Source organism: Sorghum bicolor, chromosome 3 (assembly GCF_000003195.3).
Source record: "Sorghum bicolor cultivar BTx623 chromosome 3, Sorghum_bicolor_NCBIv3, whole genome shotgun sequence".
In the NCBI taxonomy this organism is placed as follows: Eukaryota; Viridiplantae; Streptophyta; class Magnoliopsida; order Poales; family Poaceae; genus Sorghum; species Sorghum bicolor.
The window spans coordinates 60,088,394-60,220,578 of NC_012872.2; the positions used below are offsets into that span (position 1 = coordinate 60,088,394).

At 44.0% G+C, this 132,185-nt stretch overlaps 19 protein-coding genes across 38 annotated transcripts; 10 read left to right on the forward strand and 9 right to left on the reverse strand.

Annotated features, from left to right (window-relative positions):
* LOC8063088 (LEAF RUST 10 DISEASE-RESISTANCE LOCUS RECEPTOR-LIKE PROTEIN KINASE-like 2.7) lies at positions 8,127-11,334 on the forward strand. The gene is made up of 2 exons (XM_021456292.1): positions 8,127-8,988; positions 11,321-11,334. Exons 1-2 carry the CDS (start codon positions 8,127-8,129, stop codon positions 11,332-11,334), a joined length of 876 nt encoding a protein of 291 aa, XP_021311967.1.
* Positions 11,163-18,473, forward strand: LOC8063089 (LEAF RUST 10 DISEASE-RESISTANCE LOCUS RECEPTOR-LIKE PROTEIN KINASE-like 2.4). The gene is made up of 6 exons (XM_002456133.2): positions 11,163-11,420; positions 11,747-12,783; positions 13,121-13,152; positions 15,082-15,995; positions 17,086-17,118; positions 17,270-18,473. Exons 1-6 carry the CDS (start codon positions 11,405-11,407, stop codon positions 18,346-18,348), a joined length of 3,111 nt encoding a protein of 1,036 aa, XP_002456178.2. The 5' UTR covers positions 11,163-11,404; the 3' UTR covers positions 18,349-18,473.
* LOC8063090 (acidic endochitinase) lies at positions 20,474-22,291 on the forward strand. The gene is made up of 2 exons (XM_002456134.2): positions 20,474-21,780; positions 21,869-22,291. The coding sequence occupies exons 1-2, from the start codon at positions 20,814-20,816 to the stop codon at positions 22,015-22,017; spliced, it is 1,116 nt and encodes a 371-aa protein (XP_002456179.1). The 5' UTR covers positions 20,474-20,813; the 3' UTR covers positions 22,018-22,291.
* Positions 23,148-24,144, reverse strand: LOC8068043 (non-specific lipid-transfer protein 2). Its single transcript, XM_021457937.1, has one exon. The coding sequence runs from the start codon at positions 24,065-24,067 to the stop codon at positions 23,750-23,752; it is 318 nt and encodes a 105-aa protein (XP_021313612.1). The 5' UTR covers positions 24,068-24,144; the 3' UTR covers positions 23,148-23,749.
* Positions 24,346-24,910, reverse strand: LOC8068044 (non-specific lipid-transfer protein 2). The gene has a single exon (XM_002458299.2). It carries the CDS (start codon positions 24,908-24,910, stop codon positions 24,617-24,619), a length of 294 nt encoding a protein of 97 aa, XP_002458344.1. The 3' UTR covers positions 24,346-24,616.
* Positions 25,523-27,180, forward strand: LOC8068045 (reticulon-like protein B9). The gene is made up of 5 exons (XM_021458015.1): positions 25,523-25,683; positions 25,769-25,949; positions 26,053-26,194; positions 26,446-26,515; positions 26,624-27,180. Exons 1-5 carry the CDS (start codon positions 25,593-25,595, stop codon positions 26,788-26,790), a joined length of 651 nt encoding a protein of 216 aa, XP_021313690.1. The 5' UTR covers positions 25,523-25,592; the 3' UTR covers positions 26,791-27,180.
* Positions 26,312-30,572, reverse strand: LOC8063092. Of its 3 annotated transcripts, none has more exons than XM_002458300.2 (13): positions 30,373-30,572; positions 30,163-30,261; positions 29,950-30,034; positions 29,741-29,810; positions 29,484-29,544; positions 29,273-29,326; positions 28,958-29,111; positions 28,716-28,812; positions 28,285-28,394; positions 27,843-27,949; positions 27,560-27,670; positions 27,291-27,467; positions 26,312-26,745 (listed from the first exon to the last, which is right to left on the reverse strand). In XM_002458300.2, exons 1-12 carry the CDS (start codon positions 30,457-30,459, stop codon positions 27,351-27,353), a joined length of 1,152 nt encoding a protein of 383 aa, XP_002458345.1. In that variant the 5' UTR covers positions 30,460-30,572; the 3' UTR covers positions 26,312-26,745; positions 27,291-27,350. The 3 variants fall into 3 exon arrangements, with proteins under 3 accessions (XP_002458345.1, XP_021313688.1, XP_021313689.1); XM_021458013.1 differs by having other exon boundaries at positions 26,312-26,767; XM_021458014.1 differs by lacking the exon at positions 30,373-30,572 and having other exon boundaries at positions 29,741-29,832; positions 30,163-30,358.
* LOC8063093 (DNA repair helicase XPB1) lies at positions 32,721-39,651 on the forward strand. 2 transcript variants are annotated; one of them, XM_002456137.2, is made up of 19 exons: positions 32,722-32,900; positions 32,982-33,098; positions 33,217-33,385; positions 34,353-34,575; positions 34,659-34,715; positions 35,090-35,233; positions 35,310-35,390; positions 35,467-35,554; positions 35,949-36,286; positions 36,389-36,464; positions 36,547-36,740; positions 36,986-37,149; positions 37,222-37,294; positions 37,384-37,497; positions 38,405-38,485; positions 38,620-38,679; positions 38,755-38,838; positions 38,923-39,065; positions 39,168-39,651. In XM_002456137.2, exons 1-19 carry the CDS (start codon positions 32,885-32,887, stop codon positions 39,247-39,249), a joined length of 2,304 nt encoding a protein of 767 aa, XP_002456182.1. In that variant the 5' UTR covers positions 32,722-32,884; the 3' UTR covers positions 39,250-39,651. The 2 variants fall into 2 exon arrangements, with proteins under 2 accessions (XP_021312622.1, XP_002456182.1); XM_021456947.1 differs by having other exon boundaries at positions 32,721-32,900; positions 38,620-38,838.
* LOC8063094 (phytochrome-associated serine/threonine-protein phosphatase) lies at positions 41,590-46,958 on the forward strand. The gene is made up of 10 exons (XM_002456138.2): positions 41,590-41,955; positions 42,118-42,264; positions 42,374-42,441; positions 43,175-43,232; positions 43,895-44,005; positions 44,089-44,139; positions 44,723-44,866; positions 45,246-45,341; positions 45,473-45,544; positions 46,574-46,958. Exons 1-10 carry the CDS (start codon positions 41,875-41,877, stop codon positions 46,655-46,657), a joined length of 912 nt encoding a protein of 303 aa, XP_002456183.1. The 5' UTR covers positions 41,590-41,874; the 3' UTR covers positions 46,658-46,958.
* LOC8063095 lies at positions 50,571-51,590 on the reverse strand. Its single transcript, XM_021457594.1, has one exon. The coding sequence runs from the start codon at positions 51,514-51,516 to the stop codon at positions 50,848-50,850; it is 669 nt and encodes a 222-aa protein (XP_021313269.1). The 5' UTR covers positions 51,517-51,590; the 3' UTR covers positions 50,571-50,847.
* LOC8068048 (probable glutathione S-transferase GSTU6) lies at positions 57,710-58,808 on the reverse strand. The gene is made up of 2 exons (XM_002458303.2): positions 58,390-58,808; positions 57,710-58,256 (listed from the first exon to the last, which is right to left on the reverse strand). Exons 1-2 carry the CDS (start codon positions 58,729-58,731, stop codon positions 57,849-57,851), a joined length of 750 nt encoding a protein of 249 aa, XP_002458348.1. The 5' UTR covers positions 58,732-58,808; the 3' UTR covers positions 57,710-57,848.
* On the reverse strand, positions 61,792-65,300 carry LOC8068050. Its single transcript, XM_002458305.2, has 4 exons — positions 64,908-65,300; positions 64,451-64,825; positions 62,292-62,732; positions 61,792-62,169 (listed from the first exon to the last, which is right to left on the reverse strand). Exons 1-4 carry the CDS (start codon positions 65,247-65,249, stop codon positions 61,792-61,794), a joined length of 1,536 nt encoding a protein of 511 aa, XP_002458350.2. The 5' UTR covers positions 65,250-65,300.
* Positions 66,828-69,299, forward strand: LOC8068051 (protein PLASTID MOVEMENT IMPAIRED 2). Of its 2 annotated transcripts, none has more exons than XM_021457576.1 (2): positions 66,828-67,272; positions 67,393-69,299. In XM_021457576.1, exons 1-2 carry the CDS (start codon positions 67,156-67,158, stop codon positions 69,148-69,150), a joined length of 1,875 nt encoding a protein of 624 aa, XP_021313251.1. In that variant the 5' UTR covers positions 66,828-67,155; the 3' UTR covers positions 69,151-69,299. The 2 variants fall into 2 exon arrangements, with proteins under 2 accessions (XP_021313251.1, XP_002456184.1); XM_002456139.2 differs by having other exon boundaries at positions 66,829-67,272; positions 67,396-69,299.
* Positions 72,226-78,564, forward strand: LOC8063096. 2 transcript variants are annotated; one of them, XM_002456140.2, is made up of 10 exons: positions 72,226-72,576; positions 72,676-72,753; positions 74,005-74,673; positions 74,759-74,861; positions 76,173-76,273; positions 76,371-76,545; positions 77,135-77,305; positions 77,796-77,896; positions 77,988-78,132; positions 78,235-78,564. In XM_002456140.2, exons 1-9 carry the CDS (start codon positions 72,226-72,228, stop codon positions 78,051-78,053), a joined length of 1,815 nt encoding a protein of 604 aa, XP_002456185.1. In that variant the 3' UTR covers positions 78,054-78,132; positions 78,235-78,564. The 2 variants fall into 2 exon arrangements, with proteins under 2 accessions (XP_002456185.1, XP_021312398.1); XM_021456723.1 differs by having other exon boundaries at positions 78,245-78,564.
* Positions 79,082-83,744, reverse strand: LOC8063097. The gene is made up of 5 exons (XM_002458306.2): positions 82,913-83,744; positions 82,306-82,479; positions 80,068-80,163; positions 79,584-79,733; positions 79,082-79,479 (listed from the first exon to the last, which is right to left on the reverse strand). Exons 1-5 carry the CDS (start codon positions 83,408-83,410, stop codon positions 79,348-79,350), a joined length of 1,050 nt encoding a protein of 349 aa, XP_002458351.2. The 5' UTR covers positions 83,411-83,744; the 3' UTR covers positions 79,082-79,347.
* LOC110433500 lies at positions 88,029-93,523 on the reverse strand. 13 transcript variants are annotated; one of them, XR_002450934.1, is made up of 11 exons: positions 93,314-93,523; positions 92,901-92,972; positions 92,695-92,803; positions 92,363-92,432; positions 91,538-91,575; positions 91,265-91,336; positions 90,820-90,887; positions 90,199-90,339; positions 88,607-88,679; positions 88,497-88,526; positions 88,029-88,373 (listed from the first exon to the last, which is right to left on the reverse strand). XR_002450934.1 is itself a non-coding variant. In XM_021455768.1 (5 exons), the coding sequence occupies exons 2-5, from the start codon at positions 90,306-90,308 to the stop codon at positions 88,227-88,229; spliced, it is 360 nt and encodes a 119-aa protein (XP_021311443.1). In that variant the 5' UTR covers positions 90,309-90,339; positions 90,820-91,234; the 3' UTR covers positions 88,029-88,226. The 13 variants fall into 13 exon arrangements, 2 of the variants coding, with proteins under 2 accessions (XP_021311443.1, XP_021311444.1); XR_002450936.1 differs by lacking the exon at positions 92,901-92,972 and having other exon boundaries at positions 92,695-92,794; XR_002450935.1 differs by lacking the exon at positions 92,901-92,972.
* LOC8068052 lies at positions 99,618-100,654 on the forward strand. Its single transcript, XM_002456141.2, has one exon. The coding sequence runs from the start codon at positions 99,664-99,666 to the stop codon at positions 100,408-100,410; it is 747 nt and encodes a 248-aa protein (XP_002456186.2). The 5' UTR covers positions 99,618-99,663; the 3' UTR covers positions 100,411-100,654.
* Positions 102,823-108,457, forward strand: LOC8063098 (lipid phosphate phosphatase 2). Of its 3 annotated transcripts, XM_021455032.1 has the most exons (9): positions 102,907-103,168; positions 103,254-103,344; positions 104,017-104,263; positions 104,348-104,435; positions 104,516-104,625; positions 104,737-104,830; positions 105,795-105,983; positions 106,122-106,181; positions 107,996-108,457. In XM_021455032.1, the coding sequence occupies exons 3-9, from the start codon at positions 104,030-104,032 to the stop codon at positions 108,178-108,180; spliced, it is 960 nt and encodes a 319-aa protein (XP_021310707.1). In that variant the 5' UTR covers positions 102,907-103,168; positions 103,254-103,344; positions 104,017-104,029; the 3' UTR covers positions 108,181-108,457. The 3 variants fall into 3 exon arrangements, with proteins under 3 accessions (XP_021310706.1, XP_021310707.1, XP_021310705.1); XM_021455031.1 differs by lacking the exons at positions 102,907-103,168; positions 103,254-103,344 and adding an exon at positions 102,823-102,900 and having other exon boundaries at positions 107,996-108,269; XM_021455030.1 differs by lacking the exon at positions 103,254-103,344.
* Positions 118,007-119,874, reverse strand: LOC8063099 (AP2/ERF and B3 domain-containing protein Os01g0693400). The gene has a single exon (XM_002458307.2). The coding sequence runs from the start codon at positions 119,563-119,565 to the stop codon at positions 118,324-118,326; it is 1,242 nt and encodes a 413-aa protein (XP_002458352.1). The 5' UTR covers positions 119,566-119,874; the 3' UTR covers positions 118,007-118,323.

A 132,185-nucleotide genomic window follows, 5' to 3' on the forward strand; every position in this document is an offset into this window, starting at 1 on the left:
AAAAAGTTTTTGGTTTTCGGAATGAACTAAACAAGGCTATGTAGGAATTTCTGGACAGCGATGCTCATAGCCTCATACATTAAGATGGTATTACTTTGTTCAGACTAGCTGGAAGCACTGACTCTCCTGTGTGCTTGTACACTATGATCAGTGGACAGATGCATTAAGAATTCAGTAGGTGGGCCGGGTTTTAAATTAAGATCCTGATGGAATACATTACAGAATTAAAATGGAGACTTAACTTTTCTTCCAATTCAGATCAGAATTGCGACACCCAATTCCTGAAAATACTTGAACTGTGAACTAGTAGATAGTAGTAGGTATTAAGAGCCAGAGCTTGCCGAAGTCATAGCTGAGATATCGTCTGTCGGCACTCATCATTCATCAGTGACTGTCTGCCTCCGTTTGAGTCAGTGGCTCAATGCCCGGGTAGCTTCCTAACAGAGATGGCCGCGTTCGCTGTTCCCACTCTCCAAAGCCACTAATTTCCACACGGACGGCGGTGTCAACAGGACACAGTCGCTACAGAGCCTCTGTATGACAAAAGTCCCTCGAATGGACGTGGAAAATTCACTATCTCGGCTGACTCTTCGCTAGTCTCTAGCGGTGACTAGTCACCGTGTTAGAACATTTTGCAGCACGGCGCGAGAAAAGGCATGCCGCAGGTGCAGTTTTTTTTTTCTAAGGCCCTATTTAGATTGGAGATGAAAATTTTTTAGGTGTCACATCGAATGTGTCGGAAGATGTCGAGAGAGGTTTTTAGAAACTAATAAAAAAACAAATTACATAACTCATCAGGAAACTACAAGACAAATCTATTAAGCATAATTAATCTATCATTAGCACATGTGAGTTACTGTAGCACTTAAGACTAATCATGGAGTAACTAGGTTTAAAAGATTCGTCTCACGTTTTTCAATCAAACTGTGTAATTAGTTTATTTTTTTATGTACATTTAATGTTTCATGTATGTGTCCAAAGATTCGATGGGATGGACGAAAAATTTTTGGATGGGGAACTAAACAGGGCCTAATTCTGGTTTGGCGTATCTTGACTTCCTACTAGAGTTTAATCCGTTCTCGATAGAACTTAAGTCACCACGAAAGTTAGCCCAGCAGACCAAACTTCTTCTAACCCCACTTGGCATCCATGGTGTGGGCAGCACACAGACAGAATCCCCAGCCATATAGTTTTGTAAGGAGGGGCCAGCGTCAAGCAACAAACACAAACCGCTTGCGAGTTGAGGGCTTGAGGCACCAGCTTTTTACCCGTAGGCTATGGTGGGTCTCGTGCTATGGCACCGTCGTCTGCCGCTCCTTGCCGTCTTGGTTGCCGCTTCCCATGGTGATCCTTCCGGCGACAACTACGACCCCTCCATATGCAAGCTGCAACCATACACATGCAGCAAAGTGAATATCAGTTACCCATTCTATCTTTCCGATGAGACGGCAGATGTGCTGGCCACACCTACCGAGGAACGCGGGAGCTCCGCCACCAAGAGGTCAAAATGATTCACCGCAAATATCTTGCGCAAGGTGTCGTCACCACGGCTGCCTGCCTGCCTCAGCCTAATGTGGAGGCACAATCAAAGTTGTCGACTCGCAGCAGGAGGATTGCTGCTCAGGTGTTTTCACGCGTCCCGACTTTGAAACGGAGAGATGTGCTGGTAATAAAGTGGATGGGTACCTCCACAGGCAGACAAGGCCTCCCACCTTGTCCATGGATGTCTACAGTAATATCTTTGTCGACCAGCTCAACCCCTCGCATGCTGAAGCAATGTGATAGCTCTTCTGAGACCCAACAAGGAGAGTGACTAAGGCGCTGCGCACACCAGCGCATCTGATCGCTAATAATGGTTGTGTAGTATGATTAGCGAGTAATAGTCCATGATTTTCTTATGCTAGGGAGGACAAAGCCGACTATATAACACTAACACTCCTACCCTAGTGTGCCACGATTGTAGCGCATCGTTGTAACTTTCATTGTTTCTAAATCTTAATATAAAGATGCATAAACCTTTTTACGTATTTAAGAAAAATTAGAATTATCAAGCGGAAAGCCAAGACCAAACCTTCCTTTGCTTCCATGGCGTCAACCAATGGGAAGTTCACGTGATGTCATTGTTGCTGAAAGCTGAAAGTTTTTTTTAGGGAAGCAACATGCAAGCTCTGTATTGGAGCAATAGCAAACCTGTAGTGAGAGACTGAGAGTAGAGACCGTGGTATGGAGTACTCCAATTGCTCATTTTTCATGGGAAAGTTAATTTTGCCCTTAAGGGCATGTGCTCCCACTCTATCTACCACTGGATTCGCATTGAAAAGTGTGCAAACACACATCTCAATGCGAATCTGCTTTGAGATGTGTGTTTGCACACTTCTCAATGCGAATTTAGTGGTAGAGAAAGTGTGAGCATATGTCCTTGAAGGCAAAAAAAAAAAAAAAAAACTGCGTTCCATTTTTCATCCAAAGACGTGGTTCTTGGTCTTGGTGGTGATTCGTGACATCATACATACTTTGTGTTTAGATCCATTTCATGGTTCCTAACCTTAGCTGCCGTGTCCCTAAATCGACATTATCGAGACGAGGGATGTGGAATAAGGAAAGTGGTACTACATGTTTAGAAATTTTGCACATAATAGGAACATATAAATAGTTTTTCCCCGACTACCAAGTTCCCATCACAGAGAGGAGGATCAGAGGACTGGGTCCTGACTCCTGAGTACTCCTGCAGTTATACTTGATGCTGATCATGTACGAGTGTTCAACGCTAAACGCGGATCTTTCTTCTAGATAGAACACGAGCCGCGACCGAACAACGACGGGGAGGCAGGAGTCATCGGCCGAACCCAACCTTGCGTGGCAGCGATTGCCAAGATAGTCATGGTCAAGCACGGCTCTTCCGATCTGGTGCCGCCCTCGTCTGCCACCCAACCATCCGAGAAGACTCCCAGCCCGTTGTTGCCTTATAAACAGAGCCGAGGCCGGCGGCCACCGGACTACGGGAAGGAGGGGAAAAAAGAAACACTCTTCTGACTTATTCAGCCATGGCCCTCTGCTCGCTACGCCACCACCGGCTGCCGCTGCCGCTCCTTGAAGGAGCGAAAACGGCGACGAAAACGGCGACCAGAGGGGGTGAATGGGAGCCTCAAATTTCTTTCGAAATATTTGGCCACTGTCCCAAGATCACCGCCAAGCACAAACACATTCTGAAACTAAAATATTCAACCCAACTAGTAAAGAGAGAGACTAGAAAAATTTCTTAGAACAAAAGAAAACCAACGCAACAGACGAAAATAGGTTCCGAGCTCAAACGACCAAACTGCGAGTGAAACAGAAAATTATGACTGGGAAAAATACACAAAAAAAAACAGCAAGAAATTTGATCAATCAACTCACTAGCACTGGATCAAACCGGATGGGCCACTTGCACCTAGGAGCACTGCATAGATCAGAACTAGAGTTGAAACACGCAAGCACAGGAACTAAAACAATGAAATTGCTGGTCCTGGAAACATGTTCCTGTATCAGCACTAAGAACACACAGAAGCTGCACTGATCGAAGCTGTGCTCAGGGAAATCAAAACAAGGTAAGAGCTGGACACTACCATGAGATCCAAGAAACAACCTTGGCCAATTAAAAAAGATACTCAGCAACAGAAGGAAAAGAACGCAATGATCCTGGCTTCTGGCCGAAGGTGCACAGGTGCTAGTTTACTTGCAAACAAAAAGAAACTGCAGGGAAGGAAATTGGACAGAGCTTTTCCTGAAGAACAATCCATACACCAAACCAACACAGAGAACAAGGAAAGCTTGGCTACTGATAACCACACACAGCAAAAAGGACTAGCGGCCAAGTCTGCTCAGTCTGGACTCAAGCTCAACGAGCAGCCTACCAAAAGGCATGCACACAGCTGTGCTGATTTGCTCGGGCCGAGGACACTGATGACCGACAGAGCCGATTTGGAGAGAGGAAAATGCACGACACGGGACTGCACACGATGAGCACGAAGAACAGAGCGCAAGAACAGGAAACTGAGCGAACAACAAAAATCGAAGCAAACTGAACCAAGACTCAAGAATTCGTTCCCAAATTTCGCACAGAGAATCACAACGAAGTCAGTGAGCTATCCTGAAAGAATCATCGCTCAATTTCTATCCAATCACCGAGAAACAAAAATTTAGACAAGAACTCAAGAAAAAACCCCAAAAATGAAATCTGCTTGGATCTTGATGCATGAGTGGAATTAGCTCAAATCACTTGGTGATCTTGTTCATCACTTGGTAAAGCATCAATCTGACCAAACAAACTTCACAGAAAAACTCAAAACAAGCACGAATCAAGAAGGGGAAAAACTGATGAACAGTAACTCGCGAAAATAAACAACACAGGCTCAGCTCAGATTCCGTCCAGAGGACAACTGGAGGTTAAGGCCTCCATTCCCAAACAAAATCACACCCAATATACCACAAATTTCAGTCCATGGGATCTCTCTCAGGAAGGAACTAAAAGAGAAAAACTAGTGAAGAAAAACAAAAAGAAGACCTACGGGGGAACTTCAGGAAGAGAGGTGGGAGACCGGTGGAAAAGAGATGGGTGAAGAGAGATAGGGAGATGGGAAACTCTCCCGGTTTATTTATCAGGCATATTACATATTTCCCAAATGTCCCTAGATATTTTTGAGCGAACTAGCTAGCCCCAGGGGCATTCTAGTCCAACTCGACATGACCTAAATCCGACGGCCACCGCGCCTCCTCACCGGTAGCCTCGCTCCGAAGCGATCTCACCGATGCCGCCACGTGCCATCCGTCCGCATCGGGACCTCCGCTCGGGTTTTGAGGCCCAAACCCGCGAAACCCGCCGCGAGTAGCGTACTCCATACGCTTCCCCGCCACTCGACACGTGTCACCGCCGTCCTCGACTGGCCGGCCCGCTAAGTCCTCCTGAGCCTCGCTCGACTCGCGTCCGCCGTCTTGACTTGGTCAACACGGTCACTCCCATGTACACTTGCACTTGTCGATGTCCCAGATGTCAGCCACTACGGCTGGTCACCCGGCCTCCTGGTCCGTCAGTCCAAGCCTCACGTCCGTCCTTCACCGCTCCAGGTCCATCAGCACGGCACGTCTCTACTTGACTTTCACCTCGCCGTCGACCACCGCCTCCGAGCTCCACAGCTGAACACCACAAGCCAAGAGACATGTCGCACACATAGCTTTCGCCATGGTAATGTTAGTCACCAACTCAACCTATTTGTGGATCACGTTGACAATCACTCATCACAAAACGAAACACAAGGGTACTTCTCGACCTTGTGTTCGCAATCTCCCCCTTGATGAGTGCATTGTCAACACACTCACACGAATAGCTTGAGCACAAGAAAAGAAAAAGAAGAGAAGAACAAAGAGTTCATTGAAACGACCAAAAGCCAAAGAGAAGCCAAAAACGGGTCATTTCAAATGAACAAAGCTTGATCCCCAAAGACATGGGCAAGGGCTCGACACGATCAAGAACCACAAAGCTAGCTCTCAAGAAGAGACAACGGGCTCAACACCACTAGCAAAGCTCAAAAAGCTAGAAAAAAAACTAGACCCTCCAGAAGAGGCAAAGGCTCAACACATCTAGCACAAGCAACTTAAATGCAACTCCCCCTAAGCAAATGCAATCTCTCTCCAATGAATGCATGTCTCTCTTTTTGTGTGTAACTTTCTCCCCCTTGTTGACACATGCACTTATCAAGATTTGCCCAAAGGAGTGCAACTCCCCCTCAAATCATGCTATGAATGCAAGAAATGCACAAATGCAGAAGCTTCAGGAGTTTAGCAATCATATTGAAAAGATGCTCTAGGTGGTGCTGTCATGTGTGTATAGCAATAAGTACAAGTGCTAGCAAATGCTCAAACTGATCAAGTGAAGCGAAATATGAAATTTAAGCATTTTTTATCAATTTTAAGCAATTGTAAGATGGAGTTCACCACTGAAAGTAGCACATAGCAGGTATAAGCAGGAAATCAACCTAGTGCTAACAAGTGTATACAAGGTGAACTACCCCAAGCAGCGTTCATACATCATGTCAAAGACTAACTGTAGACTTGTGTTTTCATCAAATTTTCATTTTATCGGAGTTTGCAGCATATCACAAAGTTTAGTCAAAAACATGTGTGAGTGCGAGAGGTTATCTGTACCATCAAACCAACTTATCGACCATGCCAAGCCTATGCCAGAGACAATCGCAAGCTTAAGAGAATGATCTCGGCATCCACTACAAGGCTCAAATTCATCCATAAGTGCAATTGGAAGCAGTCTCGATACCTTGACGTAGGACAGTACAGACCCATCTCGATCTTTTCTTTTCACTTAGCTTGATTTTCAATTTTTAGCACAAGAATTTACAAATTGTCCAAGAAAGTGTATAACTCAAAGCATGAGACATAGCAACCTAGCATATAAATGATAGCTCAAGTGATCTCAACACATCCTACACATGCTAGTTGCCAATCACAATGGTGAACAATTTTCAGATTTCAACAAGTTTATGTCAAGTTCACAAGTTATAAAACATGCTTAGCTCATAACATGCATCAAGTGATCAAAAAGAGCCTAAGCGACAAGCACCGTCATGTACATACAAGACATATCACAAAGAGCATAATCTCAATCTAAAAACATGAAGCTCAAAATGCTCTAATATACATGATGAGTCAGCCGGCAACCATAAAGCACCAGCATCTGCATTTGGGTGTCCGCCAGCCACGACAACCGCTCCTTAGGAGGAGGAAGCATCGTTGATGGACACTAGTTCTCCTGCAAAGTGTTGGATGACAGGCTTGCCTCCGCTATCACCGGTGCTTGAGCAGCTACCAATCACGCCGCAGTGGGGCGGGGCACACTGTGGAGGCTGAGGCGTGCTCCAGTGATATACCCCTAGGCGAGGATGTGGCCACCCCCACCCAACCACCGCGACGGGACAACCCATTATCGTGAATGACGGGGCGTGCCCACAAAGCCCTAGTGTCAACCCCTAGCTAGGAACACGACCACACCTACCAAGGAACGCGAGAGCTCCGCCACCAAGAGGTCAAACTGATTCACCGCAAATATCATACACAATGTGTCATCACCGCTGCTGCCTCGGCCTGATATGGAGGTACAACCAAAGTTGTTGACTTGTAGCAGGAGGATTGTTGCTCAGGCGTTTTCACGCGTCCTCACTTTGAAACGGGGAGATGTATTGGTAATGAAACGGATAGGCTACCTCGACGAGCAAATGAGGCCTCCAACCTTGTCTGGATGCCTATAGCAGCATCTTCGTCGACCGACTCAATCCTCGTATGCTGACACAATGCGATAACTCTTCTGAGACCCACAAGGAGAGCGACCAAGGCGCCACGCACACTAGCGCGTCTGATCGCCGATGATGGCTATGTAGTATGATTAGCGAGTAAATAGTTCATGATCTTCTTATGCTAGGGAGGGCAAAGCCGGTTGTATAACACTAACACTCCTACCCTCTAATGTGTTATGATCGTGGTGCGTCGTTGTAACTTTTAGTCTTTCTCGATCTGTAATTAAATAGAAATATAAAACAATAATTAATTACACAGTTCAGCTGTAATTTATGAGACAAATTTTTTAAACCTAGTTAGTCTATAGTTGGACAACAATTATTAAATACAAACGAAAACACTAAGATGCTCAAAACCAATTTTTTTTTTTGGAATTAGTGGCTATCGAATCAACTTTCCCCGACTACCAAAGTTCCCATCACAGACAGGAGGATCAGAGGACTGGGTCCTGACTCCTGAGTACTCCTGCGGTTATACTTGATGCTGATCATGTACGAGTGTTCAACGCTAAACGCGGATCTTTCTTCTAGATAGAACACGAGCCGCGACGGAACAACGACGGGGAGGCAGGAGTCATCGGCCGTACCCAACCTTTGCGTGGGAGCGATTGCCAAGATAGTCATGGTCAAGCACGGCTCTTCCGATCTGGTGCCGCCCTCGTCTGCCACCCAACCATCCGAGAAGACTCCCAGCCCGTTGTTGCCTTATAAACAGAGCCGAGTCCGGCGGCCACCGGACTACGGGAAGGAGGGGAAAAAAGAAACACTCGTCTGACTTATTCAGCCATGGCCCTCTGCTCGCTACGCCGCCACCGGCTGCCGCTGCCGCTCCTCCTTGCTGTCTTGTTTGCCGCTTCCCGCGGCGATCCTTCCGACGACGATTACAAGTACAACCCCTCCATATGCAAGCTCCAACCATACGCATGCGGCAAAGTGAATATCAGCTACCCGTTCTATCTTTCCAATGAAACGGCAGATGTCCTTGGCAACAGCAACTCCTCCTGCGGCTACCCTGGGCTGGCAATCGACTGTGTGGACGACAAGTATCCCACCATGCAACTTGGCAGCAGCAGCAGCGACACAGGCTACTACTCGTACAACGTGACGGGCATCAATTACAATTACAACAGCTTCACCATCTCCCTCGTCGACCCGGATGTGCTCGATGATCAGAGCAGCTGCCCATGGGTCGACCACAACGTCACCGTTTCGCCAACCTTGTGGCTGAGCTCAGAGTACACCGTTGGTTACCTCCTCTTCTTCGCCAACTGCTCCGTCGCCACCGTCCCTGGACAGCCTACCATCCAGCCGATTGCATGTGCAAGCGACGGTGGTGTAGATGATTATTCTTTTGTGATTCCTTCAGAGGTGCCCTACCAAAATTTATCGCAGGATTGCAAGCAAGTTACCCAAGTGCCGGTGCTTCAGAACGCCTCCCTGCAGATGAATTCGCAGTGGAGCACCAACGGGTATAGGAACGTTCTCAAACAGGGTTTCCAGTTGGAACTCAACTTGAGCCGGAGACCCGAAGAGTGCACCAAGTGCGAGACATCTAGTGGACGGTGTGCCTACAGCAGCGGTGGGGAATTTGAGGCTTGTCTGTGCACCGACGGGCGAGCGCACGGCCAGGAATGCACCAACCGTGACGGTAAAAGCCCTTTGTCTTGTATTACCTTCTCTATTTCCTTGATTCCAAATTGCTAAGGGCATCCATTGCTAAAAGAAAGAGAAACAAAAGGTACACAAACCTGTGGTGAAGGCGAGCAACCTTAGCACCCGTAAGAGAGACCTACTGCTACTAGGTTTCAAGAAAGGCGATTACAAAGGAACAAATTTTGCGACCACAGTGCTTGTAAGCGCCGCAACGCCCGCGGCCGCCCACTCCTCTCCTTCTGTGGTGATCGCGGCGACAACGCCATGCGTAGAAGACAACGTGCACCCAAATACCCTTGTGTTGCGCTCCTTCCACAACAACCAAGAAATCAGTAGTAGCAAGCTGTTGAAGAGCGGCCATGATGCCTGTTGATCCGCTTCCGTTGATCAATCCACCAAACACCTAGATCAGGGTCGCCATACAGCATTAGACCAACCAGTTGAAGGCGGGCTAACACGCCGAGCCAAACCTGACGAGCAAAGACACAAGCCAGAAACAAATAGCTCACCATCTCCACATGCTGATCACATAGCGCACACACATCATTGTCTTGCAGTCCATGGCGTTTGCAACGCTCAGTGATCCAAAGCCTCCGATGGAGGGCCAACGAAAAGAACATTTTATCCTTTGGCGGCGCCTTTGTCCGCCATAGTTCCCTAGCGCCGAGCAGCTTAGTGGATCCGGTGAAGAAGACACGGTAGTACGTTATTTCTATTTAGGTCTTGTTTAGTCGGAGGCGATAAATTTTACCGCCTATCATATCAAATGTTGGACACATGCATAAATATAGACTATTTACGAAATTAATAATACAGCTAGAGAATAATTTGCGAGACGATTTTTTAAGCTTAATTAGTTCATAATTGAACACTAATTGTCAAATAAAACAAAAATGCTACAATACCTGTTAAACTTTAATACTCCTAACCAAATACCCCCTTAATCATCTATTTATCTCGTTTAAAAGGTGTTTTGCCCGTCTGTGCCCATTTACCTTGAATATTGGCTAAACGACAAGTGTACGAGCATCCACAACCGTTTTGCATAATTGGTTTGGCAAATGAGGGAGTTTGCCAAGTCTCAAAAAAATATGGCAAAAGTGAAAAGAGGCAATCTCCAACGGTTTGGCATTAATCACTTGGCAAAAAAAGAAAATTATGGACCCACACAATTTTTTTGCCGAGCTTTTCTCCTCCCCGCGTGTCGGGTGAATGTTCGTGGCAAATTTATTCCCGCCGAGGCGCTGAGGTCACGACGTTTGTGCATGGCCGCTCGGAGTTTGGCGGCTGGAGTCTTTGCCGGCAAAAACGGTCCGAAGGGCATCGATGGAGTACCTCGCGTTGATAGAAGACTGATAGGCAAAAACACAAACAAATGGGAGGGCATCGATGGAGTATCTGGCGTTGATGGAAGACCGATGGGCAGTTCGTAGGAAAGTAGCGGCGGGATGTCGCCAAACTCACGCGACCTCAACCCGCAGCCGCGCGCGGACTTCGCGCCAGTTTCCCAATGCCAAGTGTGAAAAGGCTTGGCATATATGCCAATTCTTTCCCTCTTTTTGCCATGTTAACAAAATTGCAAAGTCCAAATGCCAAGCCGTTGGATAGGTGTTTTTAAGACTTTTTTGTAAATAAATGAATGCAAAGCCTATTTGCAAAACGGTTGGGGATGGTCTTACCATTTAGTATTTGACCGATTCTTCACCCAATCTGGACGCAATGTGTTGTGGAAGCTCTGTTCACCAAGACGTCCACAACTTGAAAGGCTACTTTTTACCAAAAAAAAAATTGTGAGTTGTTTTAAGAAGATCTTGGAGTACCTTTTAATGTGTTCCAATAAAAAAAATCCTTCTTCCGGATTGCAACGCCATTGATGCAGCGAGAAAGATGATGGCTCGTTAATCTTTTTCAAAAGCAAGTACTAGTTGTGCAATTGTTACTTCTCAAACTTCAAACCATTATATAGTTGTCTACCATTTGATTTGAAGGCAACTACGTACTTAAGCCTTATATACACGCCCCCTAGTTCAAACTCTTAGGTCTTAGGCCTTGTTTAGATCCAAAAAGCTTTCGGATTTTGACACTGTAGCACTTTTGTTTTTATTTGATAAACATGGTCCAATCATGGAGTAACTAGGCTTAAAAGATTCGTCTCGCGATTTACAAACAAGCTGTGCAATTAGTTTTTGTTTTCATCTATATTTAATGTTCTATGCATATGCCGCAAGATTCGATGTGACGAGAAATCTTGAAAATTTTTTGGTTTTTGAGGTGAATTAAACAAGGCCTTAATCGTTCTGCCTCTGATTAGGCATAATATATTGTAGGTCCAGTACTGTAAGCCCTCTAATATGTTTGTACATATGGTATTTCTGCCTACTTATTAGCCTATTTGCTTTGCAGGGCATCCAATGGGATATAAAATGTGTAAGGACCGGCTTCGCTTTCATCGTTCTCTCTTTAGTTGTTTATATTTATATGCTCATCTTTTACCAAACCTCCTTTTTAGTCTAATATGCCTAGTCAGTATCTATTCTCATCTAATCGGATAGATATATATATATAAGATAAAAGGCATGAAAATTAAGGGCAGCTCATGTTCTGAGATAAACAATTAGCAAACAAATATTTTATAGTCCATGGACCAATAAACACAATAGGAAATATATTTGTCAGTCCCTAGAAGAAAAAAAAAGTAAAACTATAAATAACTTTGCAAATTGGACAACGGATGATATGTCTTTTTGATGCAGATATTATTGCAAGCACATTGTCCCTTCTACTTCTGTGTCTACTTATCCCCGCACTATTCCTGGCTCGCAAATATGGTTTGCTCTGCATTAAACGGAAGGAAGAACCAATGATCAAGTCCTTTCTGCAAAAGAATGGAAACCTACATACAAAAAGATACACTTATGCAGAAGTAAAAAGAATGACAATGTCTTTTTCTGAAAAGCTAGGACAAGGTGGTTTTGGTGATGTATACAGAGGCAGCCTCTCGGACGGCGGTCAGGTAGCAGTCAAGATGCTAAAGGACCCCAAGGGTGATGGGGAGGAATTCATGAATGAGGTGTCCAGCATTAGCAGAACTTCACATGTCAATGTTGTTATGCTCATAGGATTTTGCTTGGAAGGATCCAAAAGGGCACTCATCTATGAGTACATGCCTAATGGTTCACTTGAAAGGTATGCCTTCAATAGCAACATGAACAACCAAAATTCTCTAGGTTGGGAGAAATTATTTGACATAGCAATTGGCATCGCTAGAGGACTTGAATATCTCCACCGCGGATGCAATACTCGCATAGTGCATTTTGATATCAAACCCCACAACATTTTATTAGATCATGATTTCTGTCCCAAGATTTCTGATTTTGGATTAGCCAAACTATGCCCAAATAAAGAGAGTGCCATTTCCATTGCCGGTGCAAGAGGAACAATAGGCTACATTGCACCTGAGGTTTTCTCCAAGCAATTCGGAACAGTCAGTAGCAAGTCAGATGTCTATAGTTATGGAATGATGGTCCTTGAGATGGTTGGGGCAAGGGACAAAAATATGAATGCAGATAGTGAATCTAGCAGCCAATATTTCCCTCAGTGGATTTATGAACATTTGGATGACTACTGTATCAGTGCTTCTGAGGTTAACAGTGAGACCACAGAGCTCGTGAGAAAGATGATAGTGGTAGGTTTGTGGTGTATACAAGCTATACCAACCGATCGTCCAACAATGACTAAAGTCGTTGAGATGCTAGAAGGAAGCACAAGTAATCTTGAGCTGCCACCAAAAGTGATCCAGATTTGATGATCAACAGTATCTTACTATTAATAATGCTATCCCCCCTCTCCCCTCCCAAAAATAATTGGAGGAAATGATATTCTTTATTCGCAGTGTTGCCTGAGGGAAAAGGCCTTGTTTGCTTAAGCTTATCAGCCGAATCTGTCAGCCATTCAGCGGTGTTTTTCTCTCACAACAAATCCGCATGCAGCCAAACAAACAAGACTCGCAGCCAGCATAATTTAATGCATTCATCGAAGTGTGTTTTTGGATTGTAAAAACTAACCAGCAATGGGAATCTTTTAACCGCAGTGTGCTCGTACAACCTTGTGTGATGGTATTAATGTAGGTTGCTACTTGCTACAAGTACAGCTCTCTTCTGTGCCAATATGCACAACTCATTGGACAAGTGCATTAAGATGCCTTCACATCCTTCGAAATACAATGCAAACAGCAAACTACATATGACAAGTAAAATCCCCGTTGACCACTCAGATCAGAACTACGTCGCATAGTTCATATATATAGAATACTTGAAATGATAATCGGACATCAGGGATCTATAGGCGCAGGGGTTACCTGTTGCCGAAGTCGGATTGGCCAAAAAGGAGCAATGCAGTCCAGAGATGCCAAAAGTCGGCGTCGGCCGAACTGGTGCTGCCGCCCCGCCTGGCCCAGATAGATTGCCTTCGCCTGAGTCCAGGCAGATATCGCCAGGCTCACCGGACTCCAGTGCCGCGCGGCTGCAGATGCGAAGCGGGGACTGGGAGCGAGAGGGATGCGGCGAGACGAGAGCAGACGAGAGCAGCAGCCAGTAGGTCGCCCGACGACATTTCTATCCTCGTTTTCTTCTTCACTACGGGCCGTGGGCTACTAGAAGAGGCTTTTCTTCTTCGTGGGCTACTAGTTGCTGGCCCATTTTACTTAGGCTTTTTTTAGTTTAAAAAAAAATGCAAAAAATTTCATATTCTCCGTCACATCGAATCTTGCGGCGCATGCATAAAGCATTAAATATAAATAATAAATAATAAATAATTATATAGTTTGTCTGTAATTTGCGAAAAGAATTTTTTGAACTTAGTTAGCCCATCATTAGACAATATTTATCAATACAAACGAAAGTGATACAGTATTTATTTTGCAAAATTTTTTGGAACTAAACAAAACCTTACTCTTGGTGGGTAAGGTATGGAAAATACGGAATGTCTTCCTGCTGACCTATCTATTTTGCAGTTTTTTTAAAAAAAAGAGCCTGTTTTGTTTTTCTTCTAGATGTAGACCTATCTGTTTTAGATTGAACAATGGAGAGCTGACCTAGAGGCGAAGCGACAGAGCCATCCCCATCCAATTTTCTCACGCAGAGAATAAACATGCGCACACGTCAGCTCTGTTTTACTACTCTTGGTGAACCAAGGCCTTGTTTAGTTCCGAAAAATGAAAAGTTTTCGGTACTGTAACACTTTCGTTTGTTTATGATAAATATTATCTAATCATGAACTAACTAGAATCAAAAGATTCATCTCGTAATTTACAGCTAAACTGTGTAATTAGTTTTTGTTTTCGTCTATATTTAATGTTTCATGCATGTACCACAAGATTCGATATGACGGAAAATTTTAAAAACTTTTTAAAGTCGCAAACAAAAGGTCGTCATATCAAGCCGACCGGAGGTGTTGGTCAGTGCTGAACTGCTGGTACAGTGGTACTTGGGCAAAAAAAAATGCCAGGTCAGCATGGCATGACCGCAGGAGAAGGCCTGCAACTCACAGAGCGGTATTACTAAGGCGTTGTTTAGTTCACTCCGAAATTAAAAAAAATTTCAAGATTTTCCATCACATCAAATCTTGTGGCACATGTATGAAGCACTAAATATAGAAAAAAAACAAAAACTAATTGCACAGTTTATCTGTAATTTACGAGACGAATCTTTTAAGCCTAGTTAGTTTATGATTGGACAATATTTACCATAAACAAACGAAAATGCTACATTACCAAAAATCTGAAATTTTTCCGGAACTAAACAAGGCCTAAATCGTACTGTATCACAAAGCGATCACATTTAACAAACTCTGGTCAAAAATTTTGACAAAGCTTTGGCATTTGACACCGTCCATAAGTCAATATTAACCTTCGTTCATCCTTCACGTGATCGCGGACGCTTACTGTTCTCCGTTCTGTACTGCTGTCATCGTCCACACAGCTGTGGCCGCTGAGTCTGCTAGCCGGACCTCTCGTGTTCACACGACGTGGCGACGGGCCGGCCTGGATTGTATAGGAACTGGTTATATAAAGCTCGCGCGCATTTTTCAGCTGTGTTCTACGGACTACGGAGTACGGAGTACTACTACTCTGCTATTTCGTGATGACGCGTCGTCGCTTCTTCTTTCTTGTAGTTGTAGGAGCCTGCCTGATCCATGGCTTCGGCACGCCGCGTGGGTGCTCTGCTGCGCCGTCCTCCGGTTCCTCCTCGTGCTCGGCTGCCGTCATCACGTGCGGCAAGGTCAACATCACCTACCCGTTCCATCTCCTCTCCGACGGCGGCGGCGCCTTCTGTGGCTACCCCGGCCTGGGCCTCGACTGCGTGGACGGCAACACGACGGTGCTCCGGCTGAGCACCAACAACAACACCGTGCTCACCATCAACTACCCCGCGCGCACCATGTTCGTGGTCGACTCCGGCATCGCCCGCGCGGGGTACGACTGCCCGAGCGTCGTCCACAACGTGACGGTCGCGCCGGGGTCTGGGGTGCAGTTCACCAAGTCGGACGCCAGCCTCACCTTCCTCGTCGGCTGCGCGGGCGGCGGCGGTGCCGCCCCGCCGTCGACGTGCCTCGACGGCTCCGCACCGATAGGCTGCGGCCTCAGCGGCGTGGCCGGGGACGGGGAGAGATCGTACGTCTTCCGCGGCGCCACCGCCACCGCTGCCGCGCTGCCGCCGGGAGGAAGCGAGTGCGCCAGGTCCTGCCGTGGCACGGTGACCGTGCCGGTGTACGCGGCGCTGTTCGACGTGCCGAGCTTGTCCAACCTGTCCACCAGCTACGCCAGGGTGCTCAAGAACGGGTTCGAGTTGAGCTGGGACAGGAGCTTCGACGCGCAGTGTGACCCGTGCGAAAGCTCCGGTGGGTGGTGCAGCTACAACAGGATGAGCACGGCTTCCGGAGGCGGCGGCCCGTTGGCGTTCAGTTGCATCTGCCCCGACGGACGGTCGACGCCAACTGACTGCGGTATGTTAGGTTTATTAGTACAGCCTCATACTAGTATTGTTTTTTTTACAAGTTTTACGAGACCCAGTTACACATACAGACGCTTACGAGTGCACACTTACCCCCTATAAACGCACGTACGCACACTCAGCCCTTACGAACATCTCCGAAGAACCGAGTTAAACCGACAAAGTCACCGTAGATGTCTTGCTTGTTGACCCAGATGATATGTGTGGTTGTACGGTCCCTACTATATCACATCTTGAAAGTTAGTTGGGTAAAGGTCATCTCTTATGGTTTTTCACACTACAAATTAAATCTATAACAACCCTAAATTATTCATTTTATACGAAGTCACGAGTCCAGAAGAAGTGCTTGTGCCATCCCATTGGTACAGTGGGCCATAAGCAAAATTTAGATGCTATATACCACGTGTTGAGCCTACTTGACACTGAGAGTAGAGGGTGTACATAGAGAGGCATTATCTTAGACCTAGGTGGAAACAAAAATTGGCAGCTATTTTTCAATCTAACATCAATGCATCACCCAGCAAGACTTTTTCTATCTTAGCTCAAAAATAAATGTGCTGAAACACAAAAAAAAAGTCCTCTCTCGAAAAGTAAAATTTCCTTCTTTTTCGGTTAAAACAGATATTTTTAAAATATTTTTTTTCAAAATACAGTAGATGCATGCACGTAGTAGACACAATCAGCTCACTAATTAAGCATGCGGATGCATATATTACTCCTAATGTTTTAAATTTAATAAAGCTTGTAAGGCTGGTTAGTATTTGTAATTAAGTTGTTCGATGTTTCATAAAATTTAAATAGTTGGAGCGTTTGGCCACTCCCGGTGGCCGGTGGTGGCCGGTGATTTGCTATCGTGGTGATTATCATGTGACTATAAGGGCATTAAACAGAAGCAGCAGTATTGCTGATATTTCCTAGACACTTTCAAAACAATTAATTGTTTGGTGTCGTCGTGACGGTGTCTATGAAAGTTGACCAGAAGCATCGAAACAAGAAACTCAAACAACTATAGACAAAAGATTTCTAAAATTCATGTGTTTTTGTGACAACTAATAACAATCTCCATCTACTTTCCACTGCAGGGCATGGTATCACAAGGAGGAAAATCAGAACATGTAAGAAAAACACACACTATTACATTCATTACATGTACAAACCTACTTTGAAAATTTCATGTATGTTGTATATATGTACTCACTCTGCATAGTGCACAAGTCCTAATATTACAAAATATTGAATCTTATTATTTGTTCTCACTGTCTATAGATGTAATAGCATCAACAACGAGTATGGCTTTCGTGCTCCTATTGTTTCTGGCCTATCTCATGCATCACAAGAGAACCTATGGCTCATTCGTCTTCTGGAGAAAACGATCACACATTTCTCCAAGAGTTGAAGCCTTCCTTCAAAGATATGGTTCTCTCCACCCAAAGATTTACTCCTATATGGAAGTGAAACGGATGACTAAATCATTCGCGCATCAACTAGGGCGAGGTGGATGTGGTGTTGTCTACAAGGGCAGTCTCCCTGATGGCCGCTTAGTTGCTGTGAAAATGCTAAAGGAGTTGAAAGGGGATGATGAGCAATTCATGAATGAGGTAGCAAGCATTAGCACCACATCTCATGTCAACATCGTGACTCTGCTAGGGTTTTGCGTACAAGGTTCCAAGAGAGCTCTTGTGTACGATTACATGACAAATGGTTCACTTGAGAGATTTATCTTCAGCAGGCACTTAGAGGACAAGAATTCTCTTAGTTGGGGCAAACTATTCGAGATTGTGGTCGGCATTGCAAGAGGACTAGAATATCTACATAGGGGATGCAAGACTAGAATTGTGCATTTCGACATCAAGCCCCACAATATCCTGCTTGATGAGAACTTTTGTCCGAAGATATCTGACTTTGGATTGGCGAAATTAAGTGTACAAAAGGAGAGTGCAATCTCCATTGGTGTAGCGAGGGGCACAATTGGGTACATCGCACCGGAGGTTTTCTCTCGACAATTTGGAGTTGTCACTAGCAAATCTGACGTCTATAGCTATGGGATGATGATTCTTGAGATGGTTGGGTCTACAAGAACCACAAATAATAATACTAATTGTGAGAGCACCGATGAGCTCTATTTTCCTCTGTGGATATATGATAATTTGGATCAGTACTGCCTTGATGCTTCTGAAACGTCTAAGGATGACGGTGAGGTTGTAAGGAAGATGATTGTTGTTGGGTTGTGGTGTGTACAAGTGATGCCCATCGACAGGCCTTCAATGAGTCAGGTAGTTGAGATGTTGGAGAGTGACCTAAAAGACCTTCAGTTGCCGTCGAAGCCTCTTACCCTTTCTTCATAATCATGAGCAGAATGCACCCGAATTTGCTATTGCTTGTGAGCTATAAACTTTGAGGTTGTATATCCATCAAAAAATGGGCAATATAATATAAATGTGAGGTCACTCATAGAATTGCATGGCTAGTATATCCTTCGATTTTTATATGTCTTAGAGTGAACTCTTCTTTTTCTGTTTTTACTCATATGTTTCTACTCTAATGTCTGTTGCTTTGTTAATTAGTACTTGTTGTCAACTTGTCATCATAAGTAGTTATTCCATAACGAGCGATCTGCGTGTTATATCTCTTTTTATTGGTCGGTTAATGATATAACCTCAAGCTATATATATGTACCTTGGTGTAATAGCTCATATTATCATGTAATTCACTTCACCATAGGAATCCCTCAAGCTTCACTTCGTCCTTGGCACATGTTTGTTGTGCTGTGGATCTTCTCCTTGCCGATGCAGATGTCGTTTAGAGCAAGTATTATAGTAGGTTGTACGCCGGCTAAATGCTGAGGTGAAAGAGAGAATGGAGGAGAGAGAGAAGCAGGCTATAAAGCTTACAACCAACTTAGGCACACGAACCAAGAAACTTTGTGTGAGAGATAAGTGGGTCATATATTAATAGTGAATAGCTAACTATTGTATGGGTGGGCTGGAAGAATGCTACAAAAAATCTTACAACTAGCAAGTGGACTGTATAATTAAATTTGCTCTTAACAGTTCTCCAACGCTAGAGTCGTTGTTCCCGAGTCTCCCGAGACCCCGACTGCTATTTGAGGTGCGAAAGGGAGTGCACGAAGGGAAAAGCGCCAATGGAATGCAGGGCGGGGGCGACTGGCAGGACACGAGGCGAGGTGCACCAGATTTTCTTCACCATGCGTGAATGAAACACATCCTTTCTAGTCCGGTATCGCATGGTTATTTTCCATGATGTAGGAAACTGCCCATGCAGTTTCGCCTTGCATGAAAGATGAAACTTGTCCCCCCTATCTATCTCTCTTTATTTTGCAAATAAAATCTGCGTTGTGACTAGCCTAATGCTGATGTACGGTGAATTTATTCTCGTTTCTGTTTGCTAGCTGGTTACACCGCTGTGAGATAGTTGAGCCGCAACAGTTGTGGCAGCACTCGGCTGGTGAGCAGTCAAATGAAAGAATCGAGGGAGGAAGGAGTCGCGGGCGTTGGCGCGGGCTAAGCACAGGCGGATGAAAACCATGTGCTAGATAGGCGTAAAACACGCGAGTGACGTATAGCATTTCTGAAATGAAATCATTTGGAAATGTGTCACTTTCGTCTTGTACAAGGTCGCCTGTGGCTCGTTTCTGTTCGCTAGCTGGTTACACCGCTGTAAGACAGTTGAGCCGCAACAGCTGTGGCAGCACTCGGCTGGTGAGCAGTCAAATGAAAGAATCGAGGGAGGAAGGAGCCGCGGGCGCTGGCGCGGGCTAAGCACAGGCGGACGGAAATCATGCATGGAAACGTGTCACTTTTGTCTTGTACAAGGTCGTCTGTAGCAGCACTCAGGCCCTGTTTAGATCGGAGATAAAAAATTTTTGGCTGTCACATCGGATGTGTCGGAAGGATGTCGGAAGGGGTTTTTAGAAACTAATAAAAAAACAAATTACATAGCTCATCAGGAAACTACAAGACAAATCTATTAAGCATAATTAATTTATCATTAGCACATGTGAGTTACTGTAGCACTTAAGACTAATTATGGAGTAACTAGGCTTAAAAGATTCGTCTCACGTTTTTCAATCAAACTGTGTAATTAGTTTATTTTTTTTATATACATTTAATGTTTCATGCATGTGTCCAAAGATTCGATGGGATGAACGAAAAAATTTTGGGTGGGGAACTAAAGAGGGCCTCAGACCTTGTTTAGTTCCTAGAAAATTTTATAAAACTTTTCATATTTCTTATCACATCGAATCTTGTGACACATGCATGGAATATTGAATATAAATTAAAAAATAACTAATTACACAGTTTATCTGTAATTTGCGAGACGAATCTTTTAAGCCTATTTAGTTTATGATTGAACAATATTTGTCACATATAAACGAAAGTGCTACAATGTCCATTTCTAAAAAAATGTTGGAAGTAAACAAGACCTCAGCTGGTGAGCAGCCAAATGAAATCATTTGGGAAATGTGTCACTAGTCTTGTACAAGGTCGCCGGCCTGGCTTTTACACTGTCACAGTAGCAGTTGTTTTGTAATGTCCATCAATCCATAACTCAATCCAAACTCAGCAGCTTCCATATGTCCGCTTGTCTCCTGACAACTCCATGAACTACAGCACTAGAGACAGCGAAACTAACCGAGAACTTCTATGCGAGTCTTGCCACTTCCGAAGCATTTGGCTCTTTAATTTCTCCATGAAAGCACGCAATCTCTTACCGCTCAGCTTAACAATATACTACGTGCGTATGCTAATTAAAATTGTAGCGCAAGCCGTGTGCCACCTTCCATTCCACGATGCCCAACAAGCTTTCGCTCTCCGCTTACCTGCTCTGGGCCATGTCCGTGCTCGCCGCGGCGGCCTCAGACGATGTCAGAATCGCCGTGTACTGGGGCCAGGACGCCAGAGAGGGCTCGCTCAGGGACGCATGCAGCACCGGCCTCTACGCGTACGTTAACATCGGCTTCCTCTCCACGTTCGGCGACGGCCGTGCCCCGATCCTCGACCTCGCTGACCACTGCGACCCGCCGTCGGGTGGCTGCGCGTACCTCGCCACCGACATCGCCTCCTGCCAGTCCACAGGCATCAAGGTGCTCCTCAGCATCGGCGGCGGCACGCTCGGCGGCTACAACCTGTCCTCGCCGTCAGACGCGCAGGGCGTGGCCGCGTACATCTGGGACAACTTTCTCGGTGGCACCAGCACCGGCACCGGCACCGGCACCGGCGCACCCCGCCCGCTCGGCGATGCGGTGCTCGACGGCGTCGACTTCGACATCGAGGCCCCGTCCCGGTACTACGACGACCTCGCGCGGAACCTGGCGTCGCTGTACAGGGGCGACGCGCGGGGCAGGACGTACATGCTCACCGCGGCGCCGCAGTGCCCGTTCCCGGACGCGTCCCTGGCGGTGGCGCTCGGCACGGGGCTGTTCGACCACGTGTGGGTGCAGTTCTACAACAACCCGCCGTGCCAGTACGCCCATGGGGACGCCGGTGCGCTGCGGAGCGCGTGGCAGCAGTGGACGACGAGCCTGCCGTCCGCGACCGTGTTCCTGGGCCTGCCGGCGTCGCCGGAGCCGGACGCTGCGGACGGCGGGTTCGTGGACGCGGACACGCTCGCCTCGCAGGTGCTGCCGGCGGTGGAAGGCGCGCCCAACTACGGCGGCATCATGCTGTGGAGCCGCTCCTACGACAAGGACACTGGATTTAGCGTGAAGCTGCAGGGCATCTTGCAAAACCGGAACTCAGATAAGAAAAGGAGAATCTGTACGTGGTCACTCTTTGTCAGAGATGACTCATTTGACAGTTCAGTTTCGTGCCGTTTTAATTTTAACTCCCTGTTATCTGTGTGCAGATATAATAGTAGGAGCAGCTGTCGCTGGCGTTTTGCTGCTGTTCCTGCTTATTTGCGCCTGTTTCCTCTGCCACAAGAAGTACCGTGGCACGCCACCTCCTGAGGGATCAGAGGCCCCTCCAGCTCCAAAGATAGAGCCACCTCAGTAGTGAGACAAGAGATCTTGTAAGGAGGATGATCATAGTTGGGTTGTGGTGCGTACAAACGGCACATACGAATCGGCCTTCGATGAGTAAAGCCGTCGAGATGCTGGAAAATAGCAGCATGGACTCGGAGCTGCCAGTAAGGAACTCTTGAGGGATAAAAGGCATGGTTGTAACTCGTAGTAACATTGTTCATATCATGAGAAGTAGTGCATCCATGGTCTTCAAGAAAGAAATTTCTGTAAAATATTTTTGTAGAAGAGCTCAAATGGTGTCGCTGACAGAGTACAAATGGTTCCAATTACCCAATCCTACAATCATATATGCTGTATGATAACCCTTTACAGCGGCACTGACTTAAGAATTAGTACTGCGGTTACGAATGATTGTGCAATGCAGACGAAACTCAAATTGTACACTAACCTTTTTAAAAATTGTACACCAAATCATTGACTGTGCTCAAAGCCTCAAACTGACGCTTCGTTTAGTTCACCCCAAAACCAAAAACTTTGATTTTCCGTCACATCAAATACATGCATAGAGCATTAAATATAGATGAAAACGTAAATCACGAGACAAATCTTTTATACCTGCCATAATTGGACAATGTTTATCAAATAAAAACGAAAGTGCTACATTGTCAAAATCTAAAAAAAAATAGATCTAAACAAGACCTGAATTAAGCCTCCATAGTGTTGATGTACGAAACTTAGGGTGATGATCATGGATCCCAAAACGCAACTTTTCAATGCTCTATAACTAAATATTTCCAGATTCCTTAGAATTTGCTATGAAACCATGAAGAGTTAGCTATTTATTTATCATGCGTTCACAAATATCAATGAAATAGAAAATACTTTCAAATTTGCAATGATATATCAAAGTTTTTTTTTTCATATTATGACTTCATCATTTACCAAAACAAAATCAATTAAATAGACATGGAACTGTAGAAGCAAACTTAAGTTTTTATATCTTTTAACCATGATGAACCATGATCTTAATGCAACAATTTCATAAGGCCACATCAGTATAACTGAAATATCTTCCGACAACTATTTATGTGAATTTCGTATATAAAAACTTTGACAGCTATGGAATTGTAAGGATACAAACCGATAAAATGAAGCAGAGGAAACACAGTGACATAAAAAGCATGCTCACTGCAAACCCTATATTAAGACCAACCATAGTAAATGTTACAACCAGTGTAACAATAATAATAATGAAGCAAACACTGCTTGTTATAAATAACATCTACTGAAACTACTGGATCAACAAAATAACATACAACCTAGATGAAAATATATTGGATTGCTCACTGATTGATAGATACTAGTTAATCTAGATGCGCAGGATAATCTTTACCAGTCTAGCACCATTCCATATCAAACGGCAAAAGCTGTAAAGCACCCTGCTCTTGGCGCCGGTGCGGTATCGTCCTTTGTTCATGCAGAAGTACATGAGCTGCTCCAGCGTGCAGCAGCCGAGCATCTGGCCCAGGAAGAGGAACAGCCAGTTGATCTCTTGCTTGTCGGCCGCGATCTCCGGCCACATGGCTCCCCGGTGCCCGCACGCGTCGCAGTCCGGCAGCGCCGGGAACTCCCACGCCTTGGGCGCGCACCGCACCTCTTGCACCGCGCCTGGACAAGCAGGTTGCCCGCGTCGGCGCGTGGCCTGCGGCGGACGGCGCGGTTGACGCGGACACGGACGCGCGCGAACAGGAGCCCCCCCAAACCTAGCACCTGAATCCCCGGACACGAACGCGACAGGCGTGCGCAATCCTCTTGCCATCCCGAGAGCTGATGATGTACCTACGCAGCTCGGGGTTCTTGCTGTACCTGCACAGGCACGGCTTCTGCTCCCTGAGCTTGGCGCAGCACTCGTCGGACGGGGCCGCGGCCAGGATGAACGCCGGGACGCACGGGCGTAGCGCCAGCGGGTCGCACCTCGCCGGCGCTGTCCTCGACGCCGCGCGCACCACCGTGCAGCAGGGAGCGGCGGCGGCGATGACGGCCACGAGGAGCAGAAGAAGCTGCATCCCGTAAAGCTTCATGGCTCGTTGCGGGACAGTGTTGCTGGTTCCCTGGTTGTGTGTTGCTGCTATCGCGGCTGGAAAAGCAAAGGATTGGAATGGCTTTGGGGCCGGGCCAGAAGAGAGGGTGGTAGGGTATTTGAAGGGGGTTTAGGGCCGCATCCTCGATTTGGGTCGTGTCGGGAAGTGTTGCACCGTTGCGTAAACGCTACTGCACGGTCGTTCACATGGCTGCTTGGGGTTTCTGAATTCAGAACGACTTTTGATTGATGCGCGCAGCATGTACACGTCTCGGTAAGTTTTCTTTAGCAATGGTGGTGATTTATTTCGATTCACATGGAAAATTGGTGACATCAGTTCGATGGTGGCAAATGCAATGCGACACCTCCCACGAGTTGAGTTTGTACGAGACAGTAAACAAGCAAACAAATTTAACTACCCAACACGACCTTGACCGGACACCACAAACCACAGCAGACCTCCAACTCCATGCTCTCCGTTCATCTTATTTATTCGTGCCTAGCAGCAGCGGGGGCGTCCGTGCGTGCCCGACGGCCGGGGCTAGCACGGCTAGCAGCTCGGGACGGGGACCTTGCAGGCGGTGAACACCCTGCGCTTGTGCCTGGTGTCGACGAGGCGCTTCAGGTTGGCGTCGTCCTTGTACCGGCACAGGCAGTTGGGCCCGTGGGACTTGAGCCTGACGCAGCACGCGGACGTGGGCGACGCCTTCCCCGCGAACGCGCTCGCGCACGGGCTCAGCTGCATCACGTCGCACGGCGCCAGAGCCGAGAAGTCGCCCGCGGCCCCGCTGGCGAGGATGCCGACCACCAGCACCGCCACGAGGAAGAGCACGGCCGGCCTCATCGTCCCGACGATCCCGGCGGATTTTCTCACTGGACTGCCAGTGGATTATTGGGAAGCCACGAACGTCGCCGGGAGCTTTTGTAGGCGCCTGGTTTGTAGTACGTACGGTGGATTAGCAGGTGAGGTGAGGTGAGTCACGATGTGAGCATGCACAATCGAGCCCAGTAGTGTCCGTTGCTCCGTTAGGTGAAGCACGCCGGATTAACGGGCTTGTCCTTCTGATGCCTTCTCGCCAGTCATCACGATTCTAACAAGGGTTAAGGTACTAGGTACGTGCACATCGTGCGAACGTATTGTTGAGTAGTTTTTCAGTTAAACTTTTGGTTATGTCATAGTCCTGTTCCTGTACTATATCAAGTGGGAAGCCAGCAAGATCGTCTGGTTTTCGACACGATAAATGATCTGGCAAACTTCTGAAAACAAACTTGCTTCTTGTCCCTAACAACGAGTCCACCCATTCCTGAGGCAAAGTATCATTTGTTGGAGCGACACTTGCCGCGGATTCATTTATTCCCTTCGACAGTTCAATTCCTATCGATCAAGCTATCCTTTTCTTCACAGCCTATGCCCCCCTGAGATGATTATATTAGCATTTTCGGATGGTTATAAAGACGAGCTTTCTGCAATATACCGATCAGATGAACCAAAATAACAGCTTCTGCGTCCCTAACCTCGTATAGACATGCATCCGAATTTCCCAAGCGATCATGGCAATGGACGAGTGGGCGGCCATAGACACAAATCGATTCATAGGCTTCTCGGTGGAGGGAGAGGTACGCTGCTGTTTTCTGTTCTTTCTGGGAAAAATAGGCAACGATTTTAATCATGACCCCCCCAATTATTGTTTGTGCCTCGCAGCCGCGGACATTTTGCTGTGGAAGGACAGGAACTTGTCAGCAGGTGTGCTTGTTGGGGCCACGTTGATATGGTTCCTGTTCGAAGTTGTTGAGTACAACATTATACCGCTGATTTGCCAGATAGCCGCCCTGGCCATGCTCGTGATCTTCATCTGGTCAAATGCTGCGCCCCTCTTGAACATGTACGAGGTTCCTTTTCTCATGAGAAAAATGCGTGCTTAGAGAAATTTCAAATGCCACAAAGGCACAAGAAGCACAATTCAACTAACCAGTTTTGCGTTGCAGAGCCCCTCCAAGAATCCCAGAAGTCATCATCTCTGAACATGCCTTCCGACAAGTAGCACAGATCATCCATTACAAACTGGCACACACTGTGTATGCTCTTTATGACATTGCATGCGGGAAGGATCTGAAGAAATTCCTCTTGGTACATTACAATCAGTTAATTTGCTGCCTTTTATGAGAAAAATCATGTGCCAATTGTTACAGTGCCAAGATAGAGAATACTGCAAAGATCCGAAATGTGTGATACTTGGAATTTAAATTAAACCTGCACATAGAAAAGCATGGAACAGCTATGCCATTACTTTGCCAATGCTATTCGACAATCTAATAGAATTTTGGGAAATTTACAACACTGTAGTCTTGCACTAACAATGTTCTGTTTCTAATTCTAAGGTGGTCGTGTCACTGCTAATATTGTCCGAGATAGGAAGTTCTTACAGCTTCACAAGTCTACTATATCTTGGTGAGTAGCGCAGAAAATAGTGTTTTTTTATAGCAAGATAAACATACAAGACACCATACAAAACCAGTTGTGACTATACATTTAACAAGTCTTATATTTCTTCCACAGGATTTCTCTGCGCCCACACTTTGCCAGCATTGTACCAAAGATATGAGATAGAGGTTGACCACCTAGCCGCAAGGGGTAGTGAAGACATCAAGAGGTTCTACAAGAGGATCGATTCCAATTTCCTGAACAAAATACCAAGAGGCCCTGTCAAGACAAAAGTCAAATAAAATATACTTCCTATGGATACATCAATAGTTCCCTTGAAAGGATGCATGGATGGACCTATCATCATTTGCAACAGAATGTGTGAACACAATCCCACAAATGCGAAAAAGTAACTCCATTTGAGCTTGGAGAATTCAGATCTAACTGCTACCATCCAAATGTACCTACCAATCCGTGATACAAGCATATTTTCATGACTTCAACAATCAATATGAAATGGACACTAATGTTGTAATCTCAACAAAGCATATGTTACCAAGAACTGTGTGGTGATTTCTTTTTCTATTGTGAGACCATGGGTTTGTTTTTTTTTAAGTACAAGTGTACAACACAAAAAAAAGGGTCCAATATGGGCTCAGAAAGAAAAATAGCTAACATTACCTGATTCATCATTCAATGTCTTCTCGCATATAAAATGCTGGCACTATGTGTTTTACTAGCATACATGTGGAGTCCTTGGAATTAAACATTGCACAAGTTATATGAAAAGATTCATTTGTACCTTCTATGGTTGTGGAGAATCATCCCAAATCTGCTGTAGTATATGACCATATTTGATACATCAGAGCCCATGGCTCTTTCTTATTTCAGTAGATGAAATATCTATGCGAAACATTTCCTCCGGAATGGAGATGAACATGTCTCTCAGCTCTTCTGGAATGTCCAAATCCTCAAGGACCTTAGACAGATACCATATATAGTATCAGATGACCTCTTTTATTTCCTTTTTTTTCAAATGTGTGTAAAGAAAACATCAATGCTAACCCATACCTTGAAATCTCCTTCCATCTTTCGGCCACCAACAAGAAAAGTGGTACCTGTGCTTTTACATTCGAGAAGTATCTCCAGCATTCTGTTGTAATCTCCTCCGTAATACTTAGGCTACAATGAGTAAGCTTAGTTTAGTTAGACAACAAAAATATCCAACTGTCAATTTACTTATGCTGCATGAGTAAGCTCTGTTAGCGAAGGCAATACCATAATATGCTCAAAAGTAAGTACAAAGTGCTGACAGAAACCATAAAAATGAAAGAAACTGCAAATAGTTTCTTACGTTAACAAGCCTTGCTGCAGTGTCTGCACCAATTATAAAAGCACTTCCTGGGAAAAGTTCCGCTTTCTTATAGAAGTATGGCTGGTTAGATATAATCACATTCTTCCCTAAAGTAGAAATAAGATCATAGTCATTGAACACTGGACGGAGTTTCCCAACCAAATAGATACACTATTTCCTAACCATTTCTACCTTAGAAAAAAATCAGTTACTCCTTCAAAAGCAGTAAATGATAACTGATGACAAAATAAACATAATTTCAGTAAAACCAAAGATGGGTTGCCCAATTTGTCAATCACTATTTCATAGTTTAGTAAAAATAGCATTTGAACTATCAACTATGTTTACAAGCTTGGCATGACAACCTGGTTAGAGTTCTAGCAGTATAGCAAAATGGAAGCCATGTCATATAACTGACAGCGTACATGGCACAGGGACATACCTGCTTTTCTAAATTGCTCAACACGTCTCTTAATTTCTGCAATAGATAGTGGAGGTTTATCGGCATTAATTGCTGATATCTCAAAGAATGGAAGCCCATCATCACACATGCTACAATAAGAGGTTTCATGAAAGATGTCAGGCAATTTACTCTTTCATAGGTAGAAACAGCAAAAAAGGTAAACATAGGCACATAGCTATATGAAAATAGTGTTGTGCAACCAAATGCCCATTATCAAAACATACTAAACCCTCCCTTTGATTGGTAAAACTTTCTCTGACAAATCACATATCATTTCCACTTTAACACGGTACTACTTTCTTTGGCATTTTTGGCTTTTATATTTCTCCTTGCTAGTATTTAGCATGATGAAATCAACAGTACAATTTTTTTTTATCTACACTTCTAGATTTACAGGGAGAAAATCAAACCTTGATGCAACTTCCAACAATCTAAGGTGACCATCATGCAAGGGGTTGAATGAACCAGGTAGAATTATTTTTCTGCTGAAGTTATTTTCCACCGGAGCTGCATTGAAGAAGAGCAGCGTGGTTCAAAAAATGAAGGAGTTATAGGAAAAGATAGAACCCACAAGACAACATAAACTGATTTCATGATGAAAATGGAAGAATTCTAGAATGAAAAACAGAGCAACTGTGAGTGCTAAATATACCAGCAAAATTATAGACTTTCATGCAAACTTGCCCATTAATAATTTGCTGGAGCTCTTGATCTTCATCAAATTCCTCTATGCTTTCTTCTGGAATTTCAGGTTCCTGAATGTCTGACTGAATGGTTGCAGAAACTCTGCAGGTATGTGCTATTGCCTACAACATGGTGAACTCTTAAAATGAGCACTATCTTGGGGCAATCCTGATATGATCACATGTTCAGGATTGGTTGCTTGTATTTGTTGATTTATGAGTTCAAGATGTTCAACTTGATCAAAATTACCAGTGAGAACATGTAAGTGCAGTACATAACAAACCTTAAGCAAAAAGTAGCTTGAAACCTTGTCTTCTTCCTCTCTGCTCCGTAAACCCTGGGTACAATATGATACCATGAGGCAACACAGTATAAAAATATACTGGCATAACATTGCTAATTTTACTGCAAATTCTGACCCCGCTGATATTAAAATAGACTACTAGAGAGCAGCAACTGTTTAAAGAGTAAGAAAGGAATAACAGTACTAGTACCTTTGACAAGGTAACATGTGATGTCCTGAGGCAATTATGTGTCCACGTTGACACATAAAACCTGTTTGAAAACAATAATCAAATATTATATAGTGCATAATCAAGATCCACTGACTCCTCAAAGGATGAGAATTTTGTGCCACACACCATGTGCTCAGGTTCTTATGACCGCATCTCAAACCACATGCTAAGTCAGATTTTCTAGCATAACCACTATTCTAGGCTGGTCAAGGGGTGAGTTTGTGAGCAAGGCATACCTATGGTCACCATGTTTTGGACGTGAGCTTGCCAGTGACCCAGTAAATCCGACACCCATAACTTGCAGACCTACACATACTCCCACTCATAGCTTCAAAATTTATAGCAAGGATAGATGATGTTAGGTGCAAACAATGCAATTCTACAAATTACATACTCATGTGCATAATGATCAAATGCTGGGAAGTTAGATAAGCCCCAAATATACCTGGTCCAGAAAGCTTGAGTGCTCGATTGTACGCAGCCAGCGCCATGTCCTCTGCAGCCTGCTTGCTCGTGAATTGCAGGGGCATCTGGCCATTAAAGCAGGGTCAGTGCGAGCTCCCCATTAGCCATCCGAAAGTTACTTCTTCGACTGTGAATTTGCAAGTGGAAGCGCTAGCGCAGAGTGCTCCGGGACCGGGAGTGCCGATTTGGTTACCTTGCCAAGGAGCTGCGCCATGGAAGCCCTGGAGTAGGGCACGACTACCTCGAGGACGGTGCCCGACGCGCCGGGCACGGACAGGAGCCAGCCGAGCGCCTGCGCCGAATGGGGGTGCCCGGTGCCAAACAGTTGGAGTAGGCCGATTTGACGGCAAAATTACATCAGCATCACGCGCGTGGGCACTGAGAGAAGTGTTGGTACGGATACCTGAGATGCGCCGCCGGCGAGGTAGATGACGGCCTGGGAGCGAGAGGAGTGGATGGCCTCCACCACCGCGCGGACCCAGCTCTCCATCAAGATCCCCGGTGGACGCAGTCTGCGTCCGAGTTGCTTTGCTACGGGACGACGGGGAATTTGTCCGGTTCCTTCCCCAAACAACAAACAGCACTGTGATCTGATTGACCCCGTGGATAATAGGGTCTCTCGAAACCCCGTTTACGCAACGGGCTACGTAATGCCGACCCCAGGCCCCCAGCCCAGGGCTTTTTCGCTGTGTGCCATTATAAAAGATGCTCAATTCTTCTGTGTCATTAAAAAGTTCGCTGCTTTCTGTGTGACCAGACACTAATTTCTTTTGCCCTGTGTGCCATTCCGTTGCCTTTCTGTTTGTTTTTGGCAGTTTGGGTGCTCTGACGTGTGGGACCGGGCTGAGAAAAAGACCACACTGCCCTTTCGTTGGTTAAGTATGTCTGTTTGACCGATGCTGACCGCCGCCGCCCCCAGTCTCCCAGTCACTTGGGCTTCCACTCTCTCCTCGCTCGCAACCATCTCTGCTGAGGCGATACCCTAGCGGTGGTGGCGCAACCCTAGCGGCGGCGGATCCGGCGGCGGAGCGAGGTGCGGCGGTGGAGAACGAAGCGGTGCTGGAGGATGCGTGCTTGGATTTGACCCCGGTGGATCAAGAAGGACGGCACAAAGCCGCCATGGCGTGGAACGGCGGCGAGCCACCGGCGTGGTTTCAAGACGGGTGAGTTCATTCCCCTCATCTGATTCGGGGCGCCCTTTGATTGGGTATTAGTGTATCGATTTGGCGACGTTAGGTGTTATTGCCGATCCGTGTTAGGGTTACTAATTAGAGTGCTATATTGATTCCGTGCTCCTTGTTCATCTGTAGGATGGACCCCGACAGTAGCTACAATTTAGAAATACGGATTGTTGCTCCGAATTCGCGTGCGAGGTGGTTTGCATTGAATATGGTGGTGGATGCTGACCGCACTTATTTCACTGGGCTGCGTGATGAGGTGGTGGACAAGTATCCTCACGACTACGGTCACGTTGCTAGTTTGTTCTACTTGTGCACAAAGACTAAAGCTCACATTCCCCTCCGAGGTGATCATGATTTGTTGCAAATGTTTGCAAGAAATATTGCTTTGAAAACCTGCTTGATCACTGTTGCATACCACAGCCCTAATACTGACCCATGCCTACCTGATTGGGATAGTCTTAGCAATGTTGCATCAGTTGAGCCCTCAGTTGAACCCCCATTCACACCCTCTGTTGCTTGCCCAGGCTTACCCACTCACTCTACAACTGCTGGACCAAGCCATTACAGTAAATCTGCTGCCACAAATAGTGAAAGTTCGAGTGAGGAGGCAAACCAAGATGATAATCCTGAGTACCTTGCTAATCCAAACCCTGAGTATGAGCATGTTAGTGTTAATGATGAATCTTTGTATATAGACATTGGTCCTACCCCTGTCTCTGTCCCTGCTCCTGCCCCTGCCCCTGCTCCTAGCAATCTTCAGAGGTCTGTTGGTAGAAAACAAAGTGATGCAGCTGCTAACATTTTCTCCGACTCTGAGGAGGAATATTCTAATGATGAGTCTTATGATGATGTTATGGTTGAAGATAGGCTGCCTGAAGGCATGCCTGATGCCAATTATGACAAGATGAACCCTCCAATGGCTGTAGGAATCTTGTACTCCAACATGGAGGCTTTTAAAATTGCTTTAGCTACACATGCTGTTGTTCATGAGTTCAATTATGACATTGAGAAGAGTGATCCAGGGAGGTATAGGGTGAACTGTTCCTAGAAGATTTATGGGTGCCCTTGGAGACTGCATGCAGGAACTGTGAAGGATGGACAGACTGTTAAGGTATTTTGTTTCAGCTGTATAACTTATGCTTGGACAGACTGATGCCAATTATTTTGTAGGTCTAACATGTGCAGAGGAGGGCAGGGTATTAAGTTGGGGCCAACTACCCAGCTCTTGGCGTCAACACCACTGTCTGTTCCCGCCAAAACGCTTGGCCACCTGCTGTCCGTGAGATGGCACTGAGGAAGTCAAGCAATTTCATTTCCTATGGGCATCAGTGTCAAATGGTTCAGCCGTTATCCACCGTTAGAGACAAAAGGCAACGTAATGGCACACAGGGCAAAAGAAATTAGTGTCTGGTCACACAAGGACGAGCGAACTTTTTAATAGCACAAGAGAATTGAGCATCTTTTATAATGGCACACACGAAAAAAGCCCCCAGCCCAACCTATGTCGGTTCGCCAATGTTTCGGCCTGGCCCGCGATATATATTCGCCGAACACCTCAAAGCCCACGCAGGAGCTCGCCACGCTACACCTGCAACTGCAATAGCGGACCCGACCGCATACTGCTGCGCTCTTCGTGAATCGCCTTCTCCTTTCTCACCGCCACAGCCCTCAGGCGTCCACTCCGACATCGATTCGCGCCGACCGCCTTCCGCCGTTTCCTCCTCGGCCCCAGACATGGCCGGCGGCGATGGTGAGGCGGCGACCCTAAACCCCATCTCCTCCATGTACAGCCTCCTCTCGTGACGCGGTTCCCCTCTCTTCTCCCCTGCAGGCGATCGGCACCGCGGGCCGAAGCGGCACAAGTCCTCGGCGCCGTCGAAAGCGGCCCTGGTGGATGAGAGCGCCGAGTTCGACTACGCTGATGACTTCGACGATGATGCCCACGACGGTACTGACCGCGGGCTTGATCCCTCCCGAAATACACCGGCTCCCCCCGAATCTGTGCGGTTTCTGCGGAACTTTTTATTGATGGGGAATTTGGTTGGTTTTCTTGCTCTTATATGCAGCGGATATGGAGGTGAAGAAGAGGGATTTCACGAAGCTTGAGTTGAAGGTGGATCACGCGAGCCGTCCGCTCTGGGCGTGCGCCGATGGCCGCATCTTCCTCGAGACCTTCTCGCCGCTCTACAAACAGGCTTACGATTTCCTCATCGCCATCGCGGAGCCTGTGTGCAGGTTCCCTCCAATCACTCCCGTATTCAGATACTACCAACCTTGGTTGCATCTTTAATTCAGACTGCTCATGTGTGTATCCGGGTTGTACACAACACAACTTGAATTCCAGCAGCTGATTTTTGCATAAAGTTCTGATAGCGTGAAGAGGGCCATGTTTTGATAGGGCTGGTCTGATCAATCTAGTATGCATTGTTGACACACTAGCCAGAATTAATTAGGCTTGTCTTTGGATGTCATGGACCAGGAGATGTATTTCGAGTATTTCCAAGACTAGATTGAGAGATTTGCAATACTAAAACCTTACTACAGTGTGAATTTAGGATGGGGTTTGCTTTTGGGTGATTTTTTCTGTCCCATGTTATCTTATGTTCATGTGATGGAGTTAGCATGATTTCGTGTGAAGGAATTTGTGTGAGATTGGTTGGGATGCATACATATGCTGGGAGTTGTGAGGGAGAAAGATGTCAGTGTTTGCTTAATTTAATCAACTATGATTATCGGGATCTTTTGGTTTTAAATAAGTGCTGAATGTAGCTATTGCATTTTTTGTATTTTTTTCTTCTCCGAGCAGAGTTTTGTTGCTTGTTAGTTATGTTATTTGTTTATGAAGTTAAATATGTGGACCACTATCTAAACTTGACTGGAGTAAGTTGCAATACATGCGATGTTTATTCTGGAGAATTGAGTGCTAGGACAGTAGGATTTGCTTATTTTGGAGGATTGAATGACCTCATTAGAGGTATCAGGAGCTCGTTACTTCAAATTATGGAACAGCAATGAACATAAGTAAAAATTGAAACTGAATCTGAGCTTGCATGGTGCTGTTAATCTACAGTATAAGAGAGATTGAAATGGCTATGTTTTTTCTTCAAAATTTCTAGGATGCATATGTGTTAAAGGCTTCAAATATATTCAATGACGCGTTTGCAATTTTGCTTTCTGAAAATTTTACCCTGTTGTTGTGCAGGCCAGAATCTATGCATGAGTACAATCTAACTCCCCACTCATTGTATGCTGCGGTCTCAGTGGGGCTTGAGACAAGCACTATCATTAGTGTCTTGAGTAAACTGTCTAAAACCAAGTTGCCCCGCGAAATAATTGATTTCATCCACGCATCAACTGCTAACTACGGGAAAGTGAAGCTTGTCTTGAAGAAGAATCGATATTTTGTCGAGTCCCCATTTCCTGAGGTTGTATCACTTGGCTTGTGTATAAAATTCTGATTGCTCTATTGTTTTTCCTTAATGAGAGAACTGTGACACCTATTGTACAGGTATTGAGTAACCTTCTGAGGGATGAAGTTATATCGAGAGCTAGGATATCTCCTGAGGTATTATCTAGTTTGATTTTATTATCTCTTACTGAAACAAATTAGTGTCAGGTAGAGAAGAACTATGCAGTGTGTAAAAGTGTGTTCATGTCATCATTTTCTTTGTTTTATTTCTTCTGGTCTATTTTCGTTTTTTTTTTGTTTCCTTTTGAGTATCATATACTTCTCTTCCACATCGGCTCCCAACTTCTTGGGTGTGTAATCATATTGGACATTTGAAACCATTGTAGCTTGGTTAATTTTGTGACCTACCTCACTAGTCTCTTAGATAAAGGTTGTTTCCTTGCTAATTTGTCTACACTGGATCATTATTATCTGTGTAAGTTAGTTGTTTGCATTACAATGCCAACTAAATCTATCCTAATTTCCTTCAGGATTCCCTTGGTGCACCTTCATTTACTGTTAGCAAGACATCTGGCCAAATTGCTAGTGGACATGAAGACCTTTTAAATGGAATGGAAATTGCTGCTGCAACTGAAGACAAGGAAACACATTCTTTTGAGATTGATCCCTCTCAGGTATTTCTTCACTTCTATTGAAGCTTGGAAACCACTGAGTTACTGAGGGACTGATGTTCTGTTCATTTTCACACAGGTTGAGAATGTCAAGCAGCGTTGCTTGCCAAATGCATTGAACTACCCCATGCTGGAGGAATATGATTTCAGAAATGACACTGTAAGCCTGTCTAATCTCAGGAGACAGTCACTGCATGGTTTAGTGAACTTAGTTTTCTATGTCTAATTCATTGTAGGTAAACCCAGATTTGGAAATGGAGCTAAAGCCGCAAGCACGGCCTAGGCCATATCAAGAAAAGAGCCTCAGTAAGATGTTTGGGAACGGTAAGTTCATCATGCAAGCATCATTTAAAATTGAGTTTCAAACAATTATTACTCTGTTAAGAGAGCTATACATGGCAACAGAGCTTGCACTGAAGAATTTGCCAATAATTAGCATTGGATTGAAAATTGGATGTATCTGATTGCACATGGCTAATATGTGACCATTGTGAAGATGAAAATAGAAGTGGCTTGTATGAAATGGTCTTACAATGTCTCGTTTATATGGCTCTGTATTGTGCTATTGTTTAGTGCTTGTGAATTTCTAACTGAAGCAAATGCAAGTTTGAACTGCTAATTTAAGGAATTTTTGGCGCTTGCAGGGAGTAAAAAAATTGACATACTTGAATGAGTCTGTGCTATCATTTCTAATTTGATTTAATTTGTAACTATGCAGGACGAGCAAGGTCTGGAATTATTGTGCTACCTTGTGGTGCTGGCAAGTCCTTGGTTGGTGTATCTGCAGCCTGCCGTATTAAGAAGAGCTGTTTATGTTTGGCCACAAATGCTGTCTCCGTAGATCAATGGGCATTTCAGTTCAAGCTTTGGTCAACCATAAAAGATGAGCACATTAGTCGCTTTACATCTGATAACAAGGAGAAATTTACAGGCATGGCTAGTGTGGTTGTTACTACATATAACATGGTTGCATTCGGTGGTAAAAGGTCTGAAGATTCGGAGAAGATCATTGAAGAAATCCGAAACAGAGAGTGGGGCTTGCTTCTAATGGATGAGGTAGATTAATCTATTATCCGATTATTGAGGTGTTTATGCTTCAATGTCTTAATAAAGTGTCACACTCACTTTTGTCTCCTTTTCTTGTGTATGTGTTTTCAGGTTCATGTTGTCCCTGCACATATGTTCAGAAAAGTCATCAGCATTACTAAATCTCACTGCAAGCTTGGTCTTACTGGTATGTTCTCATCATATAATCCTGCGTGATTTCACTGTTTGCCTTGGTGTATTATGAATTAACTATGCTAATATCATCACAGCTACCCTTGTGAGAGAGGACGAACGTATTACTGATCTGAATTTTCTAATTGGACCAAAACTGTATGAAGCGAATTGGTTGGATTTAGTGAAAGGTGGATTTATTGCAAATGTGCAGTGTGCGGAAGTATGGTGTCCTATGACCAAAGAGTTTTTTGCTGAGTATTTGAAAAAGGAAAATTCAAAGAAGAAGCAGGTAAATCTATCTTGAAGTTTCTCATATGTTCCTGCAGAGAAATTACATAAATTTCTATCCTTATTGTGTGCAAAATGAAGTTCACATGTTCCAGTTAACACTATTTTTATTCACCTCCAACAAGACATACTTATACTTCTTTCATAAGTAAACAACAGAAATTTTTGTTTGATATTCTCGCTTTATTTAATTCTCTTCTCTCTTTGTATATGGAGAATCCCATCTTACTAACTCTTACATGTCAGGTACTGTATGTCATGAATCCGAACAAGTTCAGGGCTTGTGAATTCCTGATTCGATTCCATGAGCAACAACGCGGAGACAAGATAATTGTGTTTGCTGATAATCTATTTGCACTAACTGCTTATGCAATGAAACTACGCAAGCCAATGATTTTTGGTGCCACAAGGTGACTTAACATTTATGCAGATGTTACCTATTTTCTTCTAATTTGGCGCTTATTTATCTTTGAATCATTTAGCCATGCTGAGAGGACAAGAATTCTCTACCAATTCAAGAACAGTCCAGAAGTCAATACAATTTTCCTTTCAAAGGTGTGCTTAGTGGCTATCTAAGCTTGAATATGTATTTGGAATCAACTTACTGTCAGGAATCTTTGTGACTATATGTTGTTTCCTGTTAGGTCGGTGATAACTCGATTGATATCCCAGAAGCTAATGTTATCATACAAATATCGTCTCACGCTGGTTCGAGACGTCAAGAAGCTCAGCGTCTGGGACGTATTCTCAGGGCAAAGGTACTGTTGGCTTTTGCTTACTACCATTCGTTTCAGTTTATTGGCAAGCTGATTGAAATTGCTGCACTTGATCCTTTGGCATTCAAAGTTCTATGTGGATGTTTATGTTCCTTTTGACATGCAAAATTAATGTGGACATTTACATTCCAATCTTGAATTCATCATGAATGCAAACACATTATGGTGAAAAGTCTTGCTACTAGAAAGGGATTCTTAGAGGAAATTTCTCGTTAGTTTCAGCTATCAAGTAACACAGTAAACCCCAATGTTGTTAATGTCCTATCAACACCCAACAATATGTATTAGTTTGATTTACTGTTGTGCTGCTGCATGGCTTGCAAGAGCCCCTCCAGTATTGGTAAAAACAGAACCATTGGTGAGGCAAATCAAACATGGCACATGGTGTCAGAAACGAAAAGTGAATTCAGTTTTTGGTTCGAACTCTGTCGCAAAGCAGGTCCCACAAACCCAAAAAAAAACTGAGAACATGTGAGGGTGAGAGAAACCTGCCTTTAATTTGCATTCTGTGGGTCCCACTGAACGATTTTGCACTATGGCCTCCAACCATGGACTGACCGACTGAGTGATTGAACTCCCAGCCTTTGGTTTGATGCAGCACTTAAGCTGCTCTAACTGAATTATCACTGAAAGTAACCTACGGACCTGGTATTTGGAGTAGTTACACATAGGTTGTCATGCATTTGTACACTACCTTATTTACCAATGTAGAGCTACCAACCTTTAGTTAAGTTTCAGCTTATAGTTATCAGAGTAATTACCTTGATTTGGCTAATCAAATTGGGAGAAATATACAGAAAGTATTTGGAACACATGGTCACATTCCTTCTTTAACGAGTATCATGAATTATATTCTTTTTATATCTTCTGTAATTTTTTGTGACTTCAGGGTAAGCACCAAGATAGGATGGCTGGAGGAAAAGAAGAATACAATGCTTTTTTCTATTCCCTTGTATCAACTGATACACAGGTTAATCTCACTGGCTTACTTATTTCCTCACTGTTTTCCTTTTTTTCCTGGAAATGCCAGCATGTAGATATGTCATAACAGCCCTGCAAATTACCTTTAGCATATCAGCATTATATATTGTTTTGCCGATGCAGGAAATGTACTACTCAACAAAAAGGCAGCAGTTTCTTATTGACCAGGGATATAGCTTCAAGGTATGGCTTTTGGAGCTTACTTTGAAAGGAAGATTGTTCTTTCGGTACTTAGTGATGAAATGTTGTACTTGCCAGGTTATCACTAGTTTGCCGCCGCCTGAAGAAGGACCTAATCTGAGCTTTTACACACTTGATGAACAGCTTGAGCTTTTGAGCAAGGTGGGCATTTCTGTATCCACTGGTCATAGTTTTGTTGGCAATTACTGATCGTGTGCAGATGTAACCCTTCACCGCTACCAACAGGTGCTGAATGCAGGGGATGACATGATTGGTGTTGAGCGCTTAGAAGAAGATTCTGATGGCAAGGCTCTTCTAAGAGCACGACGCTCTGCTGGATCAATGAGCGCCTTCTCTGGAGCTGGTGGAATGGTCTACATGGAGTACAGGTGCTGCCTCTCTCTCTCCACTTTTCCTCTGATTTTTGTTTCGGACCATATGCAACCTCTTTTTTTAACTGAATGCACCGACCCGTGATCTTTTCTTTCCAGCACTGGCAAGGGAAAAGGTGCTCCCAAGAAACACAAGGACCCATCAAAGAGGCATCATCTGTTCAAGAAACGCTATGCGTAGCCTGTTGTGCTTTGCTAGAACTGATTTGGTTCATGAGAATCTTCTTGTTTGGCATCGAATGTCGTTGCCTTATAAACACACAAGCCAGGTTATGCAGAACTGTTACTTTTGCTCAATTGTTTCCTCGGTTCGAGCAAGGTTACTGAGCTACTGTAGCAAAGACCAATTTTGATCTCAGGTTTACACGTGATGCTTAAAGTTGGCATACCCGGCTTTCGTGTGGGACAACAGGACGTGTCTTGAAATTGTAAATGCTGTTGTAAGCCTTGTATTATACGAGTAAAAACACGCTAAATCGCAACGCTTCATATTTGTTGCTAGGTTCAGGCTTCCTGTATTTCAACTCCAAAGGAAACTAAGTTTTCGATAATCCTGTATATCCTATGGTTGTCAGTTTGATAATTTGTCATCTTACATTCAATATTTTCAGGATGTCCGATTAATTGTGATTAATAACGACTAATTGTTGTAGACAGTCTTAGCTACTTGACCAGGACCTCCAGCTCGGCCAAACCGTTCAAAAACCTAATCGTCCGATTAATCGTTGTCTAGTTGCGATTAATTGTCCGTTCATGGTGTGTTGTTGTCCAGCCATGCCTAGCTAGATGGCTTATGTTTTGGCCTAAGCCCATTAGGGTCTCTTCTTTTCTACCCCTCATTCTCTCAGCCTCTCACAAGTTAGCAGAACATACACTCTTCTCACCTCTTTCGTCCAAGTGCAGCTATTGCATTGTTGTAGCTCTCTCTTCTCTCCTTTCTGGTTCTCAGCTGCTCCTCACTCCCTTTCAGCTGCCCTCCCTCTCTTCCTTGCAGCGGTTGTTGTTGCTTCGGATGCATAGCAAAACTTTTTCCAAAAATGGTTGCTGAAGCCAAAGACTCCAGAAGGAAGGCTAAATCTTGAGACCATAGATTTAGGGCTTGTTTGGCATAGCTCAACTTCACTAGTAAAACTATTTTTTAAGAAAATAGCTTCATGAGTGACTTTCTAGATGAAGCTGAGCTGTTTTGGAGAAAGTGTTTGGCAAAATAGCTTCACCAACTACTTCATGCATAGTTGAGAGAGAGAAATGAGGGAGAAGCTGCAATAAGCTACTTTTTTCAGCTTCATCCAACTTATGTCTTTGTGAGAGGAGGGGAAAAACAGCTTCACCCATGAAGCTGTTTTTGAAATAAGTGTTTGGCCAAAAAAACAGCTCACAACAGCTCATGAAGCTGTTGTGAACTGTACCAAACAGGCCCTTAGTATATTGTGTGTCTTTCCCCATATGTAGAGAACGACCGGAACGATCATGGAACTCGTCCAGGGTAGATTAATCGTCCTGAACGGTCCCAAGCTCAACCAGCCGTCCTGAAAACATTGCTTATATTCAAACTATAGTTGTCAGTTTGTATATCCTATGTTGTGCTCTATGGCATCCTCCACTTTGGTAGCTGACATGTGGGATTTGTTAGCAGCAGTTTTTTTTGAAAGCCACAGTTGTTGAACCAAACAACTTTTAGCTTTCTCATGGCCCACGACCCATATAAGCTTTCCACTGCTCATAGCTCACAAAACATTTTGTTGAAAAGCCACAATCCAACCAAATAGGGCCTTAGCTTTTATGTGTTCACTGTGCGGCTTGTAGTAGACTATGGTGACTCGTCTTGGTTTGCAAGGCTAGTCTGATGGGGACAGCGTCCGCGGGCAATGTAAGCGGATACGATGTTGTGACAACAATATGGCTTGCAACAGACCGTAGCGGCTAGCTCTGCATAGCAGAGGTTAGCAAGGTGTTGAACATTATCAACAACAACGGTGCAAGCTATGACGATGGTTTATTGACTATTGACTTTGTGAACAAGGATGACGGTGCAGGGTGACAAACGCCTAATAGGGATGTGGATTGTTGAGCAGCAGAGCAATGACATATAGGTCGAAATGTGATATAGAGTGGTAAGAGACATTACATTGTGGTGCGTGTTGAGGTATTCATCACAATTACCTAAGTTGCTTTGATTGTGTTTTCTATTGCTAATTTTATTTTGGTTATTTGGTCCTTTTGAGGGTTTAGTTGTTTCTTTCACTATCAATATATGTCCAATATTCTCCTCGTGATGGCTTATAAAAAAGTAGACGGAATAGTTTTCAAGAATATATCTATATATTTTAGTGAAATGTTATTTTTTGACTAACTGATAAAATATTTCAGAAATTTGGTTTCAATCTTGTCAAAATGTCAAGTTTTTACTTGGGAGTACATACAAATATACTTCAGGTTTCGTGCCTAAACACGAAAAAAACGAAATTCTATCCAATTTTTGCAGAAGAAAATAGAAACTGTGAAGAAGAGGCCCCGTGTGCCCCTGTCGTCTCGTCTCGTGCAGCCGCAAGCACGAGGCTGTGAGCGAGCCAGCCAAGGCGCTCATCGACTCCAGCCAGCCGCCCAAAAAGCCAGGCGCAAATCACAACCTCGCCTCCTGTCCCCCCTTCCCTGCTCCTCGTTCCCCTCTCGCCGCCCGCCTCCCCGCCGCGATCGAGGAGGCGCCAATAGCAAGGAGAGGGTCTCCTCCTCCCTCCACGGCTCCACCGAGCCCCCCGGACCCTCCGCCCCAAATCGCTCTCACCCGGTTGGCTGCCGCCCCGCCATGGATTTGGATCTGTGGATCTCCAAGGTCAAGGAGGGCCAGCACCTCGCCGAGCACGAGCTTCAGTCTCTCTGCGAATACGTGAGCTTCCTACCCTTAGGGTTTTTGTCATCTCGTTGCTCTCTGGTGCGGCGGCTGTGGTGCTAGGGTTCTTGGTGGGTGGAGGTAGATGGGGAAAGCCGTTGCCTTTGCTGCGTCTGGTGGTGGTGTCTGTAACCACGGTCTGCTTTACTTGTTGTCCAGGTGAAGGAGATCCTCATCGAAGAGTCGAACGTTCAACCGGTGAACAGCCCCGTGACGGTTTGCGGTGACATCCATGGGCAGTTCCATGACCTGATGAAACTCTTCGCGACGGGGGGGCACGTCCCGGAGACGAACTATATTTTCATGGTGCGGATTGCGGAGCCTTTTTCTTCATTGCTTTTTCACGGGAACCGTGGTTGTTGGGACGGTTTGGCATGACTATGTTTTTCTCAATCGAGCTTTGCTTAACTCGCAGGGTGATTTTGTGGACCGTGGCTTCAACAGTCTGGAGGTTTTCACCATCTTATTGCTACTAAAAGCGAGGTATTTAGTCAGTTTCTTGTTTGGTATACTCAGTTGTTTACTTGATTGTTGCAATGTTTCTGTTGCCTAGCTTCTACTTTAATAGCCGCTTCAACATTTCGTGCTGTTAGTACAACCTCCTTAGGGTTTGATGGATAATCTTTTTTAGTATAACACAACCTTGTTGTTTTAGGAAAGATGCACAGTTGCTTCTACATAATTAACCATAGTAGCTTATTTAAACATAATTTGGCTAATGGCTTGTATTGATTGATTGCCAATTGACTATTCATATCCTTTCGCACCTTGTTGACTCACTTTTTCACATTATCCTTCCTGGATTATTGGCTGCTCTATGGATCAAACTATTTTTTAGTTCATCATGCAGTTAAAACTTAGATAATGCATGCTGTTTTGGCTTTTGAAAAATACAGTTAATATCCTGGAGTTGATCTGAGTAGGTTACTAGGTTTAACCATGGTTGGCACTGTCCACCTAACATATGTGGTAGCTGAATGAGTTTATTGTGTTTGAACATAGAAACAGAAATTTCCTCCCCTTTTTAGGCAGCATGAACTGCAAGTGTGAAAAGAAACATCCATTCGCATACACTTTCCCAATGAACTAACATTCTTATGAGATAGTTTTGATTCTCATAATTTTCATTGTTACTTCAGTTCCCATCTAGAATGTTTCCAAGAACCGTCACTATCTATGGCTAATTCTTGCTGCTGAATGTTCTGATTGTTGTTAGGTATCCTGCACACATAACCCTTCTGCGTGGAAATCATGAAAGTAGGCAGTTGACACAGGTATGTTCTTGTATGTGAAAAACAGATAATTGTATGAGTTCATAGTTTTTCTGATTTAGGCCACTTTGGTTGCAACTAAATGCCATGTGTGGCTGAGTCCAATATATGGTCCCATGATTCTTGTGCTCTGCTTTTTACTTATGAGCTCAAAAGGTGTTGTATTCATCTGGTTGCCCTCCGCTGTGCTCTCTTAAAGCACTTTTGGTCATCTGTGGGAAGCATAATATTTAATTTTTGGTAGCATGAAACAAATTCAGTACATGTTGATTTTATTCTAGGGGAAACAGTGCTCTTACTGATACTGTATCTGTGATTTAATCTTGGCTTCGTGATGCACATCAGAAATGTGAATCTAGGAATGCAAGTTACACATCCGTGATTATTGAAGTCTTGTGCTTCTGCTTCTCAAGATAACATTATCTGGTAATCGGCCTGTGTGTCATGCTTAGGTTTTCTTTAGCCAGTGCCTGTTAAACTACCTGTCAACATGGTTCTTATTTTTTGTGTTTTTTCCAATGGTTATGACTTCAAATGGCTATATCTTTTAGCTCTCAATTTACATTGCATGCTTGTATCCATATTGTACCACAAATAACTGAAAACACTTGACATGGCTTACCTTATCATGCAGTCATACTAATAATACTGTGACTTATCTTTAGGTTTACGGTTTCTACGATGAGTGTCAGAGGAAGTATGGCAACGCCAATGCATGGCGGTACTGCACTGATGTATTTGATTACCTTACACTATCAGCAATCATTAATGGCCAAGTAAGTTCCACTAGGGAAAAAATTACAGGTTCTCATTTCATGTTATTTCGGCAAGTCATACTTAAATTATATGCTGAATTCAGGTCCTCTGTGTTCATGGTGGTCTTTCTCCCGATGTACGTACTATTGATCAGGTCTGTGACTTCTGTAACTTTCTTATAACCATCTGTGAACACATCTGTTTATGAACCCTTAAGTATGACCCTTCCCATTTTATGGGATTCTGAGTTTCATGTCTTTTAGGTTTGCCATACTTGGTGAATACATAAGTAGAAATATTTTTCACATGGACTATAAAGGATATGCATAGCCTTAAGAATTACATCTATTTGAAAACTTCACCATTATCAGTGATATAAATAAAATGCTTCAGTGGATATATGCTGGAAGTTTGGAAATTTTGAATATTAAACAGCAGAAATGTTGTTTTCAGTTATTTTGTTTTTTCTGTTCTTATTTTCAGCTGGTTGTGCTAACTGTACTTTTTTGGACGTGTTTCTGATAGAATTTCCTTTGGTAATAAGAATGCTTATCATCAATGAACTAGCATTGCTGACTCATTTTGTGAAGAATATTGAGCACGTGATTCTGGGGTTGATTTGGTCCTTAGAATTTCTTACTCATTTCTTGAAGAATAGTAGTGCATGATTATGTGGTTGATTTTTATTTTGACTACATATTTCAATGAGATTGAAGCTTTGATTACCTTTTCACCAGATACGAACGATTGATCGCAATTGTGAAATTCCCCATGAAGGTCCTTTCTGCGATCTTATGTGGAGTGACCCTGAGGAGATAGAGACATGGGCTGTTAGTCCCCGTGGAGCAGGTTGGCTGTTTGGATCGCGAGTCACGGCAGAGGTGTGTATACAATAAGGCCCCGTTTGGATCGTTGGAATTGAATTCCATTCTAATAATCATAATTTAGGCACAGATTGTGTTTGTATACTGCTGTTAGCTATATGGGGGAGATGCTTATGTACTGTACTTCTGTTACAGGGGCGTGAGCCAAAGAGTGCTATAAGTTGTATCGTAGAAACATAGAATGGAGATCCATGGAATCAATTTCCATCTCTCACCTCATGAATTTAAGATAGGCTTATATCTGAACTTTGGAAAGTTGTCGAATGTCAAATTCCAAGCCAAATAGCCTAGTCCATTAAGAAGATTCCAATTCCTGCAAAATGAAAGGATCCAAGCGACCCCTAAATGGACTGTTTTTTTATTCGCTCCTATGCAGTTCAACTTTGTTAATGGTATTGAGCTAGTTTGCCGGGCTCACCAGCTGGTCCAGGAAGGCTTAAAGTACATGTTCCAGGAGAAGGGCCTTGTAACTGTGAGTTCTTGTTCACATATGGATTGGCACTCAGATATTGGTTGTATCGTATTATAGTAGTATGCATTTGTATTTCAGTGTGACTATTGAATTGTTATGATGCCCATATTAACTTCTCTTTTCTTCTCCAGGTGTGGTCTGCACCTAATTATTGCTACAGATGTGGCAATGTAGCTTCTATATTAAGCTTCGATGAGAAGATGGTATGATAGTTCTTTTATCTTTAAGGATTTGCTTGACGCATTTTGCACACCTGATTAGTGATTACTCTTTAGTCAATGTATACAATAAGTTTATCTCGATCCAAAGTAGATTTTAGTGTGTATTTGTACAAGCAACTTTTTTACAGATAATTGTTTCTGATATGCAACCAAAAGATAATTATGCAACCACTGTTTCTGGCTAATATTTTGGGATCTATACCTTAGTGTAGATGTTATACAAATTAATGTTATGGTACAGCTAAGTGGGGTCACCAGCTGCTGTCTTTTGCCATAATGCATCAAGTTTATGGACAATTTCTGTATTCTTCTGTTCCAAATTATAAATCGTTTTGGCTTTTTGGTACATAGCTTTTGCTATGCACATAAATATATGTTATTTCTATATACATAGCAAAAACTATGTACCCCCAAAAAAGCCAAAATGACCTATAATTTGAAATGGAAGGAGTACTTGCTAGTGATGCAGAGATTGGACCTGAAACAAGGAATAAAGTTATGTAGGGAGAGGATTTCAGTAACTGTCCATGGAAATAAACGAATTGCTGTCTAAGCGTATCGACCATGCTTAGGGCTTGTTCAGTTAATCCCCAAACTGAGGGGATTGATTAAATCCCCTACAGGCTACAGCTACAAGTCCAAAAAAAAAAACCTCAATCCCTTCCAACCCCCTCGATTTTGAGATAAACCGAACAAGGCCTTATTGCGGAAACAAATAAACCACTTGAGATTTAGTAGTTAATCAGCATTTTGCCTATTGTGTCTTTGCTGAGGTGTAGAACAGTAGAAGTTGCCATGAAAAGTGAAGTGAATTCAGTTTTTCAGTAACTTACAACCTCTAATTCTTTTTGGGTGGTCATCTCCAAATGCTCACGAAGCATGACTTCACCTTTTTTTTTTGTTGTTGCAAGGGGCCAACAAGTTTTGTCTCACTGCTTTCTCAAGTTGCCCAGTAGTGTTTCATGAGATATATGACCGATGCTGATTTACAATATATTTCTCTGTTACCAGGAAAGAGATGTCAAGTTCTTCACAGAGACAGAGGAGAACAACCAGATGCGAGGCCCAAGGACTGCAGTCCCATATTTCCTCTGACTTCAGTTGTACAATTTTAGAAGTCAATATTTAAATCTGTAAGGGTTAAAGATCAATCAGATGTGTTTATTGTTGTAGGTTCAGATCATAGTGCAATCTGATGCATTCGATTTCTGTTTTCTTTTGACCACATGTACAATAGACCATCGGGAGTGTCATATCTTCCTGTATTCCTAAAGTGACTGTCAAAGTTTTGTTTATGATTTAGTTTGCGTGCTATTCATTTTGTACTGCGCTTGCATTGTGCAGCAGATGAGTCACGCTTGGCATATCATTAATCTCATTTGAGATCGTTCATTCACGTGGCAGGATACTTTCGTGCACGCAGCTTCTGGCATATATTCATATAGTTGAATGGGTCCAGGTATATGTTCTGTAAACCAAGCTTGATTCTGCACGACTGACAATCCTTTACTCGCAATTGTTTACCATGTGAGATGCACCTTGGATGCGTAAATAAGGCTAATTCGTGAAAAGTATCTTGTCCTTGCAAACACATTTGGAGATCAACACGAGGGAGCATAGAAACTTGTCTCTGCTTGTGAAAGTTGATGGAAAGAATTTACTTGGAGTTTGATATTGGTTTCACTCTATTCTTTTGACATATGGAACTTGTTATCGATCGGATAACGGATACCGTTACCTAGAAATATATCAAAGAGTTAAGAGATTTTTAGGTGAAAAATTCTTTATATTGGTCATTATCTGGCAAGGAGAATTATTCAAAACAGGCTCAATAGACCATGGGGATGAAATAGCCGTTGGACGATTAGGGCATCCTGTCTTTAGAGATAAAGAAAAGGATGCGAGCTTTTTGTAGTAGTTTTGGTGGACGTTCTTTTTAGAAAAACAGAACCCAAATTTAATGTGAGACAGGTAGGATTACCAGTAGAGTTCTATGGTGGCAAACTTAATAGAGTAAGTTATTTTGATCTTGCTACTCTAAAAAACATATGCGGCATGCTCAATTAGTGAAAACTTTGTATTAGATCAGCTACTTTGGAGTTTGATTTTGGTTTCATTCTATTCTCACCATGGAGGGAATTTAGACATGCTAGTATAGTAGAGTAGAGTAGAGTAGAGTAGAGTAGAGGATCCCTATAGTTTGTCTTTGGGTGGAATGTGATGGAGGAGGTTTGGGAACGAAAAATTGTATCATAATTGACAATTCACAATGAAAGATGTGGGTGCAAATATATTTTTCACTCGAAGCATAATTCTTATTGAATAGCGACCTTTCTCCCTTGGCAGTGTTTCTTGTGGAGTCTGTCCACTAAACTCCTATTCTTTTTTCACCATTACTCCCACTCCCACTAAAGAAAATAGGCAATTAGTAACAGATTCTTAAACATGGCCTTTGACCATCTATTTTCTCTCAATCAATTACCTCCAACCAAAAGCACCACAGTGCAAACAAAACCAAAATTTTCGGCTCGGTGCCTTCTCTAGAGCGTCTCCAATATCGCCTAAATAAACTTGTTTCGGGTCACCCTAAAATTCTTGGAATCACAAAAATACCCTGTCGTCCAACAATCGCTAGCTTTGGTGCCGAAAAAAAATTAAAGTTCCGGCCACGTCAGTCAGCGAGCCCCTAAAACTGATGATCAAAGAAATGCGTCCTTTCTTTCCTGGTTGATCTAGCGGCCTAGCGCTAAGCTACCACGACTGCGCGGCGAAGCGCAATTCGCAAACGCCCATGGCCCATGGGGGCGGGGGCGGCTGCAGGGGTTCAAAGATGGCAATATTGGCGTAGCAGGACGACCAGGCTCTGTTGTGGAGGTGTGACGTTGGCGTAGGACAATCTCACGGTGATGAGACGAGACCGGACACGTGGACACTGGACACCAACGGGAGGCGACGTGGCTGCGGCCGCGACGGCAGGGAAAGGCGTGTGACGAAGAGGCAAAGGCGCGGAATATGGCGCGCGCGAGCGATCGATTTTGCCGCAGGGCTGGCTCTCCAGGTCGCCGATTGGGAGCGCGGAAATCCAAGGACAGAGAAGGGAGTAGTAGACCTCGGGCGAGCGCAAATATTGGTTGCTACTGTTGGAGTCCGAAATCTGTTGATCTCGGCCAGGAACATTATTACGGGATACTAGGATAGGGGCCAAGACGGGCACAGGTTCCGGCTTCCGCCGCGACCTCTGCATCGCATCGCACCATACGTGCGGTTGCGCGCCGGCGCCGGCGCGGTCGCGGTAACGAGAAGTTTTGGCTGCGCGCACGGCGTCTCCCACGTGTCGCGCCCGCTTTTCCAACGGTGGGGAGAAGGCATTGCCCTCCGCCGCCGGTCTCCTCCCTCGCGTCCCACTCCCGGCGCCCGCCCCGAACGAACGAATCCTGGACCGCACGCGATACGCACGGCACGAACGATGCCCAGCCCGGGGTTCGGCAGCCCGAATGCCCGATAGCGATGGCGTTTGCACCATCCTCCACCATCTTTTTTTTTTTGGGGGTTCGTTATTACTGGGGTCTTGTTTAGTTCCGAAAAGATTTCGGATTTCGGTACTGTAGCACTTTCGTTTGTTTGGGACAAATATTATCTAATTATGGACTAACTAGGATTGAAAGATTCGTCTCGCGATTTCCAGCTAAACTGTGTAATTAGTTTTTGCTTTCGTCTATATTTAATGCTTCATGCATGTGCCGCAAGATTCGATGTGACGGTGAATCTTGAAAACTTTTTGCTTTTTTAGGATGAACTAAACTAGGCCGATCTGCTTTTCTGTTTGGACGGCGCTCGCTCGTGCCGGCGTGCCGCGGCATGCGGCGGCCTCCTCCTCAAGAGTAGTACAGGTCTTCAGATCAGATCCTCGTCGTCCTCACGTGAACCCGACCAGCCAGGGCTCCCCTCTTTAACAAAAGCTTTGACAGGTTGTGGGGTTTGTGTCAGCGTGCACTAGTTGCTCGATGTGGACTGCTCTGCTCGTGCGGGGGCGGGGGCTGTGCCGGCGTTCTGCTGCAGCTGCACACACGGCAGGTCAAACAATGGAGCCTGCGGGCATCTTTCGGCAGTCTGCTCTGCTGCTCTTCTTGTCCCTTTTCCCAATTCTCATGATCATTCAGGTGGGGGCAGCGCTAGGAAATTAATTTTTAATTAAGGCCTTGTTTAGTTTCTAGAAATTTTTTTAAAATTTTTCAGATTCCTCGTCACATCAAATCTTTAAACGCATGCATAAAGTATTAAATATAGACAAAAATAAAAACTAATTACACAGTTTGATCGGAATTGACGAGACAAATCTTTTGAGTCTAGTTAGTACATATTTGGATAATATTTATCAAATATAAACGAAAGTTGTACTATTCATATTTTGCAAAATTTTTTGGAACTAAACAAGGCCTAAATCTTGTTTAGTTCTAAAAAATTTTGTAAAATCGACACTGTAGCACTTTCGTTTGTATTTTACAAAAATTATCCAATCATAGACTAACTAGGCTCAAAAGATTCGTCTCGTCAATTTCGATAAAAGTGTGCAATTAGTTTTTATTTTCATTTATATTTAATACTCAATGTATGTGTCTAAAGATTCGATGTTACGGAGAATCTGAAAAAATTTGTTTGGGAACTAAACAAGGCAGTCCTCGTCCTGACTCGGACTCGCCCCCACTTCATTTAATATCGTCAGTGGTCTTTCGTTTTAATAATAATAATAATGGATTCAAAACTCCGTTGAATGCACGCATGTTTTTCTTTTATATATATGGCGAAAAATTGAATGCACGATGAGTACGTTACACTGACCCGCAACGGATTGATACTACTCCACCAGACTTCAGTCCACTTCTAAAGCCGTATCAGTATTTTGTAGCCTATTTAAAGGAGGACAATAATCTTGATTTTTTTTTTGTTTGGCAGAATGATTGAAGGTAAAAGCGATAATGCAGCTCTTCGTGCGATTGAGCAGTGTATGTATAGTAATAACATCAAAAGAAATAGAACAATGCAGCTGGGACACCTGGTAGGATCGGCGTGATAAAACCATTTGGTTTTGCCAAAATCATAGCCGAGAACGAGCAAATAGAGCGAGGAGAGATGCCGAGCAGATCGAAACAGCGGCACATCCTACTTGGCAGATGCTCTGGACCTCTCTGGATATGGTTACAACAAAATCGCAGAGGGGGGGAAAAAAATAAAAAGCAGAAGAGGATGAAAGAAAAAAAAAATGCCAGTAACTGACTGACTTGGCGCTACCTCCTCCGATCCCTAGGCGGCGCCGGCGGCGAGGTTGTCCTTCCCCCACGCGGCGAGGGCTGGCTCCCCTCCTGCCCCATTGCCCGCCTGCGGGCACCACCGCCGCCCTGCAGGAACTCCCCGACCTCGGCGTCCGAGAACGACGAGGATCCCCCCGGCGCGAGCCGCCGCCGGGGCCCCCGCCGCCGCCACCTGCCGCAGCACCGCCGCGCGACGCGGAGCGGGGCGCGCGCCACGCAGCAGAGCACGGCCACGGGGAGGCACGCGCACAGCACGCAGCACGCCGCCGCGCACTCCGCCATCGCCGCGCCGCTCCCCGTGGCGGCCTCCGCGGGAGGAGCCGCCGGGGACACGCCGGTCCCGCGCGGGCTCCCTCCTCCTCCTCCTCCTCCTCCTCCCTGCCGCTTCTTCGAGGCATCCTTCTTCCTGCGCGCCGCCGCCGCCGCCGCCGGCTTGGAGTCCATGCCGTTGCCCCTTGGCTGCTTGCCGTTCCCCCCCTTGCGGGTTGCCTTGCCTTGCTTCGCTTCCGGTGCGGGCGATTCGCGTAGGAGAGCAGATGAGGCGTGGGGGGTCGTGGCTTCGTGGGAAGGAGGGAGGTGGGAGGGGAGTAGGGACGCTGCTGCTGCAGTGCTGCGTTGTGCTGTCTGACGTCTGTTGCTTCGCATTTAAATTCGGAAGGAAAGGCATCTCGTGCGTGCAGGTCTTGTTTTTATCTCTGAACAGATATAAAAAAAATATGATTCTGTTTTTCCTTTAGGAAATGGGGCTTGTTTAGTTCCGAAAAGTGAAAAGTTTTTAGTACCGTAGCATTTTCGTTTATTTGTGACAAATATTATCCAATCATTGACTAACTAGGATCAAAAGATTCGTCTCGTGATTTACAGCTAAACTGTGTAGTTAGTTTTTATTTTCGTCTATACTTAATATTTCATGCATGTGTCACAAGATTCGATGTGACGGGGAATCTTGAAAACTTTTTGGTTTTCAGAGTGAACTAAACAAGGCCTGGGATAAAAAGAGATAGATAAATTTCGATTCGAATTTTGGCAACTTATTCGCCGGCCTTTTGCCTTTTTTTTGCTTACCAGCCGAAAGCTCATTTACTGAGTACTGAGACCGCACGACTGCGAAAGCAAGTCGCACTGAGGAATCTTGTTCCGTGCTAATTATAGCCGTGGTATATTTGGGCCGTGCTAACGGCACAAGTGTTTTTATAGCAGTTGGGCCGGATGCTTTGCCGTTGCGCCGAAGAGTTTGGCATCGGTTCGTGGCTTCGTGCAACTCAGCTGATATTATCCAGTCAAAACGTGGTCGCCTCTCAGATGGTTACAAGTAGACAGCGCGGGTAAAGGGTATTCAATTCAATTCGTTGGATTGGGATTCAATGATTTGTGGGATCACTGGATTGCCCGGCCGCACGGTGGCTGCCGGGGAGTACACGGGTGCATCAAATAAAGTGTGGCCCCCACGAGGCTGTTTGGACACTGAAATCTTGAATCCTCGTGCGCCGATGGCGATGTTGCCGCACTAGCCACTAGGCCGGCAGGCGCTTTTGCTTTAGGCCCTGTTTAGTTTGCCAGCCAAATTTTTTTTATCCATCCCATCGAATCTTTGACACATGTATAAAACATTAAATATAGATAAAAAATAAACTAATTACACAGTTTAGTTGAGAATCGCGAGACGAATCTTTTAAGCCTAGTTACTCCATGATTAGCCTTAAGTGCTACAGTAACCCACATATGCTAATGACAGATTAATTATGCTTAATAAATTTGTCTTGCAGTTTCCTGACGAGCTATGTAATTTGTTTTTTTATTAGTTTCTAAAAACCCCTCTCGACATCCTTCCGACACATCCGATGTGACACCCAAAGAATTTTCATCCCCAATCTAAACAGGCCCTTAGGCAGTATCACAGGGTACCTTCAGCACTGTGGCAGTACAAATAAAAGTTTGGCCACTTGGCCGCTCTGATCCTCACTGAAAAGCTGAGGACAAGGTTGTGCCGTTGGACAGCACTACTTGAGCAATTCTATGAAACAAGCACTCCTATATTAAACAAAACAACAACACTGGACGGTGGTGAGAAGCAAACACAAATCACTTATCTACTTAGGCTTGTTTGGAGGGTCTCCATAGCGCTAATGCGGAGGAGCCGACGGAGCTATAAACTTGTAGCTCCTTAGGCTTCTCCGTTTCCTCAGTGTATTTGGGAAGAAACCGGAGCTGTTTTCTTTGCTGAGCTACAAGTGTTCAACGGTATCCTGGGAGCTGCGCCAAATGAGCTGTTATACTAAGAGTCAAGAGTACAAAAAGACTCACTCCTCACCGCGTCCAATCGCTACCAGAATTACTTCTCACCTTTGTTTTCCCACTAGAATCACTCAATAAGATAATCAAAGAGTTAGAGCTAAGAATTAGTGAGTGAAACTAAACTATACCTGTTTGACACAAACCTTGGATGATGCAATTCTAGGTCGAGCCCTAGTCTAACTATCTTATTAAGTTATGAACTATATTTATAAAAACAATGGTAACAACATTTATGACTGAAAATAGATATAACATAAAGTATTATAACGATATTTATTTATTGTGATTAATGTTAATGTAATTTTATATAAATATGATTAAATTTAAGATATTTAACTTCAACATCATCCCAAAACTCGCATGCTTTTTGAGACCTAGGGAGCAAGAGCCAACGGAGCCCTGAGTGTTTTTTTTTCTTTTTCTTTGTAGAAAAACAAAGTAGATGGCTGCATATGCTTGCATGCTATGGGTATGGACACACGTACAACCACCCCTACCCACCTCTATGAATATCTTCGACAAACTAAACTATCAGTCACTAGATCTTTAAATTGATGAAATCATCAATCAACATATACAAGTATTTGTACAGTTCGACGATCAATTTTTTCGTGGCCTTAACTCTTTAGTAGAAGGTTGCAAATCCTGCTTTGAAGAAGAATTTGCTCTGGCTATTCTTGGGGCAAAGCAGAGATATTTCCATTTAATAGAGAGATGTTCCTAAGATTGTTGTATTTTTTTTTCTTTGTTTGTTTATTTCTTGAACTTTTTTTTTACTTGTTACGATCGTCTTTTCAGTAAAGTCAGTGGGGGTATACCCCTTCCTGTTTGGCTCAAAAAACACTGACAACTTTCTGTCTCGTTTGGTACCACTGAATAAATATGATAGCTTTTTCCTACAATAATAAAATCAAATGTAAATATTTAACTCCTGTCAAGGCTAAGACTTAATCAGAATGATGAAATCACTTTCTATTGCAACTCTAGTACTGGTATATAAGAAGCATTTTTTTTATTGTTATTCTGAATTCATAACACGTGTGACACTGAACAAGACCTCCACTGTTTTAAGTGTTTATAACTCCCTTGAAGAACTTTTTTTTTTAAAAAAAAAAAGAATCCACACGTGCCAATTAACCACATTTGCCTAGCCATGACGAGCGAGATCAGTACGTGCGACGCGCTGGTCTCCCTCAGCCGCCTGCATTTTCTTGTAAAACACCACGATGTCCTCGACGGCAGGGGACGCGTACGTCCCGGACGGCGTCCGCCGCCGCGAAGTGCTCCGCCCACGCGGCGAGGCGCGCGGGAACTTGGCCTCGTCGAAGAGGCTGGTGCCGGCCACCTCGTCCACGGCCTCCTTGATCCACGCCAGGTAGCCGCCTAGCGCCACGTCGACGTACCCGATGCTGTCGCCGCCGAAGAAGGGCTTCCTCTCGGAGCTGCACTCCATGAGTGCCTTCTCGATAGTCTCCACTCCACCGCAGGGATGGCGTTCTTTGAACGTCTCGGCCCTGTCCTCAAGGGGCGGAGCCAGGATTTGAACATAGGGAGGGCCGTGCAAATCAAAAACAATTATTTGTGTCAAAATATTACATGACAAAGGTGTACATAGCACCAAAATAAACATTTGCGACAAAAAAGAAGAAAAAAATAAAGAGAAATTAATTATTCTCAAGCCCCTAATCTTTACCTGATCAATCTATTTCTTTGGCCAGGAAAAGAATCACAGTAAAACAAGTAGTTAAACGGGGGCAAAATTAATTAGTACTAGATCCTAACATCAAATGACAAACAATCAGTTACATATCTTTTAGCCTCAGACAAGGCGATCACTTAAACGGGTAAAATGGTCATTTAAATAGAAGGTTAAACCAAAACACCATACCACTGTTAGTGTTTAAAAGTTGAGTACACGTGCTTAATGACCATTTAGAGTTTAGACGAATAATGATAGAAACATAGGAGATAAGAAAGATAATAGGAAGACTAATGCTAAATAATATAGATCTCATTGTTGGAGATCAATTCAAAAGGATTCAACAAGAAAAACGCTGATTTTCAATTAACTAGCTAATTAGAGTGTGTGGTAGGAGACAAACTAATGTTTGATAGGCAATAATAAAAATAAAAAATATGAAGAAAATATTAGAAAGATCTAGATTTTATTTATATAAGAAACTATTAGAGATCAATATGAAATAAGAATAAAAATCTTAGTACAGATAATATCATTATAACTAGTTAATTAGACAATTAAGCACCTAATTTATAGTATGTATTAAGAGAGTTATGAGGAGGTTGGGGGGTGCCAGGCCCCCCTCAGCCCCCCCTTCCCTCCGCCACTGCTGTCCTCCGCGGTCTTGGACTTGAAGAACGGCTCCCACGACGGGTAGAACTGCAAACAAATCGTACACGTAGATTATTAGTATTAGTATTTTGTTGAGAAACACACGTATTGATTATCTGAAATCTCGTCGTTAAACAAAATGCGGCCCAGAAGAGAAGCTGACCTTGTCATCGATGTAGGAGGCCCAGAGAAAGCGAGAGTTAGAGCGCTGGTACGGATCGGATCATCGGAGCTATTCGGAGGGCACGATGACGCGAGAGACTCGCAGACGGGTGCGCCGCGGTGGATGAGCACGGGCACCTTCGCGTGCACCGGGTTGAAGCTGAGCAGCAGCTCGCTCTTGTGCTCCAGGTCCTTCACGGCCACGCCCTTCACCGCCAGCGCCTGCTTCACCCGGATGCAGAACGGGCTCAGCCACTCGCCCAGCAGCCGCAACTCCGCCGCTCCCGCTCCCGCGCTGCCGCCATTGTTGCTCGTCAACTCGTGCAATTGCCTGCGTGCCTGTAAGGCTGTCACTACGAGTAGCTTGCTGCTGCTGTTTACTCTGCCTCTGCCGTATATATTGAGCTCGGATCACGTGGAGGTCAACTTCGCTGCCATTGCAAAAATTACGCAGGGGTATATATTGAGCTCCGATCAGCAAGAAATAGTTCGCCAAGTGCACAAAGATAGGGAAAAAAAATATGAGAAACTCTTGGAGAGGATATTTTCTTCTTTTTTTTTTCCCAAAAAACATGGATAGAGAAGAAATATGGAGTACTCTTAGAGATGCTTTAAGAGCACCTTTTGCAACACCCTTTACTTGACTCTCTACTCTAAATTTAGAGAGTGGGGGTCAAAAAAACCAACTCCCTACTACACCCCTATTTTTGTTGGTCACCTAGTTTTATAGATTTTTTTTATTTTTTAATCCATTTTTATTTAATATTTCAATAACAATTGCTTCTAAAAATAATTACGGTAACGTTATCACGCCATAGGCGTTGGTGCGTCAACATCTGCCACGCTAGATGGTGTTTCCGACGTCGAAAACGTTGTCACGCCTCTCCCGCTGGCTGCTGGTGTGATAATATTGTTCTGTCACACCTACTATCACGCCACCGAGAGTGACATGACAAGACAACCTTTAAAACATCATAACTCTTTGATACGATGCCAGATGAAGATAAAATTTATATGAAAATTGTAGCTCTCAATTTTGAGTTTTTTATTTGAAGACGTTAAGATGCTCCATCGGGCAGCCGTGGGCTTCCTCATGGCCACCAATGTCCTCCCGGCCATCAGCAGAGCCTTAGCCCCACCCTACGGCTTCCTCCATGGTGTAGCGAGCCTCACCGACGATGGCCCTCCCCTAGAGCCTCCCGGCGCAGCCTCCCTGACATGGCTGACTCTCTTATGGCGCGACCTCCTCGACACGGCCTCCCCTCCCCTCCCCTCCCCTCCCCAGCACGACCTCCCTAGCCCGGCTGCTCGGCCGGTGCGGCTACCTCTCATCGGCGAGGCTCCCTGGCGCAGCCGCTCCTCCCTAGCAAGGCTCCCCGATGGCTCAACACTGCCCTTCTTTGTCTGTCCATAGAAGAAGAACATGACAGTGGATTACATATAGGTCTCAATGTCATTCTCACCTATAATAAATTTAGGTAGTTTGTTTTAGACAGTGTTACTAAAAACAACGAAATTTGGGTAGTATGATAATTGGTAGCTACCTAAATATAAAAGTAGGGGGTATATTTTAGATATTATTGCTGGAGACGTCCAAGCACATGAGTGTGTTTATGTAAACAAGAGAGAGCGCAGAGTGTAACTAACACATGCTCACATCTTCGAACAAAATGCTTTGCAATTCTATCTCATCCCATTTCTTTTAAATAAGGCCATGAACCATTCGTGATATATATTGCACATATTAGAGAAAATCCAAATTAAGTATGTACATGTACGACGAGTGTCTATGTTTGTACTGTGATTTAAAAAAAAAGAGTTACAATAAAAAGAGGGGAAATTCTATGAACATTCTTATTTTCGGAATCGTGGTTGTTCACTCGCTTGTCTTATAGTCATAATTTTTTCTGTCAGCCAATAATATTTTTCTCTCACAATAAATAAATAAATAGTATTTTCAGCTATAACTTTTCAGACCGACGAACATGCTTGAGCAGGACACTCACACCGTTCCACACGAGCGGACGATGGTGGAATAATCAATAGTAAATATCTTTGTTTTGTTCAAAAACATTCGATTGGTCTATTCGCCTCGACAGAATCAAGACTTTATTCATGGTTATTGAACCCTAATACACATCTGCAAACGCGTAGACATTAAAATACACGATCAATTAGCTTGCTGTTGCAGTGATCTGTAAGCAGCAAGTTCAGCAGGTGAAGCCCATTTAGCCCGAAACGCCTTGTAGTGCTCCAGTAGCCTCCCGGCGTCCGGCATCGCCTCCTTCACGGCGTCCACCGCCAGGAACCGCTCCGCCCACGCCGCCAGGGCCGGGAACTTGGCCTCGTCCAGCAGGTTCACACCGGCCACCTCGCCCACCACTTTCATCCACAGCACGAAGCTCCCGAGCGCTATGTCCACCAGCCCGACGGCGTCGCCGCCGAAGAAGGGTCTCCCCTTGGAGCACTCCCCGAACGCTCGCTCCAACGTCTCCATCACGGGGACGACGCCGGCGAACGCCTCGGCTATCTTCTCCGCCGTCGTCGACCAGAACAGCTGCCTCCACGCCAGGATAAACTGCAAGCACATCGCACAGAATCGTTCGTTCGATCAAAACTAGCAATGAATGATCCCAGATTCTCAGCGCAAGAAGCAAAAAAAAAAAAAGGAAAATAGCATGCAGCATCTGCACCAACGCTTTGATATGTACCTTGTCGTCGATGTAGGCTGCCCAGAAGCGAGCCGTGGCGCGGTCGTGGGCGTCGGCGGGGAGGAGAGGAGGAGTGCCGCCGGTGCTTGATGCCCAGGTCTCGTCGACGTACTGCACGATGACGAGCGACTCGCACACCGGGCGGCCGCCGTGGATGAGGACCGGCACCTTCTTGTGCACCGGGTTGGACCGGAGCAGGAGGTCGCTCTTGCCGAAGAGGTCCTCCTCGACGTACTCGTAGTCGTAGCTGCTGAGCCCCTTGAGCCCCAGCGCCACCTTGGCGCGGACCACGTAGGGGCTGTACCACGAGCCCAGCAGCTGCAGCTCGCCTCCGGCCGCCATTGCAGTAGCCTTGCACTTGCAGGCGGCTTTGTTGTTCGACGCTGTTGGAATTGTCGATAGTTTTCACGATTTGCGTTGAGCGAAAGGGGCGAACAATCATCGTATATTTAGGCCTTGTTTAGTTCCTGAAAAAAAAAAATTTCATCATACTGTAGCACTTTCGTTTGTTTGTGGTAATTATTGTTCAACTATGTCAAAAGATTTGTCTCGTAAATTTCGACCAAACTTTGCAATTAGTTTTTATTTTTATCTTTATTTAATACTTTATGCATGTGTTTAAAGATTCGAGGTGACGGAAAATCTTGAAAAATTTTGCGTTTTTTTGGTGGAACTAAACAAGGCCTTAACTGAGCTGGGTTAGGTAGTCAAACTTTGAATCGTTGACTGGTGAACCGACGTTGCTAATCAGCGGGGCTGCCGGGGCAGCAGGCAGGCAGCGATTTTCGTCAGCTCTGTCGTGAGCAGAGGAAAAAGCACAGATCGTAAAGTGGACAGCTGGCCATTGAAGGAATCATTGAGGATAGTAAACAACACTAATCTGTCTCGATTCTTCTAAAACCAGCAATTTATACCTTGTTTAGTTCGCAAAAATTTTCAAGATTTCCCGTCACATCGAATCTTTGGTCGCATGCATGGAACATTAAATATGGATAAAAATAAAAACTAACTGCACAGTTTACCTGTAATTTGTGAGATGAATCTTTTGAGCCTAGTTACTCTGTGATTGGACAATGTTTGTCAAATAAAACCGAAATGCTACAGTACCCAAAAACAAAAAATTTTGCGAACTAAACAAGGCTTTTTTTCTGCGGGTGACCCTACAGGGCTACATCAGTGCGTACATCCTAGCCGATTGACACAACTTGGAGAAGATCAGAGCAAATCAATCCCATGGCCACATCGAATCCGACCATAACGGTATGCCGACAAATTTCTTTTCACCCTATCCACTATTCTCAAAGTTTAATTTTCATCCCTCTGTCTATAAAACCGCACGTTAGTCCCTTCAACTTTTAAAATGATTGGTTTTGGTCTCTGGACGGTTCAAACAACGATTTAGTTTACATGACATCACATTAGCCGTCGTCCTTATCGCCGTGTCAGTAGCAAGAAGGTAAATGTGTTGATAGTTCAGAATGGTAAATTGGTTACAAATACATTTTTAAAATTATCTAAACATTTTTATAAAAGATATACAATTAAAAGTCCTAAAATCTTGTTTAATCTTAAAAAATACAAAAATAAATTATTTTAGCTAAAAAACTGAAACCAGTTATTTTAAAAATGCTATATCTTATTGCGTCTAGGTTGAAATTACTTGAAGTTCTATAACTTTTTTAGTATTTATTTGTTAGTAGCTGTTCTATTAACTAGACCATATGAGACTAGAGCCTCTCAACACTCAATTTGTTTTGATTGCCGGATCTAAAATCAAGATCTCAGATCAAATCACTCGCTCTACCTATTTTGTAGGGGGGGCGTCCTTATTTTTTTGGAGTGCATTCTATGAAATGCTACCAACTAATTAAAATATAATTGGATTTTGATGAAGAGTTGATAAGCATCAATTCACCACTTACATTACAAGCTAGGAGCTAAAAAAACTCTACTGCCCACCACTCTAATTCACTCATCACCCAGAATCATTTCACCAGCTCAATATCTTGCTCCCCCACAAGAATTACTCTACAAGAGAATCAATGAGTGGAGCTCTACTAAATTGGATCCTTCCCCTTCTTCTTTCACCATTCACACTGACCGTGCCCATCTGTGTCACTCGCCATTGCCACCTTCACCTCCCTTCCTAGTTCCGGTGGTGCCCTTTTCGACAGATTCACTGTCCTCCATCACAACCCATCGCTATAATCAATCACAAATCAGCGTTATAATCAATCTGACATGCCTCCTTCCTGCCATCTCCTTATCTGCATTCATTCCCCCGCCTTCAAACCCCTCCTATTGGCTTCAGTGGTGCCTCACTGCCTTCGTCAGCGTTCATGACCGTTCCCACGCTAACCGACTAGCTCTGGCATGCTATCAACATTAGAAGTTTGACGCCACTGCTAGGTTGGCTTGCTCCTCCCCTAATACCTAGATTTCCTTCTACCTGCTAGATTCTTTTCGAACCCTGAACATCGAATCCCTAAACCCTAACCGCAGCACTCATCGAGGCTGAGAAACATGTCGGAGAAGGAGGAGAAACAAGGTTGGTGTTTGACGATTGGTAGTGCTCCATCTACAGCCAAAATAGTTTCAATTATAGCTTTTGTAATGAAATAGTTTTCTTGTCTCCAGCTTCACTAGTTAGATTTCTCTATTTCCCTTATCTTCTTCCTCGTCCTAGAGCCCGTTTGCAGCCTGCACAACACCCCTCTGCTTCCCCTGCCCATGCCCATCTCTATTCTTGTCTTATTGCCTTTTCCTCCGCCTACCTCCATTTGCTGCCCCCCTCCTACTATGCCGCTATCCGCTTTTATCTCCTACTCCATTGCTTGCTCCGCATCCATTGGCCATGCTTCTCTGTCTTGGGCGCTCAACCCTCGTGCCTCATCTCCTCATTTGTCTAGGCTGGAGATAATTTGTCCCTAGGGCCACGAATACGAAGACGAAGCCTAAGGAAACCACTTTGTTTAGCTCCGTCTCGCATTTTTTGCTACTCCCAATGCAACTTGTGGGTGAGGCAGCTCAAGCTGTTGCTCATCTTCCCGTTTAGTTGGAGTCAAGAAGCTAGATATAGAGCGGCTAACAAAGCGCTACCAAACATATCCTTAGATTAATAAAAGACACGAGTCTGAAATTAGAAATCCATTTCAATACATGGTGATGCTTTGAACATATCACCATCGTAGGCCTTATTACACAATTTTTTTTAAAAAAAAATCATCTGACACCAAATATATTTGTCCAAATACAAATACTGAACTTTTAACTGGCGGGATCTTATTTATTTATTTGGTTCCAACTGACCAACTCACTGAAGCACTGAACGTATCCACTATCCAGCATAGTGCATCCACAATCAAGTAGATTTACAGATACATATAGTCATATTCAGTACGTTCAGGTAGAACCAGCGGCCGCAATCCATTTAGCCCGAAACCCCTTGTACTGCTCCAGGACCTTCCCCGCGTCCGGCGTCACCTTCTTCACGGCGTCCACGGCCACGAACCGCTCCGCCCACGCCGCCAAGCCCGGGAACTTGGCCCCGTCCAGAAGGTCGGTGCCTCCCACCTCGTCTACCACTCTGATCCAAATCAGGTGGCTCCCGAGCGCGATGTCCACGATCCCGACGGCGTCGCCGCCGAAGAACGCCTTCCCCCTGGAGCACTCCGCGAACGCCCGTTCCAACGTCTCCACCGCAGGGACGGCGCTCTGGAGCGCCTCCGCTCTCTGCTCGTCCGTCAGCGATCTGAACAGCACCCTAAACGCCGGAAAAAACTACAAACAGAAGATTGAAGCGCTGATAACTTGATAAGCCATGACTGAAAAAACATCAGCGAACATAGCGAGGCTGATCTGATCGAAGGCCAGAAAATCGATTCGTTTCCTCTGCTGCTTACCTTGTCGTTGACGTAGGCCGCCCAGAACCGTGCCGTGGCGCGGTCGTAGGGGTCGGCTGGGAGGAGCGGAGGAGGACCGGTCGTCGTCGGCCACGACTCGTCGAGGTACTGCAGGATCACGAGCGACTCGCGCACCGGGCGGCCGCCGTGGATGAGGACCGGCACCTTCTTGTGCACCGGGTTGGACCGGAGCAGGAGGTCGCTCTTGTTGGCGAGGTCCTCCTCGAGGTAGTCGTAGCTCAGGCCCTTGAGCCCCAGCGCCACCCTCACTCGGATCACCCATGGGCTCGACCATGTGCCCAGCAGGAGCAGCTCGCCGCCGGCTCCTGGCGCTGCCATTGCAGTTTGCAGAGGTTTGCTTCGTGGTATCGTGTGCCGCTGAGTGGTGGTGGGGATCGAGTTGTATATGTACGAGTGTATGAGGTGATGACCAAGGTTTGACTAGCAGCAGCGAGTCGAGAACTCGAGATTCATGTGGGCGACTTGGAATTTGTGGGTGGTCCTTTCTCGTCGCCAGTCGCCACTGCTTGTTGGAAAAGAGGTGCCGCGATTGCGCCAGCGCTGTCGTGTTTTAGGAAAGGATGTTCTGCGCGCCCATTGTGCCCGTGGAGGATTTGGGACTGAGTGAACGATGGGAAGGGCAGCGGTTTCTAAAAGTCAACGCTTCTTCCAGCTCCGTAACACCAGTCTCGATTAATAATTTCACGGCGATGTCATATAGAATAAAATAAAACTTAGATAAAATATTTTGTCCCAATGTAAAGTTTCATTCAAAACTTCTACTGAGACTGCTCTCTTATAATTCTGTCACACTTCCGTAGCTAGTGAATGGTTGTGCATATAGTGCTAACAACTTTATAATATTTACACTTATATGGACGTTGTTGGATTCACCTCAATCCACATGTGTTGATATGATTTAGGATTCAATCTACCTAACACATGTGGATTGATGTGAATCTGTAAACAAGGTCTTAGATGTTTTTAACTTCAAAGTGATATATGCAAATAGTTTGTTTATTTTTATTGTAACTGTCTACTCTATGTACCGCACTGCATTCATCAACATAAACTCCATTTAGGTAGAGTCGACTAATTTATTGGCTAAGTTATTGTCGTCTCTCCTTTTTCTTTTTCACCACTCCTACCCATGGTTGTGCAACTTGTGTAGAGGCAAAATCGAGTTAGCTATTCAGTTTTGTTTCGACGAGTTAGCTCCATTCCTCGATAAAACCAGGATTCAAATCTCTTAAAAAATTATTTTATCCTTCGCCCTCTATTTAAATTTAAATTTTAGGTTCCCTTGTACTTTCTCATACGGATCCATAGTTCAGTTTTTGTCCTAAAACATGGCGAGATTTGTCACAATGTGTTGCGCATGTCTACTGGAGCCACTTCTGCCTTCCCAAACGAATAGTGGAGTATTATTGACGCCAATCAACTGCTAATCTTAGAATTATTGAGACGGTGACGTTTCCAGGTCGTTGCAAATTTTTTTCGTCAACACACACAGCACTGTCCTGCTGAAGGGAGGTAGATGCAGAGCATGAAGCGGGCAGCATCTGGTGGGAGAGTGGAAGATTGATGTGCTGATCAAGAATCGATTTTTTTAGGCTTTGTTTAGTTCGTAAAAATTTTCAAGATTTCCTGTCACATCAAATCTTTGGTCGCATGCATGGAGCATCAAATATAGACGAAAATAAAAACTAATTGCACAGTTTATCTGTAATTTGTGAGATGAATCTTTTGAGTCTAGTTACACTGTGATTGGACAATGTTTGTCAAATAAAAACGAAAGTGCTACAGTAGCCAAAAACCAATTTTTTTGCCAACTAAACAAGGCCTTAATCTGATCATGAATCAGGTTTGGCCTGAGCAAGTCAGGCTTCTTAAGGCTCCGTTGGCTTTTCTTATCATCCAACAAACAGTAATTTTCGACTGTATCGATTTCAGAGAAGGATGGATGATGCATTGATCATCTCACCATTTGTCCATTTCGTATGTCTTTTAGACAAATTCGCAGACCACTTGACACCAAATACTTCTCCAAGTACAAATACTCCAATTAAGCAGGTGTTACAACTTCGGAGTACTGGATCTCATGGATTTATGGGTCAGACACCGGCTCACTGAATGCAAGTAGGCACACAGTGTGTTCAGCTAGAATCAGCTGCTGCAGTCCATCTAGCCCGAGACGCCCTGTACTGCTCCAAAAGCTTCCCGGCGTCCGGCACCACCCTGTTCACGGCGTCCACGGCCATGAACCGCTCCGCCCACGCCGCCAGGCAAGGGAATTTGGCCCCGTCCAGAAGGTTGGTGCCTGCCGTCTCGTCCACCGCTCTCATCCAGATCGGGTGGCTCCCGAGCGTGATGTCCACGATCCCGACGGCGTCGCCGCCGAAGAACGCCTTCCCCTTGGAGCACTCCCTGAACGCCCGCTCCAACGTCTCCACCGCAAGGAGCGCGCTCTGGAGCGCCGCCGCTCTCTGCTCGTCCGTCACCGATCTGAACAGCGCGCTAAACGCCGGGAAAAACTAGAAACAGGAAAGAAAACGGCCGAGTCTGAAACTGAAAGCCCCGAAAAATTGGATTCGTTTGCTGAATGGAGTACCATACCTTGTCGTCGACGAAGGCCGCCCAGAACCGTGCCGTGGCGCGGTCGTAGGGGTCGGCTGGGAGGAGCGGAGGACCGGTCCCCCGCCAGATCTCGTCGATGTACTGCAGGATCACGAGAGACTCGCACACCGGGCGGCCGCCGTCGATGAGGACCGGCACCTTCTTGTGCACCGGGTTGGACCGGAGCAGGAGATCGCTCTTGTTGCCGAGGTCCTCCTCGATGTACTCGTAGCTCAGGCCCCTGAGTCCCAGCGCCACTCTCACCCGGAACACCCACGGGCTCGACGACTTGCCCAGCAGACGCAGCTCGCCATCTCCTACCCCGCTTCCAGCCGCTGCCATTGCCAAGTGCTATTGTGTGTGAGCTGCTGTCTGCCAGGGTCGGTCGAGTTGTATATATGTACGGTCTGATGCGATGACCAGACGGATGTTTGGTTTGACTAGTACAGTGAGGTGAGGGGCAACTTGGAATTTGCATCCGGTGTTCTTATCACGGTGTCTGTAATTTATGAGACGAATATTTTAAACCTAATTAATTTATATTTATATAATAATTATTAAATATAAATAAAAGTTCTACAACACTCAAAACCAGCAAATTTCGCCATACGATGACTTTTCCAAAATAAATGCATATTTTGTAGAATCAACAAATACTAGTGTTTATGATATCAAATAAGATCAAATGATCAATGCCATATATTCTTTATAAACTAATTTGAATATAACTATTGGTACTATTTTCTATAAATCTAGTTATGCTCAAAATTATTTCGTTTATTGAAATACGATATCTATATTTATTTTAGTACAAAGAAAGTACTGTTTAACCCCTACTGAAAGATATAATTCTAAAATAGTATTCACTCAAACTTTCAAAAGTTTAGCTCAGTTTATAGAAAAGGGTATAGTGTTTAATTAATATATACTTAAATGTGTCATTAAATTTGATATAGAATATAACTTTCTTTCACTCGGACGAGACATGAGAGTGATTAATTCAGTTTCTTTCACGTTAGGCCTATGACTCTATAGAGATGAGCGTGACAGTGTCACTTGAGTTCGTATCTTGTGAGGACAACAGAGTTTGTATGGTGTGAGGACAACAACTCCACTCAGTCAATAGGTGGGATCTAACTACTGCATGCCCACAAAATAGAAAATATAAGTTGATAAAATGAATTTACAAGTGATTGTAAAATGCCAAAAAATTTGGAAAAATACTATCAACTTAATTTTTGTTGTTGTTGAATAATGCCAAATAAAAAAAATGCAAAAAGCTAGAAGTCAAGGCGTGCATCCGCTGCTACTATCACCAAACACCCAACATAGCGAATTAACACCAATATCGGGCCGGCTGAGCAAGATGGAGGGCCACGACCTACTCGTACCCATGTTGGGCCTCCTGTCCTGTGGGATTACATGGGCCACTCGGCTTGGTGGTGGGTGATCTTCGTTTAGAAACTCCCGGCTAACCATTTCACCATTTGTGCCTCCATAATTATAGGATCGCAATTGCGTACCTATAAACCTCATCTGCCTCCTGATCAAAAAACCCTCCTCCGCCTCCACCTAGAGTTGGCCGATGACTAGTTCTATAGTCTCTAATTCACCTGATTCACCTTTACGACGTTACCTGCAGAAAATCTGCTGGCTCCTGTTCAGAAAACAATCGGAACGGCGTGAAAAGCCTGAGACAACCTGAACTTTTTGAAACATTGAGACAACCTGAACTTTTTGAAACAACCACTTGAAATGAAGGCACACGTGTTCAAATCCGCACCGACAGATTCGAGCTACCTCATCGACATAACACCAACCATCCAAAAATTATGTGGCTCATAAAGATCTTGACGGTCCCCATTTGCGGTACCAATTAACCAAGGGCTTCGCTATCAGCCACCAAAAACGAGCTGCTATTAACTGTCAAACTGCAAGAGGAGGAGGCCAGCGACAGACAAGAGCAGCGTGGATAGAATGGGATCAAGTGTGCTGTGTGGTAGTGAGCGCCCTGAGCCCTGCCAAGCAGGATAGGCTTCCAGTTCCAGGGAGCTGCTGCAAGTAGCACTTGCCCAGTTGCCCTCGTTTAATTGCATACACATAAATTCTCTCCGTCCAAAAAGGCAAAAACACATCCTCCCGAGAAGTTCTGTTTGGCCTTTTAATCTTGGTGTACTTCAATTTTTTTTTGTTTCTTGGACTCATCTTCTTGTAAGGTTGCGTTCTGAGCTTCTGATTGGAGGCCGCCATGGATGAGGTCCCGGGAAGAAGTAGCTCCGTGAGAGCTACAAGGAGCATCTTTGGCGAAAGCATCGGTGGGAGGAAGCCGGAGACGAACAGGGCAAGGAATGTTCTAGGACAACAGGTAACACAATTCTGAATGATTCTTCATCAGAATAGTAGTAAACCACTGTTCGATTGCGCTTCATATCGGTCTTTCCAAATCAAATTGCGTTTCATACTCCTAAACACTCGGTGCATGCAGCAGAATTTGTCACCGGAGATCAAGCAGCTAGCAAAATCCACCACGGGTAAGCTCAATGAACGCAAGGCCGCCGTGGACAGAGAAAGAGCCGGCGCCGAGTCCGAGCTGTCGAGGGCGCGCGCCATGGCGAAGGAGCTGGAGCGCCAAATCGAGCAGGCCAAGGCCAGGGCGTCGTCCAAGAGGTCCGAGCCCCACGCATTTCGGGCGACCAGGGCAAGCAGGAAGGGACCGGAGGATGCGCGGAGCTCGCAGTCGCAGGAGGAGCGCGACGCTGCCGAGTACGCGGAGGTGTCGCGGGAGCTGGACCGTGCCAGGCGGGAGCTGCTCAGGCTGCGGCTGGAGGTGAAGGCCGCGGCGGAGGCCAAGACCAAGGCCGAGAGCGACATCGTGGCGTCGGCGATAAACATCCAGTCCAACCTGCGCGCCGCCGACGAGATGAAGCGGCTGGTGGACGAGGCGAACGAGGAGCACGTCCTGGTGGAGCTCGCGCGCATCGAGGCCGAGCGGGAGCACCGCGAGATCGACGCCCAGCGGCGCGCCGACGCCGAGCGGTTCGCCGGGGAAATGGAGGCCACCAGGGCCAAGATCGAGGCGCTGCGGAAGGACGTGAGCCGCGCGCGGGAGATGGAGGCGAAGCTCGCCGTGACGAACGCCGACGTGGAGGTCCTGCAGGCCGAGATGGAGCTGGTCCGCGCCATGGAGAGGAACAGTGTCAAGAACGACGACACCGCGGGTGCGGAGGCTGAGGACAAGGCACTGCTGCAGACTGCGGAGGCCGAGCTGGACGCGGCCAAGAAAGAGCTGGAGAGCATCAAGGCCGGGAGCTTCCAGTTCATGACGTCCATGGACAGCGCGCGCACCGAGATCATGCGAGTGTCCGAGGAGGTGAACCGGCTCAGGGAGCAGGAGAAGAAGGCGGACGCGCAGGTGCAGCAGCTGAACGCCAAGCTGCTGAAGGCGAGGGACCGGTTGGAGGCCCTCACGGCGACTAACGAGCGGTCCAAGGCGATCGTTTCAAGCATGACGTCGGCGCTGCAGCAGCTGCGGGACGAGAAAGAGGCGGCGAGGAAAGAGGAGGAGCTGACCGAGCTTGAGCAACTGTGCGTGCGCGCCGAGACCGAGAACGTGAACGCCGAGATCGCCGTGACCGAGGCACGGATACAGCAGTCCGTGAAGGAGCTCGAGGCGGCGAAGGCGGCCGAGGCCAAGGCGATGAAGAAGCTCAAGGCCGCCGTGGAAGGCACAATGCGGGCGAGGGCGTCACAGGGGTCGCGGACCATAACCATCTCGCGGTTCGAGTACGAGTACCTGAGCGGGCGCGCGGCGCTGGTCCGCGTGGTGGCCGAGAAGAAGGTGTCCGCGGCGCAGGCGTGGGTGCAGGCGATCAAGGCAGGCGAGAAGGAGCTGGCGGCGCGCGCGGAGGCCGCGGAGCGCGTGACAGCCGAGCTGCGCGCCAGGGAGGCCGAGGCGGCGGCGGAGGCGGAGAGAGCGGCGGGCGAGCAGAAGGCGCTGGAGCAGGAGCTGTACGACCTGAACGCGGCGGCCGAGCGGGACGGACTGCTGTGCGCGTACCCGCGGCGGCGGTCGACCAGGGTGTCGGCGACGATGCGGAGGGCGAGGGCGCGGCGGTCGTCCGTGTCGTCATCGGCGGGGATCCGGAACCCGCGGACGCCGTCGTTCACCATCAAGAGGAAGAAGAAGGTGATGCCCAGCCTCTTCAAGCTCATCAAGCAGAGGAAAGACAACAGCGCGAGATGAATGCGCCTCGCGCCCTCGCCAGAGAAAAAAATGCATTTGTCAGCTTTGCTGCTTGTTCATGTCGTGTCAGGCTCGGCGTCGCTGCGGTGCAAAATGTACAAAATTGGCCGTGCTCCCAAAATTCCAAAAATTTATAATATTTCTTATCACATCGAGTCTTTAGACGCATGCATGAAGTATTAAATATAGATAAAAAAATAACTAACCACATAATGGAAATCACGAGACGAATATTTTAAGCCTAGTTAGTCAATGGTTGAATAATGTTTGTCAAATACAAACGAAAGAAAGTACTATAGTGTCAAACTTCAAAAAAATATTGCATCTAGATAAGACCTTAGCAATGGAAGCCATAAAATATAGAAATTCTACCGTGTCTCACAACTGTAATTTTACTTGATCCGCATCAAAATAGTCTGTGAATCTATGATCCAGCGGTAAGCAGGACAATATGTTAACTCACAGATAACGTATCAAGCTTCAAGAAATATTGGTTTGTTCAATCTGGGAAACGCAAAATGATGCTATTTTCAGAAATATTGCTCCTTCTATCCAGAACTTCAAGAGGATTTTCAAAAGATAATTTGCTTGAGGCATTGTTTAGTTCACTCCAAAAACCAAAAAAGTTTCAAGATTCCTCATCACATCGAATCTTGCGGCACATGCATAAAGCATTAAATATAGGTGAAAGCAATAATGAATCTAACTTTGGACCATCAAAAAGGTTTTTTTTTTTCTAATTCTACTTTTTTCTGTTTGACTACTCTATATTAAAATAACACCATTTGCTCTTAAAATTGAATGTTTATAGGCAAAGAAGTGGCTCAAATTAGCCCGAAGTATTTTTCACACATAGAACAACATGTGATGACTAAGGATAAAATCAAGTTGAAACCCACACCGAAGAAGCAAGGGCTAGGTGCAAATGATGCTAACACTTCAAATGTGTTACTTGACAGCCCCTCCATGAATACTAGAAGCAAAAAAAAAAAAAAAACACAACTACCTAGTCCTGCAATGAGTACAAGAAGCAAAAGAAGCCTTAGCCTTAGATTTTTGAAATGCATGTTCTCTCATATGTGATGCCATGTACTACATGTTGACATGGCTTGGTTAATGTGAACATATGTGAACTTATACATCTTGTTTACTTTATGTGTGCACTTTGTTCATGTATGACCTCAACCTACTTAATGTTACATCCATTGATTTGTCATGATTGTGTATGTGTGCACTTGGATTGCAACTGTGGATTTCATGTGCATTTCAAATGGTCAGTGTTATGTATGTCATGTGCAAATATAGAAAAAATAATAATTCTATGCTTGAAAATATATCGTATCTTATTTTTAAAAATTATTGATAGTAGGCAGCCTAAAAGACCTATGTGGGTGATTGTTGTACTGTTGCCTTTAGCATCAAGGGAAAAAAGGGCAATTTTGCATATAGGTTAACACTGTTTGAGCCTCAAACTAATAGAAGAGCCAATAAAGCAATCAAAAAATGTTTTAGAGCCAAATAAGGCAATTCAAAACAAAAGGAAACACAACTTTTTTAGGACTTAGCTCACATCCTCCATCATGTTATCAAGTAGAGCATTCTTAGGTCATAATAAGAAAGTCATAGGGAAGAAGAAAAGGGTCGTCACAGCCATTGTTGCGGCCTGTGACGTAGCTATTGTTTTGTGCCCCTTCTCTTTTTGCCCGTGGTTAGCTAGCTCTTCTCTTCTTCCCCATGGTCAATGTCTGGCGGTTGGCATCCTTCTCTTCTTCTATAAGAACAAGTATAATAGTAGACTGTAAGCTAATTAAATTTTGAGATGGGGGAGGGAGAGTAAAAGTGGGTTGTAAGCTTAGAGCTGGCTCAAGCATAAGAACCATGGAAGTCTATGAGAGAGACAAGTATGTCATGTATTAACAGTGATGAGCTAACAACTATATGAGTAGACTGCAAGAAATGCTACAAAGAAATTTTACAACCAGCGATCGGTTATATTTTTAGCCTTGCTCTAAGGCTGGCGGCCCTTCTTCTTTTACCTCATAATCCACAAATTCCAAAAGGTAATTTAATAGTTATCTAAACAATACGGAGTAGAATTTAAATCATGCCCTTGAACCTAATGTAATTTTATGTCCTTGAATATCTACGTATGAATAAATCTTAAGAAAATTGCTCCTAAAATTCATTTATTTTTAAGGGTTTACCTCTATAAAATTTTACATATTGCAGTGGATTGACACCATGTGTCATTATCATACCACCAATCCCGTGTATGAAGACTGCCTTTGGGCATGTTTCCATTTTGGTCAAAGACAACACGCTCAAGGTGCTCTCCTCTCCTCTAAGATCGAAATTCCTACTCCCTCTGCTGCCGAATAAAAAATCAATTTCGTATAATCTGTCTAAATCAAATTATCTTGAGTTTAAATTAGATTAATTTTATTTTATAGAAAAAAGTAGCAACATATAAAATAAACATATTATAAAAATATATTTTATGATATATCTATTATCTAATGATATTTATTTGATATGATAAATTTTGATGATTTTTTAAAATTCAGTTAAAATAAAAAATCGATTTACGATAATTCTTCTATTTATTGGGGGAAAAGACACGCGATACAAGGAAAATCCTCGCCATGACGACGCGGTCGTATGTGGTCTGGGTCCCACCAATTCTACAAACCCGTCGTGTTTCCCACGTGGCCGCCACTCGGTTCACCAAAGCCGGGCACGGACCATTGTTTAGTTAAAAAAAATTTTGCAAAATTTTTCAGATTCCCAGTTACATCGAATCTTTAGATACATGCATAAAGTACTAAAAATAGACAAAAATAAAAATTAATTGCACAGTTTGGTCGGAATTGACGAGACAAATCTTTTGAGCCTAGTTAGTCCAGGATTGGACAATATTTGTCAAATGTAAACGAAAAAGCTACAGTGTCTCTTTTGTAAAATATTTTAGAACTAAACAAGCCCCAAACCGGCGAGGAAAGATGGGGAACGACAGAGAACACACCAGAACCGAGGATCCCAACTGCCGAGGCCGAGCGAGCGAGCCAGACCGATATCATGCGGCTGCCGCACGCCTCCGACCTCCGCGCCTTCCTCGCGGCTGCCGCCGTCGCGCACCTCTCCTCCTCCAGGGCCTCCCGCGCCTCCCCGTGCGCGCCCCCGCCACCTCCGCGGTTCTGCGCGTTCGCCTCCTCCCGCGCCTCGCCGCCGCCCTCCTCGCCCTCGCAAACGGGAGCAGTCGCCTCCGCCTCCGCCTCCGCCTCCGCCGCTGCCGCCGCCGCCGCCGCAGCAACCTGCGAGCATGTGGTGGAGAAGCCCGCTATATGCACGGCCGACGAGCTGCACTACGCGCCCGTTCCGGGCACCGAGTGGCGGCTCGCGCTCTGGCGGTACCGTCCGCCGCCTGAGGTGATGAGTCAATAGTGATAGCTGCTTCTGTGCGAGTGTGATTGGTGGTGCTTCGTTGGGGTTTTCTGGTTGCTGATTGTGCTGGTTTGGTTTGCACAGGCGCCGAAGAGGAACCACCCGCTGATGCTGCTGTCTGGAGTGGCCACCAACGCCATTGGGTTCGACCTGTCCCCTGGGGTGAGTGAGCTTGTCCATAATGGAGTTATTGGTGTGGTGTTTCGTGTGTCGATAAACTAAGTGGATACTTGTTTTCTGTGAACAAAATTTGTCATGAATTAGGAGTCGCTATGAATCAAGAGATTGCTCATAGAGAAACTGGCTTTGTTTAATGCTTCCAAATGAAGACTCGGCTGGTGTTCCCAAAAAATAGCAGGGAAAATCAAATAAGGAACATGTGGAACTTTTTTAGTTCTGAATTCAGAAGTAGCTTAGTTCTGAGCAAACAAAATGCTAATGAGAATACATTGATACCATGTGCTTGGGCAATGGGGCATAGAGCAGATCAACCAACAAGATAGTGACACAACTCCAAAACGACAAAAGTTCATATGTACTCCTTCTGTTCCAAATTGTAGTTCACTTTGGCTTTGTCCTAAGTTAAACTTCTCTAATTTTGACAAAGTTATTAGAAAATATATCAACTTCTACAATGTCAAATAGATGTTCTATCAGAACATATATTTCATGAAGAATCTAATAAGACTAATTTGTTATTTTATATGTTGGTATTTTTTTTCCTATAAACTCGGTCAAAGTTAAAGAAGTTTGACTTAGGACAAAACCAAAGTGAATTATAATTTGGAACGGAAATGTAGCTAGTATGGAATGTAGTGAGAGTAAGAAATATGCAGCACACTGAACTATATCAGAAAACAATGAGCATTTTCTTGTGTAACTGATAGTAACTATTATCAGAGTTTGGATGCTATTGGCAAAACTTTTCCCTTGTGAAGTATCAACTTGCCAGCTATATAGCAGTGATGAAAATCAACCTTGTACAACAACATGCCAGTTAGTTTTCTTTTGTGTACTTTTAGTGTCCTAGTGGTTGTGCATGTATGTTATTGCTCTTCTACTTCTACAACAGGAAATGAATTATTTATAATAATCTTAGTTTTCCTACTATAGAACAACAATGGTATTCTTTTTATGATTTTCTTTTTTCAGGCTTTGTGTGCTCTCTGGTTACATGTTACACTCAATAACAAAAAATATGAATTACTCCATTCCAAATTATAGGTGATTTTGGCTTTTCTAGAAAAAGCATATTATCAAGCTATGCACCTAGAGAACCAAAACGACCTATAATTTGGGATAGAGGGAGTACTGTTTTCTTTGTATTGTTGTTATTGTTCTTGGTTATAGTTTTTTTCATTATGGCTTCACTTTGACCCCTGATTTTAATTGATACATATGAAATGCTGTCAGGCTTCATTTGCTCGTCATATGTCCATGCAAGGATTTGATACATGGATTGTTGAAGTGCGTGGTGCTGGCCTGAGCATGCGTGGATCAGAACTAGCTGCAGCTAACACCAAGTCTGACATCACCCCTGGTCCTAATTTGGATGAAAGTTCTACAACAAAAGCAATTGTTGCTATTCCTGCTGAGAATATGTTCACTTCTCAACATCAAATTTCTGAAGTTCCAGTAATAGCAGATAAGAACATGGTAGGAACAAGTATATCAGAAGAACCACAGCTGGTGACAAAGTTGGCAAATGCTTTGGCACAATTGGGTGAAATATTCTCTGGTTATGTAAAAGATAGCCAGCTGAAAAACATAGCTGACAGTTTTTTTGATCGAGTGTCAGAACTTGCTCCCGATGCCTCCTTAGCTAGCCTTGAGGAGGTTTCAGAAAGAATTTTAGGTTTATTGGAATTGCCACAGACATCAGTGATATCTGATCAAATTAGCAATTTAAGTCAGCGCCTTGTGAAGATTCTGGGGGAAGGCCAACAAAATGTTTCCCCTAAGCTGTTTGGCTGGCAAGAACGCCTCTCCGCAACCATAGAAGATCTGCAGAAACAATTGGAGCTTATTATAAGCTATGATTGGGACTTTGACCATTATCTGGAGGAGGATGTACCTGCTGCGGTTTGTAGACATTCTTCATGTATACTAGTCAGATGGTACCTTGGAAACCCCTTTAAGAAGCGTGCAATTTTTTTTGTTTGTTCAGATGGATTACATAAGAAAACAGAGTGTACCCAAGGATGGCAAATTGCTTGCCATTGGTCATTCCATGGGAGGAATCTTATTGTATGCGATGGTTTCAAAGTGTGGTATGTTTTGTTGACATTTCTCCTTTTCTCCTCTTACATATCTAGCAGTGCTGGCAAAGTTTTTCATTTAATTGAAAAGAAGGTATGTTGTCAACTAGTAAGGCTGTAGTGTAACAAATCAAACATTACCTTATCATTGGTAGCTGTGGATATTATCACAAGCACATAAATGACTGCAAATTTTATTCATCTTGATACCGAGATCTGGAACCTCTAGAAACTTTCCCTGGTGTATATGTTTGACCATTGTGTAATGCATACAAATATTAAGTACAAAGCCAAAGTCATGCAATCAGAATATATTGCTATTATCCTGCCTGGCATGCTATTGTCACGTCTCCTAGGATAACAATGGTTCTACTGCAATTATCTCTACCACGTGACATCCTGATCGATCAAAATTGCTTCTGCACAACCGGCGAATCCAACAAAAGCATTAAAGCACCATTCATGCTAAATCTGTCCATTTTTTTCTCCTGATGTTGTTTCCTTGTAATATTAATATCATGTTACTGGAGTTATTAAATGATGAATTATCATCATTCCTTTCCTTTCTTGTTCGCCTTTCCCAGTTCATTAGTTACCTCTGCTCCCCGACATCCAGGAGATTAGCAATGCTAATTCTTTAACGTTGACTCTCAAAAATCTTAGAATGTCCTCTCCCTCAGAACTTGCTCCCTCCTAGATTAATATCATATGTAAAATGAGCACTGGTTTGGTAATTTCCTTCTTCAAAACCATAGCAGAGAACTATTTGTTGGTACATCTTTGAAAGTGGATGAGGCATTACTGATAGCTTGCTGGATGTTTGCATATTGCCTCTTAAATTTGTCAGGAATCATCCTTGTTTAAATAGCTTCCACTTGAATTCTCATGGGATTTTCATTCCTGGCTCTATGTTATTTTCAATACAAATTACCTAGCATAAGAATACCATTTGAATAAAAGGACCATGTCGTCACTCTCTGATCTAGAGCCAGTAGTTACCTTGAGCGTCACTCTCTAATCTAGAGCCAGTAGTTACCTTGAGCGCAATATGTGCCAATTTAAATAGTAGTCTATCATATTCACATATGAAATGTAACTAGTTCTGTGCAGAGACCAAATGACATCTCTTATCATTGATAGCACTCCATCAGTTATGTTTTCTTTTTTCATAGTTCCATCTTCATTGCTTTTACATCAGATACCAGTGCAATTGGTAGCTCTTCTTTTTTTGATATTTGTTCTGCTGAGTTTGCTTGTACATCAGCTTGTTTAAAGTTTTGTTACCAATATATGGAACTAATTCATCTGGTTCTGCTTCATAAGGATCCCAAGGGGCTGAGCCAGAGCTGGCAGCAATTGTTACTTTGGCTTCATCAGTCGATTACACAACATCCAATTCCTCACTCAAGTTGCTATTGCCATTTGTAAGTTAACCATCAAACAACTCTGACACTCCCCCCCCCCCCCTCCCCCACCCCAAAGTCATATGTGTAACCTAATCTTCATTGTATTCTCTATTAGGCAGATCCAGCTGAGATGTTGCGTGTTCCTGCTATCCCACTAGGAGTATTACTGTCTACTACCTATCCTATATCATCTCGTGCACCATATATTCTGTCACTGCTTCGCTCTCAAATTTCAGCCAAGGAAATGATGGACCCTGAACTGCTTTCAAAGCTTATCTTGAATAACTTTTGTAAGTAAAGGCGTATCTTGTTGTTCGTTATTGAAACTGTCATGTGCTTGTTTGTATTTAAGGTACTAGTCAGATGATATTTAACTGAAATATAGCCTTGAATTGTTTCACGTGAAGGTTTTCTGACTCATTTGTTATGTCCATGGAACAAATGAACGTACAAGTGTCATATCAGTATTACTGATATCCTTTTTGCTAAGAACTTTGCATAGATAATGGCGGTTAGATCTCCTGCTGGTTGAAGAGGAAAAAAAAGAATCTGCATAGGCTAGCAATACAAGCCATTTGGCTCTTTTTAGTAATATCAGAGTATCATGTGAAGATGTTCATTGTATTTTGTATGCATCTCCTATACAATTTGGTTTGTTGTAAGTAGTTCCCAGATATAAGAGGTCAGATGCTTTTTTTATGTTTGTGCTTATGGTTTAGTTCTGAACTATTTATGAACATTTGAAGGAATATCTAATCTTGTGCTGTAATAGTAAATTTCATTGTTGCTAAAATGGTAATTTTCAAAACACCTGGTTCAGTTGTGCTGTTATGGTGACCTTTATCATCTATGTTCTTAACAATTTCCTGTCACATACAGGCACAGTACCAGCAAAGGTTTTGTTACAGCTTACGACCGCATTCCGTGATGGCGGTCTGCGCAACAGGACTGGTACTTTTTTCTTCAAAGAGCATCTGAACAAAATCAAGGTCCCTGTGCTTGCCCTTGCTGGAGATGAGGATCTGATTTGTCCCCCAGAAGCTGTTTACGGTTTGGCAACAACCTCCATTTCTCTGTTGTTTTGTAATAAGGAATCCTCCTTTTTACAGTACTTAAAACATTAAATCCTTGTTTGGATGCACTATCTACCTTTGTGTTGGAGTGGATTAGGGTGGAACTTGGTTTAATTTTCACCCCAATCCATTTCAACACACGTGGGTTGAGGTAGATACAAGTGTATTCAAACAAGCCCTAAAGCGTGAGTGATCGTTTTCAACCAAAAGAATATGCAGCTTTGTTCTGGTGCCTGATCTAGTGCAATGATCATGGTATTAGAATTCGTTACCTAATTGGGCTTTTAGCCTACAAGCTGACAACCTAGGACTAAGGTGCTACTGTGTTAGCTCATAGCACAGTTTCAAAAACCAGAATGGGTGGTGGCTTTAGCCAAATGCCTGATGCTCATAGATTCTATCCTTACTTGATATTCTTTCTGAATCCCTTTAGAGAAACAACACTTAATTTTTGTGTGTGTGTGCAGAAACTGTGAAGCTAATTCCTCAGCATTTGGTTACATACAAGGTTCTCGGAGAACCCGAAGGCCCTCACTATGCACATTATGACTTAGTTGGAGGGAGAAAGGTATGTCGACAATGAGTGGTTAATCAGAGCTAGGAGTCCACCTTTGGTTTCTTGTACTCATCTTCACTTTATGGTTATCTACTATGCGCAGGCTGTCCATGAAGTATACCCATGTATAATAGAGTTCCTCTCTCAACATGACGAAGTGTCTTCTTGAGTTTTTGTCATTCGTATCTGTAATTACAATGTTCAAGACCACGTCGAAGTACATAGTAAAATCGCCAGAGTGGAACTAGGTAGGATTTCTTTTTTTCACATTTGCACGGGATTTGGCTACCTTGGTTTCTGCCATTAGATAGATGTTTCAACTCACAGATTGTCATTCTTACTCCCCACAGGCCATAGCAGGAGAAGCACTGCGGGGACGAACCTTGCTGGTTGCTGGCACCTCGGTGAAACCTTAAGAGCCAATGTATGTATGTAGTTGAATTCGAGGTTGCAAACGTAGTTCGAACTACTCTTGAAGGACTCGTGTGAGTGGCGTGGTCATATGCATGTTTCAGCGAGTGGACAGTAAAAGGATTCATTGGAAGGACCCTCGGACTGTATGAGATGAATTCAGTGTAGGTGTAGCTGTAATTGCACGATGCCGCTCACCGGCAGCAGGTCTATGACTCTATGTGGCAGTTCCGCAAGAAAAAGAGAGCATCAAAGATGAGGTCTCTTCTTGTCAAAAAAAAGTAAAGAAAAAAAAAAGATGAGGTCTCTGTCAGTCCAAGTGCACGCTGCACAGACCAACGTAGGTTCCACCTGCCCAAACAGAGGCCGGGCTCGCAGCATGCAGAGCTCGCCCGGACGCTGCCTCGGCCGAGCTCGCACGCGTGCTGTTGTTGCGCTGGCCGAGCTCCTCTGCACGCCGCAGCCGGCGAGACCGCAGCCAGCCAGCCACCCACTTCGCCAGTCGCGCTGCTCCTTGCACACGCAGGTGTAGCGGCGTTTGTGTCAGGAGTTGCTATAGACAGGCGCAGGCCTGTTGGTCTAGGCTTAACGGCCATTGCTGCGGCCTAAGGTTGGCAGGGAGCAAAGGCCTGTTTTGAACTTTTGATAGACAACTTAGTATATATTGTATAGTTTAATGAAGGCAAAATATTCAGTGCAAATTTAATGAATTATTGATCTTTCTAAAATAGGCTAAATTAGACACCATTTTGAATCACCTGTTTAGAACCCCGAGAGCTGAAACCATGAGATCCAAACAGAGCCTAGATACATTATGAAAGCAAAGGCTCGTCCTAACTGTTACTGCAAAACCTTTTCCTAATCACCCTAGATAAGAGGGTATCAGAATCCATAGTTTGGTGGAAAATGAACAAAACGTGGCATTTTTTATCTGCGAGATGCAACGAATGGATTGTGTTTATACAATAATAATATATATAACGGGCTGTACAGGACAAAAGAATTTGCCGTTTCCACCAAGATCTACCGACGCCGTGCCTGGAGTTTGGATTTCAATTCTTGCTAACGGCAGTCTTGCAAACTGGGCAAGTGTTTTTCTGAGAGAGCCACTGCTTGATGCAGTAGACATGGTAGCTATGGCCACAGTCTAGCCTTCCCATCTCTTCATTTGCTTCGAATTCTTCCTGCAAAGTACAATATAAATCAGACTAGTTTTAAGATTGAACCACAGGGTACTAGCAGAAAGATCCATGGAATCCTGTTTAAAGAAATGGAGGTATGGGCATACTTGGCAAATACTGCATTTCCTTTCCATTTCTGTTGCGAACCGGAAGGAACTGAAGGATGGGTGCTTGACCTTCTTAAGGTTGCGAGTAATCTCATCCTCCCGTAACCCTGTGTTGACGTATCCAATTTTGTCTTCAAGCTCGAGCAACTCCTGCAAAGCAAAGTGTCTGATCATCGACTGATGGCACAGGTCAGACGTAGATACTCCCTCCGTTCCAAATTATAAGTTATTCCAAGAATCTTGGAGAATCAAAGCATTTTTAAGTTTGACCAAAAATATAGAGAGAAATATAAAGATTTATGTCATAAAATAGGTATACTATGAAAATATAACTAACAAAGAATCTATTGATACTTGGTTGGTACCCAAAATGTTATTATTTTGCTATATAAATTTGGTCAAACTTGAAAAACTTTGACTCTCCAAGATTTTTGGAATAACTTATAATTTGGAACGGAGGGAGTACAACATAAGGGGTACATACCTCGTATGTCATGTTATCAACGTCAAGGCGCCAATCCTGGTAGCGATCATACATGTTCATTCCTCCCAGTAACACTCTTGTCTGAAACATCATTATCTACAAACATAAGGAAAAACGAGAAATAAGAAACTGCTGGGAAGTTTAAGTGATTTGACAACTGGATGTGATGTCTAAGGAGCAGATTACAATTACATCATTATTATCCACTTCAGCTAGTAAACATTGTCCATGCATTATACTCTTCATTGCAACCAAAGATGATTTTCATTTGTATAAAGTGCAGACTGAAGTTCAAGAGTGCCATAAACCAGCCAACTGAACATATGCATGACATCTTAATGGCTGGATAGAAATGTTCATATCTATGTTTTCAGTTCAAGTTAGTCTGTAAGATTATATCTTAGTAGGTTCCTATAGGTAGAAATATGTAGGAATTTATGGTGCAGAAAGTGGGGAATGGGTGAATTCAAGATCATCGCTTGGGGACAAATACTATCATGACATCACATGAAGCACTTGCCAGAAAACTGTAACTATTGCAACCTTTATTTGTCAATGTTGGGGTACTATGTCCACTCTACAATATGCTATTATCATGGTCAATGAAAGGCAGAGACAGTACGAAATATGGCTCCACAGACCATTGTTTTGGAAAAAAAAACTACAAGATCAAAATACACAAAAGGGCTAGTGAGCAAAGCAACTGTAGATCAATTCACTTTCATCTATCTACACTATAATAGGAATCTGTTAATCAGGTTAGGAAATGAAACCTAAGTAGATTAACAGTGTGTTCCAATATTTGTTAATTGGCGCCTGCACAGACCGACAATGCTTGTGGATCTTGGTATTGAATGATTTAGGTAGGGGCCATCACTAGGCAGGTGTCCACCTAGAAGGAATGACTACAACTCCTGATCTGATTATGACTGAAGCAACAGGAAAATGATAAAAGGCATGAAGGGTTGGTCCCCATAAGCAGACAGAAAATAATAGTTCGTCCAGAAGGGCAGGCTTGGCACTAAATCACAAATGGTTAACTGCTAGCACCACCCAACAGGCATGTTGAAACATGCCTGTTCCTTCCTTAAACATACTGTACGATCCACCAGAACAGTATGCCAAAAGAGAATCGCGCCAGGCCGTAATTGTAAGGTGTTCCACCACTTCCAAGAGCACAACTGACCATTTTGCCCAGCTCAGCATGGAGAATCCAGTATTCATACTTGTCATTGGCGTTGGAATGCACAGGACTAAACCTCACTACGGTTGCGAGGTCTCTTTCAATGGCCACATTACCCTTTGTTTCATTCCTTCATCAACTGCAGTTATCCTAAGACTTAAATCAGCAGGAGCTCTACCTGACATCAACTGGTCCCAAGGACATGAACAATGCCACGTATTTCTAGAAGTCATCTAAATAACAGGAAATAGCCACATCAAACCAACGGTAAGGTCTATCTTCTCTATCTACATAAGGAAAACATATTTTGAAGGTGCTTAGATGGCTGTATTTGCATATGTGCCTCTTAGGCACAGGAGAACAGTGAAGCACACATGCTGTGAAATACTACCTTTGCAACTCCAACATAGACCTATGTCAAACTATCTCAGGTTTGACCGAATTTCTATAACACCACCAAATAGTAGGTATCATAAGATTCATTATGGCATACTTTTCTACAAGTTTGGTCATTTTTTTAAAAATAGCTCGACTAAGAACAAAGCTAGACATGCATTCTTTTTGGGACAAAGGTACTAAGCAGCTAATCTATTCTGGCTATAAAAATTCTCTCTGTGTAATCAAATTCTGCTGCTACACACCTCCATTGTTGACACCCTAATATAGATGCTCATGACAATACCACTACCCACTGGGTCACGGCTGCAACCACCGGTAATCATTGTGCCTGTCAAGGCACCGGTTGAGTTAACAATCTAAGGAAGGCAGCCATCTCACGTCACGTTTAGCGCACGAAAGGAGCAAGTCAACCACTTCCAACTCCCCACCCAGCCGCCCAGAGGCGTTACCAAACCGCGTAGCAGTCACAGTTACCACGCACGCATCACACGCAGAAACATGTCAGATGATCACGCCCTTAACGACCCTGCCCTACGCACCAACCGCTGGAGTCGGCGGGGCATGGAATGGATGCGGTTGATGTGTGTAAGCAATCGCGAGATGAAGAGAGGCAGAGAGCAAAAGCGTCTGTATGCGTGCAATGCAGTGTGCCGTACCTCTTCCTCGAGGCCTCCGGGGGAGTGGCGGTACCCACGCATCCGGCGGAGGCGGCCGGAGGGGATGAGATCGGCGCCGAAGAAGGGAGCGTCGAGGTGCGGCGGCGGCGGCGAGTCCATGAAGGACGAGGATATCTGCTCCTGCATGGACGCCCTCCGGGACAGGCACGGCCGCTGTTCAGGTGAGAGCTCATCAATACAGGCAGTAGAACATGGCAAAGATTCCACTTGCGTACATTATAGAAATTAATTAAAATAAAACAATTCACGAGTCCAGAGAACAAAGAAGAACCAAACACATTGACCCTTTGAACAAGTATTGACGACCGTCCGTAATCACAGTTGTCGAGATTAAATATGGGGATTAATGGCATTAATCAAATTCGGAAGGGGACCAGAAATGCTGTGAACCTGACATAAAGCACGCAACGATCCCAGAAGAAAAGAAAAAGAGAATAATTATTTTATTTTAAACAAAAGAACGGCCCCCCAGCCACAGCCACAGTGAACGAAGGAACCCTTTCGAAACGAACGAAGGAAATCTGAGCACGAACAGATCGAAGCAAGCAAGTGGCAGCAGAAGCGAGGAATCCGTGGACACACACACCTCTCTGTGGGGCCTGTCGCCGTCGGCGCCGCGGCCACCGCCCCTCCCCACCATCTGGTGGCGCGCCACCACGCAGTCCACCGAGGACGCCTCCGCGGCGAAGGGTATCCCGGGCGCGCACCACACGTCGGCGCCGATCCCCCCGGTGACGAAGCCTCCGCCTCCTCCTCCTCCTCCCCCGCCGCCCGCGCCACGGTCCTTCCTCCTGTCCTTGCCCCTCCGCCGCCGACGCCCGCCGTGCCAGTCAGCCGACGACCGCACGGCCGTCGCCGCCGCGGCCGCCCCGGGCGCGTACGCCTGCGACGCCGCCGACGACGCGCAGCCCAGGCCGCGCAGCGCCGCCGACGCGAACCCCTTACGCCTCCCCTCCTCCTGCGCCGGCACCGGCGGGCGCGGGGGAGGCGGAGGCGAGGACGAGGAGGCCTCGCCCCGGGGGTGCAGGAGCAGGCGCCGGATCCCCCGCCGGCGCTCCGCCGTCGGCGAGCGGTCACGCGGCATGGCGCGCAGGGGGGCGGGGGCGTGGCTAGGGTAGGCTAGGCGTCGCCTTCCCTCCCCTGGCCCCTGGCTTGCTCGTCTCGTCGGGCCCGGAGGTGGCTGAGGGCCGGCAGTAATGGTGGCGGTGTGGTGGAAGAAGCGACGGCCGGCGGAGGTCTGCGGCGTAGTAGCAGCGCGTGGCGTGGGGTGGAAGACCAGTGTCCAGAGGAGAAGTAGGGGTGGGGGTGGTGGACTGGTGGGCCTGGGGGAGTCGGAGCACGAGGCAGGCAACGCGATGGCCGATGGATGAGAGGTGTGGTAAATTCTTGTCCCGGATTTGGTGCGGCGCAGGATTTGAGGCGATGGGCGGATGTTCTTATAGCTGTCTCCAACGACACACCCATTTGGAAACCCAAACTTAAAATGGGTCTCCAACACAATACCTATAGCCTCCAACAGAGTACCCATACAGAAGACCCACTTTTGTATCAGGAGAGCCATAACCCAAATTTGGGTATCCTCTCTCTTCGAGACCCATTTGCAGAGAGTGTTGTCTTTTAGGTCTTGTGGTTGGAGAAGACTAAAAATAGATATAAAACCTTTTAACTGTAGCGCTACCCAAAGGATAAATAGGTCTTATATTTTGGATGACGATTGTTGGAGATAGTGGTGAGATCTCCAAGCCCTCAAAAACGGTCAGGTAAAATGCTTTAAAAAATGGAGTGGTTTGTACGCAGAAATGTGTGTGCGGAGTAGTACTCATAGTACTAGGCCTCGTTTACTTCTCAACAAATTTTACAAAATTTTTTAGATTCCTCGTCACATCGAATCTTTAGACATATGCATGAAGTATTAAATATAGACAAAAATAAAAACTAATTGCACAGTTTGGTCGGAATTAACGAAACGAATCTTTTGAGCCTAGTTAGTCCATGATTAAACAATATTTGTCAAATACAAACAAAAAAGCTACAGTGTCAATTTTGTAAAATATTATGGAACTAAACAAGGCCTAGGCCTTGTTTTCGAAAACTGAAAAGTTTTTGCAACCGTAGCACCTTTGTTTTTATTTGATAAACATTATTTAATTATAGAGTAACTAGGTTTAAAAGATTTATCTTATGATTTATAGATAAACTGTGTAATTAGTTTTTATTTTCGTCTATATTTAATACTGCATGCATGTGGCGTAAGATTCGATGTGACGGGAAATTTTAAAAAAAAATTGGTTTTGAGGGTGAACTAAACATGGCCCTAGTGAGAGTACGGTGTATGCTACGCGTGTACCGCGTATTTTTTTTCCTTCTCACGGTCACGGAGTGGTATACAGTATTTAGTGGCAAGAGTAGAGTACATTCCTTCCTTTAATTCCGATAACGTCAGTACTAGTGTACTGCTGCTGCTTGTGCTTGTGAAGCCATCCGAGAATCCGAGCAGTCGGATTGGGCCATGCATGCATTCGTCACGCAATGTGACGGTCACGGTAGTGATGAGGCGATGAACGGGCCGGGTCCGGGTCCATCCGTGCATCCATTTAGGCCTTGTTTAGTTCCGTCTAAAATCCTAAAAATTTTCAAGATTTCTCGTCACATCGAATCTTTAGGCACATGCTTGAAGTATTAAATATAGACAAAAATATAAACTAATTGTATATTTTAGTCAAAATTTACGAGACGAATCTTTTAAACCTAGTTAGGCTATGATTGAACAATAATTACCCCGAACAAACGACAGTGCTATAGTGTCATTTCATCTACGAACTAAACACGGCCTTATTTATGACACTCCACCACAAAGATCTGTGGAGCTCAAGGACCATGTGTGCCAGGAGATCGGGACTTGGGACTTGGGAGGGAGGCAGGGGCACATCAGTTTTTCCCATTTCCCGTCGGAGGGCCAGGGCCAGGACGCCATGTGGACACGTACCATCGATCTCTGCCTCTTTTGGTGGTGATGCTTTGCTTGTGCAAGCTCGAGGCCATGGCCATCCTCTTGTCTCTGTCAGGGTCTGTTTAGATTGGGAATAAAAAAATTTTGGATGCCACATCAGATGTGTCGGAAGGATGTCGGGAGTGGTTTTTAGAAACTAATAAAAAAACAAATTACATAGCTCGTCAGGAAACTGCAAGACAAATTTATTAAGCATAATTAATCTGTCATTAGCATATGTGGGTTACTGTAGCACTTAAGGCTAATCATGGAGTAACTAGGCTTAAAAGATTCGTCTCGCGATTCTCAACTAAACTGTGTAATTAGTTTTTTTTATCTATATTTAATGTTCCATACATGTGTCCAAAGATTCGATGAGATGGATGAAAAATTTTTAGGTAGGAAACTAAACAGGGCCTAAACAGTCACTGACGCAGTGTGCTGTCAACACACTGGCACGGGGGGCATGAGTACGCATATCCCAACATTTTATAACCATCACAAGAAATTTAGATTTCGTCACTGTAGCACTTTCGTTTGTTTGTGATAAATTTTATCTAACCCTAGACTAATTAGGGTCAAAAGATTCATCTCACGATTTACAGATAAACTGTGTAATTAGTTTTTGTTTTTGTCTATATTTAATACTTCATGCATGTGCCGCAAAATTCGATGTGACAGAGAATCTTGAAAAAATTTGTAAACTAAGGGGGTGTTTGGGACTGCTTTGCTCCACATTTTTCAGCTCTGCTCTATGTTTTTTAGCCAAACGGTTTCAGCTCCACGCACTTAGTTCGAGGAAAAAGGGTGGAGTTGTGAGAGCACCTAAAGAGGTACTCCACAAACTCCAGTTTTTTATGGAGCTACTCTACAGTGGAGTTTGTGAAGCAGAGTTTGTGGAGCAGTCCCAAACACCCACTAAACAAGGCCATCAGCGGGCCATCAGCTGGTAGTACTCCTAGTAGTGTCAACACGGGCGGTGGCACAGCGGCAGCACGCCGCTCCGCACAATCGTTGTCCGCCTTGGATCCTGCGATGCTGCCAATTTGCTCATCTGGTGTGCGCAGTAGTATAAAAAAAAGATGCATGCAGCATTAACATAAATAAATAAATAAATAAATCAATAAATAAATAAACTACTCCTAGTCAGTCAAAGGGAACAAATGCTCACCTGGCAAGTCCTCAACTTGCTCCTCCTTTTTCGTCCGCGTCTGCTCCTTTATTTTTTTCTACTATAATAATATGCAATAATATCATGCATGGAGAGAGCAGAGACAAGACGAGGTCCCCGTTAACAGGAGAATCTGTACGTTTCCTACTCGAACGAAACAAATCTCCGGTCTGCGAATCTGACGACTCACCCTTCACCCGCCGCAAATCCAACCCTTCCAAATCGTCGTCTGACGTCGCAAGTGGATGCCTGCGCGGAAAGTTTCCAGGCCACCTCCTGTCTAAATTCTTGATGAAAATTGCTCTGAACTGGCGCGCGTGATTTCGCGATCACGAGCAGTTTTACCTGTAATCACCCGCCCTGGATCTCCTCCGGTGTTACGGGAGCTGGGGGGGTACTCTACGCTACTACGCGTGCCTGCCCTGCTGGAGTGGCCACTTGCCGGCTTGCGCTTGTCCTCTTTGGTTTTGGCCCCCTCTCCCCCTCTTGGATCTTGGGTCTTGCTATGCTGCCGCGGGCTGGTCTGGTGAAGCAGAAAGCCAGAAGAAGCGCCGGGCATGGGCCATGGCTATATAGCTCATCAGATGAGACATCAGACATGAGGCGACGAAAGTCCAACGGCGGAGCGCCCTTCTCCAGGTGAAATATTCTTTGCTTTTTGCTGTTGCTAGTGGACGCGCACACTACAGACGACGACGAGAGAGTCCGCGGGCGCTTTTGGCAGGCACCCCATGGCCCATGCGCCATCGCCATGCAGGAGCAAGCGCAAGCGCGAGAGAGATGCGGTGCCCAACCGGTCAGAGGATGCAGTGGCACTGTGGTGGACCTGTGGATTGTCAATTGCGGAGAGAGCGATCGAACTGGTTTTGTTTGGGCCTTGTTTAGTTGGCAAAAACTTTGGTTTTTGGCTACTGTAGCACTTTCGTTTTTATTTGACAAACATTGTCTAATTATGAAGTAACTAGGCTCAAAAGATTCATCTCATAAATTACAGGTAAACTGTACAATTAGTTTTTATTTTTATCTATATTTAATGCTCCATGCATGCGATCAAAAATTCGATGTGACGGGGAATCTTGAAAATTTTTACGAACTAAACAAGGCCTTAGTTCACTAAGATTTTCCGTCATATCAAATCTTATAGCACATGTAAGAAGCACTAAATATAGATAAAAACAAAAATTAATTATATAGTTTGTCTGTAATTTACGAGATGAATCTTTTAAGTCTAGTTAGTCTATAGTTGGACAATAATTATCAAATACAAAAAAAAATACTATAATATCAAAATCTAAAATTTTTTCGCAACTAAACAAGGCCTTCATTCCTGCAATGCAATGCAATGCAATCCTGCTCGTGTCGTCACAGCATTTCCTTCTTTATTATTCCCTGGCTTTGGATGCTCCATGGCGTAAGTTTACAGACACTCCCTGCAGCGTCAGCAGAGAGCACTGACCAGTAGGAGCACCGTCGCTTGCCTTGCCTTTACCATGCACTAGTAGAGTGGCGCGCCCTTGCGCGCCAGTGCGGACTAAGTATAGGTTAAGATTAATAAGAATGGACTTTAGAAATATATATGTTGGATAGTAGAAGGGAATATACATCATGATAAGACATAAGTGGGGAGATCACATAAGTATACATGACATAGAGTACTTATGTGAGGGATAGGCTATAGATGTAGTACATTAGAAAGTTTAGTAAGTATGAGTGGACTTTGTTCACTGCGTGATATTGCTGTTACAAAAGGTTGGCATCACATTGGATTTTTTCCCCCTTTTTTCCGTTCATGTGGTGCCGAAGGTAAGATTGCTTAGTCTGCTTTGCAGTAACTGCGGTATAATTCCCAACCTGGTTCGTAGCCATCAGAATTGCGTTGCGGTGTAACTGTAGAAGTGTTTGTATAATTATAAACATGTTGTATTACTTGGATCTTAACAATGTTGGATGTTAATAGATGTAGGAAAGCATGGAAAAGCATTTTGTTTATTGGAAGTAGTATGCACGTACCATCATAATCTGAAATGTGGTTTGATGATTCTGTAGAAACATATACACAGGATAAGTGTTGGTGTATTGATAATGGTAAATGTGTGCTGAATTTATGATGGGGCATGTACCTCTGAGTTCCGAAGTAGTTTCATTACCGTGACGTGTTTAGTAGAATGGACGCACCTTCGCACGCCCAGGAAGCTGCACGTTGGGGGCAATAGAGTAAAATTATTCTTGAGGACACCATTCTATTCATAACAGATAACCAAATATATGTGGAACTGTGTTTGTCCTCTATAATTTGCTCACAAAATAGGAGAATAATCTGCACTACAAATAAAAAGACCAAGCCATAAACTAAGTAACTCCAGCTTTATTCTTTTGCACTATGTTATATTGGCACCATAAAATGCAATGAGGCAATTGTAGTCTGCAGTATCCAATTGGGTGTGGGGTGTGCTTCTGGGTACATCTCCTTGAGAAATGGGGAAGCTGCTTCATGCTGCCATCCTTCTATGGCCACTAGGTTGGGGAGTGAAAATAAAGGGTACAATTTTTTTTAAAAAAACCGAAGGCGATTGAGGCTTTAGGCTATGAAATGAAACAACCAGTTGTATATGTCAACCAATATCTCTAAAACTTAAACCATTGAATAAGACTTCTGAAAACAGGGCAGCAACTAAGCTGCATCAAAATTCAGAAATAAAAGCAGGAAAACAAACCTTTGAAAAATGAGTGATTTAGCAAGTACTCATTCATTAAAAAAACTTCTTACATCAGTAATTTTTAAAGACAAGAGGTGAGGATAAATAGCTGAAAATTAAAGGTGAGACAAATCAACAGGTAAACTTTGTAGTGCAAAGCATTCAATATATATTTAAATTATTGATCTCTAAATTTGTTGGCAACTATACGTACTATACCAAGTAGTGAAGGTTGATTTGGATGATGATTCGTTTACGCTACCTGGACGATGATTAAATACACTTCAATGTTTGTCAGGTGTTAAGGCTTCATATCCATCTATATAAAATGGACGCAATATATCCAAAAGTATGACACAACAGCTCTCTTAGGTCCAACGCTCTGAGGAACAGAGCGGTATCATTGAATTTGACAAACAAAAGAACACTCAATTTGGTAAACCAAAAGAAAACTATGTATCCTTTTTCTCTGGTTTGGCAACAACAGGTTAATTGTCACTACAAATAGGCTCTAGGAGGAACTAACTGTGGAGAAACAACCCTATGTATCTTGTAAGTGTGGCAAGATCAATGGTAAAGTTCAGAAAAACAAAGCAAATGTTCAGAGCTAGCAATTATAGTAACTGGTGACAACAATTCACCCACTATTGCTTGAAACCATTTATAGTTATCATTCAACAACATGAAACTCGAAAGTGAAGCTACATGTTTTTTAATGACTTGTAAGTTTAAATCATATCAAAGCCACCCATGCTTTATTCTATAATTATTTGTCACCGAGAAACACAGTGGCAGCAGGACAGGTAGACGACTATTTCTGTGAGAAATCTATTCACAAGGATCCATCTCATCAAAGCATGATATGGAGGACATAAGTTTCATTTACAACTTGTAACAACTCAGATCGGTCAACCATAGCCAATTCTTTAAAAGTAACCTCTCCAGTTCTCCCCTACACGATATCTAATGACTAAAAGAAACAAAATTTGTTGTAGAGATGGAGCAATCGTGTTAACCTGATGCAAGATCTTGGGCTTGCTGCCAAATTCCACCAACGACTAAGACATGCTGAGCGACCGTGGTTGTAGGCAGATGCCAAAGCCTCTAAAAATAATGAGGCCTTCATGGGTGCAGCAGTCCTCCCAACTCAGACCCATCTACATAGATGAAAGATGAAGTCAAGATGTAACCTAATAGTCATTTAGAATATGTTGTCTGCCTTATATTGGCTGAGAATAATATAGTTTGTAGATGAATGAAAAGGAAATATATTGCCTATCAAAAATGAGTATATAAGCACATGTCTGAGGGCAAAATTAAGGGATATGCATCTCAACAATATCGTTCTGCATTTTTAGGTTGGTTCATTGTCAATACCCATATAGCCTGTTAATCTCAGGTGGACCTGTTAAGTGATTTCTTTGTTTAAAAATACATGTGTATTTATTTTATCTAGAGGGGCCTAGAAAATGTTTTTATATTTTTATTCTTAGGGAGCCGACACTTATTAGGGAAAACCTGTAATGAAAGAAATATGACACCATCATAGGGATGCTGCAATGAAGTGAATACAAACTGGAAATAAATGCACAACTTTAACTATTTAAGCCAGAGGTCATAAGGTAATGGGTATGCACCAACGGCGAAAAAAAACATCAAGATCGTCATATTAGTGGTTGTGTTGACAGGGAACGCCACCCTTTAACTGCAGCACGAAAAGGTTAGAAATTAGCACCGACACGCTATAGTATTCAGTGACAAAAAATAATGAATTATTTAGGTATAGAAACATATGTGTGTATTTTTCGGCTGTGGAAAAAAGAAGGTTATGGATAGGCTAACAAAATTACAATCTGGAAGCTATGAAGACAGGTAAAGAACATAGCATTTAGGCATGACTAAGAAATCGCGGAGCTACTACAATGAAAGAGAAGTAATAAAAGAATACAAACACACCGACGATTTAGTAATGAAGGTTGGAACCATCGAGTGGAACACAAAGATTGCATGAACGTACGTACACACATGAAAGATGAAGAAACTTTAAGAATGAACTGTAAAACAGGGAAAGAGGATCAGAACCTAAAGAACAAATAAGAAGATAGCTGAGGAATTGCTGAGGATAAAAAATCAGCATAAAGTATCAAACAAGGGCTGCACAAAAAGTACATTAATATAATTAGTGTTAGAATGCAGGAACCAGAAAAATAGGCAATTTACTGACCAACTACAGAAATGGTAGTAACAAATATAATTCAGTCACCGCAGGGAAGGAAGAACAAAAATCATAACGCTAAAAAATGAGCAGATATAATAATTTTAGAACCCAAAAAAAGAGTAGGATGAAAACGTAACCTGATGGACGATCTGTGTTGTAGCCCTGAATGTAGGCCCTGAAAAATAAATCTAAAATCAGCAAGTGGAAAAAAGCAGAATCATTAGAATGGGGAAAGATTACATGTCTTTATGTAAGGTCCTAAAATAAATCAAATTATATGCAAATCGGGTGTATGGTGATCCTTGATCCGTCTCATGCACCATCTCATTTGAGAAATCGTTAGAATCACCATGTGAAAGAAATAAGAATATGTAGAAATCTATTTAACAACTTCTGTTTTGATATATGAGTATAAGCAGGAAAAAGCAAAGATTCTAATGTGTGTACATGACATATCATTTTATTTCCAGCACCATTGCCCATGGTCAGGCTTAACAGATGCCAATTATATTTTGGAAAAAGACATTTGTTTCTAGCATTATTGGCATGGACATAGGGTCAACAAAAAAAATGCAAAGTAGCAATGCCTTGAAAATATGATCAGGTGTATCAGAAACATCCCACAGGTACTGTCATATGATCAAATTTGGAATAAGTACATCATCAGCAACTGCATATATATGCTCGGACTAAAATAAATAAAGAGTACCATAGGCACATACTTATGTATACTGAAAAGATTGCGATAGCAGTACAGTGCATTGAGACATGCTGAGATTCAGAGGGCACATGCTATGAAAACCAACGGTAAGAAATGAATCATTAGACTCCAGCTGTGTAACAGTGCAAACCCAATAGGATATGAAATATAGTGAATACACAAGCTCCTTCGTTAATGCCAAAAGATATTAATACTGGATTTGTATACATGGCTTTGAAACTACATGGAGTCAATATCTTACCATAGGAGCAGCCTATATCCATAAGTCGAGCAGCCAGATTGATAATGAGTCTTGCTAGATGTGTCCCAATCTAACAGAAGACAACAACATGGAAGCACATATTTTTAGAAGTTGTAGAAACTGAAATAGCATAACACTAGATGTATGCAGGAGCAGCTGAGAATAAATTTAACACCACTAAAGAACAATAGATGGGAAGATGTTGTTTTTGTCATGGAAATATTATACATGCAGCTTTTATTTAGGTAATAATTCAAAGTGTGTGAAGTACTGCATGTGCATATAATGTAACATAATTCATAAAAAATTCTGGAAAACAAAATCAAACTTACATGTAGACACCTATTTATTTAGCATCAAGAGCATAACACATGGCGGCAACACGGTAGATTGTGTCGTATTAAAAAATAGCTCTAAATACCTTTCAGTATCCTGCATGATCTTAGAAGATGTAGTAGAGAAAGAAAAAAGATTGTATCACTGTTAGTTTTGGATGGAACCCAAAAAACAACTATGTGCATAAAACATATTAATATACCAAAGGCATTAGGTGAACTCGACATGGCAGTCCATAGCCACTGCTTGCAGCACGACGCGTGCAGCCTGCAGCCTGCCGGCAATTGACATCAGGCAAATAGGAAAATAGATCGAGGCCCGACATAGTGCTTAGGGTTTCGCTAAGCTGAGGAGCTCACGGTCTCCGACGGCCGCGGCATCGAGGAGCCCTGTGGAGGGTACAGAAGGGGAGAAGGAGAGAGAGGAAACAGAGAGGGGAGCACCATCGCGCCGGTCGCCGCCAAGCTTGGCCCTCCTGCTGCGCCAGCATACCAAGCTTAGGGTTTGGCCAGCTAGGGTTTCGGCCACAGGAGGAGTGAAGGCGTCCCGACAGGAGGAGGCACCGAGGAGGCCGCACGAAGGATGGAGGAGAGGGAGGAGGTCGTCGGGCCTCACCTGCGTTGCCGCGCCGTCTGGAAGCCTCGCCGTCGCCTGGTGCCCACGCCGCCGCCGCCGGAGGAAAGGGGAAAAAGGAGGAGGAGGAGGAGGAGGAGGAGGAGGCGAAGGAGGAGGCGGTGGCGGAGGACGACGGCGGCCACGGCACGCCAATCGCCGTCGCGTTCGGCCTGGTGGCGGTGTCGGAGTCGGAGAGAGCGAGAAGTTTCCCGTCTCCGTTTGTCTCTCTTTTTTTTTTTTTTTGCAGACACGAGGGGGCTGCTTATATTTGGAGATGGCCTTGCCGATGTGGACCAATAGAAATCTGCAGGGATGAGATGGCGCTGGCGTGGACGAATCAGAGAATTTCAGGCGACGTGGCCGGTCTCCCTGCGCAGGGCGTGCCTCCGGATTGTTAGGTTAAATGCGCTTTTAGAATGGACGACAAGACAAATCGAGCTTTCATTGTTTCGCGTCCATGCCTGATGTCTCCTTACCCTGCTAATAATGTCTCTCATTGGGCACTTTCCTACTATCAAACAAAAAGCATGACAGTGTTTTGCTTTCAGCTACCTTTTTTTTCTCCCTAATAATGTACTGTAGAAGAGTCTCTATATATATCGCCAACGACGACCCCGTCTTTATGACAAAGCGAAAACAAACCAGAAAGCTAGAAAGAGTAGTACGTGTCCGAGACACAGAATCAATATATAACTTTCATTTCTAATCTGGGACACTCGTAGTCCACCGCTGAATAATAATACAGTATTAACTGACCAACTTTGACACGGCAATTGGCTAATGGCTAATGGGGGTGAATGGGTGATGACGCTGCCAAACCAACACGAGTGCTGCCATTTATGGGCAGGGAAGGGCTCTTTTCAGCTAGCTATCACTCACGTCGCTTTAGGTGCAGCTACTGATCGAACTGCATCCCTAAACACCCAAGATGTATACTAGTAGTAATCAGTTGGGACGTCGTGTGTCACATGTCATTCCATACAAGGACGTTATTTGCCTCTTCCTGCAAGATAGCGATTATTCCAACATTTATCACTCCTAGGCCTTGTTTACTTCATCCCAGAAACCAATTTTTTTTTTTTAAAATTCTCTATAATATCAAATCTTGCGGCATATGCATAGATCATTAAATATAGACGAAAATAAAAATTAATCGTATAATTTGTCTGTAAATCACGAGATGAATCTTTTAAGTCTAGTTAATCTATTATTAAATAATATTATCAATTAAAAACGAAAATACTACAGTATCGAAATCTAAAATATTTTCGAAACTAAACAAGGCCTAGTAGCAAAATAAAAAAAACACGCAACAAAAGCCTAGACATTCAACTAGTTTGTCACAAGAAACTGACAGATGCTGCTTGCTCGAGGATATGGAAGGCAAGATGAGCATCAGATCAGAATCGAATAGGCCGGTAGCTCGGCTTGAGCTTTCCTTTGCGTATCTCTCCGTTTCGTGTTGGACGGGCGACCGAGCAAATGCCACAGAAAATTGGCGTCGGTAATTAGCGCGCGGCTGCGGCTGCGGCTGCCGTCTTTGATGGGGAGTCGAAAGTGACCCTGGACAGAACAACGCTGTCTCAGGGGTGGCCCTCCCGGGCTTATCTGCACTTCAGAATTTCGATTCGAAGTCGCATTATTTTGAAAACATTTGTTGCTTGTAGCATCGGAAGATATGCTAAACAATTTGCTAGCCAGCGGATCACCATCCCGTCCACACCGAATTCAAATCGTGATGATGATGCTAGTGGACGAGAGTACGAAACTGAAGATATTTCTTTTTTTTTTTCGTCAAACGACAAAAAGGTTATGATCGGGCACGTTTAAATACATGTAAATAGATCGGGACACAGGATCAGATCGAGAGGTCGATTGGTGACGGGTACCATTTTGTCTGTCGTCCCCGCAGAGATTAAAATAAACTAGTCACGCTCAGAGGAATTAATAACGTTTGCATTTTGTATTGAAAAAAAAAATCATCTCCAAAAGGTCATAAAAAAGACTCAAAAAGCCTGTCCAGCTAGCGCAACATGATGCCTTGCAGCAGCATGTCCCAACACATGCATGATACAGGAGGTTAACATCCATACCGGATTATCACACGTACAGGAGGGTACTGCACGCATGATCAGGAAAAATATAAAAAAGGAACAGAAATAGGAAGACATGCATGGGACTCAAGGGGAAAAAAAACTCTACCTCAACGACGAATGCCGCGCTTCTCTCTCGACAGATGTTTTTGTCGTGTAAATTTGCATTTTCACAGTGACGCGAAGACGTGTTTAGGTGTACTAAATCAGGCCAAATCTACCGAATCTATTGGTCTTTTAACAGTATTTTTCTTTCAAAATAAATTAATCAATAGTATTTTCTGCCAACGCTTCCAAATGAACAAGGTAGGCATGGCGATGTTCTTCTCTTTTTTTTTTCTCTGAGCTTATTGCTATGTTTGCCAAACTTTTTACTCCATGGGATGGGCGTATGCTGTATGCATGACTTCCAAAGAAGGGGGCAAGGCAAGGAAACAAAAGCATGCATGGGCAAAACGCACAGAGAATGATTAAAGACGGTCGAGGTGGTCTGGGCAATGACTCGAGCTGGGTTCATCATGCACAGTGCTCTTGACAAAATGATGGGGCGTAATTATGCGTTTATTACATGCCTCCTCTGCCTTTTTGTTTTGTTGCGAGACATCTTTGAGAGCCTCTGAAACCCTTTTCGCATAAATATAGACTCCTATATTGTTTGCTTCTTTTCCCAGAAATTGTGGTATGCCATGCGCCCATGCCCAAAAGAAAACAGATAGTATTCCGGTATCTACAAGCTGTGTACTAGCCCACAGCGGCACTACTGTCCTATTAAAAATATTGTTTTAAACTTTTTTATATTGTATTTGACAATTCAAAAATATATATAATAAATAAATTAATATTATATTATCTCTAATAATAAAATAAGTTATAACAAATTACTTAATAATTATAGAAAAATTTAAAGAAGACGAATGATCATACAAGATGACACGAAGTTTAAAACATCACTTCCAATGCGACGGACGAGTAGATTTCTGATGCAAATGGAATTGTTTATTTTCTCTCTATATATACAAACCCATTATCAGCCTTGCTACTCTCCCAGCATGTCCTTTTTGTAGTACACAAGTGGCGACCAAACATCCCTGCTAAACGTGTTTGAAGGAGCATCATGCGCATGCATGTTGCAGGCAGGTCTATGGTCGAGTCGAGTAGCACGAAAGCACCCCGGATCGTGTACGGAGTACTTCCAATCAAAAAAAGGAAACGAAAAACTTGCTACTGTTTGCGCTCTGAGAAAGCCGGCACGGCCGCTCTGTCCGTGTCCGCATCTGCGTGGCCACGTCCTGCCAAAAATAAAAACGGTGCGTGCCAGCCATCAGTTCCGCGGCGGGCGCACGGCTCGAAGTCTGTCGACCCAAGACCCGTGCGGGTGCTGCCTCTGCCTGTGCGGTGCCGTCCCCTGACCCTGAGAGATCCTGACCCGCGCCAGCGCGCGGGCCACGGCCGTTAGCACGCTTGCGCCCGGCGGGCCGGCGTGTTGGGCTGCTGCGGTCTGCCAAGTACTAGCATCTCACCTCACTCTGGTTGGCGCCGCGGCCTTTTTCGTGCAGTCCGACTTCGGCGTGTAGGCCCGGCCCGCGATGCCGCGAGGAGATGCTGCTGCTGATGGATCAAGGCATTCAGCCCGTTTCGATCGGTGAGCTCGGCTTGGAATGGAAGGCTTCCGAGAAGCGTGGAGTAGAGTCCTCTAAAAAAAAAAAAAGAAGCGTGTGCGCGGGGGCCAATTTTTGGCTCCACAGCCAGACCAGGTGGAAGTTACTGTAAAGTTTTACATTGTCAGACAATTTATTTTACATTTTTCTTTGTCCAAGAAGATACGAAGTTCACCTTTATTTGTTTCTTCGGTTTCTTTCTACTTTTGATCTTGATTTTTTATTCTGAATCCTAATGGAACACCAAAGAGAAACAATATTGTACCTCAACTCCAGTTTCACATTTTCTTTTCAACTTGGAACATTTTCTCATGAAGTTGGATTTTTTCCTCCTCAACCAAGAATATTTTCTCATGAAGATGCAATACATTTCTATTTACTTTACAACATTTTTCTCTTGCACTTGGATCAACTTTCTCATGAATATAGAACTTTACGAGAAAAATGTTATTTGAAATCATCCACTGCAGGGATTGTTACAAAGCCCTTGCTATATGGAAAACTATAATTTTTCTTAGGCTTGGTTCATGCCACCGAAAAGCCTAACTACCATCGGCAAGCCAAATAGATTTGACATTGGCCAGCTACAACGGTTGCGGCAGCAAGGACTGAACACGGGCAACGGAGACATGTATCTTTTGCTTGTTCACTTATCTAAAAAATCATAGTTGAAAGTATCGTTCGCTGATTTATTGCTGAATAGTTGACAGATTCGGCAGATAAGCTCAAATAAACAATTTTGACAATGGTATTTCCAAAACAAATCAAATTAGTAATCCGACTTCAGCATTAAAATTCCTTGTCTATAAAACATGATCTATGTTAGCTATACTTCAAATCAAAGTAATGTAAAATCAATGGCATTGTCCATTCTACGTGTCATGGCCTTAAACTTGCATTGCTTGGCACTACTTTATCAAAATTTGATATGACTCCAAAAAATATTGTTGCTTGCCAAATTCTCTCAAAACCCTTGAACTTATTGCTTGGCATCAATCCAAACAACCAGTTTCTTTATGACATGTAAACCCCTAAAAACCCCGATCTAGGGCTGCTTTGTTCATTTCCCATTTTTTTCACATGAGATCCTATCCTTATATTGGGCAATTCCTCAATCTATGGATGCGGGCTCCCCTAGTTTCAGCGGGAAGTGTAAACATAAATACCTTTAAAAAAACATACTTTCGTAGTCTTTTTTTTTGAAACAATGCATATTCATACCCATATGTGTACTTTATTGCAAAAATTGAGATTCAAAGTCAATATAGAAAATATCATGACAAAATTTAGATGCATGTGCACTACAAGACAAATTCCTAGGAATTTTGTCTTCTAGTGCACATGGACTCCCAATTTTGTCATTTTTGCATAATTTTTTTTCTAGATTGAGTTTTAATTCCAATTTTTGCGACAATGTACTTATATGAATGCACTATGGATACACATTGTTTAAAAAAAATTCCAAATATGTATGAATTTTTTTGAAGAAGTTTGCATGTTTACACCTACCTTTAGATTTGCACGTTATAGTTTGTCTGTTTTGGAGGTATCCAGGTTTGCCATAGACAACATTTAATTTTGCTTGTCTGGATTGCAAATTCTAACCTACAGTACCTATGTTAGCTAGAAAAATGCCAGCTAACTATATGGATCCAATAAATTAAGCCCGCCAGCTAAAATACACATGTACCTTTAAGCAGCATTGGACCATTCACTAGAATTTTCCAACTATTGGAACTAGAAGTAGCCAACCCACCTAACCCTCCATCACCATTTCTCCCCCACCCCTTTTAGGCCTTGTTGTCACCTAACCCTCCATCACCATTTCTCCCCCACTCCTTTTAGTCCATGTTTGTTTCTACACCAAACAAGAGGGTTGAAAGGTGATTGAGAAGAATTTTGACTTGCCGGGATTAAATCTCCCGGGGAATTTGACTTGTAGGGAATTAAAACCCCCTAATCTCCTCCAACCCCTTGGTTTGGGATAGTGACCAAGAAGGCCTTGCTATGGACGGGAGAATGAATGATCAACATTTGAGGTGGTTGGCTTATCCTTGGCTCATTGCTTTTTTTTTTTAATCCCATAGGACAATCGGTACACGGCAAACACGGATCGACTGAACATATAATTCAAAAATAAAAACACGTATAAGATATCGCAATAGTACGGTCACCATACCAAAATGGCCATTTCGATCTTTGGAAGACGATCCGAACAACCCCAGTCAGATAATCACGGCATAGCAACTCAAAAAAAAAAAAGACAGATGGCATGAACGGCAAGAGAGAGTAATGGTCGGAAAAAGGCCAATCATGCCCAGAGAAAAAAGATTCGCCTGGTCGTCCTTCCCGGAGACTCGCCGTGCTGTTTGTTAGAAACTCCACCACCTCGTGAGAATGAGATCGCATCGGACGCTCCAGCTTCGTCGGAGCTGCCAAGATCGGCGCCCAGGATAACCTCGCGTGCCATCGCCCCGGCAACAACCCGCCTCCGACATCGGCTCCTATAAACCCTATAAACAGCGCCAGCCGTCACAAAGCCACAAGCATGGCAACAACAAAGCAGCCAGAGCAAGCGAGCAAGCGCTGCTCGGCGCAAATGGAAGGCAAAGCCGCGGCGAGCCGCGACGACGCCGACGAGCTGGATCCCCTCGCCCTCACCCTCGGATCCATCTACGCGGCCGCCGCCGCTGCTGCTCCAGCCTCACCGCCGCCGACGGTTGCTCCGCGCGCTGCGCGCCGCCGCCTCAACAATGGCATGGCACCCATCTACGCCGCCGCTGCTGCTCCAGCTTCACCGCCGCCACCGGTTGCTCCGCGCGCCGTCCGCCGCCGCGTCAACCGCGTCAAGCCACGCGCCGACGCCGGCGACCTGCTTGTCCAGGCGCCGTTCCCGTGGGCGACCGAGCGGCCCGCGCAGCACGGCACCCTGGAGAGCTTGCTGCGTCGGGGCGTGACGTCGGTCGAGGGCCAGGCGCGGTGCAAGCGGTGCGGCGCCACGAAGGCCATCGCCTACGACCTGGAGACCAAGTTCTGGGAGGTGCGCGAGTACATCGTCACCAACCGCCACGCCATGTACGACCGCGCGCCCAAGGCGTGGGAGTTCCCGGCGCTGCCGGACTGCGACGCGTGCGGGCACAGGGGAGCCATGTGGCCGGAGATCGCCGCCGACAAGCACGAGATCAACTGGCTGTTCCTCTTCCTCGGCCAGATGCTCGGCTGCTGCACGCTGGACCAGCTCAAGTACTTCTGCATGAACAACGGACGACACCGCACCGGCGCCAAGAACAGGGTGCTTTATTACGCCTACATTGAGATGTCCAACCAGCTCTTGTCGTTTGATTGAATATATATGGTGCTAGACCGGTAAAATTATCCTGATGCGCATCTAGATTATCTATCTATCAGTGAGCAATCCGATATATTTTGATCTAGGTTGTATGTTGTTTTGTTGATCCAGTAGTTTCAGTTGAAAAAGATCTAGATGCTATGATAACAAAACGTAGTGTTTGCTTCATTATTGTTACACTTGGTTGTAACTCTATATATTTTCTAAATGCTAGAAATAGAGATTTTGGTGAGAATTTATCCTTCAACAGCTCGTCTAGATGGTTATGCAAATATAGTCATCTTTTATTTCGAATTTTTCGCTAGTCAAAAATAGAAGATGAGAATGGCGCGTGACCTGCTTGAGTGACTGTAACCATGAAGTTGCTTAATCAATGAAGCTCCTATTACCCCAAAAGATAGAATGGCTCTCTAGAGGGCGTACGAGATATCGAAAAACTGTTGGATAGTGAAAATGTATAAAAAGCGATTTTTATGAAAATAACTCTATAAATAATGATTTACAGAGTGAGGTTTAAAATGACTCTATAAATGATGATTTAGAGAAGAAGGTTTAGATAGACTCTTAGAGATGCTCTAATATATATTATATATATTATGTACTATACGCTCCGCAGCGATGAGCATATTTTTATGTGTCAATGTGCACTCCGCATGCGAGCAAGTATGACTAGATTTATATAAAATATTAACAATATTTATCTTTAAATAAATTTATTTTTCTCGAATACGCAAAAGGTTTGCGCATATTTGTATTAAGTAGAAGCAAGTTTTTTACAAAAGCGACGAGGCGCTGGCGGCGGAGGTTTGACATGTGGTACAAGAACATTGCCCTCCCCGCAACACGACATGCTAACTACTCCCGAACTAGACAACCTAAGTTCTGAGCCCCGGCTTCTATCCAGAGATCTCCAGAGATCTTGATGGCCGACTCCAGCTGACCGACCGTGGCCGGGAGCCCCTGAAGCAGCGCGCATTGCGTTCTTTCCATATCTCCCATGCTACCAAGGCGAATAAAGAGTCCGCTCATTTACGCTTATCTCCGTGCCATCTGTGTCTCCAGCTCTCCCACCATGCTAGCCAGAAAATAGATTCAACAAAATCTTGTGTACTATAAATATTGATATTTTTATATAAATTTAGTTAAAATTATTTTTTAGAAAGCAAGAATGACAGTTAATAAGGGACAAAGAAATTAAAGTACTGCTGCCTTATTTCTTTTGTCCTTGATTTTATCGATTTGTTTTCTTAAAATTTCATAGCGCCCAAAGTTTTTCTATATGAAATTCACATAAATACTCGTGGGAAATATTTCAGTTATAAAGATGTGGCCTTATGAAATAGTTTTGCACACCTTTTCTATTCCCCAGTTACCTGAATTCTGTTTCCCTCTCAGCCTCTCAGGTGACACTTTTGTCTGATGGATGTCTTCAAGATCCGTGCGCCAAGCTGTTTGGTTTATTGGGTCCTATATTTCTTATCCGTCGCCTGAAAGAATCCCAGATTTCATACACCTGAAATCTTAGCAATACCCGTTAATATTGTTTTGGTAAATGATAAAGAAATATTATGAAAAAAATTCTTTGATGTCTCATTACAAATTTTAAAGTATTTTCTATTTCATTGATATTTTGCAAACAAATGGTAAATAACTAGCTACCTCTTCATTGTCTCATAGCAATTTTGAAAGAATTTGAAGATTGTTGTAGAGCATTGAAAAGTTGCTTTTTGGGACCAATGATCATCACCCAAGGTTTTGTAGATCATTTTAAACATTCAATGGAGAGCTGGGAGCCATCTTTTTTAGCTATTAAAAAACATCTAGTTCATATGATATTTACTCAAATCTTAGTTATTCTTGTCGCAAGAGCACATGCAAGTTGAAATACCATCCATTTAGTGAAAACGTAATCCCATTCAACAGATACCACAATTTTCATCCACTCAATAGAAGTTGCAATCTACTCGCTCCATTCTGAAATATCGTATTCTAGCCATTTTCAGACAAAATAATTAACAGAGAGTGCAATAGACGCATTTATCCGTCCCTTAGCTTCCTAACTAATCTATCGAATCACATCGTCTACAGTCGGTTGATCTAGGCCGTTCAAGTAGAATTTGACGGTACACAGTTCCCCTGTGCTGCATCCCTTGGGCCTCAGCCCAACAAGGACGCGCTGCATGGAAGACGAGAGGAAATTTATGGTCAATTCACTCATGACGTTAACACTACAACGGATCAGCAGCTTATTTAGTAAATACTTTGTCTAGCTGGGCGTACCCAAACCGCACATACCACGGCCCAATGCCAGATCGAAGCCCATGGCCCAAAGTAGCTGACGCCATTGTTATTTACACCAACTAAACACGGCAATCGGTAGGTATATCCTTGACCTTCTAGTCCTCAGCGTCATCGAGGGGGATTTCGCGCACTGCCTGGGGAAGGAGGTACCTGGTCTGGGAGTTGGGGACTTGGGAGGACTAGAAGGTCAGTATTAGCTATTTTTTCAACCGGTGGCGCCGCCGGTGACGAACGGGGCTCATTATCTCATCTGGCCCTTCGTCAACCTGCGCACAACGGAGGGAAACTCCTCCCAGACGTGACTTTTCTGGGGCTGGCGTGCGCGGACGGGTTCCTCCATGGCGTGCACTGGCATAGTATTAGTAGTCATTGCAAAGCCAAGAGGAGACTCGAACAGAGAAGGGGGAAGGACCGAAGGAGAGACGCAGGAAGAAGCAAGGATTGCCATACGCTGGTACTTTTATGTATTCATTCGTGCGTCGTTTTGCTGTTTCTGTTTGCGGTTGCCGTCGATTTCCTCATGGTCGTGTCATCTGCAGACTGCACTGCAGCCGCGCTGCGCTGCGAGAGAAGAGGGCGGGGGGAGCACGTGGAGGAGCCAAAGGGGGTGATTCCCTTGCTGGGCTAAAGGTTTGGCCTTCATTTCCCGCCTCTTCCGCATCTTGAGTTGTCGTGAACTCGTGATTATAACAAGACAGCAAGACCTCGGGGGCGGCAAACTGTCGAGCACCTGCTACTGCTAGCGTCTCTGTGCCACCGGGTAGATTAGCTTTGTCCTGGTTGTGGTGGAACAGGTCGCCAGTAATTAGTCTCCTGCTGCTCCTCTCTTCTTTAAACGGCTGCTTAATTCGGTTCCGTCTAGGAATTCTGGTTTTGATATGTTGCTCTGCTTCTATCATCAGACTCTTAGTTGGTTAATGCTCCTGAACATGCCTCAGTGAATTGCACATTAATTATGAAGTTTTGGGGTGAAATAATAAGCAATATACTTACTGCATCTAGCAAGAATTGAGTCAAACTGCACGACTAGTTTCCCCATCAATTAATTAAAATTAAAAATGTTACACAACTTTGTAGACGACAATAATAATAAAGCCTTAGCTCTTGTCTGCTAGTAGTTTATAGAATAAAGGCATAATTAGATAAGTGTAGTACTAGTCCTTGATACCTCATAAATATGAGGAAACTGAAATCCTTACAGTTGATAGTATACATGTCTAGTTGGTTCGAGGAATCGTGTACTGAAATTTCTAACTTATTAAGTGGATTTCGTAAATTTATTCAGTTGTTTAATAATTTCAGGACTCAAGAGGCAATGCCAGCACCAGCACCATCGATTAGTCTGGGAGCTCCAACTCCCTATATAACATCTCATGGATCCAAAGTTGCACGCCTACACATGTATGACTGGATTGTGCTAGTTCTGCTAGCTGTATTGGATGGAGTTCTCAATATAATAGAACCATTCCATCGGTTTGTCGGATCAGAAATGATGACAGACCTCAGATACCCCATGAAGGACAACACAGTGCCATTTTGGGCTGTGCCGGTAACATACTGTTCTCTTGTAGTGTTACCTTGTCAATTCTGATGAACCTCTTGAATACCTTTTCTTCAAATCATGCTTATACAGATAGTTGGTATCATTGGGCCTATCATTATTATGACAGTGATATACTTTAAGAAGAGAAATGTATATGATCTGCATCATGGAATACTAGGTACACCAACTTTCTTGCCTGATTCATTGTGCTAGTTTATCCATTTATTACTTATTCTGAAATCTAGCTTGTCCTAGCAGGTCTCTTGTTTTCAGTGCTTATCACTGCTGTTTTAACTGATGCGATCAAGGATGGTGTTGGGCGACCGCGTCCAGATTTCTTCTGGCGTTGCTTCCCTGATGGAATACCTGTAAGATTCATAGCTTTAGCCAGACCTTAATAATAACTCACTTGAAGCCCTTCTGCAATTACATTGCATGTAAATTGTATAAGAGAGCTTACGAGTTTACTTGGCCTTTAGGATTATAATAACTTTACTACAGGCGCCATATGCCATGGCGAGGCGAGTGTTATTAAAGAAGGTCACAAGAGCTTTCCAAGTGGTCATAGTTCATGTAAGTGACATTATTCTTTACAAATATAGGGATTAGCCCCATATTACTAGAACTAACAGTTTGGGAAATGTCCTATTTCATGACGTGCTAACTACCTTCTTAGCAGTTTAGCGAATATAATAATTGATGCCTCTTTTGTCTTGGTTCCAATCTTGTTTTAGCTACTGCTGAATATTTCTTAATCAGCTATGGAACAAGATGTTTCATATGTTTTGTATACAATGTCTTTTTTTAAAAGTTCTCAAGAAACGAATGTATTGATGTTTTTTTCCACTTCTATCTGTCCATGTGATCCTTTTAGCCCTTTGTTAAATATTGCATTCTTATTTCACTCTTCCATTGAGTGTATGAATTAAAAGTTGAAGTCAGCCTGACCCAAAAGATTGCTTCTGCAAATGATAGTACGAATTATCTTGATAATGTAAAAATATAATGCTGATAATTTGCTGTATAAGCACAATGTACATATATTGACAAAGTAGTCCATCAACCCGTGCTCCTGCATGGATTGTAATTTTAATAGACATAAGTGTTACAAGTTCGTTGATAAATTTAGGGCCTACAACTAATAAAAGTTGTTTATCTTTGTTGTCTCTCGTTTAATCTCGTATTCTAAATCAATACTCATATAGGTGCTTCGTAATCTTTATATGATTGTGATAAACTAAAATTACCAATTACTCTATATGTTTTTCCCATTCCCATTCATAGTCTCTGCCCTTTGGATTGCACTTTCATGCTTATTTGACATGTGTTTAGTTAAATCCTTAGCTTGGGCTTTGTGGTTAACATGGAAATCAATTATACTCATCGCTTCTTGCATACATGTATACATGGTCTGCACTCTTCATGGTGACACACATTATGCAGTATACCTTGTGTTTGTTTTTTTATGCAGTACACCAATCAATTCCAGCTTTTATTTGGTCAGTGGATTACTCATAGATTTATGTTTATATCTTAGGGTCTTTTGCTGGCCTTGGCTTCCTTTCATGGTATCTGGCTGGTAAAATCAAAGTATTCGATCGTAAAGGGCATGTTGCAAAACTCTGCATTGTCCTTTCCCCTCTGCTTCTTGCAGCCTTAGTGGCAGTTTCTCGAGTTGATGACTATTGGCATCACTGGCAAGATGTATGTACTGGTGGATTACTTGGTAAGTATCGAGTAACACTCCCTCCCATTCCCTCCACAGGCACCACAAAGAAATGGAAATGTTAATGTACATATGGTTGTTTTATGCCATGTATGTGCATATGGTTCTCAAAGTATAAGTTATTGTTACAATGTGCAGGGTTGACAGTCGCTTCCATTTGCTACCTGCAGTTTTTTCCACTACCATCTGATGAAAATGGTATGCTTCTAACTCTGTCCTTAATAAATTGTGATTAATGTTCTGTCCATCTTTGCTTATCTCAAATTATAGTGAATATGTGGTTGGGGGTGTCTATCCTGGGTTTACTTGAGGTTGTTTCCAAGTAATGAAAAAACAATCAAGCTTGGACTAGAAAAATAAATAATCACCCAATGTTTATGTATAATTTTGAGGTGCCATACATTTGGCGAGTGGTGACAAGCATGCTGTGTAATGAACTAATGACCCAATGTTTATGAAATGAAGAGTATTCATTTTTAGTAAAATGGCAATCCCCTTTTGATATAAACCTACTGCAGCTGGACTAACATCCCTGAAGAATGTTTTTAACTAAATAATTGTGGTCTCGTTGATAGACATTTTCAATTTCAACAGTTGCAATAATACTTATGGAAGTTATTCTTAACCTGCCTCAAAATGCTCTGCATCAGGATTTTTGCTATCTAGAAACAGAAATATTCGAGTTAATAGCTTTCAAAATAGTCTGCCTGCAGGAAAACTTGCACCTAGTGTATTTCTTCTCTCCCTTGATCTTTTTAACTCTTCCTGAATTGGACACTTGTGTCTAGCATCTAGCATGCTCCTGCTTTGGCAGTGTCATGAGTATAAAGAGACTGACAAAGGTGCTACGTAGTACTGTGTTAGTTAGTAAGAAAGCCCCTGGATGTGGCAGGCTGTGTTGGAAGATGACTAGTACTAACACTTGTATTGGCAGGGTTCATGCAAGAAAATAGGACATGGTGCAGTGCCTTGGTTTTTACAGTTTGTCTTGGTATACACCATGTCATTGCTAGTCCTTGCACGAACTAAGATGATGAGTTCAGTGTGCATGGCACGGAGAGAAGATAGGTTTAGGTTAAAAGACTAAGAAACAAATTCTCAAAAGGTTATATTAGCAGTTGGTAGCCTAATACTGTGCACAGAGATCCTCCAATAAAAAGTTGAAAAATATCAGCCATTCCAAGTAACAGATAGGTACAAACCAAAGTTTGCAGGCTCTCAAGTCTCATGGGCTCAAATTTTTTTCTTAACAAAGCTCATGGGCTCAAAAAAAATTGAACAAAGTTTGGGCTCTTTTTTTTTTGAACAAAGCTCATGGGCTCATTTAGACACTGCTGTTTACTGCCACGGTCAACCAACTGTGCCCTTTGCTCGCTGTCCTGGAAACTTGTACTCCCTCCGTTTTGATTTAGAGGTCGTTTTGGCTTTTATAGATATACATATTTTATTATGTATCTATAAATACCATATATCTAATTGCATAGCAAAAGCTATGTACATAGAAAAGCCAAAATAATCTATAGTTTGGGACAAAGAGTGGTATCCATTATGCATTATTTTCATAGAATGGTCTGGTGGGTGTTTGAGTAAGCATGATATTTCGCAAAACTCACATGCCGGTATTGGATACTCCACGGATAGTCATACAGATACTCTGTATCATGGGTGTGTCGAAAATTTACTCAATTTATAAATGCTAAGAATAACCCAGATGCTCCTGATATACCTGACCGGTACGGTGGTACATATGGGATACCTTGACACCTATCACCATGCTCAGTATAGGAGCCCTTATCAATTCCAATGGCGGTTAGTCTGCCCATGGTGGTCAAGTCGGAGGATTTCCTGTTGTCAACGACCTAGATATTGCAACTCGGGTCTTGGCTCCTTGTTGGCCTGAACGTACCTTATACAATGTTATAGCTCTGTCAGGATTGATTGTTAAATGTTAATAGTTTCACCTTGTGGAATGATTGTTAAGTGTTAATAGTTTCACCTTTTCCAACGGTCAGGATTGTGGCCTCACGCGTATTTCCGACACATTGGTGAGCCAGAGGGTGACAACCAAGTGCAACCCACGTACATGAGCCGTCGCAGCTCGATTCATAACGGTTCCTTTCACAGTCCTGATGCAGTGGAAATGAGGAGCACGAGCCGAGCACTGGATTCCATGGAAGCTGGTGGGAGAGTCCAATGATGGAATAATAACACCAAGGGCCACAGACCATTGTAAATTTTGTAATATAACCTTCTAGTGCTTAGTATAGCAAAGATTTTGTTCGATTCCTTATTATGTAACTTCCAAAGCATAGAATATAAAGCACATGTCTCTGGTGAGAATTCTTGGCTAGATTCCATCTCCTTTTGGAACATATATTTGATATATGACGTCGATGCGTCATGAGACACAACACAAAGAAGCATGAGCTTATATGTACTATTTTGGAGGATCTTAAAATGCGGTTCCTTTAGCATCAGAATGAGCCACAAACAGGTTGTTGGAAGCAGATGGCTTCGGCATCCTCTATGCATTATGATGATCACTTTTCTGCTAGTGTCCTCTGAAGTGCAATTGATTACTGCGTCGCTGTGATCCGGCCGCCAGCCATGTGATTCAGGTGATGATCGATACAAGAAGGAACTCATTCGGTGCACTGGGGTTTGTTGGGAGTTGGGACTGGAACCATTATCGCAGCATCATGTTCCTCTACAGTGGCCAGATTTGAACGGATCCATTTCAGGCACCTGCACAACATGACCAAATTGGTCCTGTCGTCCTTGTTAAACTGGGACTGGACAAATAAAAGCCTGCAAGCTGACAGGCACACCGACATGTGAGTTGATATTTTCTTAGACCGAATGATGCCGAATTGATAGCGAGCCTGGCACACCGACATGTGACCCGACCTGTTCTCGCTTTTCTCGTGATAAACTACTGTAGTAATAGTACTATCAGTGCTCCTATTAGGCAACAAAGATGGTCGATCGTATGGACATGCTAGTGCAGACGCTACTTTCTGGTAACGGAGCATCATATTTGTCTTGACTACTGAAAAAGCCATGCAGCCGCAGTTACCTAAACTTTTCAGCGAAGGATGCAGGGATCAATCATGAAGACAGAGCAGAAGATGATGGTCCAGTCCTGATTTTTTTTTTCTTTTTCTTTTTCTCCAAATTCAGTCAGATTAAATGATGGGCGACTTATCAGACGTGGAGATTTTTTTTTTCCAGCACAGTTGAATAGTTTCTGGCCATGGACAGCAGCACAAAACATAACTCTCAGAAAATTTCAGTGGTGTGTCCTTGTGATGAGGTCTGACCAGATCAGACAGACCTGAATGAATTATTGACATCACAACAACCCGGCCGATAAACTCCTATCCAGGTGTGTTTGTTGACGAATAATTCAGGACGGTACCGTTGCACTGTCAATTCTCAATTCTCATACCATGGAATCTGAATCTGAAAACCTGGAAGGATCGGAGGAGGACAGATATATTGTGATTAGCTGGTGCAGGTGCACACTGTCCTTTCGTCCCCCTCTCTTTTCTCGACAGGTGTATGAACATGTGTTTAGTCTTTTGGGGCAACAAGATTATGGTTTGCATAGGATTCCTGGGTTTATGCTCTCTGCTGTACAATACAACTGCTAGTGAGTGCTGCCAACTTGCAAGAAACCAAGGACCGGCAGCAGGATCAATGGCCAGAGGAGAGAAATCAGAGATGGGCCGAGTTGTTCAGGAAAGATGGAGAAGGAGGGAGGGAGGGAATCTACTCATCCTACCGTCCTACAGTAGTAGCACGTACGAGTTGGTCATAATGTATTACTTATGTTGCTAATGAGAATCAACGACTAGGGCCTCTGTGACAGCTGTTGAGATGCGTGTCTGTCAAAGCGCGCGCGGAGCCCCAAAGTGCGCAAAGGTGTAGGGAGTAGAATTTTAGCCCGATCGATAGGCAACGTGCACATGCGTGGAGCTGACAAGAGATTTGTTTGACTCTGGAATATTTGAAGCGTTGCTACTTTGGCCTTGTTTAGTTCGTAAAAATTTTTGTTTTTGGCTACTGTAGCATTTCGTTTTTTATTTGACAAACATTGTCCAATCACGGAGTAACTAGGCTCAAAAGATTCATCTCACAAATTACAGATAAACTGTGCAGTTAGTTTTTATTTTTGTTTATATTTAATGCTCCATGCATACGACAAAAAATTCGATGTGACGGAGAATTTTGAAAATTTTTGCGAACTAAACAAGGCCTTTGCTAGGCAATGCACGGCGCCAAATAGTTTTGACCCTGAAGCAGCCTCAAGTGCGTGTTGTGCAGAGCTGTACTCCCTTCCTATACGACGACTGACCGAATCATGGCAGCAAGACCTCGAGAGTCGAGTATGTTAGTCTTATATTTGCATACGAGTATGCTGCAAATTGCAGTGACTAATCTATGTACTATGGCCCATTTCCATGTGATTCTGGAGCGGATGCTACTCAAGGACTTCGTAGTTTGCTTTCAACGGTGTAGGCGGTGCGAATGTTAGATGTACTACTAGCTGTAATAACTTATAAACAGTGCAGTCTGCTGCATGAACAACCGGCAGAAGTAAATACAGTAGCCAATTTGTCTAGCCCAGCTAGGGACGTTTTTCCGGTAGTGGTAGCTAGCTTTCTCCATCAACGGTACACTGTACCGGTACACTGAAGTTAACACCTCGCTGTCACTTTATATTTGTGCAGGACAAGTTGAACAGGGTCGTCGGCAGCGTGTGGTACTTCGCTAATAGTGCTGTTTATATTCTTCATGGTCATTGGTCAAACAAGTCGTCTTTCTCATACTTATTAACAGCTGATGGATAGGAGCTAGAGGATAATATGAGATGACGAAGATATACATATATATGTGTGTGAATGCATTGTGGACTTTTCTTTTTTTTTTTTTAGTGAAAGAGTTCCGTCAACTACTAGGTACTGCGTGCAACAACGTGTGTAAAGTTGTCAAGAACCGGCGGAAAGTTTGTGTGCAGTGTATGTAGTACACTACATGGTTATAAACACAAGTGCAAACGTACGTAGAGAGCTGGGAAATGGCCACACGAGAGGAGCGGAGAGAAGAGTGGGTTACAACTCGATCGCGGCGATCGACGTGATTAAATTGACGACGCCAAGTCTGATTTGGTTCGGTGTTAGTTGTTGGGCCGATCGAGTACCGATAGCTAGTCAAAGAAATCGCTCGTAGACAGACAGTTTATTGAGAGAGATGGGCAGCAGCACAGCCATACGCCCATATCTTTTGAAACGGTACATGTAAATAAGTGGGAGTGCAACCATCCATCCATCCACATATATTAAACTAAGTACTACCACTCCTTATAATAATCATTTTGTATATGTGCAAGTACATGCGTGATGCAGCCTAACCACTTGACCAACAAGGCCAGCAGCCCAAGCAGCTTGCTTTTGATGCGCTCGACCACTGAGCTGATGATCGAGCACCACTTGCTGACTAGTATTATTAGCAATAATAGTTAATTAATCCGCGCGATTAGGCACGGATCGGGGGCATGTGGGCGGTTTGACCGGTGTCCATGCCCCGCCAATGGCGTCGTCGCGGAGAGCTGCTACTGCTAGAGACGTCGTCCGCCCACGACGCTGTCCGTCTCTCAACGAAAAAGCGCCGTGTGCTTATCCGTCCACAGTCCACACACACACACACACACACCTGACCGCGGCATGTGGTGGGATGCATATGCTCCCGCCGCTGCTGCTGTGTTGTGACCTGGTGGGGTGAGACCCTCTACTACTGCTTCTCCTTCCGGCGTGCTCCCCGAGAGCCACACCCGCTGGACACACGCAAGCCGCGGATTAGCTTTATATTTATAATCGATCGGACAGGTGGATGAATATCTTCTCCGCGTTGCGTTTTGGTTGCTTCTTGATCCGGAAAGCTACAGACTAGTAGTAGTAGTAATAACAATTAACAACAGGGCCGCCCAACTTGCGTTGTCGAATTCACAACAGTGGTGCTGCTGCTTCGGCGATAAGCTAGCTGACGATGGACCTGACTCCTGAGGATGTGGTGCTCCGGCAAATCGTCGCTCGTGCATTCTAGCCCTCGAGAAGTAACGTAATATCATGTTTTTATCATTTTAGCCCCTCGATTTATGTTCTAGTAGCTCCCAGTACCGTCGTCGTTTATTGTTTGTTTACTTGTTTAGGCGTCCTGTTCGTTTGGGATTATCAATCAAATCTGCTAATTACTTATAATAAATTAGTTAACAGTATTTTCTGTCATGATTTATCAGCCAAACGAACAAGGCGTTGATTGAGTTTGGCCATGTGTGGCCAGATTTGAATTTTTTCACAAGAAATATATAATTGCAGTTCAGTTTCAGTATCCATAGAAAATTAGAAATGTGACTGCGTGAAAAAGATCGATTACCCTGTGAAGGGCGAAAGTGCGTATGAGCTGTACTCCCTTCATAATGAAACCAGTTTCTAGACTACCGCGAGTGCCAGTACACCACTTGCACATACAGTTAGGCCTTGTTTAGTTCGCAAAAATTTTCAAAATTCCCCGTCACATCGAATCTTTAGTCACATGCATGGAGCATTAAATAAAGATAAAAATAAAAACTAATTACACAGTTTACCTGAAATTTGTGAGATGAATCTTTTGAGCCTAGTTACTCCGTGATTGGATAATGTTTGTCAAATAAAAACGAAAGTGCTACAGTAGCTAAAAAACCATAATTTTGCCAACTAAACAAGGCCTTAGCCAAGGAAGACCAGCTACACGCTACGAAATGCACAGTAGTATATTCAGAGAGTCCTTGTTTCTGTCTTTATACACCAGCTAGTCATACGCCACGGAAAATACAGAACGCGTCGACTGCGGGCCGAGGCCAGAGAACCACAAGGTGTAACGTGCAAAATTAACATCCATCCAGCAAAAAACTATCGCCTCTCGCATGCAACTGGGAGAAAAAGCAAGACCCGTGGAAAACGACCTAACACTGGGCATCAAGATCCGAGCCGTGGGTCAGCAGGTCAGGCTAGTCCCCATACAAAAACATGCTCCACATAAACATTAGTACTACTATGATCACTAAACATATGCATAAAACGCAGCGTTGACTCGCTATAAAAGCCCCCACCATATACACAAGTCTACAAGACCAGCAGCGGCACCTACTCCACATGCGGGGGGGTTCATTAGTTTAACACCAAATTGGTACTCCCACGCAGAGGCACCTGAATAATCAAGTGACGAAGAGCAGATGATGACGCTAACCTTGAGCTCTCGCCTCCACCCAAACCGACGGACGACACGAGGGACCGGGAACGCGACACGCCCGCAGCAGCCCCTGCATGTGCATGTGGCCACCCGGCAGGCACACAACCGCGGCCGCCTGCCTGCCTGCCGGAGCAAAAGAAAAAAACACGGCAGACTTCGGTGCCACTGCATAGCAGCCTTGCCCGGCCGTCGCCGCCCACTTGCCACAAGAGACAGTAAAAAAAAAAAAGGGAAAGCAAACGCGATCGTTTCCACACGCAGGACGGCAGGAGCTCTGCCGCCGAGGACCCGCCCGGTGGGGCGATGGGTCTCCAAAGTCGCGCTGCCCCTCTGGCGGTTTTGTACCCGGGCGTCGCGTCCTGTTCCTGGTGATGGTGTGGTGCCTATCCCCAACTAACCTGCCCCAGCCATGTACTAGTAGTCTGCTGCCTGATTGCCTCCTTTGCTGTGCAATGCAGCTGTGTGTGCAGTGCAGTGCAGTGCACCACGCCCACACTGCACCCTGCGAGGGCAACGGACCCGCTGGCTCCCTCGCGACTTCTTCGTTCACGAGGGGTCAGTGAGTCCGGCCAGACGCCTTTCGTTGCCATGCATGCTTCGACGCGGTGGGAAACTTCCGGGAACGCAGCGGTGTGTGGGGGGGTGGGGGGCGTGCTTGACTTCTCGTAGCGACTAGCGAGAGAGAGAGAGAGAGACAAATCAAAAGCGCGGGGGTGCTGGCTGTTTGGACAGCAGGTAAAGCCTAGCTAGCTTCTCGTCAAAAGGCAGCATCGATTCAGGTTTTCCATGGCGTGGCATGCAACAAAAGCTGCTAGCCTACACTTGCGTCCTTGTCCTTCTTGGAATCTTGGGCCCCTTCTACTAAAGATGAAAACGATCGAAAACGATCGAAAATGGAATTACAATGTAAAAAACGAAAACAGTCGGTACAGAATATTTCTATATTTTAGCAATTAAAGAGTACAAAAAAAATAAAAATGGTTGTAAAACCAACTGAAACTGACAAATTTTTATGTTTGACAAAATTCGAAAACAGTTTCATAATATAGAAAACGATATCATAATGTAGAAAACGAAAGCGGTCGGTACGGAATATTTCCGTTCCGTTTTCATCGTTACCTTCTACACGGTTACTACTATTTTAGCCTGGCACAGCCGCACACGCAGTAAGATCTACGGAGTACAGTACTAGTAGAAGCAACACCATTACAGTACCTACTAGCACTGTAGTACTAGAATCCGAGCAAGAGTGTACAGGGGTGCTGTAGATGAGCAAGAGTGTGACGGTACTGGTGCTGTGTGCTCGTACGTACTTGCAGGCGAGGGAATGTAAAGCTGAGAAAAGCGTGCAATGCAGCCGATGTGAGATGTTTTCAAACGTTTCTCCGTTGGAAACCTGCAGCACATGTAGGACGTGTCCTGTGCCACATGGTTGCTGCGAGGAGCCGAGGACTAGCAACAGCAATAACCACACAGCAGGTAATCATGTCGACTGCACCGTGGTACACGCATTTTCTGTGCCATGCTAGCCTAGCTAGGACTATTCCAACCGTCAGCCTTTCCTTTCACCTCACCATAGGTTACTCGTAGCTAGTGTAGTTCTTGCTTCTAGGTTAGAGCAAATAAGACCGTGTTTAGTAGCAGAAGAATTTTGCAAAATGATAAAAAATAACTAATTACATAATTTATCTATAATTTATGAGACAAATTTTTTTAAAATATATTAGTTTATAATTGAATAACAATTATCAAATACAAACAAAAATAAAGTAATAACACTTTGCAAATTTTTTTTAGAAACTAAACACGTTCTAGAGACTCGTGGACTGAATATTAAGACGTACGAAAAAGAAGGAGAGAAAAGAAACGGATCCGCTGGCTAAAAAAGTAACCGTTACTAATACCGTGGGCTTTTTCGCTGGTATGAAAAGTTAAGGTTAAAATTATTTTTGGCTGGTTTATTGGAAGAGAAAAATACTACTTGTAAAAAAAATAGCTGAAAAAACATTATTTTATATTTAAAAATTAGTGCCGATAAGTTCCAGCCAAAACCTGCATATGCAAGTGGCCGTCGGTTGCAAGCTGCTTCGCTAATCCATCCAGTTCCAACCTCGCTCGACACTGTCACTTCTGCCTCGCTCGGGTGTCGCTGCTTTCTCTGCGTGCTCTACAGGCGGCAAACAATATTTTAGTGCCTTGTTTACTTCTAAAAAATTTTGCAAAATAGAAATAGTAGCACTTTCGTTTGTATTTGACAAATATTATCCAATTATAGACTAACTAGGCTCAAAAGATTCATCTCGTCAATTCCGACCAAACTGTGTAATTAGTTTTTATTTTTATTTAAATTTAATACTCTATGTATACGTCTAAAAATTCAATGTAACGGAGAATCTAAAAAAAATGGTGCAAAATTTTTAGGAACTAAACAAGCCAAGCCAAGGCGATTAGGCGAGACCACGCAAGAGAGAGGGGGGGGGGGGGGGGGGGGGGGTACCGTACCGGCTTTATCTGTGCAACTTGTCCACCACGGTTGCCGCGTGCACATTACTATTTGTTGTAGTTGTACGCCGAGGCCCCCCTGGTCCGTCAAGAGCCGTGCCCGGCCGCGTCTCTGTCCGTGACGTGCGTGTCGTCCGCATGGAGTCCATCTGTTGGTGACGAGGCACGGCCAGGAACCGGTGGATCTGCCGCCCCAGCGCCAGGCTTGTGTTGTGTCTCATGCGCGTGCCGAATTGCTCGTCAAATTTGGGTGCATGCATATTTATGTACTAGATGAGCGTAATCGTAGTACGAATCTGCTGTCCTGCCTGCGCGGCGCTCATCAATTTTGGACGTACTAATAAGCAGCTGGCACATAGTAGCTCAGCAGCATGCAATGGTACTGACGATACTGCTAAGAGTGACAGTCCGGCCCATGGCTTACTCCACAAATCAGTGTGCTACGACATCACTACTACACTACTATCTACACCGTCTCTTGGGTTTATTTTGTTTGCTACTCCGATCCTATCAGTTGCCGACCATCTATCCTGCTGACGACGATCGAACCGGCGAGCCGTACTTCCACCGGCCACGCCCCACGCGCCATGCATCTCTCCTCCGACCTCCCGTCCTCTCCTTGGGCCGGCCGTCGCCGGTGCCCCTGCCCGGTGTCGTAGCCGAGAAAACCGGGCGAAACGAGCAACATTCCCCTGAATTCTGAGGCCTCCCGAGCCGGGCGCCCAGGCCGGCTAATTGTGGAGTACTACGCGGGCGCCGTCCAGAGATTCCGATGGCCTGGCTGAGCTGGACTCACATCGTTGGCTCGCTAAGCAATGGCGTTTTGTTTGGTTTCGACGCCAATGTGTTGCACATGCCCGAACTTCACGCCCTTGTGTGTACTCCGTACTATGCTGCAAAACCACAACGAGGCCGCGATTAATTAAATACTAAAGAGATAAAGAAACAAAGGCATCAGGACAATGCAGTATTCCAGTATATCTGTGTATGTCTATCCATGAGATACATGTACGTATATCTATATATGCCAGCGTGTACTAGTATAACCTACTAGTAGTAGCAAACATCCACTGCGCTGCGTCTTTGTTGCTGGACTGGATGTGGAGAGGAAATTAAGAAGAGAACAACTACTCGTACTTATATAATACTTCTGTTGTAAATTATAAGTTGTCTTCATTTTTATATATATTTATTATGTATATAGACAAGCCAATATAAATATAACAAAAGAAATTAGAAGCAATTTATAATTTAAAACGGAGGAAGTACGTAAATACATACTCCTACGTTATTTATTAAAAAAGTAAAATACTCATACAAATACAAGAGATAGATAGAGAGAGATATACAGAGAGAGACAACAGTACATCTATTGCTTCGTTTCCAGATCTATCCTACAGTATCCTTATCCGATGCAATGGCCCCGTCTCCGCAGCGAAAGGCATAGGCCGGCCCTGCTCCTCTTTCCCTGTTGCTGATAAGTTTAGCATATCTATCTACAGAAGATAATGTCAGCGAGCGGCGTGCGCCCATGGGCTCTGCCGGGCATTGTTTACTTCAAAAAAAATTATAAAATGAGCATAATAGTATTTTTATTTATATTTTATACATATTATTTAATTATAGATTAATTAGATTTAAAAGATTTATCTCATAAATTATAGACATGTAATTCGTTAGTTTTATTTATATTTAATACTATATATATATGTTATAAGATTTGATGTCATGGTAAATATAAAAAATTTTGTAAAATTTTTTAAAAACTAAACAAGGCCAGATAGGTTAGCCTTCTGCCACTGCCAGCTACTAGCAGAGTACCCAAGAGCCTGTGGACTGTGGGTGACTGGGCGGACGCGGGGTGTAGCTGCAGCAGCCGCATTACACCACACCACATCACGTCATATTCATACGGAGGGGTACGTAGTAGTAGAAGTAGACTACTGTACATCTGATCTCGGAAGCTACAGAAATCTGAAGACTACTAGTAGTATAGAACGTTAGAGTAATTTGTAAGACGAATTTTTAAATCTAATAGATAGATATTAATTATCAAATAAAACAAAAATACTATAATAGTTATTAAATTTGAACAACCAACTAAACACCCTTTAGTACGTGGTACTTCATAGAGATACATCTGCGCATCTGTAGATGGTACGACTACTAGTACTTGGGACCTGGAAATTCGAAATGTAGTAAAATCTTTCGATCTGATGCACGGTTAACCATGATGTTTAGAATGTTTCTGCTTCTTCTGTGTCAGATCAGATGATCATCATCTAGCCTTCTAGGGCTGTTTTTCTTTTTCCTCCATTAGCAGTAAGTATACAGTTGAGGAGAAGATTTACATCGAAGCAATGCAAGAAGAAATGGGAAATAAACAAACGAACGAACTAAGTGAGATGCTTGCCGAGAAGGGACTAAATTCAGCTCGGTGAACGGTGATGCTACCATCTGAGTTGAGCGATCGGGCAAAAAGAAAACGACTAGCTGCTAAACTAGGGAAAGAGAAAGATCGATCGCTCCGTCCGTCGCATTAGTCCGTCTACACTAGTGCCAGCTCCACGAGCTGCTTCTTGAACGCCGCCTGCGGGGGCGAGGCCAAGTCCCGGGCTCTCTTGCACCCGGCGGCCATGGCCTCCGCTGGCGCCGCGGCGGTGGCGGCCGGCGCCGTCAGCAGGTCGACGCCGAAGAGACGCACGGCCTTCGTCGCCACCGGCGCCGGAGCCGGAGCCGGAGGCGATGACCCCACGGCGGGGCCTGTCGTCGTCGAGGCGGTGGCGACGCTGTTGGGACGCAGCTTGCAGTCGATGAAGAGCTTGGTGTCGGCGCCGGCGCCGACCGCGGACGAGCGGTAGAAGCCGACGACGTCGCCGGCCTGGAGGCCCTTCTCCTTGACGAAGCGGCTCCAGCCCTTGGTGAGCACGTAGCTCTGGCTGCTGTTCCAGTAGGAGTAGCGGAACCGCCACACCTTGCCCGCGGCGTCCTCCAGGTTGAGGAGCACGCCCTTGCTCTCGCCGCCGGCGGACGGGAGCTGCAGCGGGAAGTGCTTCTCGGCGTGCTGCTTCGGGATCACCAGCCGGTTCAGCTTGCCCACGTCGCTCGGGGTCACCGTCTTGTCGAAGAGGTGCTCCCGAGCCGTCGCGGGGGAGGGCGACGCGAGGGAGGAATGGTTGTTGTTGTTGTTGGCTAGTGACGAGGCGGTGGTGGTGGCCGCGGACGAGGCGGCGGCGGCGGCGGCGGCGGCGAAGGCGCGCTTGTTCTGCGCGAGCTCGTCGAAGTAGGTGTGCTTGCGGAGCATGTCGACGACCTCGGCCTTGGAGCGTGACGCGAGGAACCGGAGCTCGGCGGCGGCGTCCGGGTCGGCGTCCGCGAGCGGGCGGAAGTTGGTGACGGCGTCGCGGCCGCGGAACCGCTGCGCGGCGACGTCGTAGGCGCGCGCGGCGTCGGCCTCGCCCGCGAACGTGCCGAGCCACACGCGTTGGTGGCGCTCGTAGATCTGCGCGCCCCACCGCCCGTTGGGCTGGGGCACCACGCCCTTGTACCTGGACGACGGCAGCTTCCCGCCCACGCCCACCGCGCCCGGGGCGGCGGCAGCAGCAGAGTCCGCCTCGGCGCCCGGCTCGGCCGCGTCAAGGACCGCGCTGGCGCCGCTGCCCATGCGCTCCAGCGGCGGGCCCGAGGCGGCGGCGGCGACGGCCAAAGCCCTTAGCTTGTCCGTGGACGCGCCGCCACCGCCTCCGCTGCCGCTGCTGGTGTCGTCCACGAGGCTGCTGGCGCTGTCCATTTTCAGTGCACCACTGCTGGAAGCTGGCTATAGCTGGGCTTGGGCACCGCGTATGTATGCTTCTGTTCCGGGGAGATGTTTGTAGTGTTGTAGGATAGGTTGAGGAGGGGGAGGGTGCCGAGGGATATATAGCCTCACCGGTGGGTGGGTGGAAACTCACTGGAGACTGGAGAGAGCGCGGCGTAGGAGAGGTAGCTGTTTTCTGGGGACTGCCACGCCGTAGGCCGTATAGCCATACCGCTACACCCATGTCTGCGTGTGCAAATGGTTTGGTTACGTTCCGCCTTCGCGGCCGTGTTTTGGGCTTGTTTTCTTGTGATTTTTCCGGTGCTTGGAGATGTTGCCGCGTTGGATTGGATGCAAGTAATATACTCCTACTACTATACTACCGTACCAGTACGACGAGACGTCATCACATCACCCTGTGGCCGTGGCCCGTGGGTTGCTAGTAGTTTCGGCGAGTGTGGGTGACTTGAGCGTGGGTCAGTCAACTCGGGCCAATCTCTCACGGGGCATGCGCCGAGATCAACCTATAAGATATTATTAGCCCATATGGAAAGGAAATAAAGAAAAGATTTTTTTTTTCTTGTTCTTGTTGCTGCTGAAGTGGTGCTGATGATGCGAGCAAGGCTGGCTGGCAGCCCACAGGTGCTGGCTTTGCCATGTCATCTCTTGATCTCTTTCTATCTTTGGCCTTTGGCCTTTTGCACTCAAAGATACGGCATTTTTTTAAAACCTTATTAGACGTCCGGCCGTCCGGGGTTTTGTGTGTTTCAGATTGGTCGTGTCTCATATGTGTTGTTGTTGTTGCTGCTGTTGAATTATTGGTATAGACCTCTCCCTCACTCTAGAAGCTTGTAGAGGCTAGAGAGACAGGTATATATGTAGCATCAACACAGGAAAATCCTTTGATGGGAATGTCATGGAATTAGAAACTACTACTCCATCCCAAATTGTAAGTCGTTTGACTTTTTTTACCCCAAATTTGACCACTCGTCTTATTCAAAAAAATTGTGCAAATATAGTCAAATTTTAAGTCATTCTTGAAGAACTTTTATTAATAAACCAATACACAACAAAAAAAAGTGATATTTTGTACAAAACTTTGAATAAGACGAGTGGTCAAATTTGATATTAAAAAAGTCAAACGACTTATAATTTGAGATGGATTGAGTAGAAAACAACTTGCATTGGTAACTATCTTGTTGTACAAGTGACAGATGCGTGGAGACATGCTCAACCTGGGAGAATAGTCCAAAACGCCGGAGAGGCTTCCTGCATAGGAACATCACTGTTGCTTCCTGTTATTGAATTGTAGCCTAGACGATGACGCTTTGTTAGGTTTATTACACATTCCTTAGTCATTTCTGAATCAAGGTTGTTTCCTGGGATATGATAGTTCGCAGAGATGTGAACTAAATACAAAAAAAGTCATGGTTCAACAATCTTCTCGGATGTGTACACTTCAAGTTCAACAATCTGAATGTGTACACTTCCAAGCAGTTGCTCCATAACACTGTATATACTATGCTTATTTCAAAGAGAAAATAAACTCTCGTAATTTTGAAGATATGCATCTCAAAGGTCCTCTCCCGTAGCTTTTATCAGAACTATTCAAAGGAGGAATAATAGGTCCCGCAACAGGGCGCCAATGCTACAATCAACCAAGTTGAAATAATACGAACCAACTGAGTGTACTTATACAGGTAGATCCAGTCAACACTGAGCGTATTTGTCTACGAAAAATCTATTACCTTGATGCAGTCCAGATATAAAGAAGAACCCGGGGTAGAATAATAGAGCAGCAACAAAAATAGGCGATTTTTTTCTAGAAAAAATACTCCATCAATCCATGTTCTTATGCGTGCTAAGAATATTTGTGAGACATGCTCCCTCCATTCCAAAATAAGTGTCATTCTCGCTTTTTAAGAGTCAAATCCTTTTGACTTTGACCATAAATAAAAATATTTTCCCAAAAAATATATAAAATTTATTAAAATTTATAATACGTAATTATTATTATTAGATATAACATAGAATCTATTTTTTATAATAAAATTATTTGGATATATAAATATTACTTATTTTTTCTATAAACCTAGTCAAACATTAAAATGTTTGACCAGATGATTAGAATCTATAGTACCTGTGTTGGTCAAACTTTTAGGATATCTTGCTAATATTTGTTAATTTGTCTTTTTTTCATAATAGCATATCTTGGTATATTTTTATGAACCAAATATATCTAGAGGTTATCATTATCATTGATGATTAGAATCTACTAAATCTATGGCAAAATCTTTCTGATTTTTTGAGAATTTCTAAGATATTTTTGTTAAGGTATCCTGTGATATGATCAACGTGGATGCTCCTATATAGGGACCTCCAATTAGTAGTAGTAAGATTTGATGAAATAAAGTTATTTAAACATATACATTTAATAATAAATAATAAGAACAAAAAGGCTTGACCAGATACTTTCAGACTTCCATAGCTCCAGCTCTTGCATTTTTTTTGAGTTAGGGATGGCCAACTCTAAGAATTGTCGGAGTTGGGTTGTGCAAAACATGGCCTAAATGTCGTGCAACATAACTTAGAAATTAGAGCATCTCCAAGAGACTAGGTAAAATTATATTCTAAACTACAAGATTTAGCCATTGTATAAAATAAAAAACTCACTCAAAGCATAGAGTTCCACAACAGCATTTGTATATGATAGCTAGTAAGGACAATATGCTATATATGACAAGGGAAAGTTTAGGAATAGCAAATCAGATAGCACACCTGTTGAACTTTAATTTTCACTTTGAAAATGTAAAATTAGGCTAGATAACATGGATAGTATATGTGTTGGAGTTGCTCTTAGGATGTTATATCGTGTGAGTTCTAAAAGAACGATGGCTAGCTATAATTTAATTTATGTCTCCAAGGTCTATTGTCTAACTGTTTCTGGCTCCATTTGGTGTTTTTATTCTCCATCTGGGTTGGATTCCACCTTAAGCTTTGTTTAGATGTTGTCGGATTCACCTCAATCCACATGTGTTGGAGTAGATTGGGATGGAATTTAGTTTAAGTTCCACTCCAACCTACCTCAACACATGTGATGCGAATCCGACTACATCTAAACAAGACCTTACATGTGGAAGAACGAAGCAGCAAAACACACATGAAAAAAGCATGAGAGCTTTCAGAGGTTGGCTGTTGGCTCTACTCTACTTGAAAGAATGGGAAAGGGCTAAGCATTTCAGATACCCTTTTGCACACTGTTGGTTTCATATTCATCTTATACTCCAAGGAGTATATAAATTAACAAAAGCTGTTCCAAGGATAACATTTCCCTGAGCAGCAGTTGTTGATGATACTACTCCTACTCCTACTTGATATACGCATGTCGGCGCGTGCATGCGGCCAATTCCAAACCGGCAAGTTGCGTTTAGAATTTGGCAGCAACAGATGGGTGCGCGCTGTGCGCTGTGCGTGGCTGGATAGATAGATAGATGTCTCCAGGGGCCGCCCCCGGCACGTACTACGCGAGCGAAAACAACAGCGCGCCCGAGAAATCTGGTCAGATTTGTTGCAACTTGCTGCTCGTGCTCGCGAGCTGAGGTTGCCAGCCCCGGATGTGCCGAACGTCAAGTGGATGCCGCCACGAAACAGTAGAGTAATTAATTGCAACGGCGACTCTCGCTGCAACTTGGGCATATTTCGCAAAATGGATATTATAGTATTTTCGTTTGTATTTGGCAAATATTATCTAATTATAGGCTAACTAGTTTTAAAATATTCGTCTCGTAAATTATAGGTTAATTGTATAATTAGTTATTTATTTTATTTATATTTAATGTTATATGTATGTGTCACAAGATTCGATGTGACGGAGAATCTGAAAAGTTTTGCAATTTTTTTTGGAAACTAAGGCCTTGTTTAGTTCACGTGCGAAAAGTTTTTGGGCTATAACACTTTCGTTTGTATGTAGCAATTATTGTCTAATTATGCACTAATTAGAATTAAAATATTCGTCTCACAAATTACATGTAAATTATACAATTAGTTATTTATTTTATTTATATTTAGTGCTTTATGCATATGCCGCAAGATTTAATATGATAATGAATTACAAAAAAGTTCAGATTTTTTGAATAAAAGTAAACAAGGCCTAAACAACTCATCAGTCATCACGCAGGTGAGTCATTCGTACATGTAATCATGGACGACAGATTTCATTTCAGAACCGCGACGCGCGTATATAAACAAATAAAATCTCTCACAAAAAAACGCGCGCGATGGATTGGGGAGGCCGGCGAAGACCAAGACTCGGGTGCCGGTCTAAACCGGTGACGTTTTGTACTGCATGGTTTTGGTGGGAGGCAGCAGCTATGATTGCAATGGTCTGCTGGCTGGTGTACGTGCATGTGGTACCAACAACAACGACGTAACCTTTGCATTGGGCGAGCTCTAGAGAGGTAGGCATACAGAGAGATGCTCGCTAGGAAATTGGAGGAAGTCCTTTGTGACTAGGAGTGGAAAATTAGCAACAAGGAAGACCTTTTATTTGTGATGCCAAAGACTTCAATTTCCAACAACATGATGCCATCTATCGTGCGAGCTTGAGTTCATTCAGTCTGTCGTTGTCTAGAATAAAAACTATGGGAGTGGAGAAAAGGTTGACTGTTTTTCTTTTACGTTTAATTACATTATTCTCTGTTAGACTAGATGTGCATACGCCATTGCCACACGTATGTCTGACGAGGCGGACGTAAATATACAAAGTTTTCTCTCATATAACAACAACAACAACAATAATATAATATAACAAATTTAGATGTGCACTCTAGCCCTCAGTCCCAAAATAAACGACTACCTTGTATTTTGATGAGTCAACTAATTTTAAATTCAACTAGATTTATAAAAAATAGTATCAATATTTTTATATCTAATAGACTAACTACTCAGAGGGAGAGAATAATTTTCCAGTAGCAGAACACAGTGTCAAGTTTGGCGGGCGCGCTGTATATATGAGGTTGAGGACCATTTGCATGCATGCTCTCCTATCTGATCTATCACGGACTTCCTTGCGGTCGTAGATTCCGAGCCATTCGCCAGCTGATGTTTCCTTCGTGACCTCCACTCCAAGTCATCTCGCTCCCAGTCATCGTCCGTCGATGCACTCCACGATCTGCCAAGAATAGATTACTTCACAAAAGCATGCTACTAGTACGTGCTTCTAGAAAAATGCCCTGATGAAAACCAAGCCTGAAGTGAAACACGTCTACGCACACACATAAAAATGTTGTGCTACCATATCTAATTTCTTATGGGTGGGGTGGGAAACAAAAAGTGCTATTGTATTCTTTTTTTTAATCCATGTTGCACATCTGACCCAGCAGTTCAGCACCATGGACTGGACCATGATGCTTCCAATCCATGCATGGCAGGGCGCGAGGCCCCGGTATATGGGGCTTGAGGTTGAGGGGTGGGCCCAGACGAGAACGAGATGAGGAGGCAGGTGGATGAGGGAGGAGCGTGGCAATCACATGAAGTGTGGACCCAACCCAAGCCCAGGTGCAGCCCCCCACAAAACAATTTGCAGCTGTTGCACAGGTGCTGACCGCTGACATTGCCATTGCCATTACCATTGCCATTGCTACCAGTATTTGGGCCTCTTCTCTCTCTGTTTCTATCTCCTGTGCCTATCTTTCCAACCATTTGTTTGTTTTTTTGTCTTTTCCTCTAAATAATGCAGCAGAGAGCTAGCTAGGGAGATGCGATGCGATATTCTATCTGTTGATTTGGCTAGCTTAGCTGCAGATAAGGAGGTCGACGAGGCGACGACGACAAGACAAACTATATATACATGTCCGTTCCACGGCGTCCACTTGTTTATCTCGGATGGGCCGGAAGAATGCACTGCTGTCCGTCCCAGCTTGGGATATGGTGGTGGTTTCTTGTTCCTCGACCCTCTCTTGTTCGGCTTTCATTGCAGTATACTCCTGCTCCTAGTAGTAACTAGTAGCAAGTGGCTGTGTTTTTTTTTTCATCCATTCTACTGTAATTTTGGAGTTGGAATCGTCATCGGAGCAGAAAAGGACAACGAGCGCTAGCTTATTTGTATACACGTATCTCATTCGTTCCTATCTGAAAGTTCACGTGGAAACATCTGCGCTTGTTGCGTGTTTATTTGTACACGTATCTCATTCTTCCCCCCCTTGCCCGGCCTGTGTGCTGCTCACGGATCCATCCATCTCTCGTCCATAGAAAGCGACGGTGCCAAGCCACACGACAAATTCAAGTGCTAATCTGCCTTTTCAGCTGGCCTGTACGTATGTTTTGCCATCATTCAGACTCCGCTAGCATTGCAATTCCCATGGTGGAGTGCATATACTCCTCTGTTCTCTGTTATTTGAAGTGCCGATATGGTATTCGTACTGGTTATTTTTTTAAAAAAAACTAATTTAATTTATAAAAAATATTAACAATATTTGTAGCTTTATAAATTTATTATGAAAATAGATTTAACGATATATCTCATGATGCTAAATTGTACTATAAATAATAATATGTTTCATATATCCCATCAAAGTTAAATATGTTTGACTTTTCGGAAATGACATGTGGAAAAGTGAGAGCACAACAGTAAAAAAGGGATAGAGTGACTCTATGCTACTCCCTTCATTATAAATTATAAGATATTTTTATTCTTTTATAATTTAATTTAGAATGTAGGGAGTATTTTCTTAGATATAGGAAACATCCCCAGCCTCTGCGTGTATATCTAATAAATTCAAAAGGCCCTTATAGTCTGCTTAAGGTATGAAAAGTGTACCATGATTATAATTAAGTTGCTTCAAGAGACAGAAACACGAAGCATTTTTACAAGCAGCTTCACTACCAATTGCTATAGTAGTAGTAGGTGTTTAACTAGGCTGGCAAATAATAGAGTCCTTAAGTTTTCTTTTAAGGGCCTTTTGAATTTTAGAGTAATCAGTTCATTTCTTTTTACAAGAAAAACGTAGGAATCAGTTCATTATTTGGGGGGCGTGCTGCAGGAGTCTACTGGATTTTTGCTGCGTCATCGTTTGTCAAATGTCACTGTGTCTTCTGGTTGCGTCTTGTGCCGTCGTGCAGCCCCGCTAGGCAGCAGGCTGAGCAGATTAATGGTTCGGTTTGCGCACCCGGCATATCTCGTCGCCCTGGTGGTGGTGGTGGATCCCATCACCGATCACCGTTAAAAAGGGGGCCCTCACGGCAATACACTCACGGCCTGATATGATCCTCCACATCCTTTGACAGTTTGACATGAAAAAAAGTGCGAGGAGCCGAAAAGGAAAAGGTAACAGATGGACTGGGGGAAAAAAGAACAACAAACTACTCACAGAAACGGATATAAAAGGTTAAAGCGGCGTCGTTTGCTTGTTCCCGGGCCAGCCTTCACGTGTTTCAATTCCAACTTGCCGGCTAGTCAGCCATTGTCTATCGAATCTACTAATTATTTAATAGTGTTTTTTATAAAAAATTAACGAACAGTACTTTTAGTCATAGTTTATCAGCCAAGCAAATGTGTTCGTTAATGCCTCGCTTACTCCACAGACCCACACCACACCAAATGTCCAGTTGCCGAGTTTTCTTGTCAGTAGTTACGAAGGGAGTACCTACCTACCGGCCATTACTTAAATCAGGAGTTCCTAACCTAATCAGCCCATTATTATTCACTGATTCAGGCAGGCAGGCATTCGGCGATCCTTATCCCGACCGCGGCAGCTCCCGCCCATGCCCGCCGTATCCCGTATCTCCTCCATCTGCATGCATGCGATCCTTGTGCCAATCCGCGCATCTGCGCCTGCTGTTCTCTGCCATCATTCACCTCATCTCATCCCCGTCTCCACCGACCCGCGCGTGACTCCTCCAGCTCGGCGGATGCCGATCGGCCCAACAAGCCGCAAAATTATTATTAATATATATACTGCACATAGGAGTATGTACCACTCACCTAGGACTTGTTTAGTTCATCCTGAAAACCAAAAAGTTTTCAATATTTTTCGTCACATCGAATCTTGTGGCACATGTATAAAACATTAAATATAGACGAAAACAAAAACTAATTATACAGTTTAGCTGTAAATCACGAGACGAATCTTTTGATCCTAGTTAGTCTATAATTAGATAATATTTGTCATAAATAAACGAAAATGCTAACTTTTCGCAACTAAACAAGGCCCTAGTCACCTGACACTCGCAACAATGCATGCGGTGCCCTGGATGGATAGCTACTACCGGCAGCTCATCTGCACTCATAGCGCGCATGTGTTCCATATCACCGCAAAAAAAAAAAAGTGCACCAAGTTTTTATTTGGCTGTATAGTTTATTTATCCAGTCTTATGTCACAGCTTGCGTAAGCCTGTTAGTTACACGTCAGTCGTCACATGCACGCGCATGCTACTTGCTTTCTAAGGCCAGTGTCAGTGGCATATTTTTTTCTAAAACAAATTTGCTGACAGGGCATCAATAAAACAAATAATGAAACAATCTCCACAGTGTATGAGTTCACTTTGACATTTCCTAGACTGAGTAAAGCATTTAATTACTACAAAATGATTGGATCGCATGCAAGATGGTGAAACGATTTAGCCTTTAGTGGGGATTTCATCCCGTTTCACCGCGTAGGAAACAACGTCCGCGGGGTTTCACTATGGTAAAACTACTTCCTTCTCTCTTCTCTTGGTTTCATACAAAAAGTGTAGCTTTGCTGATATGACGCTCTAATAAATATGCATGACATCCTAGTGAAATCACCAATTCTAACCACCACTTGTTTAGCTCTGATTCCAGCTCCAGGTGTGCTCCGTGAACGTTGCGGCTAGAAAAAAAAAATCCTCGGGTTTATCCGACGACGACGAGGGCGCAAAATTAAAGCTAGCGCTGCCGCCTGCCCGTCGCTATCGGTAGAAACGAAGACGATGCTGTCACTAAATTAGGCGCGTGTTGGCGATTTAATTTGCATGGTTGTTTAAGACAAAAAAAGGGCAGCAGCGCGCGCCATTCACAGTTCTGACCAAACGGGGCTGCTGGTCCATTGGAGGAGGTGGCATCCGATCCTCCTCCTCCTCCTCCTCCTCGCGCCATTTCTTTCGCTTTCTTTTTAAGCCGGCCGGCCCATGTGAAGATTGTTTTGCACGGCCGTTCCCCTGGATTTCAAAAATGCTCGCTCGCACCGTCGCACGTATAGGGTACAAATATATATGATTTGAATATTTGATGCGGATCGAGAAGCGAGATGGTCTCATACATTTTGTTGGTGGTAGTAAGTATATCATCGTCATCAGCCACTAAACAAGCACACCTTATTAAGGTTCGGACTTTTGCGTTGGCATGTGATTATGAGTGACTGGTACGTGTGTGCAACGTGTCGCCAGGGGAATTTTCCGGTACCGTGCCTGTGGGCTGGGAATGGTACGTGTTCACGGGTTCCAATGGAACCCATTGGAGTGAAGTGCTAATTTTACGTCCAATTTTTCCTTTTAGTTACTCACTCTATCCCCAAAAAAAATTTCGTTCTTGATTTTTCTATAAATCAAATAATTTAACTTAACTAAATATATACATACAAATATTAATATTTTATTACATAATCAGTATTATTTGATATATTATTGAACTTATTTTTATAATAAATTTATTTGAAGATACATATATTGTTATTTTTTCTATAGACCTTGTTAAATTTAATAAAATAAAATTTGATCGGCATGAATAATTTAAAGTAAATTAAATTATTTATACCAACAAATAGTATTAAATTAATATTCAAAGAGATATATATATATATATAGCACATACTAAAATAGTTTCAATACATCATTAGTAATATTAAAATTAAATAAAGAGTTTTACTAAAATTAAATAATAAGTCACTAGCCACGGAAAAAACTTTTAAATAGATTCATTAGTGGGAAATTTCCGCAACATTCATTGACCAGCGAAAAATGCAAATACTAGCACTGCTAAAAAATTGACGACGAGAAGGAAACAATAACGGCCCTCGTCCTTGGAGTATTTAGATCACTGGACTCTCTAATTTACCTAGTGCTGCGTACTTTTTTTAGATAATGGATAGAAGAATCCGACCTCTACGTTCTGGGATGTACACGGCCAAATAATACAAAGTTAAGGAAAAAGAGAAGCCTTAGTCTTATAGATCGACCAGGACGCTAGTACAAACAATAAATGTGTTTTCATCCTTTATTGGATAACTCTAAAGCAATTACTTCTAATTACTTGCTCAACGTTGATAGTGCGTCCACAGCTATCTCATCATGCTGCAACGGGGCCCAAGTTCGTAACCAGTATGCTCCTCTGAAAATTACCTGCATAATGGAGTTAGATTTCGTTTGATTAAAAATAACATCATTACGACATCTCCAGATTGCCCAGTACATGGCAGCCACCCACACCCAGATCAGATTTCTCATCCTTTTATTTTGATTAGAAAGTCAACCACCAAACATGTGGCTGATTGATCTGGGTTGGGTTAAATTAGTAGCAAAAAAGATAATCCTCCAAATCGTCTTGGTAAGGGGATAGTCTAGGAATAGGTGTTGGATAGTTTCATTCCTATTACAGCTAATGCACTTCTGACTGCCCTTCCAATTTTTTGGCGAGGTTATCTTTGGTCAAAACAACACCTCTTTGTAAAAACCAGAGGGAGATCTTAATTTTTAGAGGAATTTTCATCTTCCAGATCTTCTTATGGTGAAAAGGTGTTTGTGTATCCATATCATAAAGATACAAAGAGCGGACAGAGAATAAACCAGATTTGGTTTGCCTCCATCTGAAATAATCCGAACCTTCGACCAATTCGACATTTGAGATCCGTGCTACTAAGCTAAGCCACTCTGTGAGTTTATTACCCACCAAAGCCCTCCTAAAGAGATGTTTAGGGGCTTAGTAGTGAACACTTTTGATACAGTTGCACGAGGATCCCTCACTATATTATATAAGGAAGGATAAATCACTTTGAGTGGCTTATCTCCTACCCATGTATCATCCCAAAACCTAGTGTTAGTTCCATCCTTAATATGGAAAGAACCATTAGCCAGCACCTCATCTTTGATATGCATTTGGCCGCCGCTTGAGTTAGGGTTTTGGATCTTGGGTATTTATTCCTTAAAAGAGATTGCCAAATACCTTCAGTGTTGAGTAAGTTAACCAACCATTTGGCTAGAAGGCATTTATTTTGCAATTGTAAACCTTAGGACGACAAAGTATGTCCCATTTGGCAAGTCGATATTTATGTTTGTCTGACGAGCCTTGCCAGAAGTAATTTGATCTGTAATTATCCAAGTTTTTAATGACCCCTTTGGGGATCTCAAAGAAGGACATCATGAACATGGGTAGGCTGCTTAAGATCGAATTTAGCAGAACTAGTCTTCCCCCATATGATAGGTATTTTGCTTTCCAACAAGATAGTTTCTGGTTAAAGCGATCCTCCACCTTTCTCCATTCAGAATTTAGGAGTTGTCTATGGTGCATTGGTATCCCTAAGTATTTGAAGGGATATTCCCCTGCGTTGCATCCAAAGAGACTAGTATAATATGATTCCATCTCTTTAGCTGCACCATAACAGAAGATTTCGCTCTTGTGGAAGTTGATCTTCAGCCCAGATAGCTGTTCGAAAGCGCACAACAACAGTTTCAGATTCTGTGCTTGTTCTGGGTCATGATCAATAAAGATAATGGTGTCATCAACATATTGTAATATGGATAGACCATCATCTACAAGGTGGGGAACGACACCTCTTATCTGACCATCGTCTTTTGCTTTATTAATGAGCAGGGCTAGCATATCAGCCACGATATTGAATAAGATTGGTGACATGGGATCCCCCTGTCTAAGTCCCCGTTTGGTTTGGAAGTAAGGTTCTACGTCATCATTGACTTTGATTCCCACACTTCCGCCCGAAACTATAGTCTCAATCCACCGACACCATTTGGGGGAGAAATCTTTCATTCGTAGCGTTTGTTGTAGGAAGGACCACCTCACTTTGTCGTATGCCTTTTCAAAGTCAATTTTGAAAATGACACCGTCTCTCTTTTTGGTGTGGAGCTCATGGATGGTTTCGTTTCTTGTTAGTGCTCCGTACTTGCTATACTACTAGTAATTACACCACTTCGTATATATAAAGGCTTCTATTTAGCTGTACCTAGGCAGGCTGTGCGATCGTGCGTGTAGAAATAGACGGCTATACAAGGTAGGACCGTAGCAGAAATTTCATTTCCAGAACAGTATGTAGTACACTACTATACACTACACCATACTGTCATCGATCGTAGGCAACCAAATTGATGTACGTAGGCACGTTCAGTTGGGCTCAGCAACGCGCGGCTGGTTGGAGTTGGATAGGCCTGCAGCAGCGTGCGATCGATGCCGGTGCGCCGGTGCGGCATCCAAAAATCTTCACACGTACAGTATTGACTTGACTCGCAAGCACAGGCATGCACACAGTACTATGAATATGATCCGTCTTTGCAACAACGGGACGGACGTTCAAATCTATTAGCCGTTAATAGTTAGCTAGCAGCTATCTAATAAATAATGTTAGTTAGCTAACTAGTACCTAGTTTGA

Excerpts from the sequence above, each read along its gene's own strand:
- LOC8068050 (XM_002458305.2), bottom strand. The coding sequence starts at position 65,249 with ATGGCAGCGGCTGGAAGCGGGGTAGGAGATGGCGAGCTGCGTCTGCTG. Across the intron at positions 64,826-64,907 it reads CGGCCTTCGTCGACGACAAG|TTTTTCCCGGCGTTTAGCGC; the intron begins GTATGGTACTCC and ends TCCTGTTTCTAG. Across the intron at positions 62,170-62,291 it reads CGGCCTACGTCAACGACAAG|TTTTTTCCGGCGTTTAGGGT; the intron begins GTAAGCAGCAGA and ends TTCTGTTTGTAG.
- LOC8063098 (XM_021455030.1), top strand. The coding sequence starts at position 103,053 with ATGGCGTGCACTGGCATAGTATTAGTAGTCATTGCAAAGCCAAGAGGA. Across the intron at positions 104,626-104,736 it reads GCTTCCCTGATGGAATACCT|GATTATAATAACTTTACTAC; the intron begins GTAAGATTCATA and ends CTTGGCCTTTAG. Across the intron at positions 104,831-105,794 it reads TCCAAGTGGTCATAGTTCAT|GGTCTTTTGCTGGCCTTGGC; the intron begins GTAAGTGACATT and ends TTTATATCTTAG.
- LOC8063099 (XM_002458307.2), bottom strand. The coding sequence starts at position 119,565 with ATGGACAGCGCCAGCAGCCTCGTGGACGACACCAGCAGCGGCAGCGGA.
- LOC8063097 (XM_002458306.2), bottom strand. The coding sequence starts at position 83,410 with ATGCCGCGTGACCGCTCGCCGACGGCGGAGCGCCGGCGGGGGATCCGG. Across the intron at positions 80,164-82,305 it reads CCGGAGGCCTCGAGGAAGAG|ATAATGATGTTTCAGACAAG; the intron begins GTACGGCACACT and ends TTATGTTTGTAG. Across the intron at positions 79,480-79,583 it reads GGAAATGCAGTATTTGCCAA|GAAGAATTCGAAGCAAATGA; the intron begins GTATGCCCATAC and ends TGTACTTTGCAG.
- LOC8063095 (XM_021457594.1), bottom strand. The coding sequence starts at position 51,516 with ATGCGAAGCAACAGACGTCAGACAGCACAACGCAGCACTGCAGCAGCA.
- LOC8063093 (XM_021456947.1), top strand. Across the intron at positions 35,555-35,948 it reads CAGTAAGATGTTTGGGAACG|GACGAGCAAGGTCTGGAATT; the intron begins GTAAGTTCATCA and ends GTAACTATGCAG. Across the intron at positions 37,150-37,221 it reads ATGATTTTTGGTGCCACAAG|CCATGCTGAGAGGACAAGAA; the intron begins GTGACTTAACAT and ends TGAATCATTTAG.
- LOC110433500 (XM_021455769.1), bottom strand. The coding sequence starts at position 90,308 with ATGAAGGCCTCATTATTTTTAGAGGCTTTGGCATCTGCCTACAACCAC. Across the intron at positions 88,680-90,198 it reads AGCCCAAGATCTTGCATCAG|CTTCCTGGGCGTGCGAAGGT; the intron begins GTTAACACGATT and ends CCCAACGTGCAG. Across the intron at positions 88,374-88,496 it reads CCACATTTCAGATTATGATG|TTACACCGCAACGCAATTCT; the intron begins GTACGTGCATAC and ends ACACTTCTACAG.
- LOC8063090 (XM_002456134.2), top strand. The coding sequence starts at position 20,814 with ATGCCCAACAAGCTTTCGCTCTCCGCTTACCTGCTCTGGGCCATGTCC. Across the intron at positions 21,781-21,868 it reads AGATAAGAAAAGGAGAATCT|ATATAATAGTAGGAGCAGCT; the intron begins GTACGTGGTCAC and ends ATCTGTGTGCAG.
- LOC8068045 (XM_021458015.1), top strand. The coding sequence starts at position 25,593 with ATGCATCCGAATTTCCCAAGCGATCATGGCAATGGACGAGTGGGCGGC. Across the intron at positions 25,950-26,052 it reads GCTGCGCCCCTCTTGAACAT|AGCCCCTCCAAGAATCCCAG; the intron begins GTACGAGGTTCC and ends TTTGCGTTGCAG. Across the intron at positions 26,516-26,623 it reads CACAAGTCTACTATATCTTG|GATTTCTCTGCGCCCACACT; the intron begins GTGAGTAGCGCA and ends TTTCTTCCACAG.
- LOC8063089 (XM_002456133.2), top strand. Across the intron at positions 15,996-17,085 it reads GTCGACGCCAACTGACTGCG|GGCATGGTATCACAAGGAGG; the intron begins GTATGTTAGGTT and ends TTTCCACTGCAG. Across the intron at positions 17,119-17,269 it reads AAGGAGGAAAATCAGAACAT|ATGTAATAGCATCAACAACG; the intron begins GTAAGAAAAACA and ends CACTGTCTATAG.
- LOC8063094 (XM_002456138.2), top strand. The coding sequence starts at position 41,875 with ATGGATTTGGATCTGTGGATCTCCAAGGTCAAGGAGGGCCAGCACCTC. Across the intron at positions 41,956-42,117 it reads TTCAGTCTCTCTGCGAATAC|GTGAAGGAGATCCTCATCGA; the intron begins GTGAGCTTCCTA and ends CTTGTTGTCCAG. Across the intron at positions 45,342-45,472 it reads AGGAGAAGGGCCTTGTAACT|GTGTGGTCTGCACCTAATTA; the intron begins GTGAGTTCTTGT and ends TTTCTTCTCCAG.
- LOC8068051 (XM_021457576.1), top strand. The coding sequence starts at position 67,156 with ATGGATGAGGTCCCGGGAAGAAGTAGCTCCGTGAGAGCTACAAGGAGC. Across the intron at positions 67,273-67,392 it reads GGAATGTTCTAGGACAACAG|CAGAATTTGTCACCGGAGAT; the intron begins GTAACACAATTC and ends CGGTGCATGCAG.
- LOC8063096 (XM_002456140.2), top strand. The coding sequence starts at position 72,226 with ATGCGGCTGCCGCACGCCTCCGACCTCCGCGCCTTCCTCGCGGCTGCC. Across the intron at positions 72,577-72,675 it reads GGTACCGTCCGCCGCCTGAG|GCGCCGAAGAGGAACCACCC; the intron begins GTGATGAGTCAA and ends TGGTTTGCACAG. Across the intron at positions 76,546-77,134 it reads GCTTATCTTGAATAACTTTT|GCACAGTACCAGCAAAGGTT; the intron begins GTAAGTAAAGGC and ends TGTCACATACAG.
- LOC8068048 (XM_002458303.2), bottom strand. The coding sequence starts at position 58,731 with ATGGCGGCCGGAGGCGAGCTGCAGCTGCTGGGCTCGTGGTACAGCCCC. Across the intron at positions 58,257-58,389 it reads CAGCCTACATCGACGACAAG|TTTATCCTGGCGTGGAGGCA; the intron begins GTACATATCAAA and ends ATGTGCTTGCAG.
- LOC8063088 (XM_021456292.1), top strand. The coding sequence starts at position 8,127 with ATGGCCCTCTGCTCGCTACGCCGCCACCGGCTGCCGCTGCCGCTCCTC.
- LOC8068052 (XM_002456141.2), top strand. The coding sequence starts at position 99,664 with ATGGAAGGCAAAGCCGCGGCGAGCCGCGACGACGCCGACGAGCTGGAT.
- LOC8068044 (XM_002458299.2), bottom strand. The coding sequence starts at position 24,910 with ATGAGGCCGGCCGTGCTCTTCCTCGTGGCGGTGCTGGTGGTCGGCATC.
- LOC8063092 (XM_002458300.2), bottom strand. The coding sequence starts at position 30,459 with ATGGAGAGCTGGGTCCGCGCGGTGGTGGAGGCCATCCACTCCTCTCGC. Across the intron at positions 28,395-28,715 it reads TTGTTGGAAGTTGCATCAAG|CATGTGTGATGATGGGCTTC; the intron begins GTTTGATTTTCT and ends CTCTTATTGTAG. Across the intron at positions 27,468-27,559 it reads AGATGGAAGGAGATTTCAAG|GTCCTTGAGGATTTGGACAT; the intron begins GTATGGGTTAGC and ends TATCTGTCTAAG.
- LOC8068043 (XM_021457937.1), bottom strand. The coding sequence starts at position 24,067 with ATGAAGCTTTACGGGATGCAGCTTCTTCTGCTCCTCGTGGCCGTCATC.